General features: G+C 43.1%; 1 protein-coding gene across 1 annotated transcript; it reads left to right on the top strand.

Annotated features, from left to right (window-relative positions):
- The first annotated feature begins 59,381 nt into the window (after window positions 1-59,381).
- abhd17c (abhydrolase domain containing 17C, depalmitoylase) lies at window positions 59,382-134,935 on the top strand. Its single transcript, XM_028823131.2, is given in 4 exon segments — window positions 59,382-59,999; window positions 60,001-60,336; window positions 97,395-97,574; window positions 132,955-134,935. Coding segments are annotated over 4 exon segments (888 nt in total). The 5' UTR covers window positions 59,382-59,847; the 3' UTR covers window positions 133,175-134,935.
- The last annotated feature ends 9,244 nt before the right edge of the window (window positions 134,936-144,179 follow it).

Raw genomic sequence — 144,179 nt, 5'->3', positions numbered from 1 at the left:
TCTTTGCTCCAAACACATGAGATTCATTTTATTTTTGAGTCATCACTACCAACTATATGAGATAAGACACATAAATAATATACTGTATATCATTTTAGGGGAGCATATTCCTTTAATTGTAATTGTGTGGACTGTTAGCTGGGCTGACAGAAACCTGGCATTGAGATGGCAGGCATTGCAGGTTGGGCCACTTAAAATTCTGCATGTGCATCGAGACGTGGAAAACATTTGTCAGCTACTTTATTAGTAATTGTGCCTTAAATGTGTGGGCAGACACCGAGTGGGCACAGGAGACACAGTTTCATTTCGATTTCTCCTGATAGGACGCTATTTAGGTTGGTGGTTAGTGCAGATCAAAAATGTTGTCATACAGTTGGGATTGGGGGGGATAATGCAATCATTATGTAAAAATGCGAGCACCTACCGCCCACCTTAATGGATTTATGAGAGTGTGATGCAGTGGCCTGCCTGCCATCAGAGTACTCCAAGATGATCGCTTTAATTAACACTGGCCATCCGATTTAGAGAATGAGATTGTTTCGTTGGTTGGTCACAAAGGATCCCACGTCACCTACGACGAGGTCCCAATTTAACCTCTACCCATTTAACTAGTAGTAAGGTGGCAGGCAGCCGCACCACATCAGGATTGACTGCCCCTGTGTATCCAACAGGGGGCGCTTGTTCCCTGGGATTGAGTTCTTCATTGATGCAGAACAGACAGAGCCGCACATATCCCTTTAGTAACCATGGCGGAAATAATCAGACAAGAGCAATATGGTACAAAAAAAGGTGCACAAGGGAGGCAATTAAAGGGCTCAAAAGAAGGTCATTCCATGCCATACCAGGGGGTGGCAGAGTGCACCAATCCTTTCTCTTTTGCCCCTGCAGACCAAACATGGGAAATTCCGCCTGGACTCAGTGACTGCGGACATGTTTGGAAACACCGAGACATCCCGTCACCGTAGGAGCGCATTAGCATTCATGTTTGCATTTGTAGTTAAACTGTTTGCAGTGGCACACTGAAGCCGTTCCTGTGCCCATGGGGAGAATGCCAAAGGATTGTTTGACAGCCCCCCCCCCCGGATCACCTCGTAAATATCCAGCCCCCCCCCCCCCCCCCCCCCCAAAACTTAGTCACATCAAAGGCCATGAGCTACTCCAGAAGAAGAGCTCCCAGAATGTGAACCTGAGGTCGGGCAAAACATTCCCAGGTATCTTGAAATCAAGGAGCGGCTGGCTACACATATCCGAGCACGGGGAGAGATATTTTTTATTTTATTTCTTTCGAAGATCAAAAGATCAAAAACATCGACTCTCTTTCGAAAAATATTTCCAGCATCTAAAGTGACGAGAGAAAAAAAATAAAAGCCATTTGAGCAGAAAGCATCCTGACATTTCTGGCTAATAAACTTCAGATGTCTGTTCTGTCAGGTCCTTATTAAGAATTCGCTAAGCAGACTGGCCGCGTTCTGCGAGATAATTATTTAGACATCAGGCTGCTTTGCTCTTAATGCAGAAAATCGAAAGCACGTGGATGAACGAGTAAGTGCAGGTTCACTAACGGGAGGCGTTTGGAGGTCTAAGCCGGGCCCTGGGGAAGCCTGACAAAGAAACTTGATCTGTGGCTCCTTTTAGAGTATTGAACAAGTGGCCATGACGCCTGCGGAAAAAACGGTATTGTCAGGTAAATAGGAAAACCTCATGAATACCAAAAAACGCGGAATGGCGGACACAAGACATTCTACTGGACGTGGATTCAGCATCCTGGCTTTTCAATCCCACGCTTGGTTGCTTGGTGTTCTCCTCCGGTCTGCTTAAATTGTTTTCCTCCAAGCTTTGATCCAAGGAAGTGAGTGAGTGAGACGTTAATTGGCGAGTGGTGATGTGTGAAACCCCACTGAATTTGAGTTCGGCGAAATCGTGGAAATATTTGCGTACTTCGGCGAACTCATCGTCATGCGTTGAAGTCGGTGGGGTTGGAGTGTCACACATGTGCGCATGGGGGGGCTCAAAAGAGGATCATTCCATGCCGGACCAGGGGGTGGCAGAGTGCACCGATCCTTTCTCTTTTTCCTTGTTTGGGCTTGATGGCATCACCTCCAGTTCCTGCACAGATGACATCATTTCCCCTGCCTGGCTTTAAAACCACCACATTATGTCCGTCTCGCCTTTAGTCAACCTAAAAAAACCTCCCACTGTTCCAGTGTGGTGCCGAGGCGTCACCCACTGCACTCTGGTGCCAATCCAGGTGGTTCGTCATGTGGTGGGTGCGACAACTCGCTATCAACGCACGCTCCCCAGCCTCACCTCTGTTACCCGTTGTGGCAGGCGGCTGGTGTCCATGCCCAGCCGGGACGCCCCTACACACTATATTCAGGGGGAGCAGCCCTGGACACTGCAATACCTCCCCCTGGATGCTAGATGGCCGCCCCAGCCCGGGGTGGAGCAGTGCCTCAGTTTCCCACAGGGCTCCCTGGGAATTGGAGATGGGTGCAGCCCTGTTGGGTCTCGCAGGCACTGTCAGGGGGTGCTGTGTTTGGGACGTATTCATCACACCCGGGTGAACTATAAAAGGAGCCAGCGAGCACCACTCAGTGGCCAGAATCGGGAGGAAGAGGATGAAGCTTGCTGAGGAGGAGTGGTGGTGCCAGAGAGAGGAAAAGAGAAGTGCTTTTGTGTTTCATTGTGTGCTATGGTTGGGACTTTGTATTGCCCCACAGTGTCCCCACAGGGGAAGAAAAATAAACAGTTTATTTATTTTACGCGTGCCTCCCATGTTCAATCTGTGTCGGGTCGGGCGCTATATAGCGTCATCTTACACCGTCTAGCTAATATTATACCGGGTGGCCCACCTCCAAACGAGATGCCTGCATTACATGGTGAAGAGAAACAAACGATCACATTTGATACTCACATTTACAGAAGATGCCGAAAGTGATCTCGCTGTGCGGCAATACATCTCTGTGCCCGTTTCAGCACATTGTTCATGAACACTGAGATGGGAGTCGTCTTGGTGGAGGTGGGCCACCCAGTAGAAATAACAAACACGATGCCAACAGTCCAATCACCATCACCGGTAAGACGGGCCAAATGTTCAACACAAACACATCGAAATAAACGAATCCGTAGAAGTCCTAGAGCAGGGGTGTCGAACTCTAGGCCTGGGGGGGGCCACGGTGGCGGCAGGTTTTCATTCTAACCCTTTTCCTAATCAGTGACCAGTTATCATTGCTAATTAACTCCTTTTCCCTTCATTTGAATAGCCCTGTTTTTAAGGATTCACTCCTCTCAATTGATCCTTTTCTTCATTAAATGGCAGCCAAACAGAAATGAGACGTGAAACGAGCCAACAGATGACTGGCAAAACTGGAGCTTCAGACTGCAAATCAATTTCACTCCAACCAATTACTTAACAAGAAGCCGATTCTTGCTGTTAATTAAACCTGCTATTTAATTCCAGGATGTACTGCTGTAGACGGCACTGTGGCGCAGTGGGTAGAGACCAGGTTCTCTTCCTGGGTCCTCCCTGCGTGGAGTTTGCATGTTCTCCCCGTGTCCGCGTGGTCCAAAGACATGCATGTTAGGTGGATTGGCAATTCTAAATTGGCCCTAGTGTGTGCTTGGTGTGCGTGTGTGCGTCCTGCGGAAGGTTGGCACCCTGCCCGGGACTGGTTCCTACCTTACGCCCTGTGCTGGCTGGGATTGGCTCCAGCAGACCTCCGTGACCCTGTGTTCGGATTCAGCGGGTTGGAAAATGGATGGATGGATGTACTGCTGTTCTCATTCCGCCACTGTAGACATCCCTTATCTGTTTTTTTCTAAGAACGCTGTCAAACTGGGTTGGTGGCCTGAGAGATCAACCTTATCAAGACCTTCACCTTTCTTTATTTTCAGATATTGTGTGATGGCACAGGTGAGTTGGTCGTGTGGCAGCTCATTTTGTGTCTCGTTACTGTTTGGCTGCTGAATAAAGAAAAAGAGACAACTAAGGGGCCTGAGTCAAGTTAATTAAAATGAAGGCAAAAGAAGTTAATTAGCAGCAAATTAATTAAGAAGAAGGTTAGAATGAAAACCTACAGCCACTCTGGACCCTCCAGGACTGGACTTCGACACCTGTGTCCTAGAGCAGTGGTTCCCAATCTGTGAGGCGCAAAGTAACAAAAAGGTGGGCGCAAAGATGTGAAAAAAAGAAAACAAGAATTGAAAATATGAAAAATACATCTATTGAAACCAAAACAAATTAATTTAAACTACATTCTGATACTAGAAAAATAAATATTGTAACAGTAGGGGGCGCTATTGCTCCCTTGAACCCTCAAGTACCACGCCAAACACCAGGTAAAAGTCCAAGGCTTTTTTATTTTATAATAATAAAGTGCACAAAGCACCCTCCACTCCACACTACTCATACACTATACAATAATCAATAATCAATCACCAATACTTAATCCTCCATTCCCTGACACTTAGCTACCCTTCCTCCCAGCTCAGCTCACTCGTCTGGGTTTCCCACAGTCTTTTATAGTCCATGACCCGGAAGTGCTCCTGAACCCTTGTCCATGCAACTCGTTAGCACTTCCAGGTCGGATAAATACTCTCCTTCTTCATCCCGGAAGTACGTCGTTTCCTCTGTCGCGGTAATTAATACGCACTTCCGGGTTATAGGGCACATGTAAGTCCTTGAGCCTCCCTGCAGCGTCCTCTGGTGGGCCCCACGGTGTCCTGCAGGGTCGGGAATAAAAACTCCATTGTCCAGGATTCCCCGCTGGTCCTTGGGGCACTTCCATGCCACAGGGAGGGCTCCATCTAGCTGCCTGGGGGTATTGGCCGGGATGAAACACCGGCCATCTCCCACAATATAGAGTTAGATAAATGTCGATAAAAGTTAAGTAGGTATAATAAAATATGCATCTATGATATATCATTAATTTAAAAAGAACAAATTGGTATTAGTGGGCTCCTTTCAATTAAAACTGTTATGAAAACTCAGGTCGCAAATACTTAAAGGCTGAGAAACGCTGCCCTAGAGCATGCCATGATGTCTAAGGTGGCTTCTTGTATGCAAGGATTGCTAGCAAACATCAGTGTGAAAGACACCACGAGTCCCATTTCTGGGGTCTCACTGGTTAGCGAGTCCCCCGGCACACAAACAGCAGCAGCGATTTGCTGTGTTACAAATGCGCTGACTTCTCTAACACGCGTGAGAACGCATTGGAGGAGAGCCAACCCGATCCCACCGCTTCATACTAATTAACAGGCTTATTTCTGAGGCATATGAGATTTCCAAAAAAATTAATTAAGTAATGAGGCGGCAAATGAGGCGTCTTTCAAATCCCTGCGCTGCCATAGCGCAGACTCATTTGCATAAACGCTTTTGTTAGCTTCAGACTACAAAGGAGTGCGTCGCAGGGTCCGGCTTGATTGGAGTAACACTCCTGTGTGGCCTCATTCAGTAAACGGGATGTCTCGACAGCTTTCACATCTTCTGTTTTTTGTTTCTTTTGCCTTATTTACACGAGATGTCCACAATCTTGGATGCTGTTTGAGACGTCTCTCTATTATAAAAGGAAATCCTGGGACGAGACTTTTTCAAAGAGGTAATTGTGAGTCCCGCGAGATGAGACTTTTGCCTTGAGATTATTTCAAGTCCCGCTCTCCTCTCAACTATTTTTAACCCCGCTGATGGTGGTCCTCTCACCTCTCATTCGTCTGAATGCTTTTGTCAGACACATTTACTACGCTCTCAGCTCTTATACATTTTTACGTTTTCCTCATTTTAAGTTCCCAATAATAGAAGACATATTATGTCCATATCTTATTAAAGAATTTCATCCCGAAGGGTTATCAACAGAAGAAATGAGTACGCGGGTAATCCTAGCAGCGAGAAACGATGAAGTCAAACGAATTACCGTGAAAATTGTCGATCGGTTAAACGGCAAATTGGTTAAATGCATATCAATAGACTCTGCTGAAACACTTGGTGGTGATGATGTGGAAGATGAAAACATTAACTTACAATATCATGAAGAATAACTACAACGGTTAACACCGTCTGGTCTTCCTGAATTACTGTTGAAAGAAGGACGTATCGTAATGTTACTGCGTAATTTATATCTGAGTGATGGGCTATGCAATAGGACAAGATTAGCTGTATTGAAAATTGGTCGAAAAATTCTGACATGTAAAATTTTAACAGGCGACAAGAAAAGTAATGTAGTCCATCTTCAGGGGTAACATTAGACACCAAAGGAGATCTTGATATGCCATTTATATTAAAACGTTTACAGTTTTTCGTTCGAATAGCTTTGGCAAAGACAATTAAGAAATCACAGGGACAAACATTCAAAAAAGTCAGTTTATTTATTAGCGAGAAAGAAAGGAAATTCACTCACCGGCAGTTATACGTTGCGTTGTCACCATGAAAGTCCAAACATGGAATCAAAATTCAAAGCGATATTAAAGAAAAGTTAATTCTAAAAATTGTTTTACAGTAAAAGTGTAAGTTTAAAAAGTATTTGCGTGTAAATTTCAAAGCCAAACAGAACAACAAATACCTCTAGCGCAACATAAAACATAATTTTCTTTCAATTTATTACGTTTTACTATTTTTTACTTTGGTGAATTACTCGCTATAATGTAAAATAGTTAGTTCTATTATGCATATGTAACAATTCCCATGAAAATAACAATCTGTTCAAATTGTACATCTGCTTGCCAATATGCAAGTGGCAGAGCTGCGAAAGTGGCTGGCGCTACGCCCGGGGGTTGGCGAGTGAAGCGAGTAGGGGGCGAAGCCCCATAATATTTTACATAATGAATTAATAGGTATTAATGGAGTGCTGGCCTCCATTTGTGTTCATTTGTTTCAAGCTGCTTTGGGTTTAAACCTTTCGGTGCCTTTATGTGCGCTCGTTATGTAGTTGGTAATTTTTGACGTTTGCATTTCTATCGACCTCTTAACCTGCCAGTGAAGAGCGCTATACAAAAATAAGCTGAACTGGACACTTGGTTTCAACTAATGAGGTATCTCAGGGAAGACATCACAGGGTCCTAGAGCCACACATACTACAAACGGCTCATTGCAGCATGAGAACAGAGCAACAAAATGGCAGTGCCAGTGAAAACCAAAATGGAGATGCGGTAAATATAAAACACTTGCTGTGGTAACCTTTGGTATTTTTTCCATGCCTCAACCTCTCTTGCCCTGCATGTGTCCCCCCTGTGTCTCTGCCTCTGAACCCTTGCATGTCTCCATCTCCGTAGCCCACATGTATCCTGAGCATTAGTCTTTCGTCTTTCTTCAGTATCTTCATGTGTTTCAGCCTCTGTTGCCCACGTGTACCTACAGCATTCCCCCAAAATCTCTGCTCAGTACCCTTGCATATCTTAACCTCTCTTGCCCTGTGGGTACCTTTACCATCTGTCCTTCACTTTTCTTCGATATCCTCGTATGTCTGCACCTCTCTTGCCCCAGGGTGTCTTCATCGTATTCTTGTAAAGCCCGGCTCTCAGACTCTGTCATTTCGTGACATCTTGCTTGACCCTCATCCGCTTTTTGACGATGGTAAACAGACCTCCATTTCTGGCTATGAAAACATCCTTTGCATTCTTGCAAATATTTCTTATCTTTAAAGGTGACTCGGGCTATGTCTCGTGGGTATTTACCAACCCAACAACACTCAGTAAGTTATTCACTTTGCTGTACTGAAAACACTCCAATTTAGCTCCACTTGTGTAAAAAAAAAGAATTGTCCGGATCAGGAACTGAACTTTGCACCCCTAAAGTACCACATCATCATCATCATCATCCTTACCACTGAGTCAACAAAACCAGACTGACCAGTCAGACCAAAGACAAACTGACCAATCAGGGTGCTCGGAGGGACTGAATACACAAACACACACACACATACAAACATAAAGATAGTGGCATTTTATTAAGTACTAGATAACATTAAAAAAAATCACATTAGTCCGGAGAGAATATACAATGAAAACAACAACTAATTTGAATTCTCTATGATCCACAACATCTAGAAAGCTACACCTGACTGTAATAAAATCTACTAGTGACAGAAAAAAAGGGAAAGTGTGCAAAATCATCGCACCACGGTGATGTCAGAAAATGTTCAAAAAATCTACCGAAGAGAAATAAACAAATCCTCTAGGTGACAAAATGAGGACACATCACAGTATGAGCTTCACACCACTACAGCATTTGTGAGGTATCAGCTGTTTAAAATGAACTAATTAACCTCATTAAACTTTGAGCGTATATACAGTATATGGAAATTGATGAAATATTTACAGTTTATAGTAAGAGAGAAGGAATATAAGCCGAGTAATACATCAAAGTGTATCATGGAGACGAAATAGATAGATAGATAGATAGATAGATAGATAGATAGATAGATAGATAGATAGATAGATAGATAGATAGATAGATAGATAGATAGATAGATAGTGTAGTAGGCAAGATTAAAAATTTAGATAAATTGACAAGAAAGGCATTTTATGATAGATAGATAGATAGATAGATAGATAGATAGATAGATAGATAGATAGATAGATAGATAGATAGATAGATAGATAGATAGATAGATAGATAGATAGATAGATAGATAGATAGATAGATAGATAGATAGATAGATGTGTAAGGCTCAGTATAATAGTCAGATAGATATAAAGACCTCATACAACACACTTTTTGAAATGCCATGTGTGTGAGATGACAGTCTATTTATTAATAATTGTAAAATTGCCATCAAAGCCACAAATTCTGTTCTAAAAATATCCCCAAGCTGATTGTTTTGCTGTCAGTTTCTTTCCTCCCCAAACAATGGAGGTCAAGCGTTTCTCTGAGAGGCGCTTATTTTCAAATCAAGATGCACTCCAGTGTCGTCTCAGGAGCGCCCATGAATTCACATTGGCACTTTGGCGCTGCACACTTTGCATTGCTGTTGTCACTTTTGTAACCGTGCTGTCGGCCACCGACTTGAAGTGCACTGCCGCTGACCCTTGAATTCCATTTGCTTGTTTTCTGCACACTTCATCCTTCAGAATCCGTTCATTCAACTTGCTGTGTAAATGCCCAGTATGGACTTCAGATTTTGTGCCCTGCCCTCACAGTGCCAGTGTTGTCAAATCAGATGCCTGTTAACTTTGGAGGTGCAGGTGCAGGTGCTTTAGCGCCATTTGCACACTCACGGTTTTATGAAGAAGAATCGAGCAGCTTGTTTTAAGAGTACTGCTCTGTTCATTGTCTTCTGAGATTTATTTATCTGTAAAACAACAAAAACTCCACTAGGCTTCCACTGCTGCATGCTGATGTGCTCTGGTCGCTCCCCACTTTTTATGGCGTTTTGTTTTAATTATCGTTAACATGGTGTGATTGGTAAGCAGCACAAGCCTTCACTCGTTGAATTTTTCCAGTTAGGTTTGCTTCAATGAATCCTGAGACAAACACTCTGGAATTCTTTGTAGAAACAATTTAAAAATGACGCCTGAACAAGAGTGTGGCCATACTGACAGCAATGAGTAATGTGTATATATGTATATTGCTAAACAGAATATTTTGGCACATATTTTGATTTATTGCCATGTGCTGTGCTTTGGAGGGTAACATATTATGATTTATATCTGATTTGTCCACCTTCATTCATTCTAAGAGGTTCTTGGGGTATTTCCATGTTCCTTCTGGCTTCCTAGTTTTGTCCTGCAGGGTGGTGCAATCATCAGAACAACAGTTTAGACGGAGTTCTAATCCCCTCATGTCAGAGTGGGATGTCATGCTTTGGTTTCCCTTCTCCATCCATAAGACCTGTATACTGGGTTGACTGGTGACTTTAAACTGGCACAGTATGGGTACGAGAGTAAACCTGGGCAAGTTTGGTTGGTCTGGACGGTCAGGCTCATCTGGCTCTAGTCCACCTGCAGGAGACAATCATATTGGAAGTATCAATGGAGGAGGGAAAGAAGACAGAACTCGCGACCATTAAGAACAACGCTACACATCCCCTCTCTGACATACCAGCATGCAAGACTTTTAGCCCACAAATTACTCAGCAGATGTGAGTAAAGAAACGCTAAGGGCATTCTTCATACAAGCAGGAGTTTGGGATTGGGACTGCTCAGAGGTCAGATGGTGTGTTTTCGAGGAGGGTTGGTATTTTGTTATAATATTTTTTGAGGTTCTGAAAACAAAGCTAAATTCTCCTCTCCTAATCAAATACTGTAAAAAGAAAAAAACACATAGCTTGCTAATGTTATGTTAAATACCTGTGCAAGTCAGGGGCTCAGGGGTTAGAGTGCTGCTCCACTACTCCAGCAGACATGCGGCTGACAGGCCACCCTGAATTGGCCTTCTGTCTGTCTGTCATTAGCCGGCTGAACAACAAGTAAACCAGCAATTAATTTTAAAATAACAAAGTGGAGAAAAAGACAAAAACGGTAGCTTAATGTTTTTCCCTTCTATCACAAACTGAATTGCTCTGTACTAGTCCAGAAGCCTCAGTTCACAAAAGTATTATAAATTTGGATTATTTCAAATTAGCATGTAGGACCAAACATAGGTGTCCATTATCACCAAATTTGTTTGTGATTGCCCTGGAACCACTAGCTCTTCATTCAGCAGAAGCAGAGTGTAGAAGCTCCACGCTCTCTCTGTTTTTCTCTTTGTTTTTTAAATTACTTTACTGGTTAAATGTTCTGATTCATTTTAAGATGAGATCTGATCTGCTGTCTGGCTTGTAAACAAATAGTAGCCACCGTAAATCAGATAAAGAGATTGAAATTTTAACAATAACCTGAGGCAGTCATCTCAAACCCGAGCACCATCTCTGTCTCAATGGCTTCTCAGTCAAGCTGTGAACATGGAAGAAGTCACATGGAGAGTGCACAACATATGAAGGCTATCTATCTATCTATCTATCTATCTATCTATCTATCTATCTATCTATCTATCTATCTATCTATCTATCTATCTATCTATCTATCTATCTATCTATCTATAGTGCATCTGGAAAAGTATTCACAGCGCATCACTTTTTCCACATTTTGTTATGTTACAGCCTTATTCCAAAATGGATTAAATTTATTTTGTTCCTCAGAATTCTACACACAACACCCCATAATGACAACGTGAAAAAAGTTTACTTGAGGTTTTTGCAGATTTATTAAAAATAAAAAAACTGAGAAATCCCATGTCCATAAGTATTCACAGCCTTTGCTCAATACTTTGTCGATGCACCTTTGGCAGCAATTCCAGCCTCAAGTCTTCTTGAATATGATGCCACAAGCTTGGCACACCTATCCTTGGCCAGTTTCGCCCATTCCTCTTTGCAGCACCTCTCAAGCTCCATCAGGTTGGATGGGAAGCGTCGGTGCACAGCCATTTTAAGATCTCTCCAGAGATGTTCAACCGGATTCAAGTCTGGGCTCTGGCTGGGCCACTCAAGGACATTCACAGAGTTGTCCTGAAGCCACTCCTTTGATACCTTGGCTGTGTGCTTAGGGTCGTTGTCCTGCTGAAAGATAAACCGTCGCCCCAGTCTGAGGTCGAGAGCGCTCTGGAGCAGGTTTTCATCCAGGATGTCTCTGTACATTGCTGCAGTCATCTTTCCCGTTATCCTGACTAGTCTCCCAGTCCCTGCCGCTGAAAAACATCCCCACACATGACTCTGCCACCACCATGCTTCACTGTAGGGATAGTATTGGCCTGGTGATGAGCGGTGCCTGGTTTCCTCCAAACGTGACGCCTGGAATTCACACCAAAGAGTTCAATCTTTGTCTCATCAGACCAGAGAATTTTCTTTCTCATGGTCTGAGAGTCCTTCAGGTGCCTTTTGGCAAACTCCAGGCGGGCTGCCATGTGCCTTTTACTAAGGAGTGGCTTCCGTCTGACCACTCCATACAGGCCTGATTGGTGGATTGCTGCAGAGATGGTTGTCCTTCTGCAAGGTTCTCCTCTCTCCACAGAGGACCTCTGGAGCTCTGACAGAGTGACCATCGGGTTCTTGGTCACCTCCCTGACTAAGGCCCTTCTCCCCCGATCGCTCAGTTTAGATGGCCGGCCAGCTCTAGGTAGAGTCCTGGTGGTTTCGAACTTCTTCCACTTACGGATGATGGAGGCCACTGTGCTCAATGGGACCTTCAAAGCAGAAGAAATTTTTCTGTAACCTTCCCCAGATTTGTGCCTCGAGACAATCCTGTCTTGGAGGTCTACAGACAATTCCTTTGACTTCATGCTTGGTTTGTGCTCTGACATGAACTGTCAACTGTGGGACCTTCTATAGACAGGTGTGTGCCTTTCCAAATCATGTCCAGTCAACTGAATTTACCACAGGTGGACTCCAATGAAGCTGCAGAAACATCTCAAGGATGATCAGGGGAAACAGGATGCACCTGAGCTCAATTTGGAGCTTCATGGAAAAGGCTGTGAATACTTATGGACATGGGCTTTCTCAATTTTTTTATTTTTAATAAATTTGCAAAAATCTCAAGTAAGCTTTTTTCATGTTGTCATTATGGGGTGTTGTGTGTAGAATTCGGAGGAAAAAAATGAATTTAATCCATTTTGGAATAAGGCTGTAACATAACAAAATGTGGAAAAAGTGATGCGCTGTGAATACTTTCCGGATGCACTCTATCTATCTATCTATCTATCTATCTATCTATCTATCTATCTATCTATCTATCTATCTATCTATCTATCTATCTATCTATCTATCTATCTATCTATCTAAAACTGGCCTTACTGCTCTTCATTTACATACCATTGAGTGTTTTGGTTGAAGGCTCCGCCCCACTCATGAATATTGATAAGTTTGCCATAGAGTGTCAGAATACATAGAAATATTCTTTTTTTTCCAGCACATTATTTCATCCACTAGATGGCAGCAGAATATGGTCCCGAGTGTTGACACTGTATATCAGATAATAAAAGCTTTTCTCAAGTCACACTCGGGTTTAACAATTTTTACATCGAATTTCAACCCAAGAAAGGCTCAGGGTTAATGTCAAATTTTAACCTGATTAACCTGATATGTATTGTATATCTATAATGTCTGTTCAGTCCTTGTCACTCTTCTTCAGTAGCAGTCACTATATAACCAGAGTATTTGTGCACAACATTAACAGCAGCAGCAGGCAATATTTTCATGAAATAATAGGATATATTTGCAAAATAATGTGATAAATTTTATTTTCCTTGACGGGAGTAAGATTTCTTTGTTCTGCACAGTACTGTAGGGTATTGAAATTGATGTTATGGTCTGTGATGGTGCAGGTTGGCTGCAGTTGCGTCACTGCTTTGAACCCGGGACCGCTGACACTCATGAATTGAGATGTGCCGGGCAATAAGTGAGGTGCAAAAAGTATTAGTGCTTTTATTTTCAGCAGTCAAACCAAGTGCTAACAGTGCAGCACAGTCAAATAAACAAATAAATAATCCATACAATCAGTGTGTTCTTCATGGGTTAAAGGAGCCCATTAAAACTAACCCGAAAACCATCCATCCATTATCCAATCCAGTATATCTTATATAACGGGGATCTGCTGGAGCCAATCCCAGTGAACACAGGGCGCAATGTAGGAAACAAACCCCGGGCAGGGTGCCAGCCCACACACACAGTACACACTAGGGGCAATTTAGGATCGCCAATGCCCTTAACCTGTATGTTTTTGGACTGTGGGAGGAAACCCACGCAGACAGAGGGAGAACTTGCAAACTCCAGGCAGGGAGGACCCAAGAAGCGAACCCGGGTCTCCTAACTGTGAGGCAGCAGCATCAGCATCTTTCTGATTTGGGAATCACGTACTCGAGGACACCACTGGAAATAAGGGGACAAGCATTCAGGACTGAAGCCAGGAAGCTCTTCTGTGTGCAGAGTTGTGGGACTCAGGAACAAACTACCAAGTCATGGAGTTGAAGGAGAAACCTTGAGAACCTTTAAGGAGGATCTGAATGAGTCATCGGGACAGCTTAGCTCTTAACCAAAGATACGAGCCTGACGGACTGAATGGTCTCTTCTCATTGGTTAAATTCCATATGTCCTTATGCTCTAATTTGAAAACCCTTGTGTAAAATAATTTAATAAACAGTGTGTTTCTGTGTGGCAGAGAATTTTTTGCTATCCGCCAGTTTTTCTGAATATTCCACAGCAGAACAATCTGCGCCCATCTGCTGCCGGCCTCGCTCCACTAGTCAGCATGCAGCAGCCTCACTCTCTCTTATCTGACATCAGGCCCAGTAATTGAAATACAGCTCTGGATAACCGTTTAAGCATCAATAAATTGACTTTTCCGCTCTTGTTTCGTTGAGTTTTATTTTTATTTTGAGCGAGGCGCTCATTGGCATCTTAATGAGAAGTGCTGTATGCTGGCATCCTGTTCAATATTGAAGAAGAAGAAGAATATGGATTGTATTTTTTTTTTTGGCCTGATTTTCTAGGAGAAAGAGGCCAGGCTTCTGGGGCAACATTGACCTCCCGCTCAAAGTGAAATGCATTTTTCAGGTTAGATGTACGCTGTGGGTGGCACGGTGGCACAGTGGGAGAAATGCTGCCTCGCAGTTAGAAGACCCAGGTTCGCTTCCCGGGTTCTCCCTGCATGGAGTTTGCATGTTCTCCCCGTGTCTGCGTGGGTTTCCTCCCACAGTCCAAAGACATGCAGGTTTAATTCTGTTAACTGGTGTTCAACAACAGAGCAACCAGGAAAATCGGAAAGGCCCAGCATCAGTGTAATGGGGCAGAAAGCATATTTGGATGATGATGCCAGTTTACTGCCGAGCAAAATAACAGATTGGTTTCAGTGGCAACTGGGCAACAGTCAACTTGGCAAAAAGACAACCCGGCAAAAAGACAACTCGGCGAAAGACAACTCGGCGAAAAGACAACCCGGCAAAAGACAACTCAGCAAAAGACAACCCGGCAAAAAGACAACTCGGCGAAAAGACAACCCGGCAAAAAGACAACTCAGCAAAAGACAATTCAGCGAAGAAACAACTTGGCGAAATACAACTCGGTGAAAAGATAACTTGGCGAAAGACAACTCAGCAAAAAGACAAGTTGGCAAAAGACAACTCGGCGAAAAGACAAGGTGAAAGACAACTCTGCGAAATACAACTCGGCAAAATACAACTCGGCAAAAGACAACTCGGCGAAAAGACAACTCGGCGAAAGATAACTTGGCGAAAAGACAACTCGGCAAAAAGACAAGGTGAAAGACAACTCTGCGAAATACAACTCGGCGAAAAGACAACCCGGCAAAAGACAACTCAGCAAAAAGACAAGTTGGCAAAAGACAACTCGGCGAAAAGACAAGGTGAAAGACAACTCTGTGAAATACAACTCGGCGAAAGACAACTCGGCGAAAAGACAACTCGGCGAAAGATAACTTGGCGAAAAGACAACTCGGCAAAAAGACAAGGTGAAAGACAACTCTGCGAAATACAACTCGGCGAAAAGACAACCCGGCAAAAGACAACTCAGCAAAAGACAACCCGGCAAAAAGACAACTCGGCGAAAGACAACTCGGCGAAAAGACAACCCGGCAAAAAGACAACTCGCCGAAAGACAACTTGGCGAAAAGACAACCCGGCAAAAAGACAACTCAGCAAAAGACAATTCAGCGAAGAAACAACTTGGCGAAATACAACTCGGCGAAAAGATAACTTGGCGAAAGACAACCGGGCAAAAAGACAAGTCGGCGAAAGACAACTCAGCAAAAAGACAAGTTGGCAAAAGACAACGCGGCGAAAAGACAAGGTGAAAGACAACTCTGTGAAATACAACTCGGCGAAAGACAACTCGGCGAAAGACAACTCGGCGAAAAGACAACTTGGCGAAAAGACAACTCGGCAAAAAGACAAGGTGAAAGACAACTCTGCGAAATACAACTCGGCGAAAAGACAACCCGGCAAAAGACAACTCAGCAAAAGACAACCCGGCAAAAAGACAACTCAGCGAAAGACAACTCGGCGAAAAGACAACCCGGCAAAAAGACAACTCAGCAAAAGACAATTCAGCGAAGAAACAACTTGGCGAAATACAACTCGGCGAAAAGATAACTTGGCGAAAGACAACCGGGCAAAAAGACAAGTCAGCGAAAGACAACTCAGCAAAAAGACAAGTTGGCAAAAGACAACTCGGCGAAAAGACAAGGTGAAAGACAACTCTGTGAAATACAACTCGGCGAAAGACAACTCGGCGAAAAGACAACTCGGCGAAAGATAACTTGGCGAAAAGACAAGACAACTCTGCGAAATACAACTCTGCGAAATACAACTCGGCGAAAGACAACTCGGCGAAAGACAACTCGGCGAAAGACAACTCGGCGAAAGACAACTCGGCGAAAGACAACTCAGCAAAAAGACAACTCAGTGAAAGACAATTCGGCGAAGAAACAACTTGGCGAAATAAAACTCGGCGAAAGACAACCTGGCAAAAAAACAAATCGGCGAAAAGACAACTCGGCGAAAGATAACTTGGCGAAAAGACAAGACAACTCTGCGAAATACAACTCTGCGAAATACAACTCGGCGAAAGACAACTCGGCGAAAGACAACTCGGCGAAAGACAACTCGGCGAAAGACAACTCGGCGAAAGACAACTCAGTGAAAGACAATTCGGCGAAGAAACAACTTGGCGAAATACAACTCAGTGAAAAGATAACTCGGCGAAAGACAACCCGGCAAAAAGACAAGTCAGCGAAAGACAATTTGGCGAAAAGACAACTCGGCGAAAAGACAAGTTGGTGAAAGACAACTCAGTGAAAGACAATTCGGCGAAGAAACAATTTGGCGAAATACAACTCGGCGAAAGACAATTCGGCGAAAAGACAAGTTGGCAAAAGACAACTTGCCGAAAGAGAACTCGGCGAAAAGACAACTCGGTGAAAGACAACTCGGCGAAAGATAACTTGGCGAAAAGACAACTCGGCGAAAAGACAAGGTGAAAGACAACTCTGCGAAATACAACTCGGCGAAATACAACTCGGCGAAATACAACTCGGCGAAATACAACTCGGCGAAAGACAACTCGGCGAAAGACAACTCGGCGAAAGACAATTCGGCGAAGAAACAACTTGGCGAAATAAAACTCAGTGAAAAGATAACTTGGCGAAAGACAACCCGGCAAAAAGACAAGTCAGCGAAAGACAATTTGGCGAAAAGACATCTCGGCGAAAAGACAACTCGGCGAAAGACAACACGGCGAAAAGACAAAATAGCGAAAGACAATTTGGCGAAAAAACAACTTGGCGAAATACAACTCGGCGACATCCTTTACCAGTTAGGTAGTAGTTAGGTTCAAAGAGATTTCTTAATTATCTTTAAATGACAACGTGATTTAAAATGTTGAAAATAAATTTATATAATTGATGGAACAAACTCTACCTTACGTTGTCTTCTAAAACCAAAATTGCTAATCCAATTGTATTGATTGTAATCGTATGATAGCGATATTTAGAATACAAAAGGTGACCTGCGATTACGGCTTCAGGAATATCTTTACTCTCAACGTATTGGGACTCTCATAAAGCAGGTGATTCTGTGGATTTTCCTGTGCCTTATGTTGTCATTTAAATATCATTAAAAAATCTCTTTGAACCTCACTATTACCTAACTGGTAAAGGATGTCGCCGAGTTGTCTTTTCACCGAGTTGTCTTTTCGCCAAATTGTCTTTCGCCGAGTTGTCTGTCGCCCAGTTGTCTGTCGCTGAGTTGTGTCGCCCAGTTGCCCCTGAACGAACAGATTGATAGACTGTGCCCGGGTGCAGGCATAAGAAAAAGTTGGGACGCCAACCGGGTTTAATATGTTGGTCGGTAAAGTAAATAGCCACTGGGGAATAATAACAAAGCAGTGAGTGCTAGGCTGTCAAAAATAAGCCTGGACGGCCAGCCAGGTCACAAACCGGAAGGGTTGGGGCTAAGTGACCTCACTGGGCGGGTTCTCTGTGCCGCAGGGAGAGAAAGGAGGAGAGAATATCAATGACAGCGCCTCCTCTCGCCCTGGCGGGCTATCACATAACCTCAATCGAGCCCGTGGAGAGATCGGCTGATGCGCCTACAGGGTCCTTACTGCAGAAGATGCCAAAAAAGAGACAAGAAAAACTTTCAATGGGAGTTGCTTTGCTTGTATTTAGCAAACAAAGATCTGCCAATGGGGTAAGCACACTTTACTTGACAGGATTTCTCAAAGTAAGCTAAATAATCTGTGAAAGGATATGCAAGGACGCCACAAAAAGGGTTGGGGCTGCCACCCCATATACTGGCTGGAAAAAAAGGCAAAAATGGCAAAACTGGTCTTTACAGGTTTAGTTCAAGACAGAACTGATTCGATAGACCAAATATGGAGGTTTTAAGGCTGGGCAGGGGTGAGTGACGTCACCGAGACTGGAACCGGAAGTGATGTCATCGGGCCTAGGTGGAATTTCCTGTGGTTGGTCTGCAGGGAGAAAAAAGAGGAAGAATCAATGCATTCTGTCACCCCCTGGTCCGGCATGGAATTACCCTCTTTGGAGCCCTTTAGCCGCCTCCCGTGTGTGACAAATCATAAATACACATTGTGGGATTAGTCAGTAATTCTTATGGTGAGGAAGACTAGCTTTAGTTTCATGATTGAAATACTTCTCACTTGGCTTCGATTTCATTTCTTGCAGTGTATGGTCAGTCAGTCAGTTATTGTCCAACCCGCTATATCCTAACTACAGGGTCACGGGGGTCTGCCGGAGCCAATCCCAGCCAACACAGGGCGCAAGGCAGGAATAAACCCCGGGCAGTGTATGGTGAATTCCTTTAGCCAAGCTAGAGAATCTGATGGCTGCAAAATAAATTTGGATCAGCTTGGGACTGCAAGATTAAGAAAGAAAAAGAATTCTCGTTTTACAGTATATTGGAGGGTTTTAATCCAGATTGAGAACGTGCCGATGCTCTGAACTGTTGTTACAAAATTTTTAACACCCATGTTATTAGTAACGCTAGGGTGAAAAGACGCACATAAAACAAAACAAAAAAAAAAGGTTTGGGGGTTCCCCCAGCATTGGTTCTGGGAAATGTAAGGTGCGATAATTCACAGAGTAGTCGTAAGAGACCGAGTCCGGGACGGGACAAACTGGGAAAGGGAAAGTGGCCGGCTTTATAGATGGTGGGACGAAAGAGGAGGGTCCAACGGGATAGGGGCGGAAGTGAGGTCAGGGGCAGGGCGTGGTCTGGAGCCGGAAGTGGAAACTGATTTTTAAGAGGCGGGAAAAAAGACATCAGTGCACTTAGTCAACTGACCCGTCATTTTACATGTAGTCAGTCGGCTGCCTCCGAGGGGTGCGTGTGTGACAATAGACCTGGTAGATGGGGGTCGAGATTTTTTAAAACAGAACAAAAAGATGTGGCAAGGGGTTTATTCCTCTGTAAGATAAGAGAAGAGTCAGGGCCCTGACAACACGTGCAGCCGCACCATTAGTGTTATACTTCATTACCTGCCAGCTGTGACATACTCAATTCTCTTGGACCTTCGTCCTTTTGGCTGAGATATCGGGAGCACCGCACACCCCGTTCCAGCGACCTCATGACCCCCCCATGCTCCCCCAATCCGTCTACTGACTTCATAGGAAGAGTCACCAGAGACACACGAATGTCACTGCTGAGGTAAGTAAACCTAATCAGTTTCATCTCTCCCTCTCTGGTATCCTCGTTTGGAGCTCTTTGTTTTTAAAAACGCGGAAGCAAAACTGACCGGACTGTGAAATGTCGCATAATCACGCCGCTTTTTTAATGATTGTTATGCACAGGGAAAAAAATGAACATTTGAAAAATCCGCAATTTAAGAAACCAACAAGAAAAGTAACATTGCAACAATACACGCTACGAACAATCAATTACTGTACAATTGTCCGTGACTGAAAACTGGAGGGCCGCTGTCGCGCCTCCACCTCCCAGAGCAAGGGACAGGGCTGGACGGCGCTCGGGCGCGGAGGGCAGAATGGGGGGAGAAGGGAAGGACGCCCATTCCGCCCCTCCCCCGCCATTCTAGTCTGCTGATTTCTTAGTCATCTCTTAGTCATCGTTCAGTACGCCCTGCCTGCTCGTGTGCCCGCCCTCAACTCCTCACCTGAGTCGTTTTCGTCTGTGTACAGTCCACATGCACCTGTGAGTCACGTTGACTTTTCATTGTTCTTTGCGGTTCCGGCTGCTTTTCCAGCATCATTTATGGTCAGAACTACGACGGTATGTGACCGTCTTCGAACCTCCGACTTTCATTCTTGATTAATGAAAACATTCTTGGCAAATGCTTTCGCTCGAATTGTTGGCAGGTGGGGCTCTGTCTTGCATGAGTCTTGCTTGCCATGGACTTAGTGAATTCTTAGAGTTGGTGGGCGTGGCTCTGTGTTGTCCACGGGTGTGGCTCTGTGAGTTGTCGTCGTATCCCATGGTTTTAGAGTTGGTGGGCATGGCTCTGTGAGTTGTCGTCATATCCCATGGTCTTAGCGTTGGTGGGCGGGTCTCTGTGAGTTGTCGTCGTATCCCATGGTTTTAGAGTTGGTGGGCGTGGCTCTGTGAGTTGTCGTCATATCCCATGGTCTTAGCGTTGGTGGGCGGGTCTCTGTGAGTTGTCGTCATATCCCATGGTCTTAGCGTTGGTGGGCGGGTCTCTGTGAGTTGTCGTCGTATCCCATGGTTTTAGAGTTGGTGGGCATGGCTCTGTGAGTTGTCGTCATATCCCATGGTCTTAGCGTTGGTGGGCGGGTCTCTGTGAGTTGTCGTCATATCCCATGGTCTTAGCGTTGGTGGGCGGGTCTCTGTGAGTTGTCGTCGTATCCCATGGTTTTAGAGTTGGTGGGCATGGCTCTGTGAGTTGTCGTCATATCCCATGGTCTTAGCGTTGGTGGGCATGGCTCTGTGAGTTGTCGTCATATCCCATGGTCTTAGCGTTGGTGGGCGGGTCTCTGTGAGTTGTCGTCATATCCCATGGTCTTAGCGTTGGTGGGCGGGTCTCTGTGAGTTGTCGTCGTATCCCATGGTTTTAGAGTTGGTGGGCATGGCTCTGTGAGTTGTCGTCATATCCCATGGTCTTAGCGTTGGTGGGCATGGCTCTGTGAGTTGTCGTCATATCCCATGGTCTTAGCGTTGGTGGGCGGGTCTCTGTGAGTTGTCGTCATATCCCATGGTCTTAGCGTTGGTGGGCGGGTCTCTGTGAGTTGTCGTCGTATCCCATGGTTTTAGAGTTGGTGGGCATGGCTCTGTGAGTTGTCGTCATATCCCATGGTTTTAGAGTTGGTGGGCGTGGCTCTGTGAGTTGTCGTCATATCCCATGGTTTTAGAGTTGGTGGGCGTGGCTCTGTGAGTTGTCGTCATATCCCATGGTCTTAGCGTTGGTGGGCGGGTCTCTGTGAGTTGTCGTCGTATCCCATGGTTTTAGAGTTGGTGGGCATGGCTCTGTGAGTTGTCGTCATATCCCATGGTTTTAGAGTTGGTGGGCGTGGCTCTGTGAGTTGTCGTCATATCCCATGGTCTTAGCGTTGGTGGGCGGGTCTCTGTGAGTTGTCGTCGTATCCCATGGTTTTAGAGTTGGTGGGCATGGCTCTGTGAGTTGTCGTCATATCCCATGGTCTTAGCGTTGGTGGGCGGGTCTCTGTGAGTTGTCGTCATATCCCATGGTCTCAGAGTTGGTGGGCGTGGCTCTGTGTTGTCGGCGGGTGGGTCTCTGTGAGTTGTCGTCGTATCCCATGGTTTTAGAGTTGCTGGGCGTGGCTCTGTGTTGTCGGCGGGCGTGGCTCTGTGAGTTGTCGTCATATCCCATGGTCTTAGCGTTGGTGGGCGGGTCTCTGTGAGTTGTCGTCGTATCCCATGGTTTTAGAGTTGGTGGGCGTGGCTCTGTGAGTTGTCGTCATATCCCATGGTCTTAGCGTTGGTGGGCGGGTCTCTGTGAGTTGTCGTCATATCCCATGGTCTCAGAGTTGGTGGGCGTGGCTCTGTGTTGTCGGCGGGTGGGTCTCTGTGAGTTGTCGTCGTATCCCATGGTTTTAGAGTTGCTGGGCGTGGCTCTGTGTTGTCGGCGGGCGTGGCTCTGTGAGTTGTCGTATCCCATGGTTTTAGAGTTAGTGGGTGTGGCTCTGTGAGTTGTCGTCATATCCCATGGTTTTAGAGTTGCTGGGCGTGGCTCTGTGTTGTCGGCGGGCGTGGCTCTGTGAGTTGTCGTCATATCCCATGGTCTTAGCGTTGGTGGGCGGGTCTCTGTGAGTTGTCGTCGTATCCCATGGTTTTAGAGTTAGTGGGTGTGGCTCTGTGAGTTGTCGTCATATCCCATGGTCTTAGAGTTGGTGGGCGTGGCACTGTGTTGTTGGCGGGCGTGGCTCTGTGAGTTGTCGTCGTATCCCATGGTTTTAGAGTTGGTGGGCGTGGCTCTGTGAGTTGTCGTCATATCCCATGGTCTTAGAGTTGGTGGGCGTGGCTCTGTGTTGTCGGCGGGCGTGGCTCTGTGAGTTGTCGTATCCCATGGTTTTAGAGTTGGTGGGCGTGGCTCTGTGAGTTGTCGTCGTATCCCATGGTCTTAGAGTTGGTGGGCGTGGCTCTGTGTTGTCGGCAGGCGTGGCTCAGTGAGTTGTCGTCGTATCCCATGGTCTTAGCGTTGGTGGGCGGGTCTCTGTGAGTTGGCGGGCGTGGCTATGAAGTGCGTATCCCATGGTTATCTTGCTTGTTCTGTCGGCTTAGTGAATTATATATAGAGATTTTCATTTTTATTTTTATTATTTTGGGTTTTGTGACACTTTTTTATTTGAACACGTGTTTTTAGCATGCGTGAATGGAATTCTATGTATGTGTTTGTGTGTCTGGTTTTATTCATTTGCTGTCAAGAAGGACAGTCAAACTCTCTTGTACTGCAGCACGATTTGATCTACGGTACTAAGAAAGTAACCCTAACCCTCACTTTCTATCTCCAACCCCTACTCCATTGTTAATTTTGTTGTCCCGTTCCATCCAGTCGTATCATTGAGCAGGGAAGGGGTGGTCTGTCATGTTAATCTCATTGAATGGATACACAATATAGGGTGGTCCAGATCCAATTATGCAATTTTCATTACGCTATAACTTATTAAGTTTATTGCATAGAAAATCACCCGAAAAATCCCGGACCATCAAGAAGTGTGCAAAACTGACGACATGCAGAATCGTCTTTGCACCAAACTGGAATCATCCCCACATAAATCAAAGTCATCCAGATGATCTGGATCTGTATAATTAGATCTGGACCACCCTGTAGTTTCATCAAGCGATGGGGAAGAGGAGGGGATTCTGAAGAAATGCTCATTGCTGTCACACATCCAAAAACACCCTGATGGCAAATCTGCCTCTGGTGAGTTCTGATCGTGAGTGAGTTCTGGGGGCTGTCCCTTTTGATGCCATCCTGACTGGAAAGGGGCAGGACCTGCCGTGGGTGTAAAGGTCAATGTAGCGTGCCCTCACTAGGCATCTTTTTGCTGAGGTGGGGAAAAGAGAAAATTCTGTTAGTGACAGCACCCTCCAACCCCCCCCCCCCCCCCCCCCCCCCCCCCCCCCCCGCCCCTCTCCTCACCCTGGAGTGGAACTGCTTACCTCAGTCAAGAAAGAAGGTGACTCCCAGTCACACATGCGTGACAAGACATTTAAATCCAATACTGGCTTGACTAATTCATAGGGGATCGGAATGAATGAAATGCAGGAGATCCGGGGGCTCCTCGTCATAGCCCGGCCAACGCGCGACCACTAGATTATGTCGCTTCAGCTTTTTCGATTTGGTATGATCAGATAGAATAAGTGAAACCAGGTGCAAATGAGAGCGCTTCAGCGGCGTGACTTCCTCTGTTTGACGAGCAAAGTGCTGATTAACTCCAATCACGTCACGCAGAACGATGAAGTCAGTTTCTAAATACATTTGTCCTGCAGCGGATATCATCATGTGACACATCTCATGAAATCATTTCACAAAAATAAATAAGAATTTCATAAGCTAATGCTAGACAATAAAAGTGCATTTTCACTCTTTTGTAATATGCATGTGGTTCTGCTCTGCAGTGTGGCCGTACTGTTGGTCTAAGGTGCTGTGCAGGCATGGAAATGTTAATATTAAAAATTTATAACCGCATTATGAGGACAAATTGAAAAATGGATTACCAGAGCGAATTCAACATTAGAGTTTTAAAGAGGATTTATTAGATGAATGCTTTGAATTGTTTATATTGGAGCAGGTATTAAAAGAGTGTATGATGGAAAATTCCAACTTGGGTATGTTTGTGAATAAATAACTAAGACTTGCAGGTTCTAGCCTGATTCCTAAACCATGGGAGAGGCATAATGAGGATAAAAGTGCTAAGTTTGAATTTAACCATCCAGTTGCTGTGCCTCTGTCATTCCAACAGATGGCGCATCACAAACATTTACAGTAATAACATGCACTGTACTTGTCATTCCAACAGATGGCGCATCACAAACATTTACAGTAATAACATGCACTGTACTTGTCATTCCAACAGATGGTGCACCACAAACATTTGTAATAATAAAATGCATTGCATTTGTTATTCCAACAGATGGCACATCATAAACATTTTCAGTAATAGCATGTACTGTATTCGTCATTCCAACAGATGGCACATCACGAACATTTGCAGTAATAACATGCACTGTACTTGTCATTCCAACAGATGGTGCACCACAAACATTTGTAGTAATAAAGTGCATTGCATCTGTCATTCCAATAGATGGCACATCACAAACATTTGCAGTAATAACATGCTCTGTACTTGTCATTACAACAGATGGTGCACCACAAACATTTGTAATAATAAAATGCATTGCATTTGTTATTCCAACAGATGGCACATCATAAACATTTTCAGTAATAACATGTACTGTATTCATCATTCCAACAGATGGCACATCACAAACATTTGCAGTATTAACATGCACTGTATTTGTCATTCCAACAGATGGTGCACCACAAACATTTGTAGTAATAAAATGCATTGCATTTGTCATTCCAACAGATGGCACATCATAAACATTTTCAGTAATAACATGCACTGTATTCATCATTCCAACAGATGGTGCACCACAAACATTTGTAGTAATAAAGTGCATTACATCTGTCATTTCAATAGATGGCACATCACAAACATTTGCAGTAATAACATGCACTGTATTCATCATTCCAACAGATGGTGCACCACAAACATTTGTAGTAATAAAGTGCATTACATCTGTCATTTCAATAGATGGCACATCACAAACATTTGCAGTAATAACATGCACTGTACTTGTCATTTCAACAGATGGTGCACCACAAATATTTCTAATAATATAATGCATTGCATTTGTCATTCCAACAGATGGCACATCACAAACATTTGCAGTATTAACATGCACTGTATTTGTCATTCCAACAGATGGTGCACCACAAACATTTGTAGTAATGCATTTTATTACTCCTCCTTTCCTCATCACTGACTCGAACTTTGGATTCTTTCTTTTTCCTTTTTACTTTCTCAATCCTTGTTTTTTTTCCTCACACCCACCCCCATTTTACTCAGGCTTCTTTGTACCCTGTATGGGCTTTGCTCTGCTTCACAACCTGTTAAGCAAACACAATTTATCAGTTTCCTCATGAAACACCCCGGGGTGCAGTCACACACGCACCTACACCCACAGAGTCTGAGCCTCACTGTTTTTATTTAAACTTACACACCACCATGGACCCCTCATGCTCTGCACCACACCGACAGATAATGTAGTGCCTGGCTCCTCATGGCTTTCACAGTGTAACTCCTTTGGAAAAGCGTTGGTCTCGGTGGGAATTAAAAACTCAATCATGAACATAATGAGGATAATGAAGGGAGGCTGAGCAGATCGATATCAGGGCTTCTTGACAGACAGTAGCTGGTGCGCTAAGCAAGTTACCAAATATTTCCCATTTATTGATTTGCACGACACGCTCTGTGCCTCGAGGGGACACACAGCAGCACAGATGTTTCGTCAATGTCATTGCTGTCGGCTTTTACAGACAGTTGAGCAAGTTGCAACGCCATTGACAAATTTATTTTTTACAGATTTTTTTTCTTACTGTTTGACAATTAATGGAGCCTCAGGCTCAGCCCCATGCTGGTCCAGCTAAGTTTCACACGGTTCATGTTGGGTCTCACGTATAGAAATTGGTTTGTTGGTGTGGCTCTTAAGACAATGAATCTGTTTAGCCTTTATAGTGACCTTAAAATCACTAATATTATATATGCCATATATATGTTTGTGTGTATATATATTGTGTCCCCAGCTGGGACGCCTAGATGGTCCACGAGAGGGCAGTCGCCCGGGTCTGCTTGGGGGCCACTGGAACGGAGCTGGGAAGCTCATCGTATGGGAGGACGTGACCACTGCCAGGGGGCGCCCGGATGGTTATGGAACCCTGGATGGCAGCACTTCCGCCACACCAGAAAGTGTCGTCGGACGAAGCACCTGGAGCTCATCCGGGTCATTATTAAAGGGGCCGCCTCCCTCCAGTAGACAAGCTGGAGTTGGGAGGAAGGAGACGGCGCTTGTGAGGAGGGGAATGGAGGTCCAAGAAAGAGAAAGAGAGAAAGAAAGAAGAGTTGTTGGGATAAGGCATAATAAAGGAGTGTGCTTTTGGACATTCTGGTGTCTGTCTTTGACCGGGGGCTGGCTTTCCACAATATATACAGTATATATATATATATATATATATATATATATTCTGGGCTATGCAGAAAATAAAGATTCTCGAGTCTCCCAGCAGCATCTCCTGGTGGCACCTACACAGTACCCAGCAGGGCTGTGAAGCCGGACTCCAAATCCCATGATGCCCTGCGGGAATCTGGGGTACTGCTATGCTGCAGGGACATCTTCATCTGTCATTTGGGGGGATGTAGTGTCCCTCAGTAGCTGCTTTCCCCCATCTCCCTCCTCAATGGGTGTCCCAGCCGGGTTGAGCAGCCGGCTGTCTGCCACGCCACAATATATATATATATATATATATATATATATATATATATATACATATATATATATATATATATATAGTCACGGATGAGCGGAGACACTGCCCGGCCGGGACGCCTGGACAGTCCCCAAGTTGGACGATACTTCTCCTCGGCCAAGAGAGGGCAGCCGCCTGGGCCTAATTGGGGGCCACAGGAATGGAGCCAGGACAGTCACCACTGTGAGAAGACGTGGCCACCGGGAGTTAGGGAGTCCTGGATGGCAGCACTTCCGCCACACAAGGAAGTGCTGCCGGAAGTAATCCCAAGGGCACCCGGTGTGCTTCCAGGTGCTCTCCTGACACTTCTGCCACACCAGGAAGGGATGTCAGGGGGAGCACCTGGGGCTCATCCGGATGATAATAAAAGGGGCCGCCTCCCTCCACTAGCCGAGGCAGAGTTGGGAGGAAGAAGATGAAGCTTGTGAGGAGGGCGAGAGGAGGTCGAAGGTGAAAGAGAAGAAGAAGAGAGAAAGAGAAGGAAGAGGGTTGGAGACATTGTGGTGCTGTAGGAAAATAAAAGGAAGTGTGTTTTGGACATCCTGGTGTCGGTCTCTCTGTGTCTGGGGGTATGCTTTTCACAATATATATATATATATATATATATACACACATATATATATATATATATATATATACACACATATATATATATATATATATATATATATATATATATATACTGTATATATCACTGGGCCCCAAAACTCCAGGAACAACTCCACACAGAAGTCCCAGTTCAGTTGATGGTATTTTTTATTAAACAGACTGCCTTTCCGCAGGTCTTGTTTCCCACAATCCAGTATAATCCTTCCTTCCTTCCTTCCTTCCTTCCTTCCTTCCTTCCTTCCTTCCTTCCTTCCTTCCTTCCTTCCTTCCTTCCTTTTCTAATCTCTCATTTAACTCCACCAGGCATAACGTTGTCTTCTTCCTCCCAACTCCCTGAGCCGAGTGAATGGGCTCCATTTTAACTTTGCACCCTGGAGTGTTTCTGTTGCTTAATCATTTGGCTCCAGGAAGCACGTCAGGGTCAGGCAGAACTACAGCAGCCCTCGTGTCCCCACTGGTGGGTCCCACAGACCATAACTCCCCATAATGCCCTGCAGACAACAATAATGAGGCTTGTCAGATGGGATGCTACCACCCAGTGTACAAGATGGATGCAGGCAGTCACCCGCCAAGCTCCCTGTCCCAGTTCCCAAGACTGGGGGGTGGGGGCACTCAGTGGCTTTTAGGATGCCAGCCTCGCTGTAACGTCCCTTCACATCCGGGTCCTGCCACAGAAAGGAGATATCGTGATTCCCACCTTGACTTTCCCTTATTACGGCCTTCTTGCCAGGTAAGGGAGTGGGGGTCCACACCGGCTGTTGTGCCAGAACCACAAGGATTGTCATTCCGGGATATTCATTTACCTTCAGCCAATAAGCTTTAAGGTTGGCCTTTGACATCATCAAGTGGGGACTGCATGAGAAACACCCCATGGGAAAAAAACAAACAAAAGCCTTCCTTTGTCATTCAAACACATGTGGAAATCCTCAGAGTCTGCAAAAATCTGTCATGATGATCATTTTCCTCATTCGTCATATGCTCTAAGTATTTTTGTCACTGCTTCATAGATTTAAACTTGTCACAAGCTTTGTGACAAGTTTAAATCTATGAAGCAGTGACAAAGAAGCTCTGAAGAAAGCTACGCAAAAATAAATTGAATTGAATTATTCATTCGTTTTCCAAAGTCAATTATGAAAAGGCAGGCTGGAAGGCAACTTGAGCCTGTAGCATCATCACCATTAATAACAACAACAAAAGCAACGACAGCAATAATAATATTCAGATTTGGCGGACACCTTTATGTGATGCACCTCAAGCTAGCGTCGTGTGTACGATTTACCTGGCAGGTCGTCTCTCAAATCAAAGTGAGCCGCACTGCTATTTATAGACTGTGACACCCCCCTAACTTACTCAGTCATGGCTCTCGTAACAACACAACATCAAGCAGGTCACATGACATACAGGTGGGGTGGGGGGGCACAGCCAGTGAACGGGAGAGCAACCTGACGGGCAACCCCTAAAATGACGACAAGCAGTGAGGAACACTGTGAAGAAGAGGAGGAAAGGAAACGGAGGAGTGGCAGACTGAACTCGGGAGACAGGAGAGACATCTGTGGGATGTTTCGTGATCGTCCCACCACGACAGGATGGGAAACGAAGAAAGGCGGGCAGAGATGGCGCATTCTCCATGCTACTTGCTTACTTACTGTACTTACAGTGCTCCTCTTCTGAACGCCATGTGCTCCGTAATGGATGGCTGCAACCTTGCAGTGCTTTCATGGCGCAATAGGAGATTTGGAACCACAGAGAAGTCAAAAGGGGGAATTGTGTTATCAGTCGCCCCCTGAAAATTACAGTTGTATATTCTGACGAAATCTATCAGCTGCAATCATTAAATTTAACATTCTGTCCAAACCACGTGATCAAAATACATAGAATACACCATTGAGCTTGTCGGGACAAGTCAGCAGTGACGAATAAAACCGAAGTGCAGTACATGGAATGATGGATGGGGGGGTGGGCAGGGGGGTTAACTAAGACAAGCAAAGAGACCAAAACAGCAATCCAAATCTATCTATCTATCTATCTATCTATCTATCTATCTATCTATCTATCTATCTATCTATCTATCTATCTATCTATCTATCTATCTATCTATCTATCTATAATATAGTGCCTTTCACATCTATCTATCTATCTATCTATCTATCTATCTATCTATCTATCTATCTATCTATCTATCTATCTATCTATCTATCTATCTATCTATCTATCCGTTTTCCAACCTGCTGAATCCGAACACAGGGTCATGGGGGTCTGCTGGAGCCAATTCCAGCCAACACAGGGCACAAGGCAGGAACCAATCCCAGGCAGGGTGCCAGCCCACCGCAGGACACACACAAACACACACCAAGCACACACTAGGGTCAATTTAGATCGCCAATCCACCTAACCTGCATGTCTTTGGACTGTGGGAGGAAACCCACGCAGACACGGGGAGGACCCAGGAAGCGAACCCGGGTATCCTAACTGTGAGGCACCAGTGCTACCCACTGCGCCACCATGCCGCCCACTCTATCTATCTATCTATCTATCTATCTATCTATCTATCTATCTATCTATCTATCTATCTATCTATCTATCTATCTTATAGTGCCTTTCATATCTATCTATCTATCTATCTATCTATCTATCTATCTATCTATCTATCTATCTATCTATCTATCTATCTATCTATCTATTAATCTTATAGTGCCTTTCATATCTATCTATCTATCTATCTATCTATCTATCTATCTATCTATCTATCTATCTATCTATCTTATAGTGCCTTTCATATCTATCTATCTATCTATCTATCTATCTATCTATCTATCTATCTATCTATCTATCTATCTATCTATTAATCTTATAGTGCCTTTCATATCTATCTATCTATCTATCTATCTATCTATCTATCTATCTATCTATCTATCTATCTATCTATCTATCTATCTATCTATCTATCTATTAATCTTATAGTGCCTTTCATATCTATCTATCTATCTATCTATCTATCTATCTATCTATCTATCTATCTATCTATCTATCTATCTATCTACTGTTGCTGTACTATACACCTCCACCCCCCCACCCCCACCCCCAGTCCCCTGTACTTATTGTGTTATTTCAGGTGGTCCGTGTGCTTTGGTGTCCCACTGGTGTTTATTCTTTATTCCTCATTTCTGCCCCACGGTGTGACCCTGAGTATTTCACTTTTTCTGCTGGAGCTCCAATGCATTATTTATACCACTTGACAGTATCTTGATCTTGTAAGTTGCTTTGGATTGGGGTGTCCACTGCTAAATGGATATCATGATAATAGTGGTGTGAGTGTGCATGTGAATGAACTGACAATATGGTTGAATTGCTCAAACGTTTTGAGCGGCCCTTCTTCAGTTTTTAACATTATTACATCAGTTCTGTGTATTAGTTATAATGATGGTTGTAATTGTTGCCATTCTTTTGTGAGTTTTCATTTTTTCATGTAAGCAAAATTAAGTTTGCATGACATTCTTCCTTTAATGTCTAAAGCCATTATTCACAGTGACCAAATGTTCCAAATTGTTACAGTTTACAACAAAACACGCATACATCTGGAAAAGGTTTTGAGCCCCTCGTCTACACTGCAGAGGTATATCTGGAGTTCTCGTATGCCATGTGATTAGCTCAAGATCAGAGGAAAGGCCGGCAGTAAAAAATGTGCGAGCTCATAAAACGACATACCAAAGAGAAGTGCGACTAATGTCACCACGCAGCCCACAAAAAGCAGAAGAATGCGGCAGATTAGCTCTGCTGAAGGGGCACTTGACTCTCTGAGACGTTCGCTGCCTTTCAATGAGTCGAGATACACTCCGAAAAGATTAAAACCAACGCACATGTGTTACCTTTAAGAAGGCCGAGCAAAGAAGAACATCAGCTAAAGTAATCAATCAGTCAATCAGCTGCCATTGTACACGGCCATTTCACAAAGCACTTTATGAGGCAATCAAGAGAACGAAAGGAACAAAAGGAACAAAATGATACGAAAAATAAAAAGGCAACAGAACTGACGTTACTGTGACAGAAACCGGGCACTTCACAACAAACAGCCAGTCACTTGTGAGGTTTCTTGTTCAATGCCTGACATCTTCAGCTGTGTCACCTCAGCCAAAATACAGGCAAGAAAATTATTATTTACAGTTTATTTTATTTAAAAATATTAGGAGAGTAAGCAATGAGTTCAAAACCCATACAGTTATATGTGTTCACACGTCATTAATATTAGGGGCAAAAGATTAAAGGCTACAAAATCAATTATAGAATAAAATGCTGCTGTGTATGTGTGTGTGTATCTGGTAATAGATAGATAGATAGATATGAAAGGCACAATATAATAGATAGATAGATAGATAGAGTGGGTGGCATGGTGGCGCAGTGGTAGCACTGCTGCCTCTCAGTAAGGAGACCTGGGTTTGCTTCCCAGGTCCTCCCTGTGTGGAGTTTGCATGTTCTCCCCGTGTCTGCGTGAGTTTCCTCCCACAGTCCAAAGTCATGCAGGTTAGGTGGATTGGCGATTCTAAATTGGCCCTAGTGTGTGCTTGGTGTGTGTGTGTGTCCTGCGGTGGGCTGGCACCCTGCCTGGATTGGTTCCTGCCTTGTGCCCTGTGTTGGCTGGGATTGGCTCCAGCAGACCCCCGTGACGCTGTGTTCGGATTCAGCGGGTTGGAAAATAGATGGATGGATGGATGGATGGATGGATGGATAGATAGATAGATAGATAGATAGATAGATAGATAGATAGATAGATAGCGTAGTAGGCAAGATAAAAAATTCAAATAAATTCACAAGAAAAGCATTTCATTATAGATAGATAGATAGATAGATAGCGTAGTAGGCAAGATAAAAAATTCAAATAAATTCACAAGAAAAGCATTTCATTATAGATAGATAGATAGATAGATAGATAGATAGATAGCGTAGTAGGCAAGATAGAATATTCAAATAAATTCACAAGAAAAGCATTTCATTATAGATAGATAGATAGATAGATAGCGTAGTAGGCAAGATAGAATATTCAAATAAATTCACAAGAAAAGCATTTCATTATAGACAAGTGGCTCTTTTATGGATGTGGCCTCCTCCATTTTGGATTCTTTTCCCTGTCCTCTTCCGTTGCTGTTCCTCTCTCTGGCTCTGTTCGATTTTTCTGATAATATCTCCAGCTACACTGTAAGCCCACCATATTAATGTGTTGTTTTTTTGTTTTGTTTTTTTCTTTGTTGGTTGTATGAAGTACATGAAGTTTTAGAAACACCAGTGCCGAGTTATTTCATGGGATGGTGGCCCGACGCCTCCTACTGGGACGCTGTCTTAAGACGTTTACCTGTTATGATGGTGTTAATGGGCCACCTTGCTGTTTTTGCACAGTGAAATCAATGATTTCATTCCATTGTGATGAATGTCAAAGTCTTGTGTCATTTAGGACATCTCTGAAATGAGATACAGTACTTTAAAATCTGCTTTTTCAACATTGATAGTAAACAACCGAATACTGTATTTGGGAAAGGTTTTCTGTCATTGAAAAGACCTTTTAAAAAAAAATGGCAGCACTCTGATAGCAACTTTCAAAGACTCGCTCGTCTCTCACAGCCTGAGAGAAATCAATAGCATGAATTGTACGAGTCAATGGCACTTTGAGAACGTTGTTAAATGTCAGTCCTGCAATCTACCTGATCCAGTTCAGTTCAAAAAGGCCACTTCAGACACAAATGGCATCTTTCTGATAAAGGGGGCAGAGAGCTGAGGTATATAAAGAGCGGTGTGACATTCATGATCTGGCGATAGAGCAGTCAAATAAAAATTCAGCACTCATTGCACTCCATTCAAATGTGTGTTGATGGCCAAGAGGGTGAAACGATGGCAGTGCAGGGCGCTATATGCACAAGAGCAGTGGGAGGTGAACACTGAGATGGAGCGGGCGAGTGACGAGGTGGCTACCACCTGTCCAGCAGCTGTTGGGATTTCAACATCTGGAAGTGCTTAAGTGTCATTTGCTTCTATTTCTGGCCGTTTTAGTTCGAGTTTATTTAAAGAGCAAAACACATTAACAAAACATGATCTAATAATAAAAAAGTTCAATAATACATCCTGAAGATAAGCCATGAAATTCAGAACTCCGCCTGCCCCCCCCATGACTACAGAGCTGTGAGATAAAAGAGCCACCTCTGAGGTGACGATCCATATGGACTGAAATGAAAAGGTGCAGCACAGACCCCTTCACTTACTGTACACTTTAGTGTGTTGTAAACTTAAGTTTTAAATGCATACCATTTGCAATTTTTATCCATCAATCTGCACTCAATAACCAGACATGACAAAGTGGAAAGATGTTTTCAGAAAGGTTGGCCAATTCATTAAAATTCAAAAACTGAAATCTGTCCTTCATGTAAGAATTCAGACCCTTAATTTGCCACTTTGTTCAAACCCCTCAATTCCAGCTCCAAGTCTTTTTGTGTTTCTCTAAGCTTTGTTCATCTGGATTTGGACAGCTTATCCCATTCTTCCTTTGCAGATCCTCTCAAGCTCAGTCAGATTGGAAGGGAAGTGTCTGCAAACCACCATCTTCACGGCTCTCCACACATGTTCTGCGGGGTTTAACTCTGGGCTTTGGCGGGCCAATCAAGGACAATCAGAGGTTTGTCCCAAAGTCACTCCTGTATTGTCCTGGCTGTATGAAAGGTGAACCGTTAACCCAGTCTGAGGTGTTGTGCACTCCGAAGCAGGTCTCCTTCAAGGACCACTCTGGATTTGGCTGCATTCCTCCTTACTCCAATTCTGACCAGTCTCCCTGTCCTGGCACACACATAGCATGATGTTGCCATCACCATATTTCACATAGGGATGGTATGAGGCAGGGAATGAGCAGTTCGTGGTCTTCAGCAGACATACTGCTTAGGGTTTGGCTCTAAGAGTTCAATTTCTGTTTCATCAAACCAAAGGAGTTTAAATGCCATTTGGCAAACTCCTATCAGGCAAAATGCATATACAATAAAGATCTCTCTGTTATATGGCATTTCTTATGGGTTTCATGAAAGCAGTGTTAATATTTGTGATGCACCATCTATTGGAAAAACAAATGCAATATATACAGTTTGATTCCCAAAAGCAGTGTTAAAATTTTTGTTATGTTCCATCTTTTGGAATTACAAATGCAATGCATAATTTAATGCTCTGTTATATGCCATTTAGTATAGGATTCCAAAAAGCAGTGTTAATATTTGTAATGCACTATCTGTTGCAAAAACAAATGCAATGCACGTGTCTCTGTTACATGCCATTTGGTATGGGATTCCTAAAAGCAGTATTAATATTTGTGATGCACCATCTGTTTGAATTACAAATGCAATGCATAAAGTATTTCTCTGTTTTATGCCCTTTAGTACGGGATTCATAAAAATTGGTAATATTTTTGATGCACCATATGTTGGAAGACAAGTGCAATATATATATATCTTTGTTATATGCCATTTGATATGGGATTCATAACTGTTAATATTTGTGATGCACCATCTGTTGGAAAGACAAATGCAATGCTTATGTCTCTGATATATGCCATTTGATATAGGATTTCTAAAAGCAGTGTTAATATTTGTGATGCACCATCTGTTGGAAAGACACATGCAATGCTTATGTCTCTGATATATGCCATTTGATATAGGATTCCTAAAAGCAGTGTTAATATTTGGTATGCACCATCTGTTGGAATGACAAATGCAATGCTTATGTCTCTGTTATATGCCATTTGATATGGGATTCATGACTGTTAATATTTGTGATGCACCATCTGTTGGAAAGACAAATGCAATGCTTATGTCTCTGTTATATGCCATTTGATATAGGATTCCTAAAAGCAGTGTTAATATTTGGTATGCATCATCTGTTGGAATGACAAATTCAATGCATATGTCTCTGTTGTATGCCATTTGGTATGGGATTCATAAATGCAGTGCTAATGTTTGTCATGCACCATCTGTTGGAATGAGAGAGCAACCAGATCGACACATGGACAGGCACACAGACACTTAGTCATTCATTCAGTCATTTTCTAACCCGCTTTGTCTTGAACAGGGTTGTGGGGGTCTGCTGAAGTCTATCCCAGCTAGCATAGGGCACAAGGTGGGAAACAAACCCAGGACAGGGTGCCAGTCCATTTCAGGGCACACACATGCAGACTCACACACACACACACACACACACACACACACAAAACAATATACATACCCCAACCACACACCAGGGCCAATTTAGGATCACCAGTTCACCTAATCTGCGTGTCTTTGGACTGTGGGAGGAAACCAGAGCACCCGGGGGAAACCCACTCAGACACGGGGAGAACATGCAAACTCCATGCAGGGAGGACCTGGGAAGTGGACCCTCGTCTCCTTACTGCAAGGCAGCAGCGCTACCACTGTGCCACCCACACAGACACTTATCCTTTAATTATTATTATTATTATTATTATTATTATGGAATTACTGTAATACCCAGAGAAATTCCTGCCAATTGTGTTGCCTGACAATAAAGTTCAAGTTAAGGTGCTACATAAAAAAAGGAGGAATACTTGCATTATTTATTGTGCCCACAATGACAGTTTTAATATAAAATGCATTTTTCATTCATATATTTTAGTTTTATGCTCAGAGGATGGTTGCATTGATTTGTGGGAACTTTCTCAACATGTCTTCCTTAAGGGATGCCCTTTTACTGTAAGTAAGGAAGAGCAAAGTAGACATGATGTCTGAAACAAGCCATACCACCATAGACACATTCATGCCACCCCCCTCCAACACTGCCACGGCACAATTCATAATGCACTGCAGTGATGTACCTTGGGCACTCGGCCAGGAAAATACTTTAATAAAACAATTTCAAATCCCTGCCACTATCTGAAGAGCCTGCCTAGAGGTATTTTTATGGCATTGTTCCTGTTAAGTGCTTCCCCATAGCGAAGAACAAGACTGCTGTTTTGTAGCTGGGGCCTCTCCAGCTTCACCATGCATAGCCCCCTCGTAGGGGAATGCTGCCCAGTAGGTGGCGTATTCAGGCTTTCAAAGGTTAAGAGTCAGGAGCCACGTGGCATTTTGCGATCCCACCTTGATAATTAGAAAAACGCCTCCCAGCTTTTCCCTTTTTTTCCTTTGTTTTTTACTCTTTTAACGCCGAAGAAAGCCGAAGTCCACAGGATTGACAATATCTCAAGGCGTTCTTTCCTGCAGTTTTCTGTTCCAAAGGAACACCCATGTCTCAAGTGACCTGATCCTCTTTGGTGTTTTTGTTCCACCTGTTGCTATGGTAGGTGTAACCCCAGCCTTCCTGAGCTGAAATTCTTCAGCTCAATTATTAACTTGACTCCTGGAGAGAAACCCAGCTGGCCCTGCAGGAAAACTTTACTTCTGTGTAAAGAAATACTCCACCCGAAAATGACATTTTCTAAAAATATTTCACCTACCCCATGTAGTTTGTAGTGACATAAGAGCAAGCGAGAAACGAGAGGAGGCCATTCTGTCCATTTGGTCGTCCGTTTGTGTAGCTGATAGCTAAGCTGTTCCCTTATCTCATCGAGGTCCTCCTTAAAGGTTCTCAGGATTTTTCCTTCAGCTCCATGTCTCAGTAGTAGTCTTCTTGGCACAAAGAAGAGCTTCCTGGCCTCCGTCCTAAATGGACTTCCTCTTAATTTCTTCTGAGGTCCTTGAGTTTGTGATTCACCATTCAGTTGAAAGGATTCTGCTGGATCTCCTTTGAGGATTTTGAAGACCTGGATGAAGTCCCCATGCGGTCTCCTCTGCTCAGACTAAACAGGTTTAATTCACCGAGTCCTCAAGCTCTGAGATGCACTTGCTTGTTCTCCTCTGCACGGCTTCAAGTGCTGCTCTGTCTTTCTTGTAGTGTGGTGACCAGAACTGCACACAGGACTGCAGATAAGGTCTCACTAATGTATTATATAGTTTGAACATAACATCCCTAACAGTTAGGATGTCCCAATATCTCATCCAGAAGCTTCTTGAAAGTTGCCAAGGTTTCTTCTTCAACTCCATGTCTTGGTAGTTTCTTTCAGATTTCCACAAATCTTTATACAAAGAAGAGCTTCCTGGCTTCCGTCCTATATACACTTCTCCTTAATTTCTTCTGAGGTCCTTGAGTTTGTGATTCACCATTCAGTTGAAAGGATTGTGCTGGATCTCCTTTGAGGATTTTGAAGACCTGGATGAGGTCCCCATGCGGTCTCCTCTGCTCAGACTAAACAAGTTTACTTCTCTGAGTCTGCCACAGTGAGATTCGTCCTCAAGCTCTGAGATGCACTTGCTTGTTCTCCTCTGCACAGCTTCATGTGCTGCTCTGTCTTTCTTGTAATGTGATGACCAGAACTGCACACAGGACTCCAGATGAGGTCTCACTAATGTATTACATAGTTTGAACATAACATCCCTAACAGTTAGGATGTCCCAATATCTCATCCAGAAGCTTCTTGAAGGTTGGCAAGGTTTCTTCTTCAACTCCATGTCTTGGTAGTTTGTTCCTGAGTCCCACAACCCTTGGCACAAAGAAGAGCTTCCTTCCTTCCATCCTATACGCACTTCCCCTTAATTTCTACTGAGGTTCTTGAGTACGTGATTCGCTATTAAGTTGGAAGAATTCTGCTGGATCTCCTTTATCGACGCTTTTGAGGATTTGGAAAACCTGGATGAGGTTTCCATGCAGTCTCCTCTGCTCAGACTAAACAGGTTTAATTCACAGAGTCCTCAAGCTCTGAGATGCACTTGCTTGTTCTCCTCTGCACGGCTTCAAGTGCTGCTCTGTCTTTCTTGTAGTGTGGTGACCAGAACTGCACACAGGACTCCAGATGAGGTCTCACTAATGTATTATATAGTTTAAACATAACATCCCTAACAGTTAGGATGTCCGAATATCTCATCCAGAAGCTTCTTGAAAGTTTCCAAGGTTTCTTCTTCAACTTCATGTCTTGGTAGTTTCTTTCAGATTCCCACAACTCTTTACACAAAGAAGAGCTTCCTGGCTTCCGTCCTATATACACTTCTGCTTAATTTCTATAGAGGTCCTTGATTACGTGATTCACCGTTCAGTTGAAAGGATTGTGCTGGATCTCCTTTGTCAATGCCTTTGAGGATTTTGAAGACCTGGGTGAGGTCCCCATGCGGTCTCCTCTGCTCAGACTAAGCAGGTTTACTTCTCTGAGTCTGCCACAGTGACATTCATCCTCGAGCTCTGAGATGCACTTGGTTGTTCTCCTCTGCACGACTTCATGTGCTGCTCTGTCTTTCTTGCAGCATGTTGACCAGAACTGCCCACAGGACTCCAGATGAGGTCTCACTAATGTATTATATAGTTTGAACATAACATCTCTAACAGTTAGGATGTCCCAATATCTCATCCAGAAGCTTCTTGAAGGTTGCCAAGGTTACTTCTTCAACACCATGTCTTGGTAGTTTGTTCCTGAGTCCCACAACTCTTGGCACAAAGAAGAGCTTCCTGGCTTCCATCCTATATGCACTTCCCCTTAATTTCTACTGAGGTCCTCAAGTACATGATTCACCATTAAGTTGAAAGGATTCTGCTGGATCTCCTTTATTGACACCTTTGAGGATTTTGAAGACCTGGATGGGGTCCCTATGCAGTCTCCTCTGCTCAGACTAAGCAGGTTTACTTCTCGGAGTCTGCCACAGTGTGATTCGTCCTCAAGCTCTGAGATGCACTTGGTTGCTCTCCACAGTACTGCTCTGTCTTTCTTGTAATGTGGTGACCAGAACTGCACACAAATCTCCAGATGTGGTGTTCCTAGTGGGTTATATAGCTTGTGGGGAACAGCTCGGACAGACAGGTAGACATTGTTAAATGCACCACAACACATTTATTTACACAATTATTTACAATTATTTCACACACAACCCAGTGCCGCAGCACCAATCACCCCAAAGTCCAGGCCCTCAACAATGCCTCTCTTTTCAGGTCTGACTCCACTCCTCTCCTCCGAGCTCTTGCCTTCTTCCTCCCGACTCCAGCCATCGAATGGAGGGAGGTGGCCCCTTTAAAGCTCACCCGGACGTGCTCCAGGTGCTTCCCGATTAGCTTCCGCCGGCTCTTCCTGGTGTGGTGGAAGAACTGGCTGCGCACCCGGAAGCACCCTGGGTGCTGGTCTTCATCCCCCCAGCACTTCCGGGTGTGGCGGAAGTGCTGAGGACCAGGGCTCTTCTGGCATCCGGGCACCCCCTGGCAGTGACCATGGGCCCCTATAGGGTTGAGCTTCCAAGCTCTGTTCCCGTGGTCCCCATACCATCCAAGGCGGCTGCCCTCTCGTGGTCGGGAGGAGGCGTAGTCACTCTTCCAGTCCTTCCGGGCGTTCCGGCCGCTTGCCACAAGCTTGAACATAACATCCTGTAGCAAATAAGCCCTTTGTCCACCTCTTGAACCCTCAGGTACCACTCCAGACACGTTGTAAAATCACAAGATTTATTTATTTTCTTGTCTTCACGTGCACAAAGCACCCTTTCCACCACACTATTCAGAAACACAATACTCTCAATAAACCAATGCAATCCTCCACTCCCAGACACTTCGCCCTCCTACCTCCCAGCTCAGCTCAAATGTCTGGGCTCACCCAGAGTCCTTTTATAGCCCCCGACCCGGAAGTGGTTCCTGGCCAAACCCCCAAGTCCTTATCCCTTCCGGGTCAGGGTAAACAGTCTTTCTTCAGCCCGGGAGCACGTCGTTTCTTCCTGTCACATGGTGATGACGTACTCCCGGGTTATAGGGCACGTAAGGGCCCACTAGCCCCCCTACAGCGACTCCTGGTGGCCCCCAAGGTATCCAGCAAGGCTGTGTAACAACCCTACAAAGTCCATGATGCCCTGCTGGAACTCGGGGCACGAATATGCTGTCCGGAGGGCTCCTCCTAGCGGCCTGGGGGTGAGGGCCGGACTGGGAAGCCGGCAATCCTCCACAATCCCTAACAGTTAGGATGTCCTAACAAAAAAAAAAAGCCAAAGTAAAGTAATGGGATTTTTAGCAGTTTCTGAGATTGTTCTACAGAATAACCTGTTGAATGTCAAATGGTAAAGTATTCCAGATTTTAGGTGCATAACAGCAAAAGGACGCCTCACCCCTTTGTTTCAGGTTCAACAATGTGGGTCCCGTGAGCCGGATCACCCTCGGAGAACATGGCCATAGTGCCGTAACTGACGCTCCCTCACAATACAGGTCATGTGCCTCATTCGACACAAAAGTCACACCAGCGGTACCCAAGGACCCTCTGAAGAGACACAGCACTGAAGGAGTCCAGTCTTCATCTCAGGTCACAGGATGACACCCATGTCTCGCAACCAGGAAGCACCAGGACTCTAAAGACTTGGACCTTCATCCTTTTGCAGAGATATATTTTAAGAAGACGTCCGGGCTGGTCAAGGGAGGCCCAGCCATCTACCACACTGTCAATAAAGTGGAGCTCTGGTGGTCTGTTGGGTTTGTAGGGGTGTGACCCAGAAGGAGTTGGTTCAGGAAGTCAGACGTGATGTCAAAAAGTGGAGCGTCTGCCAATCATCCGTTCTGCAGAGGGAGGAAGAGATAAAGGCATTAAGTGAGAGTGCCACCCTCTGGTTTGGAGTGCAAATAACAGCGGATGGGCCCTGAAGTTAGTCTCCCAATACACAAACAATTCTTTTGAGCACTAGGGGGCTCCACCCCCTGCTGTCTTCGCTCGCTAACACCTGGTCTTGGGTAACCCGAAATAGCGGGCTTGTGTTTGTATATCCGTCAGTGGAGGTCATTCATTTTGAACCCGTGCCTGCTTTGCTTCCGCAGTTTCAGACACGCGTTGTAGGCGCCTGATTTGAAAGAGATTATTTATCTCCGTCAGTTGTGGTCTTTCGTTTTGAACCCGTGCCTCCTTTGCGTCCGCAGTTTCAGACGCGCGTCCTAACTTCACTCCGCAGTAGTGCCACTCACAATATGGCGGTGACGCCTGCGCCTTCACTCTGCAGTAGTGCCACTCACAATATGGCGGTGACGCCTGCGCCTTCACTCTGCAGTAGTGCCACTCACAATATGGCGGTGACGCCTGCGCCTTCACTCTGCAGTAGTGCCACTCACAATATGGCGGTGACGCCTGCGCCTTCACTCTGCAGTAGTGCCACTCACAATATGGCGGTGACGCCGGCGCCTTCACTCTGCAGTAGTGCCACTCACAATATGGCGGTGACGCCTGCGCCTTTCGCACCATCTTTGTGGACCTGTGGGGCCTCCGTAGCCTCTCACGTTTGACTCTGGGGTGCAGCGCATAATCCCCTTTTTTTGTGCGGTTGGTGGTTGCTATGGGCGCGTTGTTGCTTCATTTCTCATTCACGTTAGTTGAGCTCTTTCAGTCTTGTGCCGTGACTCCTTCGTTCGCGGTGGATACGACTTCGCTTGCGGTTTATGAGACGCGCGCCTGCACAGTACGTCTCATGGTCCCATCGCCGTGTCCCTGCGTCCATATCCGGTTTATTCTCGGTTAGTAATATGGATGTGATTAGAAATTGGAGAAAACAAATCTCTGCAGGAGACAAGGTGGAGGGTTGACTTCAACATTTTAATAATAATAATAAAGTAAATTACTGAGGGGAGTTCATCGCTCACTTTGCACAACAGCTGCCAGCGCTGTGCCCCACGGGCCCTTGACGCAGAAATGCGACGGCTGTGAAGTTTTACAGACAGCAAGTCTAACGTGGAGTGGCATGTTTCTGAGTTTAGTTTGGTGTTGTGCCACATGTCCCCAGTGGATTGAAATCCTCACTCAATAAAATAGTAGGGGCGGGTGGGGACAGGGGGGTCAGGAAGGCTGGAAGCCGTGTTTACTCGAGAAGCTTTAACCGGAAAAGTGTTTCCCATTCCGGCTCCACACTAACCAAACTCATCACTTCACCCCGTCCGTTTAATCTGTGAAATTAAAAACAAGACACGTGATCGGAAAAACAAAAAAAAGGGAATATTTTTTTTCCCACCGAAAAGAGAAGACAGCTGCAGGGTTTTCATTGAGCTTGTTTGGCTTCCTCTGTGGGTCCCACCTTAGGAATGAAAGGGGGAAATTTACGCGGGAGGCCGCCATGTCATGTGGCGATATTAAAATAAAGCTACACGACCTCTTAGTGTATACGGTGCGTCTTTCAACATAGAAATCTAACATCCTGGGATGGATGAGAGAAATCCGATGAAAGCGCTTCCGTACCGCAGCATAATAAAAAAACGAACGCATGATCTTTATCAAACCACACTGAAGTGCGTTATGAAATTCGGTCCGTTTTTATTCATTTCAGTTGACTTTAGGAATAAACTGCTCAAAAGAAAATGAAAGGAACTCTTTGAAAACCCATCAGATCTCAATGGGGGGGGGGGGGGGAACTCCTGCTGTCTGTCTCTACTGCTGTGGACTGCTATGGAGATGTGTGAGGAACGAGAGGATGGAAAGGAAAATGATGAACCGACAGAGAGAAGGCTGAACTCAAAGACACCCCGACAATCAAAGGGAGCAAAATGATGAGACAGGCAGGCGAGTCCATTGTGGCGAAATTTCATTGCAGCAACTCCAAAATCATACTCAGTAGTAATCCTAATGAGACGACGCATGGTGTCCTGGGGGACCTCCTCCCAGATCTGGACCACTGAGCTCCTGTACAGGCTGAGGCGTCACATGGACCCAAACAGAATGTCCCACCCAGAGGTGTTCTATTGGATTGAGGTCAGGCGAGTGAGCGTGGGGAGGAGGCCAGTCAGTGGTATCAATTCCTTCATCGTCTCGCCACATGAGGAGGCCGGGCATTGTCGTGCACCAGGAGGAACCCAGGAGCCACTGAACCAGCATTGAGTCTGATGTTAGATCCAAGGATTTCATCCCGATACCTAATGGCAGTCAAGGTGCCGTTGTCCAGCCTGTAGAGGTCTGTGCGCCCCTCCATGGATATGCCTCCCCAGATATACCATCACTGACCCACCACCAGACTGCTCATGCTGAACGATGTCACAGGCAGCATAACGTTCTCCACGGCTTCTCCAGACCCTTTCATGTCTGTCACATGTGCTCAGGGTGAACCTGCTCTCATCTATGAAAACCACAGGGTGCCAATTCTGGTATTCTATGGCAAATGCCAATCGAGCTCCACTAGAGGACATCGAGCCCTCAGGCCACCCTCATGAAGTCTGTTTCTGATTATTTGAGATGTCAGAGACATTCACACCAGTGGCCTGCCTGCCTGCCTGCTGGAGGTCATTTTGTAGGCTCTGCCAGTGCTCATCCTGTTCCTCCAAAGGAGCAGATACTGGTGGGTCCTGCTGAATTGGAGCTTGTGGCACAGTGAGGGTGAACAGGAGACACATGGCTTCACAGTTGAAGCCAGACAGACTGAAGATGAAAAGAGGTGACAATACGGTTTTCATACGGTGCAGAAAACTTGGTGGCAGTGCGCATGGCACGATGTCAAACGGGTGACTTGTCTCCATACAGTACACGCTAACAATATCTGTGAGAAAGTGCAGCAAGAGACAATTGAAAAGGAGACCCCAGTGCAACACGTATTGTAAGGAGTGCAATGTGGCAATGACTGAAATTGGCTGCTTTGAGCGAGATCAGACTTTGCTGTGTAACATGGACGTGATATCATATAGTATGCAGGCTCATACAACATGCAAGACACTGCAAGACATATTGTTTGCTGATTTGATATGTTAAACAATTGCTTCTTTGTTCTTTTTTAAAAAACGTTAGTTTTTGGAAAAATATTCAGCCCTGGGAGAAAAGAAACAAACAAAAAAAAAATTAGCCCTAAAAGAGTTAAGGATCTTCTACGAGGGGCTAACTGCCTGTCTCCTGGAATCTCCTCCATGCCCTTGAGACTGTGCTGGGAGACGCAGCAAACCTTCTGGCAATGCCACGTGGTATTGATGTGCCTGCCATCCTGGAGAAGTTGGACTACCTGTGCCACCAAACTCTGTAGGGTCCAGGTATGGCCACCAGTAGTGACAGTGACCACAGCCAAAACGAGTGACAAAACAGATGTGGAGGGAAAAATGTCAGTGGCCTCCCTCCACCTGTTATTTTTTTTTATTTTTTTAATATTTTTATTTTATTAATTTTTATTGTAATCATTCCATACAAACAGATCAATTTATAACCCAACAAATTTGAAGACAAATCAAACCCCAGCCCTGAGAAGGAGAGCTTAGCTAAAGGAAAATTAATTTAAGCTTTTTAATAAGGCAATATTAGACAAAAGAAGGGGAGAAGTAAATATCTATGTAACTAAGAGATGGAGAAGGGAGTTAAATGCGGTAATAGTTATTTCTCTTATTCTAAAATAATATTGATTAAATCCTGCCAGGTTTTGAAAAAATTTTGTACAGATCCTCTAACTGAGAATTAGATTTTTTCCAATTTCAAATAATATAAAACATCGGTTTCCCACTGACTTATAAGAGGAGAATTAGGATTCTTCCAATTTAACAAAATAAGTCTGCGTGCCAAAAGTGTAATGAATGCAATCACCGTTTGCTTGTCCTTCTCCAATTCCAGTCCATCTGGAAGGACACCGAACACAGTTGTTAATGGGTTAGGAGGGATTGTGACCACAAGGCTGTCTGAAAGGCACTTAAAAATTTTTGTCCAAAATGATGTTAGTTTGGTGCAGGCCCAGAACATGTGACCCAGTGAGGCAGGAGCTTGGTTGCAGCGCTCGCAGGTTGGGTCTTGCCCTGGAAACATTTTGGACAGTTTTAAGCGAGACAGATGAGCTCGATATATAATTTTTAGTTGAATAATTCTATGCTTTGCGCATATGGAACTCGAGTGAATTCTCTGCTTTGCTACCTTCCACTCCTTTTCTGATATATTGATTAAGAGATCTTCTTCCCAATGTCCTCTTGGGTCTTTGAAAGGTAGGGACTCTAATAAGATTTTATATATTGCGGAAATAGTGTTTATTTCCTCGAAATTGAGCAGTATTTTTTCCAGCATTGTGGAGGGTGCAAGGTGGGGGAAATTGGGCAATTTCTATTTAACAAAATTTCTAATTTGAAGATAGTAAAAGAAATGTGTAGCTGGGAGGTTGAATTTTGAACGTAATTGTTCAAAAGATGTAAATATGTTGTCTATATAAAGATCTCTGAGCATTTTAATCCCAAAACTTTTTCAGGTATTAAAAACTGGATATACTTGCGAAGGTTGAAAGAGGTGGTTCCCTTGCAGAGGTGCCACTGATAAAAGATTTTCCATCTTAAAATGCTTCCTAATTTGGTTCCATATTCTGAGTGAGTAAAGCACAATTGGGTTGTTAGTATATTTGTGATAACTTTCATTTATTGGAGAGCAGAGCAGGGAATATAAAGAAATACTACAGGATTTTACTTCTATTGCAGACCAAGCCTGGGTATGTTCATTTATTTGTGTCCAGGTTTTTATGGCTTATCCCTCCACCTGTTAAACCATTCATTCCTGTTTTGGGGGTTCGTCTCATTCTTTGCCCCTCTAGTGCACCAAAGCAGCTGAAACTGATGAACAAGCCCCTCTGCTACTTCACTGACCAGATCAATAGCCCACAAGTGTCATTGACTTGACGCTATACTCTCATTTAAAAGGGTTCCTTTCATTTTTTTTGGAGCAGTTTATCATACGAGTGTTCTCAAAACATTCAAAACAAACTGCAGTGCTTGTAAAATCCATTCACACCCCTTGGAAACGTTCACCTTTTGTTGTGTGGAGACTGGCTCGGACACAGACAGGCAGACACGCTCATGTCACCCAACACACGTTTATTTATAATACTATTTACAAAGTCCAAGTGCCACAAACCCCAATCTTCCCCAATGTCCAGGCCAACCACTCTGCCTCTTCGGCCCGCCTCCCTCTCTCGTTCTTGTACCTTGTCCTGCTTCCACCCGACTCCAGCCTCGAATGAAGGGAGGCGGCCCCTTTTATCCGTACCCGGACGTGTTCCAGGTGTGCACCGGCAATCCCGCGGACACGCCCCAGTGTGGCGGAAATGCTGGCTGCCCTCCCGGAAGCACTCTGGGTGTTCCCTCTCTTCTTCCCCCCAGTACTTCCTGGTGTGGCGGAAGTACTGGGGTCCAGGGTCCTTCAGGCAGGGGGACGCCCCCTACAGGGTTGGGCGCTCCAAGCCCTGTACCCTTGTCCCCCAATACAACCAGGGCAGATGCCACCTCGCGGTCTGGAGGAGGAATGAGCCCTCCTCCTGTCTTCCTGGGCGTCCCGGCCGGGCATGAGCCCTGTCCGGGTGCCACAGTTGTTATACGCCCGTGGATTTCATTTGGCTGTTTTGACGCCAAACAGCAGACTCATTCACGTCAAAGTGACGGCAAAGCAGATGAAATGAATTACAAATATAAAATTCTTCCAAGGTGCTTGGATACTTTTTATAGGCATCGCATTTATTTCACCGAGTGGCACAGTGGTTAGTGCAGCTCCGGGGAAACACATTTGAAAATACATTTTCTGGCTTCCAGATAAGAGTAAAATTTCTGGCACTTGTAATTTAAAATAATATTTTTCAAAATTTGCATTCAATGTATTTAAAAGAAAGAAATAGTTTTAGTGACCTGACCAGTATAGGTCGTTACAGCACTCTGGGGTTCAAACAGAAATTTCTTTCATTTTATAATACCACCAAATTCTTTCCACAATAATACAACGCAATATCCTCTTGTCTCCTTCCACACCTCCCATGTAGTCTCATCCACTCTCCATCCTTCTTCTGGTGTCACAGCATTGCACTTCCAGGTCAGATGGGAGCCCTTCAAACAGGGTGGGCTGGTCTCTTGTAGCTCCCCTTGGTGGCACTGAAGGTCCCTGACAAGGCTGTTCCATGGGACTACAATTCCCAGCATGCTCTGCTTGTATCCATATGTAAATAACACCAGCGGGATGTTGCCGTCGTGTGCACGGGGAGGGAGCACAACCACCCTCTGTCCTTCCATTATGGCTCTGCCTCCATTCTGGAAGGTCAGGACTCCTGTCCATCCAACATGGCACCCCCAAGATGTGATGCCCCTCCACATGTCACACCCTGGGCCAACTTGCAGTTCATGACTGCGCAATTAGAGAAAAGATGGAGAGAGACAAACGACATGGAAAAATGTTGAAAAAGTGTTTATTCCAATATGTGCAGAAATCACAGTCCAAGTGTAAATTAGAAATACAATCAGTTCAAGTGCAATGAGAGAAAGAGGAAAAAAGTCATATGTAAAATATAAAATAAAAGATGAGAAAAACAATCGAATCAGGTTTCCCTTCTTCAAGATATTCAGCACCGAGATCGAACTTTAAAATGGATGACATGCCCACAGCGACTTCTTCAATGTCTCCACTTCATACAGTAAATCGGAGGAGCCAGACGAAAACTCGCCACACCAGTCCCAGACTCCTCCCTGCACTTTATTAAGTAAATCGGTGGATTCCATATCAGTCCAAAATGGAGCAGTCAGAGGATACCAGAGACAGACACACTGAACAACCTGGAGTAAACCTCAACACAATGATTCTATTTTGATATTCTGTACATTAAAGAACCATCAACGACCAATCAAATCAAATGAATAAGATATTGAACAATTATTATAAGAGTAAAGTTGAATAAATCGGACTCTGCAGCTGCATTAACAAAAGGTAAAGTACCACTTCCAGTTAGCGGAATTAGTCCAAAAGTTGATAGAAATCTGTTTTGTACCTAACACTTGTGTGCACAGTTTGGTTGACCGAAGTAAAAGCGTACTCAGATTATTCTGTTTACACACACACACACACACAAACAGACATACAGACATAATTCTAAAAATGGTATTTTCGGACTCAGGGAGGTGTAAAACGTCAAGAGTCATCAAAATCTCGAAATTGAAATTTTGGACGATTACAATGCTTTCCCTACGAGAAAGTAAATCAGACTCAGGGGGGTCTAAAACACTGAGATTCATCAAAATCTCGAAATTGAATTTTTGGACGATTACAATGCTTTCCCTACGAGAAAGTACCGTGTATATACTCGAATATAAGCCAAGTTTTTCAGCACCCAAAATGTGCTGAAAAACGTCACCCTTGGCTTATATGCGAGTCAGGTCCCGCTGCCCCCCGGTATACGAACAAGCCAGTTTCCCTTTCGGTTTGTGCGCGTCGTGTTCAGTCTCTCCCTGTGCAGCGAGCTAGAGAGAGACAGCGAGAGAGACACACGCGCGAGAGAGATACACACACACACACACACACACACGTGAGAGAGACACCATATTGTTTTTGTTGACCCTCTTCTCCACTTACAGAGCTAGTTTACTGTTTTTCTTTGAAATACTCAAAAACATTTAACCTACTGATGCCTCAATTAATGTACGATAATTTTATTGGTATTTATTTTGATTATTGAAACTTACCAGTAGCTGCTGCATTTCCCACCCTAGGCTTATACTTGAGTCAATAAGTTTTTCCAGTTTTTGTAGGTAAAATTAGGTACCTCGGCTTATATTCGGGTCGGCTTATACTTGAGTGTATACGGTAAATCAGACTCAGGGGGGTCTAAAATATTGAGATTCATCAAAATCTCAAAATCAAATTTTTGGACGATTACAATACTTTTCCTACGAGAAAGTAAATCAGACACAGGGAGGTCTAAAATGTCGAGATTCATCAAAATCTTGAAATTGAATTTTTGGACGATTACAATGCTTTCGTCTACGAGAAAGTAAATCAGACTCAGGGGGGTCTAAAACACTTGAGATTCATCAAAATCTTGAAATTGAATTTTTGGACGATTACAATGCTTTCGTCTACGAGAAAGTAAATCAGACTCAGTGGGGTCTAAAGCATCGAGATTCATCAAAATCTTGAAATTGAATTTTTGGACGATTACAATGCTTTCGTCTACGAGAAAGTAAATCAGACTCAGGGGGGTCTAAAACACTTGAGATTCATCAAAATCTCGAAATCGAATTTTTGGACGATTGCAATACTTTTCCTACGAGAAAGTAAATCAGACAAAGGCAGGTGTAAAACATTGAGATTCATCAAAATCTTAAAATTGAATTTTTGGACGATTATAGTACATTCTCTATACTTCGTATACGAGAAAGTAAAAAGCGGAAAAAAAAAAAAGAAAAGCAGGGTGTGGCCTAAAACATCCACCGCGACAGCTGCACGGACCTTACCTAAGGGGTGAGGCTCAACATGCTGCTGAAGACAAGGTTAGATGGAGGCAGCTCGTCACGGCCTCACATATCAGTGGGGACAAAGATGATTAGCTAACTACCTAACTACCTAAACTAACCAACTCGAGTCCTGTGTCAGAGTCGACAGACTCCCAGTGACCTTGTAATGGAAAAACAAATGTCTGAGTGGAAAAAATCTGCTCCTGCCTATCAGAATTACACTGATAACAATGTCGGCTATTAGCATTAATAGCTCTGTAAGCACTGCTGATGAAAAATGAAAAGACTCACAAAGCAAAAGTCATATCGATGGAAAATAAAGAAGGCCAAAAAACTTGACATATTTATCCAATTCGGGTCTAATATCAAAAAAAAAATTATTGTAGAAATGAAAACTAATCATACAATTGATAAGCTAAGCTCACAGAAAGGCAGCACAGCCCGGACTGGAAGTGGATACCTCTGATCGGGGAACAAGAGCTTGATAAGGGAAAGAAAAAAGAAGAAGACGGAAACTGAGAAAAGCCGAGATTATCATAAGCTGTTCCTAATTACGCTTTAGCCGGCTGGATGTTCCACTGGGAATTGTGAATCGCTGACGAAAATAAACCTGTGCTCCGCATTATGGATCATCTTCGGCTTTAAAGAGAAACTCAATTAGAGTTTGTCACGGGGGTCTACCTAAATTTTTACAAGAGACAACAATCTGCACAATGTAAAACTCATATATGATTTAAGCTGTCTACTGGATACGTAATAAATGTAAAACTTTATTATAATAATATCTGCTGATTTTATTCCCAGTGCATATTACTGGGGGAACTAAAGACCCTCATTCAGTTTAGACTGGGAAAAATATTTCCGATAAGTCACAAAAAAAACGTTCTGTTTAAATTTTTATATTGAGTTTCCTTGTAGCCAGGCATTGCAAAAATCCATCCATCCATCCATCCATCCATTCATCCATCCATCCATCCACTTTATCCAGTTCAGGGTGAAAGGATTGCAATAATACATCCAGTTATTAATTTGAAATATTTACCACATTCATATATTCATTTCAGCCCCTCTATTGAATAGCATATTATTGAATAAAGATTAGTAATAATTAAAAAGGGTGGCACAGGTAACCCTACTGCCATACAACAAGGAGATCGGGGTTCAAGTCTGAGTGGTCCAATTTCCTCCCACAGTCCAAATTGATGTGGGTTAGGTAAACTGGTAATGCTGAATTAAACCGTGTGTGTGTGTGTGTTTTCACATCGTGACAAGCTGGTGACCTATTCAAGGATTGTTCCTGCCTTGTGCCCGGTGAATGCTGGGATAAGGCTTCAGCCCCGCTAGCAGGTGACCCAGCACAGGATTCAGTGGGCTTAGAAAATGGTTTAGTATGGTAAAGTTAAAAATGGGTGGCACAGAGGTAACCCTACTGCCATACAACAAGGAGACCCGGGTTCAAATCCTGGGTGGTCCCTGCATGGAGTTTGCGTGTTCTCTCTGTGTGTGCGTGGTCTGATTTGCTCCCACAGTCCAAAGACGTGCAGGTTTTAGCAAATTACTGATGTTAAATTAACCCTCATGTGTGTGTGTGTGTGTCTGTGTGTTTTCACTCTGTGGAAAGCTGGCATTCTACCCAAGGATTGTTACTGTCTTGTGCCCGGTGAGTGCTGGGATAGGGTTTAGTCCCTTGAGACCCTGCTCAATATTCAGCGGGCTTAGAAAATGCTATGGTATGGTAAAGTCAAAAAAGTGTAGCACAGTGGTACCCTTAGTGACATGCAACGGCTAAACCGGGGTTCAAGTCCCTGGTGCTTCCTGAATGGAGTTTGCATGTTCTCTCTGTGTGCGAGTGGTCCAATTTGCACCCACAGTCCAAAGACGTGCAGGTTAGGTGAATTACCGATGCTACATTAACCCTTATGTGTGTGTTTGTGTGGTTTTTCAGTATGTGACAGGCTGGCATCCTGTCCAGGGATTGTTACCACCTTGTGTCTGGTGAATGCTGGGATAGGCTTCAAACCCCCAGCCCCGAAACCCCAATGAGCCAGCACGTGATTTAGCGGGCTAAAACAATGGTTTGGTATGGTAAAGTCAAAAAATGGTGGCACAGTGGTAACCCTACTGCCTTACAAGAAGGGGACCAGGGTTCAAGTGCTACATTCACCCTGAAAAGATGTTTGCATGTTGTCTCTGCGTCCGAGTGGTCCGATTTCCTCCCATAATCCAAAAATATGCAGGCTGGGTAATTTAATGATGCTAAATTAACCCTTTTGTGTGTGTTTTCACTTTGTGGCAAGCTGGCATCCTACCAAAGGACTGTTCCTGCCTTGTGCCCGGTGATTGCTTGGATTGGCTTCAGCCCCCCGTGACCCTGCCCAGGATTTGGTGGGTTAGAAAGTGAATTATCATATATTAAAGAATAAGGAGAGCAGATCAAAAACAGAATATTAGCAATCTTAGCAAAACAGTATTAGCAGGGGAAACCTCATATGTAAATAAATAATTAGAATCCATGAGAGTTAAGGAAAGGGGCACAACTACACAACGGCAGCAATCTTGATGGAAAATGTAAAGAAGGGGAGGCTCATTGAAATGACCACGAGAAAGCATTAGAAGGGAAACCCTCCTATTAACGCAAATGATGAATTAGCACCCGTGAGGTTGAAGTGAAGGGGGCCAATCACAGAGCAATGGTGATCTTAAAAGAAAGTATAAGGAAAGGGGGACTCGTCCCAATCATAAATGATCATTTTTAGCAGGGGAACCCTGCTATTAAGGTAATAAGTGAATTAACTTATATTAAAGAATAAAGAGAGCAGATCAAAAACAAAACAATAGTAATCTTAGCGATATTAGCAGGAGATCCCTCCTATTAAACAAATAGTTAATTAGCATTCATGAGGGTTAAGGAAAGGGGGCGCAACTACAGAACAATATGAATCATAATGTAAAAGGATAAGGAAAAGGGGGCTCTTCAGAATATAATGTGTTAGGAGGGAGACAAAGCACCAATTAATGTATAGGGGGCTCGAGCATCCCACAACGATTATCTTAATCGTTAAAGTGCCAGGAAGCAGGCAGGCTCGAGCGACAAGCAACGACACAGCATGAGAATGATAGATAGATAGATAGATAGATAGATAGATAGATAGATAGATAGATAGATAGATAGATAGATAGATAGATAGATAGATAGATAGATAGATAGATAGATAGATAGATACTTTATTAATCCCAAGGGGAAATTCACATTCTCCAGCAGCAGCATACTGATACAAAAAACAATATTAAATTAAAGATTGATAACAATGCAGGTAAAAACAGACAGTAACTTTGAATAATGTTAACGTTTACCCCCCCAGGTGGAATTGAAGAGTCGCATAGTTTGGAGGAGGAACGATCTCCTCAGTCTGTCGCTGAAGCTGCTCCTCTGTTTGGAGATGATCATGTTTAGTGGATGCAGTGGATTCTCCATGATTGATAGGAGCCTGCTCAGCGCCCGTCGCTCTGCCACAGATGTCAAACTGTCCAGCTCCATGCTAACAATAGAGCCTGCCTTCCTCACCAGTTTGTCCAGGCGTGAGGCGTCCCTCTTCTTTATGCTGCGTCCCCAGCACACCACCGCGTAGAAGAGGGTGCTCGCCACAACCGTCTGATAGAACATCTGCAGCATCTTATTGCAGATGTTGAAGGACGCCAGCCTTCTAAGGAAGTATAGTCGGCTCTGTCCTCTCTTACACAGAGCATCAGTATTGGCAGTCCAGTCCAATTTATCATCCAGCTGCACTCCCAGGTATTTATAGGTCTGCACCATCTGCACACAGTCACCTCTGATGACCACGGGGTCCAGGAGGGGCCTGATCCTCCTAAAATCCACCACCAGCTCCTTGGTTTTGCTGGTGTTCAGGTGTAGGTGGTTTGAGTCGCACCATTTAACAAAGTCCTTGATTAGGTTCCTATACTCATCCTCCTGCCCACTCTTGATTCAGCCCACGATAGCAGTGTCGTCAGCGAACGTTTGCACGTGGCAGGACTCCGAGTTGTATTGGAAGTTCGATGTATGTTGGCTGATCAGGACCAGAGAAAGTACAGTCCCCTGCGGCGCTCCTGTGTTGCTGACCACAATGTCAGACGTGTATTTCCCAAGATTCAATGATCCAGTTCCAATGGTACGGCGGCGCCACCCTTCACGGCATCGTCAACTGAGTAGCAGGAGTGAACTGTGCGACTCTGATTGAGTTTGAGGGAAAGGAGGGAGTATGGTAAAATCAAAAAAGGGTGGCAGAGTGGTAACCTTACTGCCTCACAAGAAGGAGACCGGGGTTCAAGTCCTGCATGGGGTTAGCATGTTCTGTCTGTGTCTGAGTGGTCCAAAGACATGCAGGTTATGCGGTGGATTGGTGATGCTCTATTAACTTGTGGGTGTGTGTGTGTTTGTGGAGGTGGGGGACGGGTGTCATGGTCGGTAATTGTGTGTTTTCACTCTGTGACAAGCTGGCATCCCATCCATGAATAGCTTTTGCCTTGTGCCTGGAGAGTGCTGGGATAGGTCTCAGCTCCCAAACCCCGCACCAGATTAATGTTTGCAGATCCTTTGGTCGAAATTTTTTGCTGGCTCATGAAAATCAGGCATAGCTTATACTGCAGATTAACGCTGTTATTCTGCATCACTGATCCGCAAATAGCTGTCTGGGAATTTTCGCCAGTCCTTGGGGCTCAGTACCAAAAGGTCTCTTCGGAGAGTCCTTGGGTGCTGCTGGTTTGACTTTGTGTTGCTGTCCTGCATTGTAAGGGAGCGTCAGTTTCGCCACTACGGCCACGTGGTGAGGGTGATCCGGCTCACAGGACCCTCATTGTTGAGGACCCGAGTGGCTGGACCAGGCCAAGGGGACACCCACATACTGTAACACATGGCTGCAGCAGATAGAGGGTCATTTCTGGAGAGTGGGACTGGACCGCATGTCTGCCTGGGTTTTTTTTTTGTTCTTTATTTTGCCTTATACAATTTCTCATATTAGGAATTTGTTAGTTTTCGCATACCCCTTGGGGTCAGAGCGCAGTGTAAGCCATTGTACAGCACCCATGGAGCAATTGAAGGTTAAGGGCCTTGCTCAAGGGCCCAGCAGAGTAGGATTTCTTTGGGCAGTGATGGGGATTTGAACTGGCAACCTTTGGGATACCAGCGCAGATCCTTAGCCTCAGAGGCACCACTCTGCCCCTTCCAAACCACCCCTTCCAACCAGGATCACGAGCTGTTTCGTCATGACCTGACCTGACCTTGGGGCTCCACCGTTACCAGTCGAGCCACAAACACACCCAACCACCACACAATGCTCTTGGATGTGCAGTTAACCAGTTGAGCCACTCCAATCTCCATGGTGGACCATTCAAGGTAAGCAGACCCCTGTAACGGCAAACAGGTTCTTAGACTAAAACCAGTCCACTTGTCAAAATGGTCGAAAACCACTTAGTCCAGATAATGGATGAGAAGTTCATGAAAATTAAAAATATAAGATTACTCTGTGGAGTTGAGTAGCCAACAATGACTGCCATACCCTCTTCAGATCTCGTGTTTCCATTACTGTGGCACATTTTTAGAAGTTCTGAGTTAATAAACTTCTACCCATCGTCGTCACTGTACATTGAGTTTCCCAAAAGATAGATAGATAGATAGATTAGATAGATAGATAGATAGATAGATAGATAGATAGATAGATAGATAGATAGATAGATAGATAGATAGATAGACAGATAGATAGATAGATAGATAGAGAGATAGATACTTTATTAATCCCAGGGGGAAATTCACATACTCCAGCAGCACACGGAGCTGCTGAAAAGGCTGCCACTCATGTTCATATTGTACAGTCAGTCAGTCAGTCATTTTCCAACCCAGCTGCTAACAAAATTCTCATTGATACAACTGATGCACAAGCGTTTTTAAGAGTCCCTAATTTGATCCTGTAGCCTAGTGGTCTATCCCCCTACAAATTTGCAAAGTAAAACATGGCAAGAAGCGTGTAGAGACCCCGCCAAATTAGAAGCTATTATGAACAAGCAGTCCCAAAACAAATAATCCGAGAAACACTTTCAAAAATGTCCACTAGAGGGGGAATATCACTGTCAAACCCTGGCTAGCAATAAGGCCAAACACAGAGTCTTTATAATAAAAAGATTTATTCTTCACTAATATTGCTCTTCCAGAAGAGTGAAACTCTGTAGAAGCCCGAAAGACAAGTGTGTGTGGGTGTGTGTTTGGGTGGCGGTGGGGGTTGGGTCCCTGTAATAAAAACTTGTATTTCTTTGAGGGCTATTTAAGGATCAGTGGCACCAGAAGTATAGGGTCCATTAAGGAACCCACAGCCAAAGAGGATGAAGGGCCTCAGATGAGAGGGACTCTCGACTACTTAGTAGGCCTAACGGAGAGGTCCTAAAGGACAGCAGATGTCCATGATATTGTTTGGAACTTTTCTTCTGCCCGTTTTTCTTGCATTCAATGAGGTACCTTGTTGGTCCTGATCTCTTCACCATCTTGCTGTCCTTTTCATATATGAGGATGGTCTCCATCTTCTCCACGTCCCTGCCTCAGGATAAGTGGATTTAGATGGTGAATGGATGGGTGAAGTTGGGCAAACTTGTTACTTCCATCTTGTTGGTTTTCTTCTGGGATATTCCGGGTATTTTTTTTTGTAGAGCAACTCATCCATTGTTAAAGATAAAACATGGAAATTATCCCAAGGCTGATTATCGCTGGAATGAAGAAGCATCATCAACTATTTGAAAAGCTCTTGTGCGATGAATTTAAAGATACCTAAGTTGGCCGGTTCATGATCTAGATAATGCTAAGGATTTCTTCATTGAACTAACTATTAAAATTGGTTCCAGATTACAAAAATAGAAGGTGGGGGGTTTGGGGGCGTAAGCTGGTCTCAATTAAAGACATTCACAAGCCAAAAGGAAACACAGCTTGGGAAGCTCATCAATCAGAACACGCTTGTATATAAGAGGCTATGCTAAAGGAATTGTGCTTCTATTTATTATGTTTAAAACAACATCATGTCCTATTTTTGTTATTTCGGTTATGCTATCATGTCACCATTTTATGTACATGTTCTTTCACGGGGGTTCCATTCATAGAATGGGAATTGGGACTTATATGAGAAGGAGGGTCCATCTCAGATGGGTCTTCTTCTAATATATACACTGGATTCAAAAAGTATTCGGACCAGGGCCGTCTTAACACATAGGCATACTGGGCAGTTTCCTGAGGGACCCCATGAGCATAGGGGTCCCATGCTAATCTATATATGTTGTGACTGGCTGACTGGTTGTGTACTGTAGGTAGGGATGGCAATGCTATAATGCTGTTAAGACTGCCTGATTCGGACCCCTTCAATTCTTAATAATAATAATAATAATACATTCTATGTATATAGTGCCTTTTAAAAATATTTTGTTAGGTTGCAGCCCTATGGTGCGACTCAAACCACCTACACCTGAACACCAGCAAAACCAAGGAGCTGGTGGTGGATTTTAGGAGGACCAGACCCCTCATGGACCCCGTGATCATCAGAGGTGACTGTGCAGAGGGTGCAGACCTATAAATACCTGGGAGTGCAGCTGGATGATAAATTGGACTGGACTGCCAATACTGATGCTCTGTGCAAGAGAGGACAGAGCTGACTATACTTCCTTAGCAGGCTGGCGTCCTTCAACATCGGCAATAAGATGCTGCAGATGTCCTATTAGACGGTTGTGGTGAGTGCCCACTTCTACACGGTGGTGTGCTGGGGAGGCAGCATAAGGAAGAAAGACGCCTCATGACTAGACAAACTGGTGAGGTAGGCACAGAGCTGGACAGTTTGACATCCGTGGCAGAGCGACGGGCGCTGAGCAGACTCCTGTCAATCATGGAGAATCCACTGAACAGGATCATCTCCAGACAGAGGAGCAGCTTCACTGACAGACTGCTGTCACTGTCCTGCTCCACTGACAGACTGAGGAGATCGTTCCTCCCCCAAACTATGTGACTCTTCAATTCCACCCGGGGGGGTAAACGTTAACATTATACAAAGTTATTGTCTGTTATACCTGCATTGTTATCACTCTTTAATTTAATATTGTTTTTTATCAATATGCTGCTGCTGGAGTATGTGAATTTCCCCTTGGGGATTAATAAAGTATCTATCTATCTATCTATCTATCTATCTATCTATCTATCTATCTATCTATCTATCTATCTATCTATCTATCTATCTATCTATCTATCTATCTATCTATCTATCTATCTATCTTATACTAAAATCATTTCAATCCATTTCCCCCATAAGTAACACTTAATATCCCAGAATGACAAAACAAAAATAAGGATTAAGAATTTTTTGCAGATTTATTAAAAATAAAAAAATGAACTAATCATCCCCTGTCTCTAACTGTATCATTCTCACCACTTTACTGCCTAACAGCTAATGTGTGGTGAGCGCACCGGTGCAAAAATGGCTGCCTTCGCATCGTCCAGGTGGGGTTGCACGTTAGTGGTGGGCTGTCTTAATGTCTGGGCACAATGGGCACTGGCCGGGGGTCTCAAGAGCACAGGGGCCGACAATGTCTCTGATGCCTCTGTTCTGCTATCAAAACAGGGGGCCCCAGTGCACTACTTTTCCGGGGGGGCCTATTATGCTGTTAAGATGGCCCTGCTAAAGCGCTTTGATTTGTGAGAAAAGCACAATGTAAATGCAAAGAATTATTATTATTATTATTAAACTAGCTGTGTAAGCCCATGCTGTAAAAAGCCCGGGCTCCCAGAAATCATGGATTCAGGCACTTCAATCAATCGCCTCGCTTGTGTATTAGCGGCTAAGCGACTTTCTCTTTTCTCGGCGGTTTCACTTTGGCGACAAGAGTCGCTTTCTTTGAGCTTCATGCTGTAGCCTCGCACTTCCAGGGATAGACAGACAGATAGACAGACTTCCACACGTAGACATTTATATATAAGATATCTCCAAGCCCCCCCCGACCCCCCAATGGACCTTCGATAGTATGTTCCTAATCTTCTCACTCTTGATGCCTCCTCCAACTTTCTGGTGTGTCATTTTGTCTACATCAGCTATTGGGGCTATTTTTTAATGACTAATTTGCTATTTTTAAGGGGGTCCTTGGGCTATACATTAACAATACGTTTAAGGACCTGACAAGCCTGTTTCGGAGTTGCCAGATTTTAGGTGTTCCCTTAAAGGAACAGCCCTGTTCAATCTGATTAAATCTCCTTTAATAAATCATTCCCTGGATGTTGGAAGGATCAATGGCTGGCTGGCTGGGTGGGATTCCGTCGGTCCCCAACCCCCACTGATAATTTATCGAAATGTGCTACAATCTGCCACCAAAAGGACAGTGACTATTCAAATAGGGTGTAGACGTTAGGATTATGGGTCTTTTTTTTTAACCCGTAAACGCCCAATGGCCCCCCAAAATGAGGTAACCTGCTTTAAGTCCGCACTGGCTTTACGAGATTAATACACAGGCGTGGACGCCCCCTCTGATCTCAGATACTGCTGCATAAATGACAGCGGCGTGCCAAGGTTCAGTTCTAAGAATGCTTAGCAACAAGTGACAAAGAAATAAAGGAGCCATCGCCTAGCGACCGGGCTGGTGGGAGGAATCGGAGCACGTGAGGGGGCGTTCAGACCCCGGCGCTGACATCCAGACGAGGATATCCGCCGCTCGTGAACCCGGAACTGGAGCAGGAGCGCTGAGAGGCGAGGGCCATGGCTAACTGCATTGTAGTCGCAAGCCACTGCGTCTGTTAAATGCCCCTTTCTCGGCCGCACGCCGCCCTGTTTTCGCTCGGCTGTTACCCCGGAGGGCACCGGCGGGGTCCTGCTACTACATCTCGACTCGCTTTCTGCTTTCTGAATGCTCAAGCTGCTGGCCGGCGCCTCCTTGGATTTGCTACTGCTACCGCTGCTCCCGCTGTGAAAGGAAGCCGGTGTTTGGTGGGATTATCCCGGCTCCCCCTCGCGTCTCGATGCCCGAGCCAGGCCCCAGGATGAACGGCTTCTCCTTGGGCGAGCTGTGCTGGCTTTTCTGCTGCCCGCCCTGCCCGAGCCGCATCGCCGCCAAGCTCGCCTTCTTACCCCCCGAGCCCACGTATTCGGTGCTGTGCGACGAGGCGAATGGGACGGCCAGCCCTGCATCTATCCGAGCGAGCCGACTGGCAGTACTCGCAGAGGGAGCTCGACGCCGTCGAGGTCTTCTACGCCCGCACGAGCCGCGGCAACCGCCTGGGCTGCATGTTCGTGCGGTGCGCGCCCAGCTCTCGGTACACGCTGCTCTTCTCCCACGGTAACGCAGTCGATTTGGGCCAGATGTGCAGCTTCTATATCGGCCTCGGCTCCCGGATCAACTGCAACGTCTTCTCGTACGACTACTCGGGCTACGGGGTGAGCTCAGGAAAGCCGTCTGAGAAGAATCTCTACGCCGACATCGACGCTGCTTGGCAGGCCCTGCGCACAAAGTGAGTCCCGCTTATTGCTATTCGCGACTCTGCGTGCCGGTTTCATTCTGTGCTGGGAAAATAGGTGGTCGTCTGGCATTGTTGTAGCCATTGTGAACCCTTTTCTTGTTATTTATTGCTTTGATCGGGTGGATCGACTTGCACTGCCCCCATTTGGTTTTATTAGCCCTTTCATATATGGTGGTCCACACAGCTTGGTAAGCCACAGCAGAGTCTTGTCATGGTGATCAGTCATCTGTCCAGGTATAGAGAGGGCCCGATTACTCAACCAGGCTTTGGGACCACCGTGGAGAACATGTTCATTCCAATCAACCTCTTCATCAGATACTTTTCTTCCCTTTATTTGAATTCCCTTTTTTCCAATCAGCCCTAATCCTTCTTGTGTCTGCAGTGTTTTTAAAGGAATACTAGTCCAGAAAAATCATATTTGTCACTGTTATTTACCCCATGGTGTTTTGTATCTTGTGGCCAAGAAAAAAAACGCATAATCTTACATTTTCATGCAGGAAGGACATTGCAAAGTTTCAAATAGCATGGAGCCCACTGGTGACCAATGCTGGGCAACAGCAAAGGATATCAAAAGCGGCCGTGAAAAAATCTCGTGTTACTTGAGTCGCATAATCCATACATTAACATTAAAAAAAAATAAAAAGGTACTTGTGTACTGCACGGACGGCAGTTTCTACCCATTCTAGTGTTGGGCTCCATGGGGGAGGTGCCCTGGTTGCTTAATTTTTGGGGTTTAAATTATTAGACTGACCTACCCCAACCACAAATACTAACCTTAAAGTTAGAGTTGCCTATAGGACCCTAATGTTAATGTCCCCTTTGGGTGCCTAATGTTAAAAATGAAAATCCGATTTGCATCACTGTAATAGTAAAGGGTACTAGCCGTACCTAAAAAATAATAGGTGAAGTATTCTTTACATTCTCTTGATCCTTCTTGTGTGTGTGTGTTTTTTAAAGGAGTACTCCATCCAAAAGGGGTGTCTTTTTTTAAAACTTGTTACCCCATTGCTGCTCAAGAGAAAAAAAATGAATCATCATTTTTCTGGAGAAAGGATAATGCGAAATTGTTAATAAAATGAGACCCAATGGTGACCAACGCTGGACAACAGCAAATGATGTCAAAGCAGCCATGAAAAATCTCACGTTACTTGTGTTGCATAACCCGTACGTTAACATTAAAAAACCAAAACAAAATCGGTTTAAATTCCCATGATACTTCTTGTGTGTGTGTGTATTTTCCAAAAATGTTTTTAATGTGTTACCCCGTGTCGTTTGTGGTGATGGTCAAGAGAAAAATTTACTCTACGTTCATTGCAAAGTTTCTGCTCAAATGTTAGCTTTTAGATAGATAAATACTTTATTAACCCCAATGGGAAATTCACATTGTTCAGCAGCAGCATACTGATACAATAAATAATATTAAATTAAAGAATGATAATAATGCAGGTGAAAAACAGAAACGTTTGTCAGAAACGTTACATCCGTTCTCTTTGACAACATACGATTACAAAATTTTCTCGCCTACCAGTACAAATGACGCGGGGTGGGGTAAGTAACGTTTAAAAATATCATTTTTAGGTGGGGTATTCCAATAACTCCCCATAACGTGGTGTCCCCATGGTTTGAATTCGACCCCTACATGCTGTTTGTGGGATGTCTGAATGCGCCCCCTGCGTACAAGTGAGGTCTCTTCCCACACCCCCAGAGACGCACAGGTTAGTTCAAGTGAGGAGTCCAGATTGGCCTGGTTTGATGGTGAATGGGCCCTGCAGTGGACTGAACCCTTGTGCCCAGTACTACTGGAATCGGCTGTGCCCCTAAACTGGATTTAGCAGGTTTCAAAATGTTTTTCTTAAAGACATTCAGAAGGAGTGCATTTCTTCTTTTTAGATTGACAGCTTTTGTGTTCCTCAGCAGGCCACATAGTTCAGTGATAAGGAGTTTAATTGATAGGTTGCATTTATTTGAATCACTTTGAAACAGTTTTTCCTCCTATGTGTTTAAACAAATCTGCACCTGTGTGTTTTATTACGTAATTAGTGTTTTGTAAACTTCGTCCTGGCATTTACCTGTGCTCTTGTTGGCACTCCATGAAGATCGTTGGACTCAAACTGAATTGATAAACTTTATTATTCCCAAAAGTCCACACCCTTTTTATACATCTACTGGCTGCATAAGCCCGTGCTGTAAAAAGCCGGGGTCCTAGCAACTATTGAAATTGTCAGAAAAAAAATTGAAATGTAGAGATGTCAGGTGATTGAAGAGAACTACTCTGGGCATCTCACTCTCCTAGGAGGTTTCGTTTTGCTGACGTGCTCGCATCGCTTGTGTATCCTCGGACTTGGAGCTCTTAGCCCGACTCCACCTCTCATGTCCGGGCCAGACAGACGTACACACTTTCACACATAGACATTTATTTATTTATATATATATATATATATATATATATATATATAAGTTGTGTAGAAAGCTCTTATTGCAGGAGCCCATTATAGCAGGACACTCAGAAACAAGCTGCATTTTATAGTTGTGGTGAGCTGGAACCGATCCTGGCAGCATCAGGATAAAAGAGCAGGACGTGGTCATACACGCGTGTTCAATTAACCAAATGCCAGGTGGAAACCGAAACATACACACCTCACACAAGCCACCACGCTACTCCAAACCTCGTGGCTGTGTAAAGCACACCATAAATGGTGCCATTTAAACAGTAAAGCAACTATGGGACTAGTGTCCCATCCAGGGATTGTTCCTGCCTTGCACCCGTTGAATGCTGGGATAATCTCCTGCTAAACCTCACGACACCGCTCAGGATGAGTGGATGAATACTCCCCAAGACGTGCTGCCCTGCTTCTGTTTTTATAGCGTGAAAACTTTTAATTGTGGCTTATTGCGCTCTACTAAAAGCAAAGCTTTGCTACCTTTACCTTTGAAATGCATATTTGAAGTTTTGATATCGGAGAAGAATTGCTCAGTGTGCGGAGAGTCACCTTCGTTTGGTGTTGCACTCTGAATCCTGGCCAAGATGCAGCAGTTGTTTTTATTCAGTTGACAAGTGGCCTTTTTACGGAATGCACGCACACTTTTCTTGTCGGGCTGCATTTCAAGTAAATGAGCAGATGCGCCTTACTAAAACATTCATATTTTGTGACACCATATATTGGGACGTTGTCATGCTCTGCATCTCTTCCCTGGGTAAGCAAGTTAGGAAAGGTGGATTGGATATTACCGATGTAATAAGACGGGCGTGCTCACATAGTAGGGAAATCGCGTGGAGAATGTGGAAGAACAATGAGACTTGAGGGTCACATAGTCATTTAGGGGTAATGTAGTTGTTGCACCAGGAAGTGTTTTGGTATGCTTTCCACATTAAAAATCTTGGAAGTAGTACTAAAGGGTTAATAAATGTCAGAAACCTGTTCAAGCAGATCAGGATTCCTGATAAAGGTCAAGTGAACAACAAAGAACAAGATGGTCCCGGGTTGACGGTTCAAGAAGTTGGCTGACTATTATGTGTCCCGTAAAACTTGACAGATCACACACACACACACAGAGGAACTCGGTAAGTATCGGAAAGGTATTGCAAGGACCAATAATGTAGTGGAAATGAGACTTTTATTTTGGAGTATGGGAGCTGGTTACCATTCTCTTTGCTGAAAATACCCCATATGTCTTGAGCCAATCAGAGTGAAGGGAAGTTAGTGAACCAATCAAAGTGAGCACTACTTCAGCCCTATTATGCCAATTCAGTTACCGTATATACTCGCGTACAAGTCGGGTCTTGAAACCTGAAAAATCGATCATAAAATCAGACCCCGACTTATATGCCCGTTCAAAAATACAGCACTTAACATTTTTTTGTACATCTTCTTGCCTCCTCCAATCTCTCATCAGTTTCTCAGACACATTGAATTTTGTTGCAGCAGCACGGTTACCAATTTCTTTTGCCACTTCAACAACTTTTAATTTATAACCAGCTTCGTATTTTCTTCTGATCGAATGCTCCATCGTAGATAAGGGATGCTGTTACGATAAAGGTGTATGATACAACTGCGGTGGGCTGGCTTCTTGCCTTGCGCCCTGTGTTGGCTGAGATTGGCTCCAGCAGACCCCCGTGACCCTGTAGTTGGGATATATCGGGTTGGATAATGGATGGATGAATGGATGTATGATACTAAAAACACAAAACGGTGCAAATGTCGCTTCAGAATAGTTTGGGTATTACCGTGTGGTCACATAGGCACAATACATTGAAATAGAAAGGCCGTGTGCTCTGTGGTTACTCTCTCAGGTGGGTGTTAGCATGTTGTAATCTCTTGGACCAATAGTGTGACTTTTCTGCATTTGACTTATACGACTGACATTATAAAATACTGGAAATTATACGATAAAATCAAGCCCTGACTTATTCGCGGGAGAACTAAACGCGAGTATATACAGCACATTTCCTTTACCCTCCCTAGACATTATCCAAATGTTTTGAGGAGCAGAACGGATTTGCACTTCAGTCTTCCTTTCTCTTTAGCTGAAGAAAGCTGGTGGCAGCTCCTTTATCGTTTACACTTTTTTGTTATTAACCAAGATATGAAAACAGCCAAAACCTAAATGCAGCTGCTTAAGGCAATTAAGGGTGCTCAATCACAATAACGGAGTTAACTCAAATTAAGCCTAAAAAAGCATATTGCTGTAGCAATAAACAAATGGGATCTATTTAACAAACTGACTGGGGCGAGTTTTTCCGCATTTGACTTGTACGACCGACATTATAAAATGCTGGAAATTATACGGTAAAATCAAGCCCCGATTTATCCGCGGGAGAACTTGAACGCGAGTATATGCGGTATCTATAAGACTTGACTCCCTGTCTCTGTTCTGTGACCATTTGCCGATAACTTCTGCCCAGGGCCCTGTCCCTTCAAAGATCCCTGTAACAGGAATGCTTCCTCATCAAGCATTTGCTAAAGAGAAAATAAAAAGGATGCAATGAGCAAGTTTCCTCCTGCCAGGTTCCCGACTCAAAGAGGTCCTAGTTGAGGACACATTTTCTTTCTTTTAATGGATTTTCCAATTGAATTCAACAACAAGCTGCTCACATGCAGTCATAGGCTGAGCAAGAGAGGCGACCGAGTTGGGAAGGTGAGCTCATAAAGTGAATGAGCAATGGTGTATTGATGGGATGTTCCCAAACGACCGGCTTCTTCCTGTAAGCCTGAAAAGTCGGCTCACGTATGAGTAAGAAAATGTTTGAAAGGTTTTCTCATTTGTATGACAGTGCTTCTAGATTTTAGAAGCGGCCAATCCTTTTCCTTTTAATGTAAATTAACAAATTTTTAAAGACTGTGACTAAAACCCATAACACCATAAATCTGTATAATAAGAAGTCCAAACCTTTTTTTCGTCATAACTGTCAGAAAACAAAATATGCAGGCATAGTCGCTCCCTCCTCATCCAGTTTAAGGCCACGAGGGGATGATGTTTTCAGGGGCCTCTAATGTGCACACCCAAACTTTCACAGGGCCTGTTTAGTGGCACCAGTTAACCAGACCACCATGTCACTGGGGGATACGGGAGGAAAAAGTCAAACGGCATCACGTTACACGACTTGTCTTTGGAGGGGATGTCAAATTTGACAACTAAAGGTTGTCGTGCTGGTTTCCAGAAGATGTCCGAAGACACAGAAAAAGTTATGCGAATCCATAGTGACTTTCTGGCATGGTTTTACATTAGTTAAGTAGCGCAAGTTTGTCTCTTTTTCTGATGGAGAATAACATGCGGCCTGACTACACCGGAGCTGAATGAACACTTTTCGGGCATGGCAACTTCAACCTCAACCACTGCCCCCTGATTATTTTATTTGTTTTCCCTCCATTCTGTCGTGATGCATCAAAAAAAAATGAAACGTCAGACAGACGAGCCGCACGTTGTCTCGTTGAGGTCCAACACCCACACTTCCCTTATTCTTCCTAGCTGCATTACCTGCATTGTACTTCTGACTGACCGCCTTGCTGGTTGTCCGGTTTCACACACACTGAACCTGCCCTTAGAGGTGAATCCTGGGAGTTGCGGACTGGCCTGGACGGAGTCGCTAGGTATGCCAGATTACACAACTGGGGGGGGGTCATGGGGTGCCCACTGGGACCACCTTCCACTCACTAAGATTGTGTAAATGATCTCTGCGGCTGAAAATCATTGGAAAAAATTAACGTAATGGGATGAGGCCTTAAGCAGACACTAAGAAGATGGCCAGACTTCACACAGGATTGGAATTCAGATCCGAGTGGCTCGAATGTGCTGCATCAGTAATGAGAAGTTAAGCAACATGACCCCTTTTATTGGCTAACTACAAAGATTACAATACGCAAGCTTTCGAGGAACTCAAGCCCCTTCGGCCTACAAGCTTGCATATTGTAATCTTTTGAGTTAGCCAACATTTTGCTTGACTTCTCACTACATTCATAATGGCTAACACGGTACAACACCCTAGTACTGCCATCAGTAAAACATAAGGTACATACTAATTTTAGCTTTTTGGCACAACACTTTATTCTTGTAAAGCACAAAGGTGTGTGTTTGCTGGACTGGCAACTCTAAATGGTTTTTATTTTTTCTGTCCACCCTGGCCAACTGACCTAGTCAGACTGTCATTTAAAGACTTGGACACCTTAAACAGCGCTATATAAATGTAATGAATTATTATTATTAAATGTAGAATTGTTATTTTTTTATTTCTCTCAATTAAATATCTGTCTTCTGAAGGTGCACATTAGTTTTTTTGCTGGTATCCAGAAGGTTGCCAGTTCGAATCCCCGTCACTGCCAAAAGAGATCTTGCTCTGCTGGACCCTTGAGCAAGACTCTTAACCTGTAATTGCTCCAGGGGTGCTGTACAATGGCTGACCCTGCGCTCTGACCCCAAGGGGTATGCGAAAACAAACTAACAAATTCCTAATACAAAATATTGTATAAGGTGAAATAAAGAACAAAAAAAAATGTTCAAGCAAATTCTAGAAAAAAACCCGATCTAAATCCGTTAAGTAGTTCTCTCGTTCACTAGCTAAGTGAATAGATGTAAGATACGCCCTGGGGCTGGCACATGAGTGAGGAGGGCCCCACCCCGTCTCTCTCAGATTCGCGCAAATAAATCGGTACTGCAAGCAAACCGCGATACATAGCACAATAAGAGAGGTTGTAAAATCAACCGGAATGTTCAAGCAAATTCTAGAAAAACACCTGATCTACATCCGTTAAGTAGTTCTCTCGTTCGCTAGCTAAGCGGATGTAAGGTACTCCATGAGGCTGGCGCTTGAGTGAGGAGGACCCTGCGCCCAAACCCCCCAATGACCCTCTACGTCTCTCTTGGATTCACGCAAATAAATCGGTACCTCAAGCGAACTTTGATACTTAGCACAATGAGAGAAGTCACAAAGTCAACCGGAATGTTCAAGCAAATTATAGAAAGCAAAAAAAAAAAACGATCTAAATTCTCTCGTAAAAAGTGGACAGACATACCTCTGTCTCTTTTGTGTATATGTATATATATGTGTGTGTGTGTGTGTGTGTGTGTATGTATGTATGTGTGTGTGTGTGTGTGTGTATATATATATATATATATATATATATATATATATATATATATATATATATATATATATATATATATATATAATATTTTTTTTTTATTTTTTTTTTTTTATTTATTTGGTGTCCTTGAGTGCTTAGAAAGGTGCCTTGTATAAATCCATCCATCCATCCATTTTCCAACCCGCTGAATCCGAACACAGGGTCACGGGGGTCTGCTGGAGCCAATCCCAGCCATTACAGGGCACAAGGCAGGAACCAATCCTGGGCAGGGTGCCAACCCACCGCAGGACACACACAAACACACCCACACACCAAGCACACACTAGGGCCAATTGAGAATCGCCAACCCACCTAACCTGCATGTCTTTGGACTGTGGGAGGAAACCCACGCAGACACGGGGAGAACATGCAAACTCCACGCAGGGTAGACCCGGGAAGCGAACCCAGGTCTCCTAACTGCGAGGCAGCAGCGCTACCACTGCGCCACCGTGCCGCCCGCCTTGTATAAATAAAATGTATTATCATTATACAGTGTGTATGTGTGTATGTATGTATGTGTGTATATATATATGTTTGTATGAGAGAGATGTGGTGGTTTACTCATACTGGTGAGTTAGGAGGCAGCAGACAACACAAGTGATTTTTTTCAAAGCATTCAGAGGTAATCATTAGTAATTCTTTTCATTTATATTTCTCACTACTCGGTGCACTTCAGTGAGTGGGGAGCCACTTGAACCACCACTAATGTGTAGCATCCGCCTGGATGACGTGATGGCAGCCATTTTTGCGCCTGTACGCTCCGCACACATCAGCTGTTAGGTGGTGAAGTGATGAGATAGAAATAGCCAATTGGAGACAGGGGATGACTAGGGGGCCAGAATAGCCTGGACATCGGGATACACCCTACTGTATACGTAGGATGCTCAGGAATCTTTGATGACCACATAGAGTCAGGATTTTGTTTTTTTACGTCTCATCTGTAGGATGGCGCCATGTTTACAGCACACTCCCTGCCACTGCACTGGAGGGATTGGGATTCCCACAGAGACCACAGAGTAAGCGCCCCCTGCTGGCCTCACCAACATGCTTGCCCTCGATGGCCTCCCATCCAAACGCTTTAATTCTTACAAACACAGATGGTGTGATCAGTGCATTCAGTGCTAAGAGGTACAGCTGAGGCCCTTTTCTCTCTGCAGGCACCAACTCCTCTCATCACACCCATCTTCACTTTGGGCCCCGTGTACTTTACTTTTGCCAATTGTCTGTTTCTTTTTTTCTTACATATAAAATATCTATTATTGTATAGTCGGATAACGGTCTTTTCTTTATTATGAGGTGCTCTTTATTGCTGCTGGAGCAATTGCATTTCCTGTCCTAACTATCTGTTAATCTATCATTTTTAATATCTTTCCCGGCTTAGGATTTAAAAGGATTAATTGGGTGGGCTAACAATTTGAGGCACCTTAAAATTGTGGAGTAGAATTAAAAGCGCGCCCACTTGCACAGTCCGAGAGAGAGGGATGCCAGATGGCCCAGATACTTGTGGGCAGGCTAAGGTTAGAATCTGCGTGCCAGCCTAATATTTATCTGAGCAGAAATAAAAAGTTATGTTACTGTAAATATTTTTCAGTGCAATTTGACACCACGTGGTGATCTGAACAGGTGGAGTTGGCCTTCTCCCGAGCGTGCTTTTGAGTTAGTGAGTTTATTCATTTTCTAAGTATAGTTCTTAGGAGTGTCCGCATAACAAAGTGACACCGACCTGATCTTCTGGTTTGGCGATTCTGGTGCAGGGCAACGGCAGTGTTTACAATCAAAGCAGACAACAGACTCTCGTTTTATTACTGCAGCTTAGTTAAGACTGAAATTTGATTAAATAAGTGCATTTCACCATTGAGTGGTCCCTATTTTATAAATTGAGAAGATTGACACTTATGGTCCCGGTGGGCCGCAGGTTTTTTTTCCGCCCCGTTTCCTGATTAGAAGCGGACAATGAGACTTGGTGTTTTGCTGTATTGCTTGTTTGTGCTTCCATTTACCCAAAGACAAACTTTAATTCCTTGGTAGAGCAGCAGTCCTCACTCAGTCCTGGAGGGCTGTCAGTTTCTTAAATAGATCCCATTTGTTTGTTGCTACAGCAATATGATTTTTTAGGCTTAATTTGAGTTAACTCTGTTATTGTGAATCAGCACCCTTAATTGCCTTAAGCAGCTGCGTTTAGGTTTTAGCTGTTTTCATCCATCCATCCATCCATTTTCCAACCCGCTGAATCCGAACACAGGGTCACGGGGGTCTGCTGGAGCCAATCCCAGCCAACACAGGGCACAAGGCAGGGAATCAATCCTGGGCAGGGTGCCAACCCACCGCAGGACACACACAAACACACCCACACACCAAGCACACACTAGGGCCAGTTTAGAGTCACCAGTCCACCTAACCTGCATGTCTTTGGACCGTGGGAGGAAACCGGAGCGCCCGGAGGAAACTAGTTGTTTTCATGTTTCGGTTAATAACAAAAGTGTAAATGATAAAGGAGCCACCACCAGTTTTCTCCAGCTAAAGAGAAAGGAAGACTGTGAAGTGCAAATCCGCTCCTCAAAACATTAGAATAATGTTCTGTCGGGGAAAGGAAATTCTGTGATGTACCATATATACTTGCGTTTAAGTTAAGGGCTTGATTTTACCGTATAATTTCCAGCATTTTATAATGTCGGTCGTATAAGTCGAATGTGGAAAACTCACGCTATTGGTTCCATCGATTATGATATCCTAACGCCCACTGAGAGAGTCACCACGGAGCACACGGCCCTTTTTCTTCTATGTATTGTGCCTACGTGACCACACGGTAATACCCAAACTGTTCTGAAGTGACGTTTGCACTGTTTTGTGTTTTTTTTGTATCTCCCACCCTCATACACCTTTATCGTAAGAGCATCCCTTATCTACAATGGAGCGTTCGATCAGAAGAAAATACGAAGCTGGTTTTAAATCAAAAGTTGTTGAAGTGGTGAAAGAAATCGGTAACTGCGCTGTTGCAACAAAATTCAATCTGTCTGAGAAACCGATGAGAGATTGGAGGAAGCAAGAAGATGTAAAAAAAAAATTAAGTGTCGTATTTTTGAACGGGTGTATAAGTCTGATTTTATGATCAATTTTTTTTGGGTTTCAACACCCGACTTATACGCGAGTATATACGGTAATTTAAATTTGTCTTGGATGAATGAGCGCACCAACGATTGCTGTGTGATTTGACGTGATCAGTACTTTACGGTACAATACTCCTTGTTGCTTCAATCCAATCAGTACTTCATGACGGAATATTACCATATATACTCTTGTATAAGTTGGGTCTTGAAACCAGAAAAATCGATCATAAAATCAGTCCCCGATTTATACGCCCGTTCAAAAATGCGACACTTAAATTTTTTTTTTACATCTTCTTGCCTCCTCCAATCTCTCATCAGTTTCTCAGACACATCGAATTTTGTTGCAGCAGCGCAGTTACTGATTTCCTTTGCCACTTCAACGACTTTTAATTTAAAACCAGCTTCATATTTTCGATCGAACTCTCCATCGTAGATAAGGGATGCTCTTTAAGATGAAGGTGTGAGATACAAAAAAAATACACAAATCAGTGCAAACTTTGCTTCAGAATAGTTTGGGTATTACCGTGTGGTCACGTAGGCACAATACATAGAAAAAAAAGGCTGTGTGCTCCGTGGTTACTCTCTCAGGTGGGTATTAACATATCAATCCCTTGAACCAATAGTGTGAGTTATTATAAAAATAGCGGAAGTTATACGGTAAAATCAATCCCCGACTTTTCCGTGGGAGAATGTTACTTCAATGAGATGGAGACTTCACGGGGGCCCTCGCCTTATTGCTTACAAGAGACAAGTGGTGCATTGTATGGCACGATGTCTCGGAGCACCAACAACAACATTTATTTCTATAGCACATTTTCATACAAAATGTAGCTCAAAGTGCTTTACATAATGAAGAAAAGAAAAATAAACGACAAAATAAGAAATTAAAATAAGGCAACATTAGTTAACATAGAAAAGGAGTAAGGTCCGATGGCCAGGGTGGACAGAAAAAACTAAAAAAACTCCAGAAAGCTGGAGAAAAAATAAAATCTGCAGGGGTTCCAGGCCACGAGACCACCCAGTCCCCTCTGGGCATTCTACCTAACATAAATGAAATAGTCCTCGTTGTAATTAGGGGTCTCACGGAGTCACTTGATGTTGATGGTCATACAGACTTCTGGCTTTTAATCCATCCATCATTGTTGGAACATCATGGTACTTTGGCTAGATGCGCCACCACCAAAAGGACACTGGAAGAGGAAACAGAAGAGAGAGTAGGGGTTAGTACAGATTTTGAATGAATAGTTATTATAATGAATTAGATATACAGAGTGTCAGGATTAAATTACAGTGAAGTTATGAGAAGGCCATGTTAAAGTAATGTGTTTTCAGTAGTTTTTTAAAGTGCTCCACTGTATTAGCCTGGCGAATTCCTACTGGCAGGCTATTCCAGATTTTAGGTGCATAACAGCAGAAGGCCGCCTCACCACTTCTTTTAAGTTTTGCTCTTGGAATTCTAAGGAGACACTCAGTTGAGGATCTGAGGTTGCGATTTGGAATATAAGACGTCAGACATTCCGATATACAAGATGGGGCGAGATTATTTAAGGCTTTATAAACCATAAGCAGAATTTTAAAGTCAATACCAGGGAGGGCAAGCAATTGTTCTGCACATCGAGAATGCTTGAGTAAGACTTCTTTGGTCCTGTCTGTTATTTACTTCAAAACCTATTGGGTACCATCACTGAGGTCCGACAGCTGGCATTGATACCGAGGGCAAAATTTTAATACTGATCCAACACTAATCCAGAGACCGAGACCTGGGCGTGCAAACTGGAGACGGTCATGGCTGCCATCTACTTGAAGGGGGTTGAATACTTGTAAAAAAAAAATTTAGGCTGGTTTGCAGAGATCCATTTTCACCTTCACGTTAGCGAGTCTTTTTCTCGTGATCAGTGTCAACAAAGCCAAAATAAATCCATGTAGAGTCAACATTGTAAAACAGTGACGTGATGACACCACGCATGTGGTGCAGTAGTAGTGCTGCTGCCTCGCGGTAAGGAGATCATGGGTCCTCCCAGCATGGAGAGCTCTACATAAATGTAAAGAATTTTTATTATATCCAAGGGGGTGAATACTTATTATTATTATTATTATTATTATTATTTTTATATTCACTGTATGTGGGCTGTTTGTGTGTGCAAGGTGGTGGACTCGTGTCGGCTCCTGACTCGATTACTGGATTGCACTCGATGCTACTTGGGCGCCCATCGTGTTGCATTGGAATAAATCAGTTGAGTAAACAATGAGATAACCTTGGACCTCACATCGTATGTATGTTGGTTTATTTTGTCAGTTAATTTGGATAAAGGCCTCTGTTAAATAAAGAGCCACAGTCGCTGTCTTCTATCCTTTCAGTAGACTTCTAGCACTTAATGTCAAAGCAGACAGAAGGTGTCTGGAGCACAAAGTCATTCTTTTCTGCATTCATGGTACTGGTCTATGACTTTGAAAGAAATCGTAGCATAATTGTAGTAGACCTCTGACATTTCCATGAATTTACTGAAAATGTGGCAGGCCATGATGCCGCATGTGCATGATATACCGTGCCTTGTTAACATCCGTGTGATTAATGGCTTTTAAAATTTCACTCTTTGCACAGCTGTTGGCAGCTTGGTCTTTTGAGAGCTGCAAAAATGTGAGCCACCGAGGCTTGCTGTGTGTCCTTCTGCAACTCCTTGTGGGAATCCGACACGAGCTGACAGAGGCCTACTGAATGTTGTTTGATTTTTGTGGCAGTAACGTAGCATGAAAGAGCTGCCTGCAAGCGCGGGGTTAGTGCAGACGTCAGAGATAACAAGCGTTGGTGACAATGTGGCACACCGAATACATGCGAGGAGGAATGTCGGAGGCATCTTCTATGGATGCGCCACTCAGGATTTTTTGAAGGCAGATACTGATTTCATTGTATTTCTATTTTCATGTTACTGGAATCGGCTAATTTTCTGGTTTTTCCTTCTTTATCCCTTTAAAAAACTTTTTACTCTAAGCTCATACATAAGCAAACGCATAGAAGTCTTGTGTCCAATATTGAAATGTTAATCTCTGGTATTTAGATAAACTATAGAGCACAGGCGCTAACTGTTGTATTTTTTTACTACCACGCTTATTTTTACTTCATCTGTTTGTTGTCTGGTCCTAATCTTGTAATCGATATTTAACCCACTTCCTATTGTCCAAATGACTTGAAATGTTGCACACTTACTCACTTCTGATGACTACTTGAATTAATAATCAGTTTCACTAATTGATGAATTAATCCATGTTAATTAAGAAATGAAATTTTCATATGAAGAATAGTTCAAGATTTCACCAATAGATGGCGCTAATAACAGAAATATCAAAGGAAGTGTTAAAATATTGATTACAAAATTATACGAAAACCCAAGACTAAAAAGTTGAAAATATATATGTTTATATACAGTACTGTGCAAAAGTTTTAGGCAGGTGTGAAAAAATGCTGTAAACAAAGAATGCTTTCAGAAATATAAATAATGATTGTTTATTGTTATCAATTTACAAAATGCAAAGTGAGCAAACAAAAGACAAATCTAAATCAAATCAATATTTGGTGTTCCTACCTTTTGCCTTCAAACCAGCATCAATTCTTATAGGTCCACTTGCACAAAGTCAGGGATTTTGTAGGATTCTAGTCAGGTGTCTGATCAACCAATTGTACCAAACAGGTGCTAATGATCATCAATGTCACACGTAGGTTGAAACACAGTCATTAACTGAAACAGAAACAGCTTCAAACTGGGTGAGGAACAGCCAAACTCTGCTACCAAGGTGAGGTTGTGAAGACAGTTTCATGTCATGGCAAGATTGAGCACAGCAACAAGACACAAGGTAGTTCTACTCCATCAGCAAGGTCTCTCCCAGACAAAGATTTCAAAGCAGACTGGGGTTTCAAGATGTGCTGTTCAAGCTCTTTTGAAGAAGCACAAAGAAACGGGCAACGCTGAGGATCGTAGACGGAAACTTAGTGCAGCAGATGAAAGACACATCAAGCTTATTACCCTTCGAAATCAGAAGATGTCCAGCAGTGCCATCAGCTCAGAACTGGCAGAAACCAGTGGGACCCAGGTACACCCATCTACTGTCTGGAGAAGTCTGGCCAGAAGTGATCTTCATGGAAGAGTTGCAGCCAAAGAGCCATACCTCTGACATGGAAACAAGGCCAAGCGACTCAAGTATGCACGAAAACATAGGAACTGGGGTGCAGAAAAATGGCTGCAGGAGCTCTGGACTGAGGAGTCAAAATTTGAAATATTTGGCTGTAGCAGAAGGCAGTTTGTTCGTCGAAGGGCTGGAGAGCGGTACAATAATGAGTGTCTGCAGGCAACAGTGAAGCATGGTGGAGGTTCCTTGAACGTTTGGGGCTGCATTTCTGCAAATGGAGTTGGAGATTTGGTCAGGATTAATGGTGTTCTCAATGCTGAGAAATACAGGCAGATACTTATCCATCATGCAATACCATCAGTGAGGCGTATGATTGGCCCCAAAGTTATTCTGCAGCAGGACAACGACCCCAAACATACAGCCAAAGTCATTAAGAACTATCTTCAGTGTAAAGAAGAACAAGAAGTCCTGGAAGTGATGGTATGGCCCCCACAGAGCCCTGATCTCAACATCATCGAGTGTGTCTGGAATTACATGAAGAGACAGAAGGATGTGAGGAAGCCTACATCCACAGAAGATCTGGGGTTAGTTCTCCAAGATGTTTGGGACAACCTACCAGCTGAGTTCCTTCAAAAACTGTGTGCAAGTGTACCTAGAAGAATTGATGCTGTTTTGAAGGCAAAGGGTGGTCACACCAAATATTGATTTGATTTCAATTTCTCTTTTGTTCATTCACTGCATCTTGTTGATTGATGAAAATAAATGATTAACACTTCCATTTTTGAAAGCATCCTTTGTTTACGGCATTTTTTCACAACTGCCTAAAACTTTTGCACAGTACTGGATATATATGTATAAAAATACTTGGGCGGCACGGTGGCGCAGTGGGTAGCGCTGCTGCCTCGCAGTTAGGAGACCTGGGTTCGCTTCCCGGGTCCTCCCTGCATGGAGTTTGCATGTTCTCCCCGTGTCTGCGTGGGTTTCCTCCCACAGTCCAAAGACATGCAGGTTAGGTGCATTGGCGGTCCTAAATTGTCCCGAGTGTGTGCTTGGTGTGTGGGTGTGCGCGTTCCCTGCGGTGGGCTGGCGCCCTGCCCGGGGTTTGTTTCCTGCCTTGCTCCCTGTGTTGGCTGGGATTGGCTCCAGCAGACCTCTGTGACCCTGTAGTTAGGTTATATCGGGTTGGATAATGGATGGATGGATAAAAATATTTTTTAAAAGCCACGCTTATATTAAGTTAAAAAAGTGTACTAAAAAGTAAAAAATAAATCTCTCGTACATCACACGTAAAATAAAAGCGTGGGCGCTTTTCATCAATTAACATTCAAAAAACACTTCTTAAAAATCTTAGCAAAAGCGCCCACCTTTTATTTTACGAGTGATGCATGAGAGACTTATTTTTTACTTTTTAGTACACTTTTTAACTTAATATAAGCGTGGCTTTTAAAAAGTATTGTATTTTATTTATTTATTTGTTTATTTATATAATATATATATTTAATATTTTATTAATCGAATGAAATTCTGTAGCCTTATTGTTCAGTGACCATAAAAATACAAAAAAAATTTAAAAAGTAAGTTTTTTTTTTTTAGAATAAACTTCTGAAATGTGGTACTTCTTTTTGGCTCACTTATCCATGGAGATCGCAACATGGTTTGTTTTGTGGACTACTTCAGTTTCTTATAACAACAGAGACAGACTAAGCACAATTTTTATTATTTTGTCCCTAACTCTTCATACATATCACCACTGTTACCTTTTTCAGATGATCATTCATGGCGAGCGGGGTGGAGGAGAGGGTTAGGGAAGACATTCCCAGAGTAGCACAGATTTCAGTAATTCAAGCAAAGGTGTTATAATCTTAAATGTGTGTGTGGTTTTTAAACTGTGAGGCATTGTGGATTATTGTTCATCTTGGGCTGTGCGCTTCTAGTTACGTTTTATCAGTATGAGCGTCACAAGATCAAATTCCACGCGATTGTTTTGCTCGAATGGCACTACCGCGTTCACTCTCCTAATGGACACTATTGATAGAACACGGTGTACCAGCCCTGGATTGTATCTGAAAATCTTTTAGGCCATAAGGAACACCGTCTCATTTTTCTTGTCCTCCATTGCGTTGTCACAGTTTTCTCAGTGAAGGAGACCACCACACCCTCTATGCTGGATATGCAAAAAATGCAGCGCAAAAAAAAAAAGTCAAGTCCCATTTATGTTTGTTTATTTACCTTTTTTTGGCAGAGCTGGTCTGTGTTCAAAAGCAATAAGTACTTAGAAGCATAATGACATCCATTTTAGACCTTTGCCCTAAAACCATAATGATAACCATTCCGAGTCCCAGAACTGGAGAACATCTCAAGTCCCCTGTTATTTTATGACTGCATAATTGTACAGAAGTTTAAAGTCCATAGCTTTATTGGCAAGGTGGAATGTGCATATGTTGTAAAGTACGACTCTTTGGACTTTCATCTGATGTGCTTTATGTGTGTCTACATTGACATAAAATTGCCCCACTTTCCCATCAGCTGCTATATTTTAATCTTAGAAAAGATTGTCTTCCTGTTATGATATTGCAATATACTTTGTCCGGAAATTTATGGCAAGGTGGTGTGAATACAAGAGACAAAAGACAGAGAAGGTTTGGGGGATCCACCCCATATATTGTAGCAAACTAGCAGTCACAAAGGACCGTGTCCAAAAGGGGACTGAAGGCAAAAAGATAAATAGCTGCTGGGTTTTTATAGGCGGTGGGTAGGGAGAGGCGGGTCCAAGGAAGATGCGGCGGAAGTGAGGTCATTAGGAGGGCGTGGTCTGGAGAGGGATGAGGAAGCTGGTTAGGGTTTAGTTCATCTTGCTTTCTGGTGATCTGCAGGGGAAGGAGAAAAGGCTTTAGTGCACTGTGTCAAGCCCTGATTCAGCACTTTACGCCCAGTTAGTTAAGGCCCTTGACTGCTTCCCATGAGCACGTGTGACACAGTAGACAAGTTATGAAAGAGCAGACAATTGAGATATTTTAGCTTTCTTTGTACTCTCTTCATATTCTGCCCTACAGTGGATTCACTGAGTATTCAGACCCCTTCACTTTCTGCACACTTCATCGTGTTGTAGGTTTAATTTTCAATTAGCAAATGTCATTTTTCCCCCCCAACCAGTCTACACTCAATAACCCATAATGACAAAGCGAACACAGCTTTTCAGAAAGGTTTGCAAATTTATTAAAAATCTTAGGCTGAAGTCTCTGCTTTCTATTCAGTATTCGGACCCTTTGCTCTGGCCATGCAGGTTGTCCTCGGCTTCCTCCTGTTTTGCATTAATTCCTCTCGAGATGTTTCTGGAACTAAACGGAAGTGACGAAGCAACATGTAGAAAGGCACACGTGTAGATAAGTTCCTACAATTCGCACTGCATGACAGGTCAAAAAACCAGGCCATATAGTCGACGGAACGTGCTGTAGACCTCCATGATCAAATTGTGGTGAGCATTAGAACATCAGGACAATCTGGACGAGGACAGGCCATTCAGCCCAACAAAGCTCACCAGTCGTATCCACTTAAAAAACATTAGATGGAGTTTTGAAAGTCCCGAAAGTCTGCCCGTCTACCACACTACTTGGTTGCTTATTCCAAGTGTCTGTGGTTCTCTGTGTAAAGAAGAACTTCCTAACGTTTGTACAAAATTAACCCTTAAGTTTCCAGCTGTATCCCCCATGTTCTTGATGAACTCATTTTAAAGTCACCGTCTTTATCCACTGGACGAATTCCCTTCAGAATTTTAAACACTTCAATCATGTCACCTCTTTAGTCATGTCACATATAGTAGAACAAGGGGATGAAACCGTTTGTAAAGCTTTGAGTGTTCCCAAGAGCACAGTGGCTTCTGTAATTTAAGCAATGGAAGAATCTCCCCCTCCCCTTTTTCCTGACAGCCAATAAAGTGCAGAGGGCCCACGCTGGCACTATAGAAGTACGGCGAGTTCAGCTGCAATCTTATCCCATGCCAACCTCCCCCGTTCTGTCGTGATGATTAAAACACGAGACGTCAGAAAGGTGAACGTCTCTTCTGTTGTGCTAGGTCCAAAACACCCGCATTCCTTATGCTGCACACATGTGTTATCAGAGTATTCAGATCTTCAAGTTTGCGATGTTTTGCCGTCCTACTTCTGTACGTTCACGTTGATTTCCGGTCAGGCTATTCAGAGAAGTGCAAGGTCGCTGTTGATATTGTTACTTGGTCTGCCGCAGATCAGAGTGACTTGCAGAGTCCCAAAAATAGTTGGGGTGCCAGCCGGGCCACCCCATATTTAATTGCAATGCAAAGGAAAAAATTGAATGGAAAGGAAATGAACAGGGGTACGGGGGTACTCGAACATAAAGTTGAATGTTTGGATTGAGAGTGAGACGCCTCCTTCTGGGGACGGACATTTTTATGTGAGGGGCATTCCAATAATTTATCTACCTCCGTAGGAGAGAAAAGAGTTTTCAAAACATTTTTGTTTTATTTTTCACTCTAGTCCCCTAATAGCTCCACACACTTCATTCACTTTTTCCCACAATGACTTTAACCCCTTTGAAAAAGAAATCTTCTGTTTTCCTTTCAAACCAGGACGTCAGAGCTGCCTTGACGTGTTTATTCATTTCATTACTTCAAAACCGCTGTCGGCGGAGAGATTTCTTCAAAACTCACAAACAGGAAATATTTTGAGAGCGCCCAATCAAGACTGTAGGGTGGATAGTTAAACTACTCGAACCCACGTTCTTGGGTGGCACCCCGTGATTGACGTGACGCGTGAACTGGCGTGTTGTTGTGAAGACGCTTACTTGATTCGCACGAGGACTCTCCTGATCTCCTGTCTTTTGGAATGTTAGACTCGCACTGAGCCACAACTGTGCATAAGTAACCTTGAGACCTGTCACAACTTCGGCAGACTTGTTTCAACATGCTTGCTATTTTCTTTCATACTTGGGTAGATAAATTATTGATCACCCATCGTATTCTCCTGACTATAAGGAGGTGGGGACTTGCCGAGACTATGGACGCATTGTGAGTCAGTGTTTTATGAACTGTGGATGAAAGGGACCTGGACAGTTAGCGACGGCACCCCCTCGGGTACCGCATACCTGAATAGAGTCTGCAAGATGGTGTTCAGATGCACATACATGACCCTGCAAAAAAAAAAAAATCAGGAGTGGTCTCCTCTCGACTTTCTCGTATACTCGGATATGGAGATGGATATTTTGAGGAGCAAACCACAAGGCAATGGTTATATTTTTATATTCTGTACATTAAAGAACCATCCACAACCAATCAAATCAAATTGATAATGTATTGAATAATTATTATAAAGTTGAATAAATCGGACTCTGCAGCTGCTTGAATAAAAGGTAAATTACCACTTCCGGTTAGCAGAAATAGCCCAAAAGTTGACAGAAATGTACGTTTTGTACCAAATACTTGTATGCAAAATTTGGTTACCCTAAATGAAAGCGAATTCAAGTTGTTGTGTTTACATACACACACACACTGATGTAATTCCAAAAATGGTATTTTTGGACTCGGGTAGGTCTAAAATGTCGAGATTCATCAAAATCTCAAAATCTAATTTTTGGACGATTACAATTCTTTCCCTAGACTTCGTTTACGAGAAAGTAAAAAGCAATGGAAGATAAATAAACTCTACTAGCCAACCCGCGGCATAGCATACGCCGCATAATTATGTATTGATGGGTGAACACTTCCTGAAAAAGACAGTTGTCCAAATGGGGTGGGTTTGAGGATACGACTGTAGGTGAATGAAAAGATGGATCTCTGGAGAGGGCAACATACAATTGTCCATGACTGACAATTGGAGGACCGCCGTCGCACGCTCATTCAGCGATTCACATCTGCGACAAACAACCTGTTTTACACGCTGCATACAGCAATTCACATCTGCAACAAACATGATTTTTCTTAGATGGTCCTGCCGCGTCCACCCTTGTTCTCGAAGCATACACACCGCCTGGTCATGTGCCCGCTCGCAAGAGCAACTCACGGAGACCCGCCCACCAACTCTAAGACCATGGGATACCCCTCGCAAACTGTTTTACACGCTGCATACAGCGATTCACATCCGTGACAAACATGCCTCTTCTTAGATGGTCCTGCCGCATCCACCCTTGTTCTCGAAGCATACACACCGCCTGGTCATGTGCCTGGTCACAAGAGCAACTCACGGAGACCCGCCCACCAACTCTAAGACCATGGCATGTAAAACAGTTTGCGATGGTGGACGCGGTCGTGCGTCGTAAACAAAAAGAATAATGAAAAGTCAACGTGGCTCAGAGGAGCATGTGGAGTGTAGCAGAGATGAACGAGAATGACGCCCTGTTTTGTGAGTTGCTGCGTCCGAGTTGGTGGGCGTGGCCCTGCGAGTTGTCATATCCAGTGGTCTTAGAGTTGGTGGGCGTGGCTCCGTCCTGCGTGCTCCATGGGTGTCTTGCTCGCTGGTGGCTTAGTGAATTATATATATATATATATATATATATATATATATATATATATATATATATATATAGATGAATGGAATGTGTATCACATTGCTGCAAATGCAATTTGACCACAAGAATGGCATTTTTGGCTAACCAGGTTGTACTCTTAATCTTGTACAATTCACTGAGTTGAAATACTGTCTTACGTCATAACACGGAGAATTCGGGTAGCATTTTGAATTTCTGACTCGGAAATTCGTATCTAGCATCTCTGTGATAACACATGAATACAGAGTTATTCCTTAAAGCTGAATTTTGTGCATTCTACGTCCGGGCGACCGCTTTATTGTTTCTCAGCTCTTGCACACAGAGAACCCACCCTTACAACTTAAACCTGTTTGATTTTGTGGGAGTGAGTCGCAGATTGGTTGGGCTGAGTTGCTGGGGATTTCTAAATACAAACCTGGGAGTCACAGGAGCACCGTGTCTGCCCCCCAGCTGATGGAGATTATTTAGCTTCATTGTACTTATCGTGTGGTGGGCGTGGCAAAGTGCTGTATCAGTGCATGCTCCTAACCCCACTCCCCCCCCCCCCCCCTTTCAGTCACTCTCTCTCTCTCCTGGGTGAGCACTCATTGGCTGTCGGCTCTCACGTACACAGAGCCTACCAGAACGACTTAAACCTGATTGGCGTTTGTCGAATCGAGTTATAGACTGGTTGGGTTGAGTTGCTGGTGAGGTCCAGGTGCACATCTGGGAAGGGGGTATCACAGGGGCACCGTGACTGCCTCCCATCTCTCTAAGATTATGTAGCTTCATTTTATGTGTTGTACGTCTGGGTGAGCACTCATTGGCTGTTGGCCCTCGCGTATGTGGAGCACACCACTATGATTTAAACCTGATTGATTTTTGTCGGGGTGAGTCAGTGGGAGGACTTGTCTGATTGATTCACTTTGGGCGTCGGATTACACGACTCATGACTGCTTCTGATATATTAACACTAGTCATTTAGCTCGTTACAATAACAGGCGCTAGAACAGTAGTGCATAAACATTAGTAGGAACAGTCTATATTAAATGGCAAGGGACTTTGACCTCATTCTTTTTGTTGGTCGTATTTTTCTTTCTTTCAGCCTTTCTTTTGTTGATGTTTACTTGCTGAGCTGACCGTTCTTTGTTGGCTGCCACCGTGTATTGTGTGTCTAATTTTCTGTGACAGTAATACTGTCCTGTACGGCTCTGTTCAATAAGGGCGCGCACAAAAGGGCGACCTCAATCACCTTTTTGTGCGCGCCCTTATTGAAGGATACCGTCTTGCATGTCCGCTGGCTTGTACGTCTGTAATATACCTTTAATTTTCTCTGGCGGTAATACAGGCGTGCGCGTCGGTAATATGCCTTTAATCTCCTCTGACAGTAATACTGGCTTGTATGTGGCTGTAATATGCGTCACTGTATTGTGTGCCTTTAATTTCCTCTCGCAGTAATACTGGTTTGTATTTCCGTAAAACACCTTTAACTTTCTCTGACCGTAATATCGTGCATCGTACCATGCCCTGCGCATGCGCACTTCACCAGAAGACACCCACACACGGACACCTGGACGCTCATAGGGATTTTATATATATAGATATATATTAATCGAATGAAATTCTGTAGCCTTATTTGTTCAGTGACCATAAAAATACAAAAAAAAATGTAAAAAGTAAGTGAAATGTACTTTTTTGGCTCACTTATCCATGGAGATCGCAACATGGTTTGTTTTGTGGACTACTTGCGCACCGTGCCCTGCGCATGCGCACTTCATCAGAAGACACCCACACACGGACACCTGGACGCACATAGGGATTTTATATATATATATATATATATATATAGATTATGTTCAAGAAGTCTGGGGCGGCATGGTGGCGCAGTGGGTAGTGTTATGTTAGGAGACCCGGGTTCGCTTCCCGGGTCCTCCCTGCGTGGAGTTTGCATGTTCTCCCCGTGTCTGCGTGGGTTTCCTCCCACAGTCCAAAGACATGCAGGTTAGGTGCAGTGGCGATTCTAAATTGTCCTTGGTGTGTATGTGTGTGTGTGTGTGTGTGTGTGTGCGCCCTGCGGTGGGCTGACGCCCTGCCTGGGGTTTGTTTCCTGCCTTGCGCCCTGTGTTGGCTGGGGTTGGCTCCAGCAGACCCCCGTGACCCTGTAGTTGGGATATAGCGGGTTGGATAATGGATGGATGGACAAGAAGTCTGCTACAGTAAATAGCTGGAAAAGGCAATTAATAGGACAGGGCCTTAACTGAACATCTCTTTTTTAGTAGGGAAAAATGGCTTACCATAGGAAAAAAACAGTGGTGCATGCATACGCAGGGAGAACATGCAAGTCCACATGTGACCATACCACAACTAATGATGGTGACCAAGCAGAGGCTCCAAACACAGTCCTCTGGAGTGGTGAGGCAGCAGCTAAATCACAGCACCACCAGACCACCAACATGTAATATGAAAAAGTAATAAAAATGTGTAATTATTATAACTTTTAATGAGTAGCTTTCTCACGATTTTTGTTACAGATTTGCTGTTGTTTTTATGTGAGCTTTTGCATCTTGATGTTTTCTCAAACTTTTTCGGAGTAGCTCTGAGAATTTTACCTGTCAATCAAAGCAGGCTTGCTAGTCTTTGCTGCTTGCAGCGATTTTTGTGCCTGCATTTATCAAGACTGGAATTAAAGAGAGAATTCTGCCTTTTTGACAGATGAGTTCGTTATGACACTTGCCGGGGCCAGTGTCAATTCCCCAAACTGTTTTCATATGTGTTGCTTAGATTTTTAATAATTTGTATTTCTCTCCAGAATGCTCATTTCTAAGGTAATGTAAAAAGGGCTGAATATCTCATTGATTTTTCCCTTGTGATTAACAGAGTATCGAATGTCATCATTACGTGTTCCAGGAAATGTTATTTAAATGTCAATGCTGTGGCAAAAAAAAAAAAAAACTTGTTTCTTACCCTGCAACAATATCTTATCTTGTACATCTGTATTCTGTCTTATAGTATCGGTCTTCAAGGCAGGAAATACAAATGTGCCTGCCAGAGTGCAGCCTGACAGGTTCATCACTTCCAGATAACTTGTCAATTTGAGAGGTCTTCCTCCCAAAAAAACTGTTGAGAGGTCAATGCCTGGGGGGGAACTTGGATTTTGCCCTACTTGAGAGTTCACACCATAATAATGGAATATGTGTCTATGTCATTTGTAGTAATGAAAAGCATTGCATTTGTCATTCCAACAGATGGCACATCACATACACTAACACTGCTTTTACAAATCCCATTCCAAATGGCATATAACTTAAAGCTATCCACAAAAATATAAAACATAAATGTTACTGGCAAAACCCAATTTTAGGAAAAACTAGATTAAACTAGGCCAATCCAGTTTGTCTGAACCGCGATACAATGAATCAGTTTGGCCTGGGAAAGTGCAATTGTGGGCTAAACTAAGAAAAATGGGTTTATCCTGGGAGCTCTACATTGATTTCAGGATAATCTAGTTCAGATTAGGTTCATCCTATCCACTTCAGCAAACTGGTTTGGCCTAGTTTAAACTAGTTTATCCAAAATTGGAATTTGCCTATTACACATGTAATATATATATATATATATATATATATATATATATAGATATATATATATATATATATATAGATATATATATATATATATATATATAGATATATATCTACAGTGCATCTGGAAAGTATTCACAGCGCATCACTTTTTCCACATTTTGTTATGTTACAGCCTTATTCCAAAATGGATTAAATTCATTTTTTTTCTTCAGAATTCTACACACAACACCCCATAATGACAACGTGAAAAAAGTTTACTTGAGGTTTTTGCAAATTTATTAAAAATAAAAAAACAGAGAAATCCCATGTGCATAAGTATTCACAGCCTTTGCTCAATACTTTGTCGATGCACCTTTGGCAGCAATTCCAGCCTCAAGTCTTGTTGAATATGATGCCACATGCTTGGCACACCTATCCTTGGCCAGTTTGGCCCATTCCTCTTTGCAGCACCTCTCAAGCTCCATCAGGTTGGATGGGAAGCGTCGGTGCACAGCCATTTTAAGATCTCTCCAGAGATGTTCAATCGGATTCCAGTCTGGGCTCTGGCTGGGCCACTCAAGGACATTCACAGAGTTGTCCTGAAGCCACTCCTTTGATATCTTGGCTGTGTGCTTAGGGTCGTTGTCCTGCTGAAAGAGGAACCGTCGCCCCATTCAGAGGTCAAGAGCGCTCTGGAGCAGGTTTTCATCCAGGATGTCTCTGTTCATTGCTGCAGTCATCTTTCCCTTTATCCTGACTAGTCTCCCAGTTCCTGCCACTGAAAAACATCCCCACAGCATGATGCTGCCACCACCATGCTTCACTGTAGGGATGGTGCCAGGTTTCCCCCAAATGTGACACCTGGCATTCACACCAAAGTGTTCAATCTTTGTCTCATCAGACCAGAGAATTTTCTTTCTGAGAGTCCTTCAGGTGCCTTTTGCTAAACTCCAGGCGGACCGCCATGTGCCTTTTACTAAGGAGTGGCTTCCGTCTGGCCACTCTACCATACAGGCCTGATTGGTGGATTGCTGCAGAGATGGTTGTCCTTCTGGAAGGTTCTCCTCTCTCCACAGAGGACCTCTGGAGCTCTGACAGAGTGACCATCGGGTTCTTGGTCACCTCCCTGACTAAGGCCCTTCTCCCCCGATCGCTCAGTTTAGATGGCCGGCCAGCTCTAAGAAGAGTCCTGGTGGTTTTGAACTACTTCTACTTACGGATGATGGAGACCACTGTGCTCATTGGAACCTTCAAAGCAGCAGAAATTTTTCTGTAACCTTCCCCAGATTTGTGCCTCAAGACAATCCTGTCTCGGAGGTCTACAGACAATTCCTTTGACTTCATGTTTGGTTTGTGCTCTGACATGAACTGTCAACTGTGGGACCTTCTATAGACAGGTGTGTGCCTTTCCAAATCATGTCCAGTCAACTGAATTTACCACAGGTGGACTCCAATGAAGCTGCAGAAACATCTCAAGGATGATCAGGGGAAACAGGATGCACCTGAGCTCAATCTGGAGCTTCATGGCAAAGGCTGTGAATACTTATGGACATGTGCTTTATCAATTTGTTTATTTTTAATAAATTTGCAAAAATCTCAAGTAAACTTTTTTCATGTTCTCATTATGGGGTATTGTGTGTGAATTCTGAGGAAAAAAATGAATTTAATCCATTTTGGAATAAGGCTGTAACATAACAAAATGTGGAAAAAGTGATGCGCTGTGAATACTTTCCAGATGCACTGTATGTGTGTGTGTGTGTGTGTGTGTGTGTGTGTGTGTGTATACACAGAGTGAGTCAAAATTATGTTAACATTTTGAATGGCGGAAACAATTTATTCACACAACATACATCCGTATTCTTTCCTTTAAGTAATTGATATCACAAACTTTCCTGCTATACATGCGCTCCTTCACCATACCCCATAACCAGAAATCGCATGGTGTCAAATAAGAGGAGTGTGGATGCCATGGCAATGGTCCACCATGACCTATCCATCGACCTGGAAAGGTGTGGTTGAAATAAAAAAAAATAATCCATTAGTTATAACATAATTTTGACTCACCCTGTATTTATGTGTATGTATATGTGTGTATAATATATATAATGTGTGTGTGTGTGTGTATATAATTATGTGTGTTTGTGTGTGTATATAATTGTGTGTGTGTGTGTGTATATATATTATATTAGTACTATGTATATAATGTAATTTGTATTGAGAAGAATTTATATTGATATCTTTCTTATCCGAGAGCCTCTTGATATACATTATTTTTGGTTTTGCGATCGTTGCAAGAATGTAGCTTTAATCTCTTTGCCAAAAATGTAAAAAGCTGGGAAGGTATGTCTGGCCAAGCAGAAGGTAGGTACAGTGCCAACGTTTGACTTGGGAGTGTATCTGATTGTATTCAGCTCTGACGGGACAGCGTCCCCCACGTGGGGAGAAAAGCATGTGGCCGTGATGTCTCTGGCAATGAGCAGCTACCCTCTAAAACACACGTAGCTGTAGTTCTGATCTCTCTCAAAAACGTCAAACGTTACTCCTTAACATTCTGTACATGATAATGTCCACTAAAGAAACGGGTATCGCTACCTAAGCAGAGGAAAGGTTATACACTCCAACACGTGGCAAGAGGTAGAGCGACTCGAATGGATGCTGGCGCGTGAGTGAGGAGGGCCCCAGCCACTTCCCCACTCCTGACGTCACACTTCCCCCCCCCCCCCCCCCCCCCCCCCCCCCCCTCGGCGTCACTCAGATTCGCACTAATAGATCGGTACCGTAACCGAACTATAATACTTAGCGTGATGAGAGAAGTTGCTAAATCAACCTGAGTGTTTAAGCAAATGAGATAATAGAGAGATAATATATAATATACTGTATGTATGTGTTATGTATAGATAATTAGATAGTGAGGTGAGAGGTTATCATTACACTTTAAGAGCATTCGGTTTCCCATCTGGGAAATTCCTGTTTCTCATATTTCCCATGACACATTAATGCAGCATTAGCCTCAGCCTTTCCGTGACCCTGAATTGAACACATTGTTTCAGAAAATGGATGGATGAAATAATTTTTGTGAAATCCACCTGCCATCACTTAATTTGCGTTGTAGCTTTTGTGATGGAATGGAATGCATTTGTAACATTTGAGTTTTTGCATGTGTTGAAATGGTGTGTGTGGGTGAGTTGGGGTTTCAATTTTACTGTGGACTGGGACTGGGACCCCCTTAAAATTAGATTAAACAAGCTCACTAAACAAAGGGATGTATCCAAACCATATAAATCAATAGCTTTTAGCTACTTAAAACGTTTGTGGCTCTGAATCACAGAGCTGTCCTCATTGTACTGATGTCCGTGTTAAGTATGGACTGTCCTTGTAAAAGTGGGCTTCGTAAGATCAATCATTTGCGCTTTGTTAAATTCTGTGACTTGGATTTAACAGGGACTCGTTCCTTTTATGACTCTTTTCTTGACATAGTACAAAACTTAGAAGATAAAGGTCTCCCATGAAGTTCTGATTGCATTGAAGAGTGTATTTTTTTGTATTGTTGGAGGTTGGGAGTGTGACCAGATTACAGTACGTTGCTGCACCCACCACACAGCGAACCACCCGGTTTGAGATCCGAGGGCAGCCATGCAATGGGTGACGACACCTCAGCACCACACTGAACAGTGGGAGGTCTTTTTTTTTTTTTTTTTTTTATATATACAGTGATCCCTCGCTATATCGCGCTTCGCCTTTCGCGGATTCACTCCATCGCGGATTTTATATGTAAGCATATTTAAATATATATCGCGGATTTTTTGCTGCTTTGCGGGTTTCTGCGAACAATGGGTCTTTTAATTTCTGGTACTTGCTTCCTCAGTTGGTTTGCCCAGTTGATTTCATACAAGGGACGCTATTGGCAGATGGCTGAGAAGCTACCCAACTTACTTTCTCTCTCTCTCTCTCTCTCTCTTGTGCTGACGTAGGGGGGTGTGAGCAGGGGGGCTGTTCGCACACCTAGACGATACGGACGTTGCTACCTTCTGTGTGCAGCTGCTTCCTGAAGGATATGCTGCACGGTGCTTCGCATACTTAAAAGCTCAAAGGGCACGTATTGATTTTTGACTTTGTTTTTCTCTGGCTCTCTCTCTCTCTCTCTCTCTCTCCCTGCTCCTGACGGAGGGGGTGTGAGCTGCCGCCTTCAACAGCTTTGTACCGGCGGTGCTTCGCATACTTAAAAGCCAAACAGCACTATTGATTTTTTTTTTTGACTGCTTGCTTTGTTCTCTCTCTCTCCTGACGCGCACTCCTTTGATGAGGAAGATATGTTTGCATTCTTTAATTGTGAGACTGAACTGTCATCTCTGTCTTGTCATGGAGCACAGTTTAAACTTTTGAAAAAGAGACAAATGTTTGTTTGCAGTGTTTGAATAACGTTCCTGTCTCTCTACAACCTCCTGTGTTTCTGCGCAAATCTGTGACCCAAGCATGACATTATAAAAATAACCATATAAACATATGGTTTCTACTTCGCGGATTTTCTTATTTCGCGGGTGGCTCTGGAACGCAACCCCCGCGATGGAGGAGGGATTACTGTGTGTGTATATATATATATAATATACACACACACAGTGGCTGGAGTGAAGTCTAAAAAAACTTCCATTTTTCCACAACTCCAATCGCTAGTGTTGAGGGAAGTGCCGTTGTGTTCAGAAGAAAGCTGACGAGTACTTCCAATATCGAAAATCCTGGAATGCCGGTACCATCTCATTTTAAAATGTGTTTTTTTTTTTTTTTTTTTCCGGTACTTTGTATACCACGCAACCCAACTTTGTGATATCCCACCTAAGATCATGTTCACGTAAGTACATATGAGCGATGCCTACAATGCCTGTCACTCCTCAGTACTCCACATAGGGCCTCGCGATGTCCGGCATTGACAATGAATGGGTGTCCCCAGGGCTGATACACCTTTTGGTTACGTGTCTTACTTGTACCCCCACTTGTTCTTCCTAATGAAGTATTCAAGGATGAGCAAATGGCACTTTCTCTGTACCAGGTGTTCTAATATTTACTTTGTGTTTATATTCAGAGTGAGTGAACTAATAAATCATGCAATGCTTTTCTATACTTTATTAAGGTATAAAAATACCTATAGAAGAAAGTATAATTTTTTTATATATAAATATCTACTCGTGTGTGTGTGTGTCTGTGTGTGTCTGTCCGGCCCGGAAGTGAGAGGTGAAGTTGGGGTAAGAGCTCCATCTCCAAGGAAACAGAAAACTCGCTTAGCAGCTAATAACACAAGTGAGGCGAGCACGTCGGCAAAATGGAACCTCAGAAGAAAGAGGCACTCGCCTAGATGCTAATACAGAAGCGAGGCAAGCACTTCAGGAGAACAGTATTCCTTTTACTTTTCCTCCCGCCACTAATACACCAGCGATGCAAGCACGCTGGCAAAAGGAAACCTCCTAGGAGCGAGACGCCCAGAGTAGTTTCTTTCAATCACCTGACATCTCTACATTTCAGGGGTTTTTTTTCCTGACGATTTCAATAGTTTCTAGGACCCCAGGCTTTTTTACATCATAGGCTTACACAGCTAGTAGAAAATAAACATAAATAGCAAACTCTGCATATATTTAGTCTTAGAAAACTTACTGAAAATTCTAGCAATGTCAAAGAAGGGTGTTGTCCTGGGCAGCTTTTTGATTGAGCAGTCGGTGTGATGTCTAAATCTGTCGTTCAGATGAAATGGCTTCTCTTTCTGATGTTGCTTCCTATGGCGTTGATCCCTCCTGGAACTTTGGACAGGCCATCATTTGTGTTGAAATCACATGTGGGATTCTGGGACATGTGCCATTACACACAAGTGAGTGGCTAGCTATCCTGATGATGGATGACTGTGCCTAAAAGCCTTTATCCTTTATGGATCTGTAGAACACTCTTAATGTCTCCATTCTTTTTACCATTAAGTCTGACCATTCTTATAAAAACTCTTTTTATATATATATAAAAAAAAAAAGAGTTAAAACCTTATGGCTATTTATTTTTTTTGTCTATTTATTTGTTAGATTTTACTCTACTGTGTATTGTAATACGTCTATGTCTTTCTTAGTTTCGTCTTTTTCTTTTTTATTGTACAGTGCTTTATGACTTCTTGTCTGCAAATGACGCTTTATAAATAAACGTTACTTACTTTTAAACTAAAAGCCCCATAATTTCCTTGGATAACAAATCAGATGCATTAATGCTGTAAATTACTGGTATCATATAGATAGAATGTACCAGTGTATGTGTCATAAATTATTAGTCCACAAGAGAGGATGCTTTCAATGTAATTTGCTGCTCTAAATTAGTTAAATTGTCTTTAGGGTCCTATAAATTTTATTGTTCATCATTGATCATTTGATCAATTAATATTTAATATAGGAAGTCTGCACTTCTTTTAAAAAAACAGGACAGAAGGAGCAAGGGAAGTTGTTGTTTTGGGCCGTACTCGCAGAAGAGAGGCTTGTCCCTCTTGGGTCTCGTGTTTTACGTACCGTGACGAGACAGAATAAAAAATACAGGCCGAAATTGCGGGTGAACTCGCTGTACTTGGATAGCATTCATTTATGCTGTCGGGTAGAATGTTATTGGTTGTTAGAAGGGGACAATCTCACGATACTTTGGAAATTTATAATTGTACTGTAAAGTAGTCATGGAGTCGTGTAGTTTGTCATTTCGTACGATTCCCTCAATGTGATGCGATAAGTTTAGCAACGACAGTCGTCAAGTTTGTCATCCCCTCCGACTTGAAATCATGTAATGTGTGTGGCTTTCGGGTGATTGAAAGTTCTCTGGTTTTATTTATTTAAGGCTGTGATGAAGTGCCCTGTCTAGCATTCTGTTCTACCTGGAAAGTACTGCAGGTCCTCAGATATTGCAACACGCAAACTTGATAAATTTAAATAAAGATTTTTATGTTTTATTCTGTAAACCACATGTGGCAGTAGTGAATATAAAGACATGTAGGTAAAATAATTCTCTTTATTCTATACTGTGTGTGAGAATGAATTTAAGCATTCATTTGCTATATTGCAATCATACATAATCGCCTAGGACTATTTAATTCTCATCTGAGGCATCTTTTCTCTTGAAAGGCCTAAAAAGACACATTTTTTAATAGTGAATTTAATGAAATTTAGGTAAAAAGGCTCTCTCTAACATATTTTGTGTATGACGGTGAATTTAGGGATTCATTTGCAACACTGCAATTATGCACAATGTTCAAGGGTCATTAATTTGTAGTTTGAGGCTTCACTTGACTTGAGAGGCCAAAAAAGACACACACATGCTGTAAACTGTCTCCGTTTGAGCTGGCGGGAGCGGATTGGTGCCACATCCTGGTTTTGTCTCCTCACTTGTACCTATTGTTGGACTCTAGGAATCAGTTGGAATCCCAAAGTCTAATATTGGATTAAGCAGGTACAGCTTATGGATAGGTGAATGGATTTCATAGAAGAAAAAGTTCCCGTTTATCAATCATTTAGCCCCTTACTCTTTAAATTTAATAATTTTCACTTCCCTTTATGTCAAGGTTTAAAGAGACTGCTTGATTCTGCCATCTTATTTTTGTGTTATGTTTAATTTGCCTTCAACTGTCATGTTGGATAAAGAACACGCAGTGTAGCTAGTTAAACTTGTGAAATTTGTTCATGATAATGAAATTGGTGAGATAGCAGATACTGAGGAGGCAGCACAAATAATTCCGAAAGATCTGGACATTCTTCAGAACTGGGCACACGCTTGGAAAACGTGGTTTAACGTAGAAATGTGGAAAGTGCTGCAAGTGGACAAAAGGAACATACAAGTTGGGAGACAGCGTCCTACGGGAAGGACACTCTGACTAGGATTTAGTGGTTTATGTTGGCACAGTATTCTCATCCTTCTAAGCCACAGGTGTCCAACTCTGGCCCTGGTGGGCCGAAGTGGCTACATGTTTTCATTCTAACCATTTTCTTCATTAGTGAGCCGTTTTTACTGCTAATTAACTTCTTTTGCTTTAGTTTTAATTAACTTGACTCAGGCCCCTTAATTGTCTCTTTTTCCTTAATTAGTAGCCAAACAATAATGAGACATCAGACAAGCCACAATATGACCAGGTCACCTTTGCCCATCACACAATATCTGAAAATAAATAAAGGTGAAGGTCTCGGTAAGGTTGATCTCTCAGGTCATTGAAATATTTTGTTGGTGTTCTTAGAAAAAAACGAAAAATCAACAGATCTGGAAATGTCTGCTGTGAGAGCAGCAACAAGCCATTAAATTAAATAACGGGCTTAATTAACAGCAAGAATCGGCTTCTCATTAAGAGTCTGGTTGGAGTGAAATTGGTTGGAGTTTGAAATCCCAGTTTAGCTGGTCATCTGTTGGCTCGTTTCATATCTCATTTCTGTTTGGCTGCCATTTAATGAAGAAATAAATCAATTCAGAGGACTGAATCCTTAAAAACAGGGCTATTGAAATGAAGGGAAAATGAGTTAATTAGCAGTGAAAACTACTCACTGATTAGGAAAAGGGTTAGAATGAAAACCTGCAGCCACTGCGGCCCTCCAGGCCTGGAGTTCGACACCCCTGTTCTAAGCAATGCGCAGAAGCACTTGAAAAGACAAATAAAATGTTGGGTTATATTGTAAAAATATAGGGATGTTGTGTTTAGACTATGTAACAGACTAGCGAGGCCATATCTGGAGTGCTGTGTGCGGTTCTGGTCACCACACAATTGAAAGACAGAGCAGCACTTGGAAGTTGTGCAGAGGAGAGCACACCCAGGTGCATCTTGGGATTTAAGGAAATGTCGTACTCTGATTGACTGCGTGGGGACCTCATCCAGGTCTTCAAAATCCTCAAAGACATTGATAAAGGAGATCCAGCAGAATTTCTTCAACTTAACCAGTGGAGGTTAAGAGGAAGTGCATTTAGGACTGAAGCCAGGAGGCACTTCTTTACGTAAAGAGTTGTGGGAATCAGAAACGAACTACTGAGAACCTTCAAGAAGAATCTGGATAAGATTTTGGCCACTTGTGAGCTAAACAAACGAACGACAAATAGTCAGAACGACCTCCTCTCGCTTGTCCAGTTTCTTATGTAGATGCTCGTCAGCTTTATCAATAGTAACATTTCGGAGATGAAGAATAGCTGAATGTTTTATCTCTTTGAGAGGGGTGAACCTAAATACTGGGTGATTCAAAAAGATTCACCCAATTTCAAAAGTGCCGTATTTTTACAACTGTGAGGCACGTTAGGAACCATCCATCCATCCAGTTTCCAACCCGCTGAATCCGAACACAGGGTCACGGGGGTCTGCTGGAGTCAATCCCAGCCAACACAGGGTGCAAGGCAGGAACCAATCCCGGACAGGGTGCCAGCCCACCGCAGGACACCCACACACCAAGCACACACTAGGGCTAATTTAGAATCGCCAGTCCACCTAACCTGCATGTCTTTGGACTGTGGGAGGAAACCCACGCAGACACGGGGAGAACATGCAAACTACACGCAGGGAGGACCCGGGAAGCGAACCTGGGTCTCCTAATTGCGAGGCAGCAGCCTTCCCACTGCGCCACCGTGCCGCCGCCTGGTAACCAATCGCATACCAATTGTAAGGGGGGGCGGGGTCTTCATAGAATTTCTGACTGTCACCACTCCCAACAACATAGGATGATCTCCGAAATCCCACTGAAAGCCACGAGTACAGTGACACATGCTCAATCGAGGACAGGATGAATTTGACTATCGCATTGATGTTGTCCGTACAGCTGCAGGAGGTCATATTGAGCACTTGTAAAATTACGTAATAAACTTTATGCTCACCTGAACCGTTTACAATTTACTGCATTGTTCTGTAAAGTAAAATAAATTAATTTTGAATTCAAATGAATCTTTTTGAATCATCCTGTATGTTGAGAAACATCTATGCAGTCGTGGAGTCCCCACAGACAGAGAAGGTTGCCTGGATCTGTGAGGCATCACCATACCATTGCGCTCATCAGTTTTACATAACAAATGGACACAACTAATGACATGAGCAACAACAAAAAATATGCATCAAAATATACATTTTTAGATGTCTGACTCGTTTATTTTAAACAAATGAAACTGCCACTGAATGGGTTAGAAAGAAATAGCACTTTAGAATAGAAAAACATTTCTGTTTCACGGCCCTCTCTGTTGGTGGTTCTGAAGAATGTTTGGATACAATGGTGTCAATTTCTTTTGGAGTTCACAGAATTGGAAAAATTGCAAATAGTCAATATAAACTGAAAGACCTCCTTCCAGTTATTTAAATCAATAAGCCTTAAAGGAAGAAACTGTTTCAAAGTAATAATAAAAGATCAAATAAACATCTAAAGATGTAATTCCAAAGCTGTAAGCACAAAACAGTGGGCCAAACCAGCACAAAAGAAACCGAAGAAAAAGCAAATTAAAAACAAAATAGCAAGACGCATATTGGAAAAAGATGTTGCAGTAGGCAGATTCGTCAAAGAAATGATCACAGCAAATCATTTTCACGGTTTTTATAAAAATACTTTAGTGAGAAACCGGCTGAGACTGAGAACAGTTGGAAAAGCTGAACTCTGCCCAGCTCTACGATTTTTACTGTCTAATGCGCAGGATGGGCACAAACTGGACTGGCATCAAGAAACGTTAATTCAGTTTGAATGGAAAATATGTGAGTGATAAGAATACGAGAACAATCCTGATGAGGAGGATAGCCCAACTTTTCTTGCCAATCCCTGTTCACCTATGTTTTTGAGAATATCAAGTGAAGATTTGCCAGTCCTTAAAGTACTGCGTTAACCCCAAGCGTGACTTGGGGTTGGAATTCTGTTCGATTACGGTTAACCACGAGTTGTAATTGGGGTGACGTTCAATGATCAGCTTTACGTTTTTAAGCTAGGAACCAGTATTCTGCTTCCATTTAGTGGATAATATAACATCATGCTACAACAAACCATGAATATTTCTTTACGTTTTGCTGTGCTACAGTATTTCATCAATATTCATGAGTAGGACGGAACCTCCAACTAAAAACACAAAGGCAGTTTTAGGTGGAACTGAAATTGTACCATTGCTCAAATTGATCACTTATCGTAGCCTTGCTTTTGCTTTCCAGGATTTTTTTTTTTTTAATTATAATAGAGAGATGTGTGAGAAGATGGAGAATTTCAAGTTTGAAGGTTTTTCTCCAAGGTGTATCTAAGCTTATGGCCTCAAGTTTGTGCTCTGCTGGTTCCAGTAGAGTTCATTTTAAAAACAAACCTGCGGATGGAGTGTTGCCTTCATGTAACGATGCTGCGGTTCACCTTACTCCCTGACTCTCTAAATTAAGCCTGTGTGTGAAACACTTAACTTGCGTGCCGAGCCCACTTTCACGTACATGGATGTCTGTGTTTTGCACCAACAACTTCACAACAACCTTCACTTCCTTACACAGCTGGTAAATAAGGGGGATCTTCCTCAGTGCGCTCAGTTTGTCAGGGTGCACCATAGCTCTAGTTTTTTAATCAGATTTTGAAATTCCTTGCTTTGGATGAAAGGCGTTTTTCACTTGTCTTTGGGGTTCCTTTCCCTCATGCGGTAGTGTCATACAATATGAGATTCAAGGCCACGTTTTGTATTGTTTTAGACTGCGAAATTCGATACAACAACATTTTGTCTCATGCCCTAATAATAATTCTTTGTCCGTCATTCTTCTCTTCGGCCACTTTTCCTTTCCGCCTTACTTGAATTACTTTGTTACCCTCTCTTAAAAACTTGTATGGCATGAAGCAGGCCATTCAGGCGTTGAATTCATCATCTGTACATAAATATCTAATGACATTTTCAAAACGAGTCGCGTTAATTATGCAACAAATACTTTCATGTTTCTTATTAGCTTGCACTTGATGTGGATTCTCTTGTCCACCAGCTACTTTTTTAGGGGGCAGCCTGCAACCATATGGCACATTTTTCAGATCCATTTCATGTAAATAAATTATTCCATTGGGCATTAAGTATTTCTCTCCTAATTTGGGCTGTCTAATGGTTTCTTGTTTTTCACATTTTATGTTCTGTTCAAGTACTGTGTAATATTGCGATATTAATACTCAGATTTCTTTTTTTTTTTTTTATAGGTATAAGATCAGCCCTGAGAACATCATACTGTATGGACAAAGCATTGGCACCGTCCCAACGGTTGACCTTGCCGCCCGCTATGAATGTGCAGCTGTTATTCTTCATTCTCCTCTCATGTCAGGACTACGGGTGGCTTTCCCAGACACCAGGAAAACATACTGTTTTGATGCCTTTCCAAGGTGGGTGCAAATGGCAGCTATATTATTTCACACGGCTCTTGTTTTGGTCCCGCTCCTCCATATCTGAATGGCACAAATTGTGAACCTTGACTCGGCCATAGCTGTGGTTAAAGCTATGGATAGAACAGAAGGGATTATAGCTACAGTGGGTGGGTACGGAAAGTATTCAGACCCCCTTCAATTTTTCACTCTTTGTCATATTGCAGCCATTTGCTAAAATCATTTAAATTAATTTTTTCCCTCATTAATATACACACAGCACCCCATATTGACAGAAAAAAAAAAAGAATTTTGAAATTGTTGCAGATTTATTAAAAAAGAAAAACTGAAATATCACATGGTTCTAAGTATTCAGACCCTTTGCTGTGACACTCATATATTTAACTCGGGTGCTTTCCATTTCTTCTGATCATCCTTGAGATCACCTTCATTTGAGTCCAGCTGTGTTTGATTATACTGATTGGACTTGATTAGGAAAGCCACACACCTGTCTATATAAGACCTTACAGCTCACAATGCATGTCAGAGCAGATGAGAATCATGAGGTCAAAGGAACTGCCTGAAGAGCTCAGAGACAGAATTGTGGCAAGGCACAGATCTGGCCAAGGTTACAAAAAAATTTCTGCTGCACTTCAGGTTCCCAAGAGCACAGTGGCCTCCATAATCCTTAAATGGAAGACGTTTGGGACGACCAGAACCCTTCCTAGAGCTGGCCGTCCGGCCAAGCTGAGCTACCGGGTTAGAAGAGCCTTGGTGAGAGAGGTAAAGAAGAACCCAAAGATCACTTTGGCTGAGCTCCAGAGATGCAGTCAGGAGATGGGAGAAAGTTGTAGAAAGTCAACCATCACTGCAGCCCTCCACCAGTCAGGGCTTTATGGCAGAGTGGCCTGTCGGAAGCCTCTCCTCAGTGCAAGACACATGACAGCCTGCATGGAGTTTGCTAAAAGACACCTGAAGGACTCAGAGATGGTGAGACCAAGATAGAACTTTTTGGCCTTAATTCTAAGCGGTATGTGTGGAGACAACCAGGCACTGCTCATCACTTGTCCAATACAGTCCCCACAGTGAAGCATGGCGGTGGCAGCATCATGCTGTGGGGGTGTTTTTCAGCTGCAGGGACAGGACGACTGGTTGCAATCGAGGGAAAGAAGAATGCGGCCAAGTACAGGGATATCCTGGACAAAAACCTTCTCCAGAGTGCTAAGGACCTCAGACTGGGCCGAAGGTTTACCTTCCAACAAGACAATGACCCTAAGCACACAGCTAAAATAACGAAGGAGTGGCTTCACAACAACTCTGTGACTGTTCTTGAATGGCCAAGCCAGAGCCCTGACTTAAACCCAATTGAGCATCTCTGGAGAGACCTAAAAATGGCTGTCCACCAACGTTTACCATCCAACCTGATAGAACTGGAGAGGATCTGCAAGGAGGAATGGCAGAGGATCCCCAAATCCAGGTGTGAAAAACTTGTTGCATCTTTCCCAAGAAGACTCATGGCTGTATTAGCTCAAAAGGGTGCTTCTACTAAATACTGAGCAAAGGGTCTGAATACTTAGGACCATGTGATATTTCAGTGTTTCTTTTTTAATAAATCTGCAACAATTTCAAAAATTCTTTTTTTTGTCTGTCAATATGGGGTGCTGTGTGTACATTAATGAGGGAAAAAATTAATTTAAATGATTTTAGCAAATGGCTGCAATATGACAAAGAGTGAAAAATTGAAGGGGGTCTGAATACTTTCCGTACCCACTGTACGTCGGTCATAGTGAGGCCATCATGAAAATGGTAAATCACATTTATATTAAAAGTGCCTGAATTTTTATGTACATGCAGTACCCACCCTAATGTTTAGGGGGGGGCACATTTTTCTTTGATTATCCCCCATATGCACCACAGTTTAAATTTACAAATCAAACAGTTCAGACGTGGTTGACATATTTTTTTTGTCAGCTTTCATTTAAGGGGATCTGCATACATTGCAGTCACACACCACTTTTTCTATACGAAGAGCAATCCAAAGGTTCCCGGAATGCATTTATTTAAAAGCATACACACCAAATAACAATTAATGGTGAACTGTTCCTTCAAAATAGTCACCCGCTGAGTTGATACACCAAACCCAGTGAGATTTCAACCTTTCGAAGCACCTCTGGAACTTGTTTTTTTGTCAGTGTGTTCAGGACGTTGGTTGTTACCACTTGGATCTCCTCCACCATCTCAAATCTGCGTCCCTTGAGCCTCATCTTCATCATAGGAAATAAAACCAAAAAATCAAGACAGCGCCAAATCAGGGGAGTACAGAGGGTGGGGAATGGCGAAGCAAGCAGGGGGCAAAGCCCCCTTGTATTTTATAAAAACATGTTACTAATAAAAACAAGAGGAAATTTAGAATTCTATTTGCAATTCAGTTATTTCAGTTGAGGATTGTTGTATGGGCTGCGCATGACAGCAGCAGTTTTTAATTATGGAATCGGGTGATAGAGCAAAGTCGGGGAAAGCAAGCTAAAGTCATAATCAGGTGAGCAAGAAGCTAATAAACTAAGCCCAGAATGTAAGACACAAACCCAGAAATCGTAGTGAATGATGGGAGTGAGACGAGCAAAGCCAGAGTAATGCACATAACTGGCCTAAAAATGAGGGGTAAATTGGTGTTCGGGACAGAAAAGATTTCAAAAACCAAATTGTATTTCAAGTAAACAAACTAAAGAGAACACAAGAGTCTATTGAGGGAAACCAAACTTGAACGCAATGGTGAAATCCAAGGGTGTACAGTAATCCCTCCTCCATCGCGGGGGTTGCGTTCCAGAGCCACCCGCGAAATAAGAAAATCCGCGAAGTAGAAACCATATGTTTATATGGTTATTTTTATATTGTCATGCTTGGGTCACAGATTTGCGCAGAAACACAGGAGGTTGTAGAGAGACAGGAACGTTATTCAAACACTGCAAACAAACATTTGTCTCTTTTTCAAAAGTTTAAACTGTGCTCCATGACAAGACAGAGATGACAGTTCTGTCTCACAATTAAAAGAATGCAAACATATCTTCCTCTTCAAAGGAGTGCGTGTCAGGAGCACAGGCTGTCAGAAACAGAGGAAAGCAAACAAATCAATAGGGCTGTTTGGCTTAAGTATGCGAAGCACCGCCGGTACAAAGCTGTTGAAGGCGGCAGCTCACACCCCCTCCGTCAGGAGCAGAGAGAGAGAGAAAAACAAACTGAAAAATCAATACGTGCCCTTTGAGCTTTTAAGTATGCGAAGCACCATGCAGCATGTCGCTTCACTAAGCAGCTGCACACAGAAGGTAGCAACATGAAGATAATCTTTCAGCATCTTTAGACGAGCGTCCGTATCGTCTAGGTGTGAGAACAGCCCCCCTGCTCACACCCCCTACGTCAGGATCAGAGAAAGTCAGCGCAAGAGACAGAGAAAAGTAAGTTGGGTAGCTTCTCAGCCATCTGCCAATAGCGTCCCTTGTATGAAATCAGCTGGGCAAACCAACTGAGGAAGCATGTACCAGAAATTAAAAGACCCATTGTCCTCAGAAATCCGCGAACCAGCAAAAAATCCGCGATATATATTTAAATATGCTTACATATAAAATCCGCGATAGAGTGAAGCCGCGAAAGGCGAAGCGCGATATAGCGAGGGATCACTGTACATCCCTTGTCCTGTGATGTGATGCCGTCCGTGACCCTCTGATGTCACCCCTCACAACCACATTGCCATCTTCAACACTAAAGTCCCTATTAAAAAAAACAAAAACACAAAATGGTGCCACGGGATAGCGTAAACAATTAGAGACCTATGTAACTAAAGACCCCTTGTTGGTTTATTTGACTCTTGACTTTGTTTTGGGCTTTGACGATTGGTTTTGGTTGGTTTCTTATTCTTTCCTGTCTCCAGCCGTGTATTTGTGAGCTCTTTTTGCTACCTCCATTTTAGCTGCCAGTTTTGAATGAAAGGAAACATTAATGAAGGCGTTATTGTCTTAAAAATAAAAACATTATTCTTTCATCCAAGTGCTTCAGATTCCTTTACTGTAGTTTCTCAGCTGTATCTGCTTTCATCGCTTGCTGTAAATATCCTTCCTGATGTCTCTAAGGGCTTGGAGTCATTTTGTGAACTCCTCTTCTCTGTGGTCCACTCCTCACATGCCAATAGTTTCAATGATCTTTTAATAGACATGCCCATGTGTTTAGCAGACCACTGCTACAATTACAAGTCATTATACTATGTTCGCTGGGTTTTAAATTTCTTCGGCATATATGGAGATAACAGATTTTGTGGCCGGGCCTAACCGTACATTAATAAGGTTCTGCAAGGCTGCCGTATCTTTGTACTTGTTGGTATAAAACAAGTATGTGTGTCTCTTGATGAGGATGGATAATAGGATTAAAAATGACATCCTTCCATCTCTACTGAGACCAGTTTGATCCAATGAAGGATCGAGAAGGCTGGAACCTGTTAAAATGACATCATCATGTGTATTTGTTGTATACTTTATGGGACACTCGGTTGATGCTGCTGCTGCTGCTGCTGCTGCGTTGCAGCCCCAGATACTCTCAGTGCTGTTGGTCTCCAAACTGTTTTTGGATGGTTGGGAGAAGTTGCTCTCGGAGGATGTTTTGGTCCCATTCTTTGCTTGCATCATATTGGCACTCTACAGGCTCCATAATCCACAAGAATTACTAGTCAATCACTCACGCCTGACATGATCTAAAGGAGATTTTCAGTTAGTCAGGAATGTTTTTGGATTATTAATCGTCAAGTATTTCAAATTAATTTTTCTCCTTGGAAATCTCCTTAGATGATGGGTCATCTTTTAACTGTTTCTCAGCCATCCTGGTAATGTTTCAAATGCTAAAAAACGACATGAAATCATTGTCAAGGACAGTTCTTAATATTTGGAGGATTTCTGTTCTACTTTTACCATCTTTCATATAAGTTGTAATACATACATATTGTTCCGGTTTTCTGTGGTGGTGATCTGCGGCACCACCACCTGATCAAAGCACCATAATGTCCCTATTTTTGGTGGGTTAAAGGCCAGAAGTCCACATGACCGTCAAGTTCTTCCATGTGAACCCTGAATACTGTGAGGACTGATTGTGAGGTCATTTACAGTGGGTATGGAAAGTATTCAGACCCCCTTCAATTTTTCACTCTTTGTTATATTGCAGCCATTTGCTAAAATCATTTAAATTAAATTTTTCCCTCATTAATGTACACACAGCACCCCATATTGACAGACAAAAAAAAGAATTTTTGAAATTGTTGCAGATTTATTAAAAAAGAAACACTGAAATATCACATGGTCCTAAGTATTCAGACCCTTTGCTCAGTATTTAGTAGAAGCACCCTTTTGAGCTAATACAGCCAGGAGTCTTCTTGGGAAAGATGCAACAAGTTTTTCACACCTGGATTTGGGGATCCTCTGCCATTCCTCCTTGCAGATCCTCTCCAGTTCTGTCAGGTTGGATGGTAAACGTTGGTGGACAGCCATTTTTAGGTCTCTCCAGAGATGCTCAATTGGGATTAAAATCGGGGCTCTGGCTGGGCCATTCAAGAACAGTCACAGAGTTGTTGTGAAGCCACTCCTTCGTTATTTTAGCTGTGTGCTTAGGGTCATTGTCTTGTTGGAAGGTAAACCTTCGGCCCAGTCTAAGGTCCTTAGCACTCTGGAGAAGGATTTTGTCCAGTATATCCCTGTACTTGGCCGCATTCATCTTTCCCTCGATTGCAACCAGTCGTCCTGTCCCTGCAGCTGAAAACACCCCCACAGCATGATGCTGCCACCACCATGCTTCACTGTGGGGACTGTATTGGACAAGTGATGAGCAGTGCCTGGTTGTCTCCACACATACCGCTTAGAATTAAGGCCAAAAAGTTCTATCTTGGTCTCATCAGACCAGAGAATCTTATTTCTCACCATCTCAGAGTCCTTCAGGTGTCTTTTAGCAAACTCCATGCGGGCTGTCATGCGTCTTGCACTGAGGAGAGGCTTCCGACAGGCCACTCTGCCATAAAGCCCTGACTGGTGGAGGGCTGCAGTGATGGTTGACTTTCTACTTGTCTCCACTTTGAGCTCCATCATTTGTATGAAAATGTGCTACAGAAATAAATGTTGTTGTACTGTTTTGCTGTCTGTTTTTCATTGTGGAACAGGAGAGAGAGAGAGATGTCGGCCTTTGAACGTGACTGGCATAAACTGGGACAGGCTCGGGTTTCTCCATTTCTGCACACCTCTGCAAAGCATTTTGCCTCCGATTCGCCACCTGTAACCGAACGTTTTGTTCCAACCTTGTCGAAATTTTGCTATTCATGACTTTATTATCTTTATGTGAACAGACAGTTTTCCTAAGTATAGGTTAACGCAGGAATTCACAACCTGCTGTCTTTTACTACATATGAGCTGTCAGAAGATACAAGCTCCCATGATTACATTGTAATAGTGTCGCACATTTCATAAACCGGAGAGCGACGGAGCCCATAGCTTGAGTTGTTTGAGCGAGAGGAATTGAAAAGGAAGATGAGGTCTTGTGCTTTGTGCACAGTATAATAGTTTTTTTTTTTTTTTTTTTCATAACTGAAGCACCGGTTTGTCATTTTGAAGCATTCGATGAGATCCTACGGGAGAGATTAGGTTGGGCATCAGACTAAAACAAGTAGGCGTTCAGGGGGTAGTGTGTAGAGAGTGTAGATTTAGCTCAAACTTAGGAAGCACCTTATCGGAATTGGGTGATGTAAAGAGTGGTGTTCCCCAGGGCGTCAATGCTAGATCCGCTGCAATTTTAGATATTCATAAATAATCTGGATAAGAATATGTGTTAAGAAGCCTGGCGTCCTGAGTTGATTTAAAAAAAAAAAAAAAAAAAAAAAAGCACAGGCGGCACGGTGGCGCAGTGGGTAGCGCTGCTGCCTCACATTAAGGAGACCCGGGTTCGCTTCATGGGTCCTCCCTGCGTAGAGTTTGCGTGTTCTCCTTGTGTCTGCGTGGGTTTCCTCCCACAGTCCAAAGACATGCAGGTTAGGTGCACTGGCGATCCTAAATTGTCCCTGGTGTGTGTGCGCACCCCGTGGTGGGCTGGCGCCCTGCCCGGGGTTTGTTTCCTGCCTTGCGCCCTGTGTTGGCTGGGATTGGCTTCAGCAGACCCCCCGTGACCCTGTAGTTAGGATATAGCGGGTTGGATAATGGATGGATGGATAAAAGCACATGAGATGCCAGGACACCATTTCCCAATACAGTGAGCTGGGAGCTGGACACTGATGTGTCTATTAGAGTTTATATTCTTAGCAGCGTACATAAATATAAAGTGTGTTCTTTTTTTGTTTTTTTCCTTCAAGTTGTCAGGAAATGTTTTTTTTTTTTTGATGGAATTGGTGTTGCATTTCATATTTAAGGTCAGACCCGTGACATGTGAAAGCTGCCTGTGTGTTGATGCCTGTTACTGTTTATAAACAACTAGTTAAATGTGTTTCATAATTGACCTCTTCTAATGGACTTAATTTTCACTACATTTTGCTACGTTAATGTAGAGTGAATTGTAAATTACAAATCCACGTGTTAATATTTTAAATATTGTACTTGTATATTTAAAGGTGCTATTTCTTCCTACTAATGAGAGTACAGTACCCTATTGATGTTTTGCCGCCACTTACATTATATGTAATGCTATTAGATAGATAGATGCTTTATTAATCCCAAGGGGAAATTCACATACTCCAGCAGCATCATACTGATAAAGAACAATATTAAATTAAAGAGTGATAACAATGCAGGTATAACAGACAATAACTTTGTATAATTTTACCGTTTACCCCCTCGGGTGGAATTGAAGAGTCGCATAGTGTGGTGGAGGAACGATCTCCTCAGTCTGTCAGTGGAGCAGGACGGTGACAGCAGTCTGTCGCTGAAGCTGCTCCTCTGTCTGGAGATGATCCTGTTCAGTGGATGCAGTGGATTCTCCATGATTGACAGGAGTCTGCTCAGCGTCCGTCGCTCTGCCACGGATGTCAAACTGTCCAGCTCCATGCCAACAATAGAGCCTGCCTTCCTCACCAGTTTGTCCAGGCGTGAGGCGTCCTTCTTCTTTATGCTGCCTGCCCAGCACACCACCGCATAGAAGAGGGTGCTCGCCACAACCGTCTGATAGAACATCTGCAGCATCTTATTGCAGATGTTGAAGGACGCCAGCCTTCTAAGGAAGTATAGGCGGCTCTGTTCTCTCTTGCACAGAGCATCAGTATTGGCAGTCCAGTCCAATTTATCATCCAGCTGCATTTCCAGGTATTTATAGGTCTGCACTATTAGTTTAGTACAGTGCTTACGATGGGGGTTAGGTTCCGAAAATCGGATCATAAGTCAAATCAATCATAAGTCACTGTAAGAGTACTATACTCGTAGCCTACTTAAGGTAAGCCTAGCCTACGCTAATTCCATGGAAACTGTGATCAATAATGCACTAATTTGTTAATAAATTGGGTAATATTTTAGCACAGGGGTGCCCAACTCCAGTCCTGGAGGGCCGCAGTGGCTGCAGGTTTTCATTCTAGCCCTTTTCTTAATTAGTGACCTGTTTTTGCTGCTAATTAACTTCTTTTGAATTCATTTTCTTTGACTTGGGTGGAGAACCACCCATGAAACACAAGGGACATAACTTAAGTCATTTTCCCTAACAAAGAAACACAATGAAAATTGTACGTAATAAAAAGAAACGTAAATACAAATCAAAGGCACAAAATTAAATAAAACAAACGAGAAATGTAACCTCGAACCGCAGCCAGGGGAGACCTGCTGGCTGAAACTTGACAGTCTCTCTGCATGTACTCAAAATAGGTACAATTCACTAACGGATCTCGCAGCTTTACTTCTACTACTTAGTAACCTCCAAATCGCAGAACGCCTTATCCATATTACTAACCGAGAATAAACCGGATATGGATGCAGGTACACAGCGATGGGACCATGAGACATAGTGCGCAGGCGCCTACAGCGCGCGTCTCATAAACCGCAAGCAAAGTGTGATCCACCGCGAATGAAGGAGTCACGGCCCAAAAACGAAAGAGCTCACCTAACGTAAATAATACATGAAGCAACAACGCGCCCATAGCTAACGACTAACGACACAGCCACACAAAAAAGAGGATTCTGCGCTGCACCCCAGAGTCAGACAGAAGAGGCTACGGAGGCCCCACAGGTCCACAAAGATAGTACGGAAGGCGCGGGAAAGTACGAAAGGCGCAGGCGCCTACAACGCGAGAGTACGACGTCCCCAAACGTCCACAAAACACAGCATAGTCAAACCCGAGAGGGTAGGGAGGGCGCATGCGCCTACAACGACTACCACATGAAACACACACACGGCACCGGAGGTATAATATTAGCTCAACTAACGTAAATAAGCGCTTACAACGCGTCACGGCTCAAAAACAAAGGAGCTCAACTAACGTAAATAAGAAATGTGGCAACGCGCCCATAGGTAACGACACAGCCACACAAAAAAGAGGATTCAGCCCCCCGCCCCAGATTGAAACGGGAAAAAGTACAGTGTCCACAAAGGTCCACCATACACAGCATAATAGTACGGAGGGCGCGAGTTAGAACGAAAGCCAAAGGCGCCTACAACGCGTAATAAGAATAAACGAACACTCCGTTTTAAACGTACGTCATCCTCACACGTCCAAACTGTAATAAGAATAAACGAACGCTCCGTATTGAACGTACGTCATCCTCACACGTCCAAACTATACAGCTTAAGTGAATCACATTACAGTGATGCATTATTAACAGTACAACCACAGAAACCGCTCCATATTAACAGTAAATGCAATTATTCATATTACTAACGGTAAACAACAGAGAACTAATGGAGTCACGATCACGGCTCCAAAACTATACAGCTCCACTAACGGAGCTACAAACACGAGTCCGTATGGACAAAAACAATAGACGTCGGGGCCTACAACGCACTTCTGAAACCGCAGAAGCAAAACTGTCTCGGCTCCAAAACCAAACAGCTCGACTAACGGAGCTACAAACATATCTCATACATTCATCGATGTATTTCGGGTTCCCCAACACCGGGCGGAGCCGCCTCGTTTCTTAGAATGAATCGTCAACGTTAAGCAGCGCATACCCGTACTGTCTAACGTTTAGGCCTGTGGGCTACAACATAAGACACAGCAGCAGCAGAAGTCGCCTAGAGAAAAGTGACTCTGCTGATTCAAGGACTGCCAGGTACAAGTTACAAGGAAAGATTGAAGGAGTTGAACCTTTCAAGTTTAAGCAAATGGACATAATTGAAGTTTTTAAAATTATGAAAGGAATCAGTTCTTTGAAATGAAGAAAATGGGAGTAAATTAAGGGTACGTTTCGCACAAATGTTAAGACGGTTTTTTTCACACGCACCGGTCATGTCGTGTGGTAGGAAGTGAGACTTTAGGGACCTTCAGAACTCGACTTAATGTTGTTTTGGAGGAATTGGGTGCAAGACTGGCAAACTTTATTGGGGCGAATGGCCTGTTTGTGTCAGTTTCTCTACTGTTCTAAATAAAGGACTTGCTTACATCACACAGTTGCAGTTGTGCCTTCTGGTTTGAAGTCCTTTTGGTTATGTCACTGATATTTGCTTCACGGTTTCTCGTCTTGTGACAGCTCACACATCATACTCTCATTTTTCTCCATGTTACTCATTTCAGTCTTATTGAAAGATGATGATGATGACGGGACACTGGCTGGCTGGCTGGCACCCACACCATTGCAGATCTTTCCGATTTGTTCTTCTCGGTTAAACAGCTTGGTTCTTTACTCTGTTGAGGCCAACTGTCCTATCCACTGCATAGGCAATAAAGCACCTTTCATAAATATTCAGGAACTTTTCTAACGTTGCTGCATTTCAGATTTTTCGAGGCACATCTTGGTTTGATTTGTCATTTTATAATGCAACCTTTGCATGCCGAAGAGAGAGGAAGAACACACACAATTACTAATTTGTCAACAGATATCTTAAATATCATTACGCAACAATTTTTTTTTTTGTTTTCATGTGCATGCAATAAAATGCAAATTGGAACAAGATGTTCAAGTATCGTTTAGTAGCCAGCAACATTTGAAAACATTCTAAATATTTTCTTTTCACATCACCCTGATTGAATTTCTAGGTTGACTTGGGTTAGAAGGCTACAGTGGCACAAGAGATTTAAATGTCAAACTAAAAATATGCAGATTGTTGTTATTGAAATATCCTTTCATTTTTAACCGTCTTTCTTATCTTGTTAATTATTATACTTAAGGTTGCCCAGGCTTGTGACATGGGTTGTTAATAATAAAGCATTTTATTTATAACACACCTTTCAGAGCCCAAGGACGTGCAACAAAGCATAGCAAAAAATAGTTTAAATTGCATAAAAAGATACCAGAATAGGATAACAAAACGGATTATATAAAGGATTTAGCAAGCAGATAAGTCCTACATCTATTTTTAAAAACTGGTAGCGACTTGCCTTGTCTGAGTTTCTGAGAAAGAGCGTTCCACAAGACTGGAGCTGAAACGCAGAAAGCTCCGTCACCTGTAGTACGGTGATTATTTTTATATTTTACAAAATCAGTACATTTCTGTTGTTGTCACAAAAAGTCTAAATTTGTCTAGTGAATCTTAATGTGTTAAATACAATATCTATAGATTAGACAGTGTGAATTAGATGCTATATAGCGCCCGACCCGGCACAGGCTGACACAGAGGCACGTGTAAAAAAAACAGACTTTTATTTTCTTCACCTGTGGGGCACATCTTCCCCGTGAACCCCACAGGCAATACACAGTCCCAGCAAGCACTTTCAAAACTCCGCAACACTCCCGTTTTGCACCGCCACTCCTCCTTGGCAACCTCGTCCTCTTCCTCCCGATTCTGGCCACTGAGTGGTGGTGGCTGTCCCATTTTATAAAGCCCACCCGGAAGTGTTCCAGGTGCTTCTTGACTACCTGGTCCCAATTGCACTTCCGGGTGGGGGCTGAAGATTTGTCCAGCCGGGCTGTGGAATCCAGGCAGCACCCCCTAGCGGCCAACCAGGCTGTGGAGGGCTCCATCTCCCATGAAGCCCTGTGGGAGGTTGAGGAATCACCGTCGGCCAGGGGGAGGTATTGAGCTGCCCATGGTTGTTCCCCCGGAACATATGCAGCAGGGGCGTCCCGGCTAGGCATGGGACCCAGCCACCCATCACAACAGATAATATTATAAAGTTTAGGAATCCAGTCACCTGTCTTTTTTTCGGTTTATCATGTAGTTTAGAAGGGTGGGACAAGTACAGTGGATTCAGTGCGTATTCAAACCCCTTCACTTCTGCGCACATTATTGTGATGTACATTTAAATGGAAATTGGATACATTTAGTATACACTCCATAACCTCTAATGACAAAGTGGAAACATATTTTCTGAAAATTTTATTAAAAAAAATCAGACTGATCAGAAATAACTGATTGGCCTTAGAGTCAGACAGCATCTCAGTACAGGGGGAGTCAAAATGATGTTAACCCTTAAACCACTGGAACCGGCTATAATCGGTTCCCAGTGCAATTCGCCAGCACACCGGAGCTGATCAGTCCGTGCCGTACATTCGTTGAGCAGCCACCTCAGGACCACTGGCGCCCCCTGCAGCATCACTGCCCCGGGATTGAGCTGCTGCACTGGACTAGCCTGCCAGCATCAGCGTTGGCCTCTGTGTGCTTGCGTGCAGCCAGTTCAGGCTCAGTGATTTACTGAATTTCATCAATGGCGTCAATTGCACCTTGTACAGTGCATCACTTTTTCCACATTTTATGTTACAGCCTTATTCCAAAATGGATTAAATTCTTTTTTTTCCCGCAGAATTCTACACACAACACCCCATAATGACAACGTGAAAAAAGTTTACTTGAGATTTTTGCAAATTTATTAAAAATAAAAAAACTGAGAAATCCCATGTCCATAAGTATTCACAGCCTTTGCTCAATACTTTGTCGATGCCCCTTTGGCAGCAATTCCAGCCTCAAGTCTTGTTGAATATGATGCCACAAGCTTGGCACACCTATCCTTGGCCAGTTTGGCCCATTCCTCTTTGCAGCACCTCTCAAGCTCCATCGGGTTGGATGGGAAGCGTCGGTGCACAGCCATTTTAAGATCTCTCCAGAGATGTTCAATCGGATTCAAGTCTGGGCTCTGGCTGGGCCACTCAAGGACATTCACAGAGTTGTCCTGAAGCCACTCCTTTGATATCTTGGCTGTGTGCTTAGGGTCATTGTCCTGCTGAAAGATGAACCGTCGCCCCAGTCTGAGGTCAAGAGAGCTCTGGAGCAGGTTTTCATCCAGGATGTCTCTGTACATTGCTGCAGTCATCTTTCCCTTTATCCTGACTAGTCTCCCAGTTCCTGCCGCTGAAAAACATCCCCACAGCATGATGCTGCCACCACCATGCTTCACTGTAGGGATGGTATTGGCCTGGTGATGAGCGGTGCCTGGCTTCCTCCAAACGTGACGCCTGGCATTCACACCAAAAAGTTCAATCTTTGTCTCATCAGACCAGAGAATTTTCTTTCTCATGCTCTGAGAGTCCTTCAGGTGCCTTTTGGCAAACTCCAGGTGGGCTGCCATGTGCCTTTTACTAAGGAGTGACTTCCGTCTGGCCACTCTACCATACAGGCCTGATTGGTGGATTGCTGCAGAGATGGTTGTGCTTCTGAAAGGTTCTCCTCTCTCCACAGAGGACTTCTGGAACTCTGACAGAGTGACCATCGGGTTCTTGGTCACCTCCCTGACTAAGGCCCTTCTCTCCCAATCGCTCAGTTTAGATGGCCAGTCAGCTCTAGGAAGAATCCTGGTGTTTTCGAACTTCTTCCACTTACGGATGATGGAGGCCACTGTGCTCATTGGGACCTTCAAAGCAGCAGAAATTTTCTGTAACCTTCCCCAGATTTGTGCCTCGAGACAATCCTGTCTTGGAGGTCTACAGACAATTCCTTTGACTTCATGCTTGGTTTGTGGTCTGACGTGAACTGTCAACTGTGGGACCTTCTATGGACAGGTGTGTGCCTTTCCGAATCATGTCCAGTCAACTGAATTTACCACAGGTGGACTCCAATGAAGCTGCAGAAACATCTCAAGGATGATCAGGGGAAACAGGAGGCACCTGAGCTCAATTTGGAGCTTCATGGCAAAGGCTGTGAATACTTATGGACATGGGATTTCTCCGTTTTTTTATTTTTAATAAATTTGCAAAAACCTCAAGTAAACTTTTTTCACGTTGTCATTATGGGGTGTTGTGTGTAGAATTCTGAGGAAAAAAATGAATTGAATCCATTTTGGAATAAGGCTGTAACATAACAAAATGTGGAACAAGTGATGCGCTGTGAATACTTTCCGGATGCACTGTATATATAATAATAGATTGTTGCAGTAGTTTTTTTATTTATATATAGTTTTTACAGTTCCTTGGCCAGTGTTGCAGAAATTGTGATGCTCTTTGCATGGAAAAAAAAAATACGTGTTCATTTAAAATTTTACTTTTTCTTGGTTGAATTGTGACGTTTCCTTAAAACGTGCAGCAAAAAAGTATTTGGTGTCCAGGAGTGCATTAACCCCCCAAGTGTGTGGCAGTTTAAGAGTTAACATTTGAATAGCGGAAACAGTTTATTGACAAAACATACTTCATATGTGCAAGATGATTTACAGGAATGTCTCGACATGTTCGCCATCATGTTTAACACACACAAACCAACAAACAACAATACCATTTAAAGCCCGGATGTACATTTCACGGGGAATAGATAATAAGAAGTTTTATTTATGTAGCGCCTTTCATACACTCAAGGACACGTTACAATTCAATAAACACATTAACAAAACAGTAGAAATCACATACAAGAAAATTAATAATACTCGTTGAAAAGATGTGTTTTTAACAGGAGTTTGAAATGAATAATAGATTTTTCCTCGTGAAGACTGAGAGGAATAGAATTCCAAATTTTAGAGGCCATCACACTGAAAGCTCTGCCACCCATAGTTACCAACCTGTATTTTAAGTTAGCGTCCGATGATCTTAATGCACGGGTCGAGTGTAAGGAAGCAGCAGCTCAGACAGATAATGAGGGGCTAAACCATGAAGGACTTTAAAGGTGATGAGAATAATTTTATATTTGATTCTTGAAGAAACTGGTAACCAATGCAATGCAATTCTTAGAGGACAGGAGTGATGTGAGCAGATTTTTTACTGTGTGTAAGTCAACGAGCAGCAGAATTCTGAACATAATGGAATCTATTGATATACTTAGTCGAAAGGCCATAAAACAATGCATTGCACAATAGTCCAGACAGGTGGTGATGATGATAGCATGAATGAGTGTCTCCGTATCTTTCACACTGAGTGAATGCAGATGAGCAATGTCTGTACTATTGAGCTAATGTGTGATTGAAGAGTAAGAAGCTGATCAAAGATGACACCCAAATTATGGACTGATGCTGAAGGTTCAACCAGGATCCCATCGACGTCAATTTTTAGCCCACGAAGGGTAGAGAGGACAGATTTGGTACCAACTAATAAGACTTCTGTTTTATCAGGGATTGAGTTGTAAAAAATTATCTGTCATCCAATGACTGATTTCCCGAATCCAGTCAGTCAGTGCAGCAGGTGAAGATGTTGCACAATAAAGTTGTGTCATCGGCATAGCAGTGGAAGCTTAAACCATACCGAAGAATAATCTCACCTAATGGGAGCATATACAGTTAGGTCCATAAATATTGGGACAGAGACAACTTTTTTCTCATTTTGGTTCTGTACATCACCACAATGAATTTTAAATGAAACAACTCCGATGCAGTTGAAGTGCAGACTTTCAGCTTTAATTCAGTGGGGTGAACAAAACGATTGCATAAAAATGTGAGGCAACTAAAGCATCTTTTGAACACAATCCCTTCTTCGTTTCAGGGGCTCAAAAGTAATTGGACAAATGAAATAACTGGAAATCAAATGTTCATTTCTAATACTTGGTTGAAAACCCTTTGCTGGCAATGACAGCTGAAGTCTTGAACTCCTGGACATCACCAGATGTTGGGTTTCCTCCTTTTTAATGCTCTGCCAGGCCTTTACTGCAGCGGTTTTCAGTTGCTGTTTGTTTGTGGGCCTTTCTGTCTGAAGTTTAGTCTTCAACAAGTGAAATGCCTGCTCAGTTGGGTTAAGATCAGGTGACTGACTTGGCCATTCAAGAATTTTCCACTTCTTTGCTTTAATAAACTCCTGGGTTGCTTTGGCTCTATGTTTTGGGTCATTGTCCATCTGTATCATGAATCAGTTTGACTGCTGTATTTAGCTGGATTTGAGCAGACAGTATGTCTCTGAACACCTCAGAATTCATTCGGCTGCTTCTGTCCTGTGTCACATCATCAATAAACACTAGTGTCCCAGTGCCACTGGCAGCCATGCACGCCCAAGCCATCACACTGCCTCCCTCCACCGTGTTTTACAGATGATGTGCTATGCTTTGGATAATGAGCTGTTCCACGCCTTCTCCATACTTTTTTCTTGCCATCATTCTGGTAGAGGTTGATCTTGGTTTCATCTGTCCAAAGAATGTTTTTCCAGAACTGTGCTGGCTTTTTAGATGTTCTTTAGCAAAGTCCAATCTCGCCTTTCAATTCTTGAGGCTTATGAGTGGCTTGCACCTTGCAGTGCACCCTCTGTATTTACTTTCATGCAGTCTTCTCTTTATGGTAGACTTGGATATCGATACGCCGACCCCCTGGAGAGTGTTGTTCACTTGGTTGGCTGTTGTGAAGGGGTTTCTCTTCACCATGGAAATGATTCTGCGATCATCCACCACTGTTGTCTTCCGTGGACGTCCAGGTCTTTTTGCGTCACTGAGTTCACCAGTGCTTGCTTTCTTTCTCAGGACGTACCAAACTGTAGATTGTGCCACTCGTAATATTGTAGCAATTTCTCCGATGGGTTTTTTCTGTTTTCGCAGCTTAAGGATGGCTTCTTTCACCTGCATGGAGAGCTCCTTTGACCGCATGTTGTCTGTTCACAGCAAAATCTTCCACATGCAAGCACCACACCTCAAATCAACTCCAGGCCTTTTATCTGCTTAATTGATAATGACATAACGACGGACTTGACCACACCTGGCCATGAAATAGCCAAAGAGTCAATTGTCCAATTACTTTTGAGCCCCTGAAATGAAGGGATTGTGTTCAAAAAATGCTTTACTTGCCTCACATTTTTATGCAATCATTTTGTTCACCCCACTGAATTAAAGCTGAAAGTCTGCACTTCAACTGCATCGGAGTTGTTTCATTTAAAATTCATGGTGGTAATGTACAGACCAAAATGAGAAAAAAGTTGTCTGTCCAAATATTTATGGACCCAACTGTAGATGTTATAGAGGATTGGACCCAGAATTGAGCCTTGTGTGAGTGAAGTAGCGGCAGATTTACATTCCCTAATAGACGTAATACTGGCGATTACAGAGGTATGATGTGAACCAAGAAAGAGCAGCACCAGAGATACCAATAGCTGAAAGTCGGGACAGTAAAATGTTATGGTTAACTGTATCAAAAGTCAAGGAGAACGAGAATAGCGGCCATCCCAGAATCTGCGGTTGTAAGTAAGCCATTGGCTACCTTAAGTAAAGCAGTTTCAGTGCACTGTAGGGCTCTGAGTCCAGATTATAAAGGCTCAAGCAGGTCATGCAAGGAGTTGAGCAGCATGATGAGTAGATGATACCACCGTCTGTATTCTGTCCTTCAGGTCATTGATATCACACACTTTCCTGCTGTGTGTGTTTGTGTGTGTGAGAGGGCGGGTGGGTGCGCGTGTGTGTGTGTGTTCACCCTATGATGGACTGGCACCCTGGCCAGGGCTTTTTCCTGCCTTGCCCCCTATGCTAGCTAGGATGGGCTCCGGCCCCTGAATGACCCAGGTCAGGATTAAGTGGGTTAGAAAATGACAAGACATGACTTTGCCATTATAGGTTATTGATTGTAGATGGATGGGCCAAAATGATACATTTATTCATTTAAAATTAAAACTACAGAATAATAAAATCTGCTGAAAGTGAAGGGGGTCTGAATACCTTCGGACTTCACTGCATATGATAAAGATGGCAAGCAAACAGTAATTAAATATGCACCTCTACACACGCTGAACTAAAGTGCTTTAGGTTAAGGTGGGTCATTCTGAAGTAAATTCCACATGTTTAAGCAGGAATGAAGAAGAAATAGTTGCTGAAAGGCAAATTGTCAGAATTTGGATATTTTACCTTGCAAGTGTGTGAAATCGCTGGCATCATGCCCTCTGTTTTTTTCTGTAATTGTAGTACATTCTGAGTACAGTTTGAAATTATTAATGTGAAGGGAAGATTGCATATCGCCTTCATCACCTGGTCCAAAGGTGTTAGAACGACGTCGGTGAGACAAATTCATGCAGCCCAGCAGAGCTCATCAGTCCTTATTCGTCTAACGTTTACAAAACCTGAGCCATTTTTGAACGTCCCCAAAGTGTTACACTACTTGGTAACTTTTTACTTTTCTCGAATACAAAGTATAGGGAAAGTATTGTAATCGTCCAAAGATTCGACGTCGAGATTTTGATGAATCTCTGTTTTAGACCTCCCTGACTTTCTCGTAAATTAAGTATAAGGAAAGTATTGAAATCCACCAGAAATTCCATTTCGAGATTTTTGGAATTTGTGTGTGTGTGTGTGTGTGTGTGTGTGTGTGTGTGTGTGTGTGTGTATAAACCCGATAACTTGAGCTCACTTTCACTTTGGTCAACCAAATTTTGCATACACGTATCGGGTACAAAACGTAGATTTCTGTCAACTTTTGGGCTATTTCCGCTAACCAGAAGTGGTACTTTACCTTTTATTCATGCATCTGCAGAGTCCGATTTATTCTTTAATTTTATAATAATTTGATTTGATTTGTTGTTGATGGTTCTTTAATGTACATAATATCTTCTTTTATAATACGCTACCGTGGCTCTCCGTTTGTCTGTCCAGGATTTTAAATTACCTGTAGCTCACAAACGGTTTGAACTATTGATCTGAAATTTGGTACACATATACTATGTGACGTCTGCTATCCGCATTCGAGGTGATGATTGACCTCCAAGGTTATTCCTCCTTTTATTTTTATTTTATTGTAGAATCAATTCTCGGCAGTGGTTATGCGGCGCATGTGTACGGGCACCTTTCTCATCCCTAGCACCTTCGCCATCACTTCCCCTACCTCTTCATATCTTTAATCATTCTTGAGGCAGATTGAAGACTTAAGTGCCAGCTTAAGTGAAAAAGTAATTGCAACACAAACACTGACTTAATCAGTTTTAACACAAAAAGATGCTGACCAAAGAAGAGAAGAAGCAGGCCGCTAGGGTGGAGAAAACAAGAGCTGCTCAGGAAGCAGCAAGCGCATCAACCTCTGAGCAAACGAATGATAAATGTACAGAGGAAAAGGACAAAAACTATAAGTGAAGTGTATTCACTGCATGTTATCGTGCAGTACACCGTTACTGGTAAAAATATAATCATCTTATAGTTTACTCCTCAAATGTCCATCCCTATATCTAAGTATACGAGAAAGTCTAGGGCACACCACTCCCGATTTTTAGATCCATAGTTCTCTGTGTGAAGAAAACCGTGACATTTGCGCCAAATGTGCCACCTTCTGTCTGCGTCCCTATGTTCTAGAGGAAGCACCCTAGTAGCAGCTGGCATCCATTTATAACATGGCTCCTCTCTGCCCTCATTTGCTTAAATAGTAATATTTCAGTTCCACATTGCTGGAACAAGTCTAGCCGCTCACACTGTTGGGCATTCGGGTTGGGTTAATTGCCCAGGCATGTTCATACCCTGCTTTAGAGCTCCTTTCCGTTCAGTGTTCTGGTGTATAAAATTTGCAGGTATAAATGTATGCTCCTCTCTGTTGAAATTGTGCGAATTCTGAAAACCAGTTCTTTGCAATCTCATAACACATTACATTCAGTCACTGGTTATCTGTAAATTGAAATTAGCCTGTGAGCCCATTGTAATTCTCGGAGACTATGCTTACAGTTAAAAAAAAAAAAAAATTAATAGGGTTTTGTGTGGACTTAAGCACCAATAACTCAAAAGAATTTAATTTTTTTTTTTTTTTTTACGGTAAATTGATTCTCATTACTCTGAAGGACTCGTTGATGATGAATTTGTAAAGTACGGTTTGCCAAATACCAATGATTTCATTGTTTCTCATAGCATGACACATTCCTCAGGACTTTCTTAACAAATATAAAGAGCTCCAGCCAGCCCCAGCGCACTCCTGCTGCCTGATTGTAATTGTAGTACCCGTGTCAGCGCTGCTTTTTCGGTTGCCCCCTTCCATCACAAAACCCTATCCCTGATACACCATGTGCTCTGTCAATTTTAAGTTGGCCCCGTGGGATTTTTGTGAAAATTATGACAGCAAATTATATACTACTGGTGCAAAAACTAATCCGATCAATTGAATTTGCCAACGGATTTCTAAATTTCTGATTCCATTGTAACGGCCTACCCCTTTACCCTGATCGGCCACTACACTACCAAGACTATTTCCTTGGACTAGCCTGAAGACTCTCGAGACAATAACAAGCCGTACTCCTTACAGATTGTCCTATTTTTCCCCGACACGACGAAATAACAAGCAAACAGTAGACAGATATGTAAAACCAAATACAGATATATTGACAGATAAATATAAATACACACAAGGACAGGTGAATATTCAATATGTGCACACAAACCACCACTATCCCAATGACACCAGTGAATAATTATTAATTATACGAAAACACGAATACAGTAATCCGTCCTATTTTTCCCCAACACGACGAAATAACAAGCAAACAGTAGACAGATATGTAAAACCAAATACAGATATATTGACAGATAAATATAAATACACACAAGGACAGGTGAATATTCAATATGTGTACACAAACCACCACTATCCCAATGACACCAGTGAATAATTATTAATTACATGAAAACACCAATACAGTAATCCCTCGCTATATTGCGCTTCGACTTTTGCGGCTTCACTCTATCGTGGATTTTATATGTAAGCATATCTAAATATATAACGTGGATTTTTGGCTGCTTCACGGGTTTCTGCGGGCAATGGGTCTTTTAACTTCTGGTACATGCTTCCTCAGTTGATTTGCCCAGTTGATTTAATACAAGGGACGCTATTGGCGGATGACTGAGAAGCTACCCAATCAGAGCACGCGGTTAAGTTCCTGTGTGCTGATAGGCTCAGCGACGGTGCGCCGAATTCGATTCCGCTGCGTTAACCAGGAAGTGTCGTCTTGCTCATTCAGCATCAACGTGTTTCGCTGTGTAAAGACTTTTGCGCTCTTTTGTGTTTATCTTTGTGCATAGTCAAGCCCTTCGTTATGGCTCCAAAACGATCTGCTACTGCTTCAGGGGCCGTGCCCAAGCGCCAACGGAAGATGCTAACTATTGCCGAAAAGGTAAAAGGTTTGGATTTGTTGAAGGAAGGGAACAGCTACACCGCTCTAGGACGGCATCAATGAGTCCATGATTCTTTTTATTTAAAAAGGAGGAAAAGAATATAAGATCTATAGCCGCTGTGTCCTTTAACCAGGGTGCAAAACGAGTTGTAAGTGGACGTAATAAAGTGGTAAGGTTTATAAGAGTGAGGGAAGGGGTTATAAAGCCTTAAAATATGTATGTATAAACAAATAAATATAAGGTCGCTACTTCGCGGATTTGCAGCTATCGCGGGGGGCTCTGGAACGTAACCCCCCGCAATAGGTGAGGGATGACTGTACACAATATTTACAAAAACCCTCCCTTGCCCTCAAGTAATAAACGAATAAACATGAAACACAGCACACAGATGAATGATGAACGGCAGTTGAAATGAAAGTGTTAAATGAATCCAGAAGCTAATAAAGTCCGGTAATAGTTGAAAATTGGCAGATGTGATATTTTGCTTCCTCCCGACAATACAAAAAACGACCTCACCGTAAATGTCCTCAGCAATGGTTGATAAGTATCCAAACCTGGGGTTTCTCGGCGCTGACAGTCGTAATCATGATCCAGATCCTTAAGAAGCAAGTAATGGACTTGGACAGTGAATGGAAATGAGTTGAAATATGGATGTGTAAATGATTCTTTTTCTTCTCACTCTCCTCTCCTCTTCCCTTTTGTCTTTCGCTCCTCTTGTTTAAATACAGAATGTCCCGGATGTAACTGGTGGATTCAACAGGTGATTTCCGTCTCTGGGTTGCGGTCTCCCTTCATCATCCTTCCCCTTTTAACTTATGGGGACAACATTTAATGATACACACATATAGCATAGCATATGGGACAATGAAAACAAAACGCACTCAGCAGAGACAAAAAACAAATACTTCTTATTATGTAGCCCCGCTACACCATCTCGTTGCATGCAAATTATTTATTGTATATTCCTATTTGACCATATTTAAAATAATAGTGTAGGCTTGTCTGATTTCATTTTTTAATAATATTATATATTTTGCTGATTCATTTGTCCAAGACCATTTACAGTATTCATTGCAAGTGTTCACACACACACACCCACACACACACACACACACACACACACACATACCATGTATGCAAAGGTAAATCAGGAAGTAAAGGCTATTTGAACATTACGTGGTAACCGCAACAGAGACAAGCTGATACAACACAACACGTGCCCAATAATCGGAACACTCACAACGCAACACTCTACCATTAGTCTGGTTGAAGCCAAGGTCAAATGAGCATGGATGCTCCACTGTGGGATTACACCATCGTTGAACAATGTGTCATAGTGAGATTTCTTTGGGTAGATGGAGTGAAACCTGCTGGAAATCACCAAAGGAAGTTGGCACAGTTATGGAGATGAAAACCAAAGGACTCGACGGAAAGATTATGAATTGGGTTGAAAGGTTTAAAGCGGGAAGAACAAGTCCAAACAATGAAGCTCGATCTGGTCAGCCATTGACATCACCCACACATCAGGCCAGAAGAGAGAGGTGGAGTCGGGGTAAGGCAACGGAAAACTCGCTTAGCTGCTAACAACACAAGTGAGGCGAGCATGTCAGCAAAACAAAACCTCAGAAGAAAGACAAAGTCGCTTAGCCGCTAACATCAGCAAAATGGTATCCCTTTTACTTTTTCTTCCGCCGCTAATACACAAGCAAGGTGAGCACATCAGCAAAACAAAACCTCCTAGGATAGAGACGCCCAGAGCAGTTCCTTTCAATCACCTGACATCTTTACATTTCAGTTTTTTTTTTCTGACGATTTCAATAGTTTCTAGGACCCCAGGCTTTTTACAGCACGGGCTTACGTCGCTAGTATTATTATAATCTTATATATAAACATCTACACATGGAAGTGTGTGTGTCTGTCCGGCCTGGAAGTGCGAGGCTACAGTATGAAGCTCAAAGAAAGCGACTCTGTTGCCAAAGTGAAACCACGACAAAAGAGAAACTCACTTAGCCGCTAATACACAAGTGAGATGAGCGCATCAGCAAAACGGAGCCTCTGAGGAGAGAGAAACTCACTTAGCCACTGATAGACGACGGAGGGGGGCACGTCGGCAAAATGAAAAACTACAGCGGAAAGAGAACCTCGCTTAGACGCTAATACACAAGCGAGGTGAGCCCATCAACAAAATGAAACCTCCGAGAAGAGAGAAACTCGCTTAGCCACTGATACACAACCAAGGCGAAGACATCGGCAAAATGAAACCTCTGAGGAGAGAGAAACTCGCTTAGCCACTGATAGACGATGGAGGCAAGCAGGTTGGCAAAATGAAAAACTACTGAGGAAAGAGAACCTCGCTTAGCCGCTAATACACAAGCGAGGTGAGCGCATCAACAAAACGAAACCTCTGAGGAGAGAATAAAAACTCGCTTAGCCGCTGATACACAAGCGAGGTGAGCGCATCAGCAAAATGAAACCTCTGAGGAGAGAGAAACTCGCTTAGCCACTGATAGACGATGGAGGCGAACAGGTTGGCAAAATGAAAAGCTGCCGAGGAAAGAGAACCTTGCTTAGCCGCTAATACACAAGCGAGGCGAGCGCATCAGCAAAATGAAACCTCCGAGGAGAGAGAAACTCGCTTAGCCGCTGATAGACGATGGATGAGAGCAGGTTGGCAAAATGAAAAGCCGCCGAGGAAAGAGAACCTCGCTTAGCCTCTAATACACAAGCGCGGCGAGCGCATCAGCAAAATGGAGCCTCTGAGGAGAAAGAAACTCGCTTAGCTGCTGATAGACGATAGAGGTGAGCACATCGGCAAAATGAAAAACTGCCGAGGAAAGAGAACCTCGCTTAGCCGCTAATACACAACCAAGGTGAAGACATCGGCAAAATGAAACCTTTCGGGGAGAGAGAACCTCGCTTAGCCGCTAATACACAACCGATGCGATTGATTGATTGAAGTGCCAGAATCCATGGTTTCTAGGAGCCCGGACTTTTTTTACAGCACAGGCTTACACAGCTAGTATATATAATTTATTTATTTATTTATTTTAGTCAAATGGAGTGCAGGCCGATTAGATGACTTGCTCCATATTGTAAAGTGAGCCTGTCCTTGCACTCTTGACAAATTCAACTCTGAGTTGAATTTGCTGGTCTGTGCTGGTTTGGAACTGTCGATCCACAACAGATTAGCAATTTCAGCTTTGTAAGAGTAAGAGCGAGACGTAATGGTGTAAGCCGGAGTGTTCTTTTCCAATCATTTGCGTTATTCTTCAGCTGCCTAACAGATGGTCGAGGGCTTGCCCTCCTTTTTTGAAGGAAAACACCGTTTAACCCTGATCTTCTAGAGAAGTAGATGCTAATCTCTTATTATAAGAGGTAACTCTCCAGACTGGCAGTTGTTTTTTGATAGCCTGACTGTCTTCAGCTCTAGCGATTCCACTTCATTAACTGTTGTCTTATATGAACCACCAGCAGGTTTATAATTTAAAACATGTTTTTAATAGATGTTCAAATCTAGAGATCAAATCCGTCTTCCCACAGTTAATAACTTTGTTACACACGCAAATGAAAACGAGGGTGGGATCCTGAACTGGATTGAACAGGTTTGATAATGGATGGATGGATGGATGAAATAAGGAAAGAAAATAAAAAATCCAGAATCACAAGATCACAAATACTTAGGAAAAACAAGACCTGTTTTAATTGTGTGCCAAGAATGTCTTTGGTCAATAAATCTTCCTTTGTTTTGGACTTAACACTATAAATAAATCTGAAGGAATTTCTAATCCAGTGTGTTGTATTTATTTTCTTTTAAGCTATTTAACGCGGTGGCTGTTTAAGAATATTAAAGCTCACAGCTGGTTTTGTTTTCTGATATGAGGTTTAGGGGACCTGCTGGCCTTCTGGGATGGCTTTGGAGAAACAGAAAAATATGTCGATACAAATGAAACCGGTAAAAGACGCATTCCACTTTTGATTTGTTTGCTTCCATTGAATGAAACTTTGAACATCTGGCTCAACGGTACTGGACAGAGAATTATTATTATTATTTCTTTCCGCTACAGTTTATGCCAGATTGAAATACAGATTGGTCAGTTTAAGTCGGCTTAGGCACAAGTTTAATATCTTAAGAATTCAGCAAGAAGGTCTGAGTTTACTGAACCTTATGAGGAAATGAAACCAGCGTGCTGCCGCAAACGGTGCTTGAATGCATTTCTAATGCTCGGGGAGCCGTGTTTTTATTTTTAAGAAGGGTTTTGATATATTGATGTGTCACCAGCTGGGTACACTGTGCTCCAGTCGGTTGTATGTTATTTATTATGGCCTCTGCTCCATTAGATTATGAGAACAAGTCTCTTTTTAATTGTATGAAATAGTGCCTCTTATTGTAAAGATCAAACAAGGTTATGGAGCCTGTGTGGTAAGGCGTTCATCCTGTGAACGTCACACAGAAGTCCAGCTGGGTTTGTCACCTCCAGAATGGAACATAATGATAGGAATAGTTAGAGGGCAAATTTAAGTTAATGATATAAACAAACAACTGAAGCGTTCGCCAACCCAAATAATTTAGTTCAGTTTGGCAGGTAGCAATTAATTATAATATTTATAATAAAATAAAATTATTAATTTTATTTTGGGGGTGTTAGGGGACAAAACATAACCGAGGGCTGAGCCTAATTCAGATACCAGAAAATCCCATGCTTTCTTTAGGCAAAACACACATCCCAAGATTTGTCACGAAAATGCATTGCCGTGGACTGGCACCACGAAGCAGATCAGTTGGCAGATCAGCACTGGCACCAGCAGTTCATCGCGGTGCAGATCTGTGAATGGAGACGCTTTGAGGTGCGGGTCAATGGCAGTACATTTGGTGGCAGGAGTGGGATTTTGCATTGTGGACGGGAGGAGTGTTAGTGATGGGTCCTGGGAGAAAGCACAGCCGCCGTCACCAAAGGGTGTTCACAAGTGGTGGCATCTGCACCGCCATGACTGGGTGTCTTCCTATGAGCTCACGATACTAGGAGACCATGCCCCAGATGTTTTGGTTTCACGACGGACCACTGCAGGTCAACAAAGGTACAGTGGCACCTCTGGTCGTGACTGTAATTCGTTCCAAAACTCTGGATGCGACCCGAACGTAATTTCCCCGTAAGATTGTATGTAAATATAATCAATCCGTTCCAGACCGTACGAACTATATGTAAATATATATATTTTTTAAGTACAAAAACAGTTCATTATACCATAGAATGCACAGTGTAATAGTAAACTAAATGTAAAAACATTGAATAACACTGAGAAAACCTTGAACAACAGAGAAAACTAACATTGTAAGAGTTTGTTTGGTTTTGTTCTTTATTTCGCCTTATACAATTTCTTGTATTAGGAATTTGGTAGTTTTTGCATACCCCTTGGGGTCAGAGCACAGGGTCAGCCATTGTACAGCGCCCCTGGAGCAATTACAGATTAAGGGCCTTGCTCAAGGGCCCAGCAGAGCAGTGGCCTTTTGGCAGTGACGGGGATTCGAACTGGCAACCTTCGGGATACCAGCACAGCTCCTTAGCCTCAGAGCCACCACTCCAGTTTGCGCTAGACCCTTACGAACCGCTCACTGTAAACACTTTTTTTATGAGTATTAAGCACAGGGGAAAAAATTACATGCCACTTCTCTTGCGAAACTTTTCAAACCTCCTCTACTGGCTTTAAATTCCTCACCTTTGCCACTCGAAGAAGGATTTTTTTTTTTCAGCAAATCGCCATGAATCTTCCTGGCTTTCTCACATATGATCGCCTCGCTTACGCTATCCCCTGTGAGTTGCTTCTTGTTCAACCACACTAGCAATAGTTTTTCCAGCTCTTCCAGCACTTGAGGCCTCTGCTTGGTTAACACTGTAACTCCTTTTGCAACATCAGCTGCTTTGTTAGGCCCTGTATATGCAAACAAAAGAAAATGGGAAACGGAGAATGGCTAATCATTGGCGCGTACAAACGCGCGTAGGGAAACTGGCCGCCAGTGTTTTTGTTTGCCACCGGAGCGTGTGGTTGTGAACAGATGTAAAATTTTGGCAGACTTTTTGATCATAACCCGATTTGTACGTGTTCGGAAAAGTTCATGACCAGAGGTTCTGCTGTATGTGTTTACAAGTTTATGATTGCATAAATGCATATTGCTATAAACTATTAAAAGGAATTTAGCGTTTGTTGGGCATTTTATTAACAATTGCCTTGCTTCTGCATTCTTCCACATTGATCACCCCAAATGTTCTTACTGCTACCTTGATACCTGGAGCGATTAAATGCGGCAAACAATAATATAAAAAAAAAAAAATTAAGTAATACGATTTTATTTAAAAAAAAAAATACATTTTACTTTAACGACAATTTTCGTAGTTATCTGTGACTAAATAAAATCGTGGAGCACACACAAATTAATTGAATCAATCAATTTTTAAAACTTGTTTAGCAGAGTGGGGAATCACAATGTTGTTTTGTTTTATATCTTATAATGAAAGTAGCTAGTCTATTAATTGATTAAATTAACTGGCGCCCTACGATTTTATTTAGTCACATATAACCACAAAAATTGTGGTTAAAGAAAAATTTATTTTTTTGCTTTTTAGTCCATTTATAACTAAAGTAAATAAAACCGTTTTACTTAATAAAAAATAAAAAAATTATATATTTTTTTTATTTTTATTTTATTTTATTGATCTTATTCAGATCACACAACATTCAATACAAATAAATCGATTTTTACAAAAATAGGATCAAAAACAAATCAGTTTTTGAGTATTTTGCAAATGATTTTTCATGAACGGGAAGCTTCTTTAAAAGTATTACATTACATATTTTCTTTGCAGAATTATTTGAATACTAAAATGAATGATATTTTGGTGTCTCTTATGGGATTAGCGCTCGGTCGATTATTTGTTTTTTTTCCCACAGTGACGACAGAACGGCAAACTTACGGCAATACGTCCTCCCCGTGATCATCAAGGCTACTCCTTCGCACTAGTAAACAAGTAAATTCGGCTCCCGTATTTACCCACTCCTCTCACTGGAAGAGGCAAGTAGGGGCAATCCGATGCGTCGCTCACTTGTAAGCTCCTATATCTCACTCTATTCTCTCTCCGTCATTGTTGTGTGTGCGTTAATTGGAGTCACAGAACCATTAATTATGGCAAAATTTGTTACGTAATTGCATCGGTTTTGACAGATTATTGTATTGTCATCGATACCGAACACGTTTGCAAAATTTGAAGAAATTCGTTTCACCAAACTTCGTTGCAAGATTTGACCCAGAAAGTTAAACAAAATCGTTTAATTAAAAGAGCCTCGACGTTGGTGAATTGATGATACAGGACCACAAAGGGTGTTACAGTGTCCTGCCCTAAAGATTATTCTCCATACTTGGAGGAATCCTTAACTGTTTGTTTATCCGCTAAAACCAAGTTGAACGTTTTGTGGTGGGTGGCCGGCTAAATATTCCGGTCCTCACCCCCAGGCCGCCAGGAGGAGCTCTCCCGACAGCATGGACGTTGCCCCGAATTCCAGCAGGGCCTCATGGACTTTGTGGTTTTTATGCACAGCCCTGCTGGATACCCTGGGGACCACCAGGAGTTGCTGTAAGGGGGCTATCAGACTCTTACGTGCCCTATAACCCGGAAGTGCGTCATGATCACATGATAAGAGGAAACGACGTGCTTCCGGGTTGAAGAAAGGAGCTTTTTATCCGACCCGGAAGTGTTCATGATCACATGGACAGAAGAGAGGAACGCTTCCGGGTCATGGACTATATAAAGGACTCTGGGAAACCAGTACACTGAGCTGAGCTGGGAGGAAGGGGGGGCGAAGTGTCTGATAGTGTGGAGGATTGAGTATTGTATTGAGTAGAGTATTGATTAATTTATGAGTATTGTGGAGTGGAGGGTGCTTTGTGCATGTTATTGTTCAAATAAACGTAATATTTGGACTGTTACCTGGTGTTTGGTATATTGTCCGAGGGTTCAAGAGGACGACAGCGAACTCAATCTGTCACAGTTTATTCACTCCTGACAAGTCACTGACTGTGTAAATGTAACTGGGTTATCCACATGTTTTCCCGAATCTGCTTATCCCATTACAGAGTAGCAAGGGGATAGAAGCTGGCAGCATCGGCCTGGATGCGGAATAAATCTTTGGAAGGGACACCAGGTTTTTTGCTTACCTTTGCAATAAAATCTCATTTGCATTTTAAGTGGCCTTGTTCAGGTGGAAAATGTAATTCTTTGTTGGGTTAGGGAGCACACAGACAGGTGGCTTTGACTTTTGGTCACTCGCCATCCGAGCGACAGTAAACTTATAAATCAGGAAAGAACGGTCATTTCAGAGGTACACAAGCACTTGTTTTGGCCCAGTTTTGTTAACTGCGGATGAAATACTGGCAGGATACGTCAAACAAAACAAGCTTATTCATTTCTGAATTGTACAAATTCCTAAGCCATACAAACAGATCCATTTTGTTCTTTCGGTTGAACTGCACAACTTTATTTCAAGTAAGGCTGCCTTATACAGTAGATGGAGCGTCAAGTTTGCTCATTCCTCCCCAAACCCAGTTCAGGGCACCTGGGACAGTTGGCGTCACGTGTTTGTGATTCCTCAGGTGGGTTTCATTGCTGTATTAAATTCTACCCTTTGAAGTCTGGAGTGGCCATTGTTCACCATAAGGACAAGAGCTGAGCCAATGAAAGTCAAAGAAGCCATTATGAGGCTGAAAAACGAGAAGAAAACCATTGGAGACATCGGGAAGACCTTAGGATCATGAAGAATAAAGAACACACTGGTGGGCTCAGTATTCACAAAGGGGCTGGTAGGCCAAGGGAGACCTCCACTGCCAATGACAGAAGAATCCTCACTCTGGTCAAGAAAAAAACCCCAAATGCCTGTCTGACAGACCAGACGCAGTTTTCAGGGGGCAAATGTGGACGTGTCAGAGATGACTATCAGCAGAAGACGTCATGAACAGAAACACAGAGGCCACACTGCAAGATGCAAACAACACAAAAACAAGACGGCCAGATTACAGTTTGTGAAAAGGACTTCAAAGAGCCTGCAGAATTCTGGGAAAAGGTCTTGTGGTCAATCAAGACAAAGATGAACCTCATCAGAGTGATGATAAGAGCAAAGTGTGGAGACCAAATGGAACAGCCCAAGATCCAAAGCAAAGACCGCCTTAAATGTCAAACATGGTGCTGGGGGGTGTTATGGCTTGAACATGTATGGCTGCCACAGGCCCTGGCACAATTCTCTTCATTAGTGATGGAACTGCTGGCAGCAGCACAATGAATTCTGAGGTGTAGAGAAACATCCGATCTGCTCAAGTTCCACTCATTGCCTTCAAACTCCTTGACAGTGGTTCATCCAGTGACAAGACAATGGGCCAAACAGACTGCTGAGGCCACACAGGAGTTTAAGGAAAATTCTAATTCTTGAATGACTTCAGTCCAATTGAGGAGGACCTCCATATGCTGAACAAACCCAAAAAAACAATCCGGAGCTGAAGATGGCCACCATTCAAGGCTTGGCAGAGCATCACCAGAGAAGATCTGGTGGCACCTGGTCACGTCTATGAATCTCAGACTTCAGGCAGTCATTTCCTGCAGGGATATGCATGCAACAAAGTTCTAAATATAATGACTGCTTTAATTGACCTGCCATTGCTGTGTCCCAAACATTCTAGTGAGGGGGGAACCATGGTGTGACCGAAATGTATGTAGAACCCCTCAAATGAAAATCTGCAGTGTGCACTTCAGTCACATCTGAAGTGTTTGGTTTGTAATTTGAAACTATGGAGCAGGAGGAGAAAACAAAAAGTCCTCCAAACATCATGGAGGACACCGTAGAAGCTTGAGCCAGTAGGTTTCTCGCATAGTCCTTCAGTTTTCGTTCAGATGTCTGATCTTTTCGAGTGACCACCAGCGATCCAGTGGGCCCGTGTCTGTTGTGGTTCTCCCATTCCTGCTGTACGGCCCTAAATAACACCAAACTGAAATGCAAAACGGAATTTCCATAGGCCAGCCTTTGTAAAGCGTTTACAGTGCGACTGTATGAAAATTTAATGAGATTCTTGTCTCCATAGAATTGGAGGCTGCAGTGCAGTGTGGCTGGAATATTAAGTGGCTTGAATGGGTGGGTAGTAAGTGGTGCCTTTGCCTTGTGGATGTTTTCACTGGCAGAGAAATGTTTTTGTAACGCAGTGCAAGTCCAGAATGAAATGGGAATAAGAGAGTTAAGGATGAAAAAAAATAAAGGGGGGTAAGAAGTGGAAATAACTGACGGACTTGTGTTTCTAGTAGTTTCTGCAAAAGTGATGTACCATTTTAGTTATGCAAACATAAACACTAAAGTGTACCCAGTGAAATAAATATATATATTTTTTCAGTGTTTGATTTAACACAGTGAATCATTCTCGGCCTGTTGGACGGCTCTGTGCTCCTCGGATTTGGGCGGATGTGCAGCATTTGGCAATCGGACAGCAAGATGTCTAGCAAACAGGTTGAAAACAATCCCACCATCCTGTAAGCAGTGAGTGGTCCGGCCCCAGAATGCGTTTTTTTTTTAAAAAGTGAAGGCACTCGAACGAAGCTCCTGTTAGTCCTCAAGTGTCTACTTTATGCTACACTTTTTAAAAAAATTAAAGCGCAAACAGGTTTTTCTTACGGTCTTTGAGCCATGCGTCAGTGATGGGACAGCAAATTGATTTGCGAAACTGGAATGTCAGATATAAAGTGGGATATGAGGCCATTTTTATTTCTGGGAATCTATGCTTTAACCCTTAAACAGCAAGCAGTAACTCTGTTCAGTCTTGTGAAAAGTGTAGAAGTTTACCAGACAAAAAGTGTTTTCTTTTTTAGCATATGCGTGTTGTAGATGCACCAAAGGATGGATGGGCATCCAGGATAGGGATGGATCTTGTGGAAGAGGGGTAACAGAGCATTCATCTTAAAGAGATAGCATAAAGGGTTAATAAATGTCAGAAATCAGATAAAGGTCAAGGGAACAACAAAATGTACTGAAAGATGACAAAGATGTCCTGTAAAAACCCAGAATGGACAGTTGTGATATGCACAGATTCTTCAAGGGTGGGAGCTCAACTCAAATGTATAAGAAGAACCAGAATATAATTAGTAGACTTTTATTTTATATACGCTGTATTACCAAAGTATTGGGACGCCTGTCTTTACACACACGTGAAGTTCAATGACATCCTATTCTTAATATGGAGTTGGCACACCCTTTGCAGCTCTAACAGCTTCAACTTTTCTGAGAAGGCTTTCCACAAGATGTAGGAGGAGTGTGTCGATGGCAATTTGTGATCAGGAGAGCATTTGTGAGGTCAGGCACCGATGTTGGACGAGAAGGTCTGGCTTGCTCACAGTCTCCGCTCTAATTCATCCCAATCAGTTCGATCAGGTTCTCTGTGCAGCCACACCAAACTCGCTCATCCATTTCTTTATAGACCTTGCTTTGTGCACTGGTGCTCACGTATGGGGAAGCGGATGTACAATTTAAACTGATTGTTATTTTCATTAGAATGGTTACATATGCGTAATAGACCTAACTATTTTACATTCCAGCGAGTAATTAACCATAGTAAAGAATAGTCAAACTTAAAAAATCGAAAGAAAATTGTTTCATGTTGCGTTAGAGGTACTCGTTGCGTAATACGTTTTCATTCTGTTTGGCTTTAAAATTAACATGCAAATACTTTTTAAATTTACACTTTTACTGTAAAACTTCAGTAAAACCAATTTTTCAAATTAAATTTTCATCAGTATTGCATTGAATTGTGATTCTGTGTTTGGACTTACATTGTGAAAACTCAACGTATAACTTTCCATGAGTGAATTTCGTTTCTTTCTCTCTAATAAATTAACCGACTTTTTGGAATGTTTGTCCCTGAGATTTGTTAATTGTCATAGCAAAAGCTAATCGAACGGGAAACTGTAAACATTTTAATACGAATGGCGTCTTTGGTGTCTAATGTTACCTTTCTTGTCGCCTGTTAAAATTTCACAGGTCAAAATTGTTCGACCAATTTTGAATACGACTAATCTTGTCCTGTTGCATAGCACATCACTCATACATAAATTACGCAGTAACATTACGACACGTCCTTCAACAGTAATTCAGCCAGTGGAAGACCAGATGCTGCTAATGGTTGTAGTTATTCTTCAGGATATTGAAAGTTGATGTTTTCATCTTCCGCACCATCGCCACCAACTGTTTCAGCAAAGTCTATTGATATGCATTTAACCAATTTGCCAAGTAACTGATTGACAATTTTCATGTTAATTCATTTGACTTCATCGTTTCTCGGTGCTAGGATTGCCCGTGTACTCATTTCTTCTATTGATAACCCTTCGTGATGAAATGCAGTCTTCTTTTATTGGGAACTTAAAGTGAGGAAAAAGTAAAAATTTAAAAGAGCTGATAGCGCAGGGACTGTGATGACAAAAGCATTTACACCAATGAGAGGTGAGAGGACCACCGTGGGTGTGGCTGTGAGGAGGGCGGGACTTGAAAAAATCTGTTGGCAATAGTCTCGTCCCAAAATTTTCTTTTAATATACACATATACACACACACACACTAATTGTAGAACAATATTGTGGTTTTTGTTTAACATTTTTTTGTTAAATTAATTTGGTGCTATCATTACATTTCCTTTTTGCGTACAGTGGAACCTTGGGTCACAAACGTCTCCGACCACGTACAAATCGGGTTACGACCAAAAAGTTCACCAAACCTTTGCATCTGTTCACAACCACACACTCGGGTGACGAACAAGCCAGTTTCCCTTCCAGTTTGTATGCGGCAATAATTTCCACACGTGTTCAGTCTCTCCCTGTGCAGTGAGAGAGTGCGAGAACAGAAGTGAGAGAGAGAGAGAGTGCGAGAACAGAAGTGAGAGAGAGAGAGTGCGAGAACAGAAGTGAGAGAGAGAGAGTGCGAGAACAGAAGTGAGAGAGAGAGAGTGCGAGAACAGAAGCGAGAGAGAGAGAGTGTGAGAACGAGAGAGAGAGAGAGAGTGTGAGAACGAGAGAGAGAGAGTGTGAGAACGAGAGAGAGAGAGTGTGAGAACGAGAGAGAGAGTGTGAGAACGAGAGAGAGAGTGTGAGAACGAGAGAGAGAGTGTGAGAACGAGAGAGAGAGTGTGAGAACGAGAGAGAGAGAGAGAGAGTGTGAGAACGAGAGAGAGAGAGAGAGAGAGAGTGTGAGAACGAGAGAGAGAGAGAGAGAGTGTGAGAACGAGAGAGAGAGCGAGCTCAAGCAGAAGTAAGTAAACATTTAGCTTACTATTACGCTGTGCATTCTATGGTATAATTAACTGTTTTTGTGCTTAAAAATCTTTAAAAAATACATATATATATATATATATATATATATATATTTACATACAGTTTGTATGGTCCGGAATGGATTAATTGTAGTTACATACAATCCTATGGGGGAAATGACTTCGGGTCACATCAAAATCGGGTTGCGACCAGAATTTTGGAACGAATTACGGTTGTGACCCGAGGTTCCAGTGTATTTTTTCATGACCATTACCTTTTTGAGTTTTTCATTTTAAATATCACCTGAGGATAATGAAAGATAATTAAAGACGCTGGACTAGTGACTAAATGACAACGAATGAGAGCTGAGAGGACCACCATGGGTGTGGCTGAGAGGAGGGCGAGACTTGAAAAAATCTCTTGTCAATAGTCTCGTCTCGTCTCGAGATTTTCTTTTACAATAGAGAGATGTCTTTATTATTTCTGATTTTTTTTTTTTTTTGGACGTTGCCCTTGATGATCAGTTTTGCCCTTTATGTCTTTCAGCATCGATAAGATCTCGAAGGTGGCCTCTCCAGTGCTGGTGATCCACGGTACGGAAGATGAAGTCATCGATTTCTCGCACGGACTGGCAATGTACGAGCGATGTCCTCGAGCAGTGGAGCCCCTCTGGGTGGAGGGTGCGGGACACAATGACATAGAGCTCTATGCACAGTACCTGGAAAGACTTAAACAGTTCATATCATTTGAGCTCCCCAACTCTTGAAGAGTACGATGGCGCATGTGGTGACAGGCGACCTACTCTGTCATGGAGGGATGACCTGATCAGTATTTGCACATTGGCTTAATCTGATTTTGCCTTCATAGCCTCGATCTGTGAAGGGCATCCTCTGTAATCCAAGGGTGATCCTAAAATGTGATGACCACTTTTATGTTTTATACCCAGAAAACTCGGTTCTGATAATACACCTCAGGCACAACTGCTGCTTCTTCTTGTTTGATTTTCTTTTGTTGTTTTCTTGAAGGATACCAGCTAAATGTTGGCACTTCTTTAGGTGCCATGTGAATAGCAATGCGGACTTTCCTTTTTTTTTTTTTGATTTTGGTTTGCATTCCTTTTTTTTTTTTTTAAAACAGGTAATTTGGGGACAGCCGACATACAGAACTTGACCAAGTCTTAGTATGCTGTCCTTTTAGTTACTCCATGGAATGAACTGTGCCCCACCCCCACCACCCACCCCTTATGGTGTCTTCAACCCATTCAGCCTTTTCTTTTTTTTTTGGACCCAGGGAAAATGTTCTGTTTGTGACGTTCCTTATCTGTGGTATTCTAACTGGAAAGAATTGTGTTGACGAGGGTTTATTTAATTGAAATTAGACATGTTTAAAGAAGTGTGTGCGTGTGTGCGCCCGTCGAGACTCGGAATAACAGACGGGATTTGTATCCCCCCCCCCCCCACGCCGCCCCAGACTGTGAGTTTCGAGGTGCGACTTTATTTCTCAAGTTAGGTGCTCGAGTCTTTACAAGAAGTCTAATAGTGTACATACTGATTTAAGGTAAAAACATTAAATGTGTAAATTTTTTAATTTTTAACACTACAAATTGCCTTACATCTTTTGTTGGGACTTTGGCATTCCGTTATTTTTGTTGTTTTTTTGGTTTTTCTTTGCACTCTATACGGTTCGTATCAAATTTTTTAAGATGTGTTTTTATATGCTGTACTGTGGTGTTAAATCTACCCTTCTCAATGAAACCCGTTAGTCAAAACAAAACGGTAAAGTGAACACGCGGCACAACGTAGCGCGCGACCACCACGAGAAACTTCCAATCCGCGTTCGCGGAGAGCTCCTAAACCCGCCGTTCTGCAGCCTTCGAATTACGCTAGCAGGCACTTCAGGTACTGGCTTCGTTAGACGGGACTCGACGAATGGCTTCTTAAATTCAGTTTTGGAACAAAGATGGTAACACTAACACGCAATGCTACGTGCTGCCCCACCGCAAATCTAACAAATGAAAATTCTGTGTTAAATATCACGTTTCCTGCAGTCCTCCACTCACCTCAATTGCTCCATTGTGTGTGTGGTGGGGGGGAGGGGGGGGGGATTGTGTGCGTTTTTATTTTTTTTTTTTTTTTTTTTAATCTTGGAATTTTGTCAAATTAATGTGTTTTTATCCCTGCATTGTTTTGATACCAGACTTTTTATAAAGTATTGGGTAATTGTTAATAAATTTACACATTTGTGTTTCACACAAATCTTTTTGAGTAAATGATGTTTAAAATTTAAAAAAAAAAAAAAAAAAAAAAATTTAAAAAGCTACTTGTTATTGACACTGGAATCATAGAATGCATTAATAATGGAAACAATGGGTACTTCACTGCTAGTGTAGATCTTAATAAATCAAAGAAGCCTTAAATGTACTGTAAGAGTAAGATTATTGTAAAATGAAATGCGGTAGAAAAATTTGTGTTCTGTTGCAATGAAGCAACTTCTTGGTTGTAAAGGAATAAAGGATGCATGGAATTAAGCTGATGAGCGCTGTGTGGTTTATGCGGTCGTCTTCAGTGTTTCTCTAAATCAGGGTGGGCAACGTCGGTCCTGGAGGGTTGCAATGGCTGCAGGTTGTTGACTTAATTAGAAACCATCCATCCATCCATCCACCCTCTTCCGCTTATCCGAGGTCGGGTCGCGGGGGCAGCAACTTGAGCAGAGATGCCCAGACTTCCCTCTCCCCGGCCACTTCTTCTATCTCTTCCGGGAGAATCCCGAGGCGTTCCCAGGCCACCCGGGAGACACAGTCCCTCCAGCGTGTCCTGGGTCTTCCCCCGGGGCCTCCTCCCGGTTTGGACGTGCCCGGAACACCTCACCAGGGAGACATCCTGATCAGATGCCCGAGCCACCTCATCTGACTCCTCTCTGTGCGGAGGAGCAGCAGCTCTACTCTGAGCCCATCCCGGATGACTGAGCTTCTCACCCCATCTTTAAGGGAGAGCCTTAGAATTAGAAACAAGTCCTTGCCAATAACAGATGTTAGTGTTTTCATCCTGCCATACAATACAGCTTATTTTTGCATAGCCCAAAATCATACAAGGAGTGCCACAATGGGCTTTAATTGGCCACGTCAGGTCGTTCTTGTATCTCAGATTTATTTCCAAGGATATCATCCAAATGATGTGTGAGTAATTCTTAGTCCTTCACTTTTTTCTCATCCAGATCATTTACTTAACCAGAGAAAACCTGCTGCCAATACGGCCCTCCGAGTTAAGCAAATAACCTTTTTGTATAACCCTGTCCTTTGCAGAAAGATCGTCTCAGAACACTTTAAAATTACTGAAATACAGTTCAATTGTTTGTTTAATATTTTTACACTTTAATTACAGGTGGGGTAAAGGCGACTTATTCAAGGACCAGTTTTGGAGATGGAGTTGAATGTTGAACTGGCAGCAGAGGGGTAACACATACACACACGTGAGTGATAAGTGTGTGTGTGTGTGTGTGTGTGTGTGTGTGTGTGTGTGTGCGTGCGCGCGCGCGCATAGGTACTGGCTCTAGTGACTGTAGTTATACCACCACACCACTGTGTGGCACTGTGTTTTAATGCTTTTCTCCTTTCCTCCCTCTGCAGACCAGGTGATTGACAGCAAGGATATCACTGATGTCACTTCCAGTGTCCGTCTCCTTGGTCCCGCCTCTTCTAACTGGGTATGAGATAGAGAGAGAGAGAGAGAGAGAGAGAGAGAGATAGATAGCTATACAGGGTGGTCCAGATCTAATTGTGCAATTTTCATTACGCTATAACTTATTAAGTTTATTACATAGAGAATTCACAAGAAATTATTTTTGTTGCTGATAGATGGCAGCACCTGCCATGCATACATTTATTACAATTCTTTTGTCTTGCATTGTTTTCCTGCATTGCATTAAAAGTTGCATAATTAGATCTGGACCGTCCTATAGATATTTAGATGGATATTTAGATATAGAGAGACATATATATGTATACAGTGGGTATAGAAAAGAATCCCCCCCTTCAAAATATTCCCTTTTTTTTTTTTTGCTTTACCCTGTAAATGAAAACACACAAACCAATATTTCTTCCAGCTTTACTTACTCGATGCAATCTCTTAAATCCAAGTGAAAGATATCACGGCTACAGTTCAGAAGAATTTTAAAAAATCAGAAACAATCAATCCTGAGATGAATAAAAGACCCCCCCCCCCCCCCCTAAACTCAATCAGGTGTGAGTGCCCACCATTTCCATTGCAGACCCCGGTTACTGGCTGTGCTCAGTTGTAATGAGTGTGATTAGTGAAGCTGTTCCTGGAGCATTCATTCCCTTGCTTGGCAGTGCAACTGACAGCAACCAACTGACTGTGGGTGGCAAGTCACTTTCAAAAGATCTCAGGGATAGAGTTGTGGACTCTAGGAGATGGAGACACAAACATCTCAAAGGCTTTATCAATGCCAAGGAGCCCAGTAAAGTCCATAATAAAGAAGTGTTTGGTATGACTAGGACCCTCCTTGGATCCTCCAAACTTGATGGAAGAGCAAGATGGAAACTGGTAAGAGAGGCTACCAAGAGGCTAATGGCCACTTTGAAGGAGTTACAGGATTTGATGGCACAGAGTGGTCATTAATGGTGTGTATGTGACAACAATTTCACAAGCGCTCCACAATTGTGGTTTGTTCGGGAGGGTCACACTTCTCAAGAAAGACCCCATTAAGGCTTGTTTGAGCTTTCCCAGAATGCACCTTGAAGATTCTGATGCCAAGTGGAAAAAGGTCTTCTGGTCAGATGAGACCAAAATCAAACTCTTTGGCCTCAATACCAAATGGTAAACCAATGCAGCTCACCATCCACAACACACCATACCTACAGTAAAGCATGGAGGGGATGGCATCCTGTTGTGGGGGGCCTGGGGGTCTCGTTAGGGTAGAAGGAAAAAATGGATGGGGCAAAATACCGTCAAATTCTGGAGTAAAACCTGCTACCCTCTTCTAGAAAGTTGAAGATGGGCAGAATGTTCACCTTTCAACATGACAACAACCTGAAGCACACAGCAAAACTGACCACACGGTGGCTGAAGGAGGAAAAAGTGAATGTTCTGTTGTGGCCAATCAGAGTCCAGAACTAAATCTGTGGAAAGATCTGAAGATAGCAGACCACCAACAACCACCATCCAATGTGACCGAACTTGAACAGTTAAACTGTAAAGAAGAGTCCCAACAGACTCAAGGCTGTCATTACAGCAAAAGGGGGTTCCACAAAATGACATTGACATTGGGTGATCCTTTATTAATCTCAGTAGGTCTTGTTTTTGATTTTTTATCATTCTTCTCAACTGTAGCTATGATATCCTTCACTTGGATGTTAGAGGTTGCATTGAGTAAGAGAGTCCTTCAGGTGCCTTTTGGCAAACTCCAGGCGGGCTGCCATGTGCCTTTTACTAAGGAGTGGCTTCCGTCTGGCCACTCTACCATACAGGCATGATTGGTGGATTGCTGCAGAGATGGTTGTCCTTCTGGAAGGTTCTCCTCTCTACACAGAGGACCTCTGGAGCTCTGACAGAGTGACCATCGGGTTCTTGGTCACCTCCCTGACTAAGGCCCTTCTCCCCCGATCACTCAGTTTAGATGGCCGGCCAGCTCTAAGAAGAGTCGTGGTGGTTTCGAACTTCTTCCACTTATGGATAATGGAGGCCACTGTGCTCATTGGGACCTTCAAAGCAGCAGAAATTTTTCTGTAACCTTCCCCAGATCTGTGCCTCGAGACAATCCTGTCTCGGAGGTCTACAGACAATTCCTTTGACTTCATGCTTGGTTTGTGCTCTGACATGAACTGTCAACTGTGGGACCTTCTATAGACAGGTGTGTGCCTTTCCAAATCATGTCCAGTCAACTGAATTTACCACAGGTGGACTCCAATGAAGCTGCAGAAACATCTCAAGGATGATCAGGGGAAACAGGATGCACCTGAGCTCAATTTGGAGCCTCATGGCAAAGGCTGTGAATACTTATGTACATGTGCTTTCTCAATTTTTTTATTTTTAATAAATTTGCAAAAACCTCAAGTAAACTTTTTTCACGTTGTCATTATGGGGTGTTGTGTGTAGAATTCTGAGGAAAAAAATGAATTTAATCCATTTTGGAATAAGGCTGTAACATAACAAAATGTGGAAAAAGTGATGCGCTGTGAATACTTATGTACATGTGTTTTCTCAATTTTTTTTATTTTTGATAAATTTGCAAAAATCTCAAGTAAACTTTTTTCACGTTGTCATTATGGCAGTGGCGGACCATCCGGGCCTGCAAGGCCTTGTCTGCTGGCCTAAAAAAATATCTGAATCACAAACTGATGTTAATTATATTTTGTCCATGAATACTTATTAAATAATTCCAAATAGTCTGTCCGCTTCCTTTCATAGCTTTTCCGATGGCTGTGCTGCTTCCAGACATGTATTTTCGTATTAAAGCATTTAACCAATCACATTTCAGCCATCATTTGTTGCCAGGCAGGGTCAAAGTCAAAGAAGTCTGCCCGGGGGGCCTTCACAATCCGTTCTGCAGGCCCTCTAACACAAAATAAATGTCGATTAAACTGTTGCTTCAGCCAATCAGATTTTGAGTTGGTTTCACTAGGGCCCTCTAGCAGGCGTACGGCAACGTCACCGTATTCAGACCCGTTGATTGGATAGGATGGTGTAATATAAAAATCTGAATGAGAGCATCATGGGGCAGCTGTACACATTGGTATGTTTGGCGGTGACCATTCCCGTGTCCACTGCTTCTGTCGAGCGGACATTTTCAGCCCTAAAGTGAATTAAAACTTATGCCAGAAATATGACAGGGCAGGTTCGACTTTCAGCATTAGCTTCGATGGCGATAGAAAGGGACTTCGTGATGGAACTGAAGCGCATGGATAATCTGTACGACAGAGTAATTGAACTGTTTTTGAGGAAAGAGAGGAGGATGGATTTTGTTTACAAATAATGCAAATTTTTGGTGAGTAAAATGTTGCAATTTTCCTAAATAATATTGCAAGTTTGAGTTATTATTGATGTTTTTAATGTGTGTCGCGGGCTGTAGCTGCAGTAGAAAGGAACTTGTTCACCCCTGGTTTGTCTATTCAATAAAGGCATTTATTGTGGCTACAGGAGTTATCTATCTGCGATGCAACAGCTCTTTATACTGTATTTCTGCATATTAAGATGGTTTTTATAACCATAAATTAGTTTTTGAGGGGCGGCTTGATTCAGGCGAAGCACAACTGAAGGCCTAGGTGTGAAATGCACGGTCCGCCACTGCATTATGGGGTGTTGTGTGTAGAATTCTGAGGAAAAAAATGAATTGAATCCATTTTGGAATAAGGCTGTAACATAACAAAATGTGGAAAAAGTGATGTGCTGTGAATACTTTCCAGATGCACTGTATATATAGATATAGATATTAGGTGGATTGGCGATTCTAAATTGGCCCTAGTGTGTGCTTGGTGTGTGGGTGTGTTTGTGTGTGTCCTGCGGTGGGTTGGCACCCTGCCCGGGATTGGTTCCTGCCTTGTGCCCTGTGTTGGCTGGGATTGGCTCCAGCAGACCCCCGTGACCCTGTGTTCGGATTCAGCGGGTTGGAAAATGGATGGATGGATGGATAGATATAGAGATTATATATAGAGATAGATATATAGATCCAGAGATAGCGATATACAGATACAGATTTTATATATATAGAGAGAGAGAGAGCGAGAGAGCATAGTTTTGTGCCGCTGTATGCTCCTATACGGTGTACTGATGATAGGACAGTAAAGCCACTGGACTAAGGAGGGCTACAGCAACTAAATTTTGATGTAATGAAAAGTGTGATGAATAAAATAATTTGTAATCCAAGTACTACGGTAAGTCAGTTATTTTCTAACCTGCTTATTCCTGAAGAAGGTCGCAGGAGGTTCTGAGCTTATCCTACCTAGCACAGGGTGTAAAGCGGGACCCAGCCCTGGGCAGGATGCCAGTCCATCACAGGTACAGTACCTCACTTTATCCTTTTTTTTTCTGTCAGTTTATTGGCTGATTCAAGCAGTTAATGATACGGGATTAAAAAGTGTGTATCAAGAATTTAAAATTTTGTAGGCAACCCCCTCAAAGCCAGTTAATGTCAATTTGAGGAGAGCAGCCTACACAGTCCACGCTCGGAGTTGTGTTGTGCGAGCCTGGCAATCCGATACTGCGTCTTCCACGTGGACGACGGCATTCCCATTCCGCCATAAATTGAGTGCATGTGATTTTGATTAATGGAGGTCTGATTCATTAGTGCTTGTCAGTGATGTTAGTCATGGGATAAGTGGTCAGCCAAACTGTTTTATTTTTAATGCGCTGCCGTCTTAAGTAAGTCTGTCGTCCCGTCGGTGGTACGCCGGCCTTGGGTCTGATGCCGGCTGGGACAGTTCAATGCACGCACCCTCAACATGCCTTTCCAATAATGGATGGATATCAGATAACTAGTATTACAATTTTGTGGGTTATTTTAATTCTGCAACCAATTTGAAAATATGGCTGTATAAGAAGAAATATTATTCAATCAGTAATTCCAGTGGAATTTGCTCCCAGCAGTGCAGTAGACGCACTTATTGTGCCGTTGGCCGCTCCTGTCATCGTCAATTGGTTATTCATGCAGTAGGCGGCAGTTAAGGGTTTCAAACACAAGTGGAATGTTAGGTAGCCATGTCAACAGTCCACGTTTTGTTTTGTTTTTTGGCTGGAAAATGTATTTTCAGGGTATCTGACATTTTAGATAATAAAACCCAAAAGAAAGAGAAGAAGTGGAGTGGAAACAGCAGCCCAGTTTCTGGGTAAGACGCTGGTCTTAGACATTCAAACTAGCTGCAGAAGAAGCCATGCGAGAGAGCAGTTGAAGCACAGAGCTACTGGTTTGATGTTTGAAAAACATTGAATTAAAAAAAAAACAAAAACAGATACCTAGTGGGCGGCACAGTGGTCTTTTGACCTTGGGACCCCTGCACTTGCTCACCTGCCACCGACTGCAGCAGTCTGGTTTTACGCCTAAGAAGTCTACCATTGACCACATCCTGGCACTGAGGGTTCTCATGGAGTGTAAAAGTGAATATCGGTTGAGTTTCTTTGCCGCCCTTGTTGTTTTTTTCGTGAAGCGTTTGACTCGGTTGATCGAGTTACCCTGTGGGACATCCTGAGGGTTTACGGGATCCCCCTGAAGTTTCTGGATGTAATGGCCTGCCTGTGCACTGGTACTGTGACTGCTGAGCAGAGTGGAGGAAGAACCTCTGCGGTTTTTCCCGGTTGATTCTGGGGTTCTTCAGGGGGTCTGTGTTCTGCTCCTACTCTGTTCAGTGCTGGCATGGACTAGGTGGGTTCGTGGGGTCCATCTGTTGGTGAAGAGCGATTCACTGATCTTGACTTTGCTGATGATGCTGTGATCTCCACGGAGTCAATGGAGGTTCTAATCGGGGCTTTCAAGAGACTGAGTGAGGGGTCTCCGTTGATCAAGCTACCCTGTGGGACATCCTGAGACTTTGCGGGATCCCTCTGAAGTTACTGGATGTCATGGTCGGCCTGTACACTGATACTGTGAGTGGCGACAGACCCTCTGTGTTTTTCCCAGTTGATTTTGGGGGTACATTGGGGGGGGTATGTGTTCTGCTCCTACTCTGTTCAGTGCTGGCATGGACTGGGTGGGGTCCATCAGTTGGTAAAGAGAGATTCACTGATCTTGACTTTGCTGTGATCTTCGTGGAGTCAATGGGAGGCTCTGATCAGGGTATGAGGGGTCTGAGGGTCTGGGCTTGCGAGTGTCCTGATAAAAAAAACCAACATCCAGGCCTTTAATGACCTCCTGGGCACGGCCATCAGCAGTGTGTCTGTCTGCGGAGAGAGTGTCGACCTCGTCATTGAGAGGTTTACTTACCTCAGCAGTGACATTCATGTCTCTGGTGATTCTTCCTATGAAGTCAGTAGACGGATTGGGACAGCATGGGAGGGGCATGAGGTCACTGGAAAGGGGTGTGTGGCGCTCCCAATATCTATGCAAAAGGACGATGGTCCAAGTCTTTAGAGCCCTGGTGCTCCCTGTTTGTGAGACATGGCTGCTATCCAGTGACCTGAGATGAAGACTGAACTCCTTCAGTGCTGTGTCTCTTCAGAGGGTCCTTGGGTCCCGCTAGTTTGACTGTGTATTGCTCACGGAGTCCTGAATGAGGCACATGAACGTCATTGTGAGGGATCATCAGTTACGGCACTACAGCCATGTGGCGCGACTCCCCGAGGGTGATCCAACTCACAGGACCCTCATTGTTAAGGACCTGAGTGGCTGGACCAGGCCAAGGGGACGCCCATGTAACACCTGGCTGCAGCAGTTAGAGGGTCATTTCAGGAGGGTGGGACTGGACCACCTATCTGCCTGGGGGGGTTGCCAACCGGGTTCCCGAGCTGTTTTGTGATGTGGTGGGCACTGCAGCGCACTGTACTCTATATTGCAGGCACCCCAACCTCACCTGACCAGCCATCTGACCTTCTCGCTGGACTCCTCTTTAGAGATTTACATTACGATGTTGTACATAAGGACACTACCTTTCTGTAAATTATGTATTTATGCTTTAGAAGATTGTATAGATGTTTTTTCTTTGTTACTTATTCATTAATAAACTTTTTTGCTTTTTCTTTTTAAAGCGCTTTGAGCTGCATTGTGTCCTCACTTGGCAGGAAAACAGGTGACTGAGTTTTTGAATTTAACCAGGAGATGCATGAAAAAGGCAAAACAAATGTAAAATAAAATGAAGCAACCAAAACCCAGATGAGGGGCAAAAATTCAGTTAAGAACACCGGGCAAGACGCCAGCATCCAGTCACAAAGAGAATCCAATAAGGGTTTAGAAGGATTTCTCTGCCGATCGCCTAAATCTCAGTGCAAACGCCAACATTTTATCCCATCTGCTGATGAATTTGAGGTCATGACCCCAGAGACCACACCCCTAGAAATGCAAGACCTAACCCTAACAATGGCTTCCACTATAGGAAAAGGCCCCAAAGTCCAGCCCTGATCATAACACGTTGTTTGTAAGAAGATCCATCTATCCATTATCCAGCCCACTATATCCTAACTACAGGGTCACAGGGGTCTGCTGGAGCCAATCCCAGCCAACACAGAGCACAAGGCAGGAAACAAACCCCAGGCAGGGTGCCAGCCCACCTCAGGGCACACACTAGGGACAATTTAGAATCGCCAATGCACCTAACCTGCATGTCTTTGGACTGTGGGAGGAAACCCACGCAGACACGGGGAGAACCTGGGAAGCGAACCCGGGTCTCCTAACTGTGAGGCGGCAGCACTACCCACTGTGCCACCGTGCCACCCCGTTTGTAAGAAGATGTGCTGTATATATAAATGTTTGCTGTTGCTGGATGGGATAATTTACGTGTTCGGGAGTCTTAATTCTCCCATTCCTGCCTGTTATGACAACAAATGTGTCGAAGGGGGTTACCCCTCCCTGAACCATCCTGGAGATGGCAGAAATCGTAGTCAAAAAGCTGGTAGTCCGTCAGAAAGGCAACCAGAGTATAACGCAAAAAACGAGTACGGTAGTCCGATGCTAGGCCTACTTTGAAGAAGAAACTAACTGATGCGATCCAACCATGGGACAAGTCATAAAAGAGATGCCACCGTATTTATACCCCAGGCCTGACCTCATCACGAAAGCGACAAGTACAGTCATGCGATGAAATGACAAGTGTTGTGTGATACGAAAATCAA

This window comes from Erpetoichthys calabaricus, chromosome 17, assembly GCF_900747795.2.
Source record: "Erpetoichthys calabaricus chromosome 17, fErpCal1.3, whole genome shotgun sequence".
Lineage (NCBI taxonomy): Eukaryota > Metazoa > Chordata > Cladistia > Polypteriformes > Polypteridae > Erpetoichthys > Erpetoichthys calabaricus.
Note: the sequence above shows the minus strand (reverse complement) of the source record. Positions and strands in the feature narration are given on the sequence as shown.